This window comes from Salvelinus fontinalis, chromosome 8, assembly GCF_029448725.1.
Source record: "Salvelinus fontinalis isolate EN_2023a chromosome 8, ASM2944872v1, whole genome shotgun sequence".
Lineage (NCBI taxonomy): Eukaryota > Metazoa > Chordata > Actinopteri > Salmoniformes > Salmonidae > Salvelinus > Salvelinus fontinalis.
In genome coordinates this window covers 11,773,951-11,915,867 of record NC_074672.1, presented here as the reverse complement: position 1 = coordinate 11,915,867, position 141,917 = coordinate 11,773,951, and the positions used below count along the sequence as shown (strand labels likewise).

At 43.9% G+C, this 141,917-nt stretch overlaps 9 protein-coding genes and 1 pseudogene across 24 annotated transcripts in view; 5 read left to right on the top strand and 5 right to left on the bottom strand.

The window, feature by feature from the left end:
* Positions 1-8,087, bottom strand: part of LOC129860562 (receptor tyrosine-protein kinase erbB-3-like) — a 29,393-nt gene extending 21,306 nt beyond the window's left edge. For both annotated transcript variants that reach the window (XM_055931071.1, XM_055931072.1), the window contains exons 1-3: positions 7,589-8,087; positions 1,581-1,735; positions 1,207-1,393 (exon numbers count right to left, since the gene is read on the bottom strand). In XM_055931071.1, coding sequence (XP_055787046.1) covers positions 1,207-1,393; positions 1,581-1,735; positions 7,589-7,667 — 421 coding nt within the window. In that variant the 5' untranslated portion in view covers positions 7,668-8,087. The remainder of the gene's footprint in view (positions 1-1,206; positions 1,394-1,580; positions 1,736-7,588) is intronic.
* A 10,864-nt stretch (positions 8,088-18,951) lies between these two features.
* arf3a (ADP-ribosylation factor 3a) lies at positions 18,952-23,948 on the bottom strand. Of its 4 annotated transcripts, none has more exons than XM_055931068.1 (5): positions 23,847-23,948; positions 22,417-22,642; positions 22,080-22,190; positions 20,827-20,951; positions 18,952-20,652 (listed from the first exon to the last, which is right to left on the bottom strand). In XM_055931068.1, the coding sequence occupies exons 2-5, from the start codon at positions 22,562-22,564 to the stop codon at positions 20,491-20,493; spliced, it is 546 nt and encodes a 181-aa protein (XP_055787043.1). In that variant the 5' UTR covers positions 22,565-22,642; positions 23,847-23,948; the 3' UTR covers positions 18,952-20,490. The 4 variants fall into 4 exon arrangements, with proteins under 4 accessions (XP_055787043.1, XP_055787042.1, XP_055787044.1 ...); XM_055931067.1 differs by having other exon boundaries at positions 22,417-22,705; positions 23,847-23,947; XM_055931069.1 differs by having other exon boundaries at positions 22,417-22,690; positions 23,847-23,922.
* Positions 23,949-28,231: 4,283 nt separating this feature from the next.
* Positions 28,232-32,378, bottom strand: wnt10b (wingless-type MMTV integration site family, member 10b). The gene is made up of 5 exons (XM_055931066.1): positions 31,779-32,378; positions 30,782-30,938; positions 30,515-30,620; positions 29,791-30,251; positions 28,232-29,488 (listed from the first exon to the last, which is right to left on the bottom strand). The coding sequence occupies exons 1-5, from the start codon at positions 31,850-31,852 to the stop codon at positions 28,937-28,939; spliced, it is 1,350 nt and encodes a 449-aa protein (XP_055787041.1). The 5' UTR covers positions 31,853-32,378; the 3' UTR covers positions 28,232-28,936.
* Positions 32,379-35,143: 2,765 nt separating this feature from the next.
* On the top strand, positions 35,144-42,618 carry wnt1 (wingless-type MMTV integration site family, member 1). Its single transcript, XM_055931064.1, has 5 exons — positions 35,144-35,828; positions 36,177-36,282; positions 37,962-38,215; positions 38,461-38,726; positions 39,297-42,618. Exons 1-5 carry the CDS (start codon positions 35,819-35,821, stop codon positions 39,786-39,788), a joined length of 1,128 nt encoding a protein of 375 aa, XP_055787039.1. The 5' UTR covers positions 35,144-35,818; the 3' UTR covers positions 39,789-42,618.
* Positions 42,619-53,200: 10,582 nt separating this feature from the next.
* On the top strand, positions 53,201-55,067 carry LOC129860558 (40S ribosomal protein S26-like; annotated as a pseudogene).
* A 7,443-nt stretch (positions 55,068-62,510) lies between these two features.
* On the bottom strand, positions 62,511-68,366 carry LOC129860556 (zinc finger protein Eos-like). 4 transcript variants are annotated; one of them, XM_055931058.1, is made up of 8 exons: positions 67,951-68,366; positions 66,861-66,915; positions 66,557-66,667; positions 65,477-65,767; positions 65,156-65,323; positions 64,127-64,285; positions 63,763-63,900; positions 62,511-63,638 (listed from the first exon to the last, which is right to left on the bottom strand). In XM_055931058.1, exons 2-8 carry the CDS (start codon positions 66,898-66,900, stop codon positions 62,689-62,691), a joined length of 1,857 nt encoding a protein of 618 aa, XP_055787033.1. In that variant the 5' UTR covers positions 66,901-66,915; positions 67,951-68,366; the 3' UTR covers positions 62,511-62,688. The 4 variants fall into 4 exon arrangements, with proteins under 4 accessions (XP_055787033.1, XP_055787034.1, XP_055787035.1 ...); XM_055931059.1 differs by having other exon boundaries at positions 66,590-66,667; XM_055931060.1 differs by having other exon boundaries at positions 66,623-66,667.
* A 76-nt stretch (positions 68,367-68,442) lies between these two features.
* On the bottom strand, positions 68,443-73,567 carry dnajc22 (DnaJ (Hsp40) homolog, subfamily C, member 22). 2 transcript variants are annotated; one of them, XM_055931062.1, is made up of 5 exons: positions 73,460-73,567; positions 70,809-71,445; positions 70,108-70,294; positions 69,406-69,511; positions 68,443-69,159 (listed from the first exon to the last, which is right to left on the bottom strand). In XM_055931062.1, exons 2-5 carry the CDS (start codon positions 71,365-71,367, stop codon positions 68,971-68,973), a joined length of 1,041 nt encoding a protein of 346 aa, XP_055787037.1. In that variant the 5' UTR covers positions 71,368-71,445; positions 73,460-73,567; the 3' UTR covers positions 68,443-68,970. The 2 variants fall into 2 exon arrangements, with proteins under 2 accessions (XP_055787037.1, XP_055787038.1); XM_055931063.1 differs by having other exon boundaries at positions 73,378-73,467.
* Positions 73,568-73,948: 381 nt separating this feature from the next.
* LOC129860555 (limb region 1 homolog-like protein) lies at positions 73,949-114,699 on the top strand. Of its 2 annotated transcripts, XM_055931055.1 has the most exons (13): positions 73,949-74,332; positions 101,912-101,996; positions 106,505-106,538; positions 106,887-107,026; positions 107,532-107,759; positions 107,906-107,974; positions 108,075-108,139; positions 108,711-108,783; positions 108,933-109,019; positions 109,217-109,371; positions 110,665-110,896; positions 111,819-111,980; positions 112,793-114,699. In XM_055931055.1, the coding sequence occupies exons 1-13, from the start codon at positions 74,270-74,272 to the stop codon at positions 112,876-112,878; spliced, it is 1,479 nt and encodes a 492-aa protein (XP_055787030.1). In that variant the 5' UTR covers positions 73,949-74,269; the 3' UTR covers positions 112,879-114,699. The 2 variants fall into 2 exon arrangements, with proteins under 2 accessions (XP_055787030.1, XP_055787031.1); XM_055931056.1 differs by lacking the exons at positions 73,949-74,332; positions 101,912-101,996 and adding an exon at positions 102,009-102,180.
* Positions 114,700-126,958: 12,259 nt separating this feature from the next.
* dhh (desert hedgehog signaling molecule) lies at positions 126,959-133,197 on the top strand. Its single transcript, XM_055931054.1, has 3 exons — positions 126,959-128,102; positions 131,221-131,482; positions 131,719-133,197. The coding sequence occupies exons 1-3, from the start codon at positions 127,791-127,793 to the stop codon at positions 132,573-132,575; spliced, it is 1,431 nt and encodes a 476-aa protein (XP_055787029.1). The 5' UTR covers positions 126,959-127,790; the 3' UTR covers positions 132,576-133,197.
* Positions 133,198-136,842: 3,645 nt separating this feature from the next.
* kmt2d (lysine (K)-specific methyltransferase 2D) overlaps positions 136,843-141,917 on the top strand; it is a 50,198-nt gene continuing 45,123 nt past the window's right edge. For 4 of the 7 annotated variants that reach the window (XM_055931048.1, XM_055931047.1, XM_055931050.1 and 1 more), the window contains exons 1-2: positions 136,843-137,663; positions 141,628-141,704. In XM_055931048.1, the coding sequence (XP_055787023.1) occupies positions 141,656-141,704 (49 nt within the window). In that variant the 5' untranslated portion in view covers positions 136,843-137,663; positions 141,628-141,655. Of the gene's footprint in view, positions 137,664-140,847; positions 141,242-141,627; positions 141,705-141,917 lie in introns of those variants that run through there. The other 3 variants (XM_055931051.1, XM_055931049.1, XM_055931046.1) reach the window with 2 other exon arrangements.

Below are 141,917 nucleotides of genomic sequence, written 5' to 3'. Positions count from 1 at the left end.
TGGTACTTTCTGTATATAGCTCCACATTGATCTGGTACTGGTTCTCCCTGTACATAACTCCACATTGATCTGGTACTGGTACTCCCTGTATATAGCTCCACATTGATCTGGTACTGGTACTCCCTGTATATAGCTCCACATTGATCTGGTACTGGTACTCCCTGTATATAACTTCACATAGATCTGGTACTGGTACTCCCTGTATATAGCTCCACATTGATCTGGTACTCCCTGTATATAACTTCACATAGATCTGGTACTGGTACTCCCTGTATACAGCTCCACATTGATCTGGTACTGGTACTCCCTGTATATAGCTCCACATTGATCTGGTACTGATACTCCCTGTATATAACTTCACATAGATCTGGTACTGGTACTCCCTGTATATAGCTCCACATTGATCTGGTACTCCCTGTATATAGCTCCACATTGATCTGGTACTGATACTCCCTGTATATAGCTCCACATTGATCTGGTACTGGTACTCCCTGTATATAGCTCCACATTGATCTGGTACTCCCTGTATATAACTCCACATTGATCTGGTACTGGTACTCCCTGTATATAGCTCCACATTGATCTGGTACTGGTACTCCCTGTATATAGCTCCACATTGATCTGGTACTGGTACTCCCTGTATATAACTCCACATTGATCTGGTACTGGTACTCCCTGTATATAGCTCCACATTGATCTGGTACTGGTACTCCCTGTATATAGCTCCACATTGATCTGGTACTCCCTGTATGTAACTCCACATTGATCTGGTACTCCCTGTATATAACTCCACATTGATCTGGTACTTCCTGTATATAGCTCCATTCTTGTGTATTTTATTTTATTCCTCTTCTTTTAGTTACTATTTATTTGTATTAATTCTTTTTTTTAAACTTAGCATTGTTAGGAAAGGTCCGTAGTCAAGCATTTCACTATAAAGCCTACACCAGTTGTATTCAGTGCATGTGATAAATAACGTTTGATTTCATTTGATTTGTATCCTACTTTAAATCCTTGTCCTCTTTGGACCTGTGTGGTACTGGAGCTTCACTCTGCCTGGCTCTCTCTTTGACCCAGGGTAGCACCGGTTCAATTTATCCACTATCCCTCCTTCTCACCTCTACTCTTTCCTTCTGTACTCTCCTCTCTCATCTTCCTCTACCCACTCCCTCCTCATCTCCTCCACCCCTTCCTCCCTCTCCTCACCGGTGAGGTGTGTGAGTCCCAGGTGCTGCAGGCCATTGGAGCCCTGCTTGGGGTAGTTGAGGAACACAGAGAGGGCGAAGCCCCGGTCGTACAGGCTGTTACCACGGATCACACGCAGCTGTTCCAGAGGCAGCCGTCTGAAGTGGTTCATGGCGATTAGGATGTAGCCTGTTACCTCTCTGATGGTCTGGACGGACAGGAGTTAGAATAAGGTTAGAGACAGTCACATTAACAGATTACCTCGATTGCCAGTAGAGGCCTGATGGACATGTCTCATGGATTAGAAGAAGAAGACAAAGATGAAGAAGATGACAACAACAACAACAAAAACAAGAACAAGAACAGAGAATAGAACACAGTGGCTGCTCTCTCACCCCTAGGAAAGAGAAGTCCCAGTCACTTTCTATCTGGGTGATCTCCAGGTTACCCATAATAATCTCGCAGCCTGTGTAGCGGTCCTTGATCAGGTTGTACTGGTTCTCCTGAGATCCTGTGGAGCTCAGCCCATTCTGGGTACCAGGACACACCACTGAGGAAACACACACAGGGAAGAAGGGGCATCACACTACAGACGGTTTGTTGTCAGAGTTGTTCATATAATGAATCGGTCAAATTCCATAGCACTTTTCTACAAATACTTATGTCACAACGTGCTCAACAGACTTAGTGTACCTGGACATTTGGATTCATCGCGTTGATGAGTGATCTATAATTGTGATGAATAATCTATTGGCACTTTGTCTGATGTTTTGTACATTGATTTGTCTGAAACGTGTCTGTAGCAGTGTCTGTAGCAGTGTTTGATGTTATATCTGTTGATATGTCTGAAACGTGTCTGTAGCTGTGTTTGATGTTAAATCTGTTGATATGTCTGAAACGTGTCTGTAGCAGTGTCTGTAGCTGTGTTTGATGTTAAATCTGTTGATATGTCTGAAACGTGTCTGTAGCAGTGTCTGTAGCTGTGTTTGATGTTAAATCTGTTGATATGTCTGAAACGTGTCTGGAGCAGTGTTTGATGTTATATCTGTTGATATGTCTGAAACGTGTCAGTAGCTGTGTTTGACGTTATATCTGTTTATATGTCTGAAACGTGTCTGTAGCAGTGTCTGTAGCTGTGTTTGATATTATATCTGTTGATATGTCTGAAACGTGTCTGTAGCTGTGTTTGATGTTAAATCTGTTGATATGTCTGAAATGTGTCTGTAGCTGTGTTTGATGTTTTATCTGTTGAAATGTCTGAAACATGTTTGGAGCAGTGTTTGATGTTATATCTGTTGATATGTCTGAAAAGTGTCTGTAGCTGTGTTTGATGTTGTATCTGTTGATATGTCTGAAACGTGTCTGTAGCTGTGTTTGATGTTTTATCTGTTGAAATGTCTGAAACGTGTCTGTAGCTGTGTTTGATGTTAAATCTGTTGATATGTCTGAAACGTGTCTGTAGTTGTGTTTGATGTTTTATCTGTTGAAATGTCTGAAACATGTCTGGAGCTGTGTTTGATGTTATATCTGTTGATGTGTCTGAAACGTGTCTGTAGCAGTGTCTGTAGCTGTGTTTGATGTTAGATCTGTTGATATGTCTGAAACATGTCTGGAGCAGTGTTTGATGTTAAATCTGTTGATATGTCTTAAACGTGTCTGTAGCTGTGTTTGATGTTATATCTGTTGATATGTCTGAAACGTGTCTGTAGCTGTGTTTGATGTTATATCTGTTGATATGTCTGAAACGTGTCTGGAGCTGTGTTTGATGTTATATCTGTTGATATGTCTGAAACGTGTCTGGAGCAATGTCTGTAGCTGTGTTTGATGTTAAATCTGTTGATATGTCTGAAATGTGTCTGGAGCAGTGTTTGATGTTATATCTGTTGATGTGTCTGAAACGTGTCTGTAGCAGTGTCTGTAGCTGTGTTTGATGTTAGATCTGTTGATATGTCTGAAACATGTCTGGAGCAGTGTTTGATGTTAAATCTGTTGATATGTCTGAAACGTGTCTGGAGCAGTGTTTGATGTTATATCTGTTGATATGTCTTAAACGTGTCTGTAGCAATGTCTGTAGCTGTGTTTGATGTTAAATCTGTTGATATGTCTGAAACGTGTCTGTAGCAGTGTCTGTAGCTGTGTTTGATGTTAAATCTGTTGCTATGTCTGAAACGTGTCTGTAGCTGTGTTTGATGTTTTATCTGTTGAAATGTCTGAAACATGTTTGGAGCAGTGTTTGATGTTATATCTGTTGATATGTCTGAAACGTGTCTGTAGCTGTGTTTGATGTTTTATCTGTTGATATGTCTGAAACGTGTCTGTAGCTGTGTTTGATGTTTTATCTGTTGATATGTCTGAAACGTGTCTGTAGCTGTGTTTGATGTTAAATCTGTTGATATGTCTGAAACGTGTCTGTAGCTGTGTTTGATGTTTTATCTGTTGAAATGTCTGAAACGTGTCTGGAGCAGTGTTTGATGTTAAATCTGTTGATATGTCTTAAACGTGTCTGTAGCTGTGTTTGATGTTAAATCTGTTGATATGTCTGAAACGTGTCTGTAGCTGTGTTTGATGTTTTATCTGTTGAAATGTCTGAAACATGTTTGGAGCAGTGTTTGATGTTTTATCTGTTGATATGTCTGAAACGTGTCTGTAGCTGTGTTTGATGTTAAATCTGTTGATATGTCTGAAACGTGTCTGGAGCAGTGTTTGATGTTAAATCTGTTGATATGTCTGAAACGTGTCTGTAGCTGTGTTTGATGTTTTATCTGTTGAAATGTCTGAAACATGTTTGGAGCAGTGTTTGATGTTAAATCTGTTGATATGTCTGAAACGTGTCTGTAGCTGTGTTTGATGTTTTATCTGTTGATATGTCTGAAATGTGTCTGGAGCAGTGTTTGATGTTATATCTGTTGATATGTCTGAAACGTGTCTGGAGCAGTGTTTGAAGCAGTGCAGGCCATAACCCCTCTACATGTAGTGGACCAGGCCTGAGGCTGATAGAGGGTGGATGGGGCGGAACATGGTCTTGCCAGACAAAGAATAGCATTGTAAAGGTCTGAGCTATAAATGTGAACAGTGTGTCCCAGTCAGACTCCAAGTAAGAGTGATGAGTGATACAGTGACAGATAGTACTTCTGTGTGTGCGTGTGTGTGTGTGTGTGTGTGTGTGTGTGTGTGTGTGTGTGTGTGTGTGTGTGTGTGTGTGCGTGCGTGCGTGCGTGCGTGCGTGTGTGTGATAGAGGACCCACAGTGCTGAGATCATGGTAATGGGACAAAAGGCCATGTGTGAGAGGAGAGCTCCAGTCTGGTCAATGGAGGGGAGATAGAGAGGCAGGAAGGAGACATGGAGATCATCTCTTATTTTCCACTTATAACAGTCACATTCACAGATATTGTGCAGTGTAAGCTCTACACATTCACCGTAACATCTCTCTATGTGGTGCAGACACATTCATGGCGGATATGCATATGCTGAATGTGTAGGGAAGGCTCCTCCAATCGAAACAGCATCAAAACACACAACACCGTATTGACACATTCTATCATATTTTGGCTACATTATGCATGCACATTGTGCATCTGCAGATACACAATAGTTGAGAAGGATATCCTTCCCCCAAAGGTCGACAATCCACAGGAGACAAAACAAATCTACTATACAGTACTGTCATCTAAATCTATTCCATAGCTATTCCACCCGAGCAGTTGCATGCGTGACTGGACACAATGAAATTAAACTGTTCTTCCTTATTAATACATTAGTCATTAGCTTCAACTGTCTCGATTGTGTTGGCAGCTGTAGCTCACAATTGAATGGGAACACCTTATCACTACATCGTGGGTGCTCTTCTTATCAGTAGCTTGTGAATGATATCAGAGGATGACTAACACATGGAGAGGTGAAGGTTGACAAGGATGGCTCTTAAAGTGTTGAGAAGTCTCGGAGGCGTGCGCACTCACATAGAAGGACTTATGCATGCGCACGTACGTACACAGGCACGTACTTACGCACACACACACACACACATCCTATGGATAATCCATATCTTTGTACACTCGTTCATTCACACATAGTCCTGAGCAAATATTGTCCCAGAAGAGGAGTGGAGTTAGAAAGGACAACACAAAGCACCTAATCCAGCCACGGCACACACTGACTCGGGCTCAAAGGGCAGTTTGAGCCCTCTGCAAACACATAGATGGGAGTGTGGACTGGACAGAAAAAAAAGAGAGAGTGAGGAAAAATCCATCAGGAAGTAAAATATAGACGGATGCACGCGCACACAAGCACATATTCCTATTTTGCTTTAAGCATCGAAGCATGCGCCACTGAAATGATCTCTTATCTACCAGAGAATTGGGATGTCACGTTAATAACTAGTCAATTCCAACATGAACTGCAAAATACACAAACTACAACCAACTATTGTATACACCCAACTCAACGCTCCTCACTGGTAAACAACCGCCAGCAGTCCCTCAAAGCAACAAGTGTCATCAATTTGAATGAGCCAATTGACCTCCAGTGTCCTTTACAACAGGGGCAATATACTCTCAGTCACTTGTGTCCCCTGACACAGGATATCAGCTCTATGTGTGTGGCACAGTGCCAGCACTGGCTAAATGGCTGACATATAACTGCAATCAGAAAGGCTTATTACAGTGTGGTAATGGGTGTAGCAAAAATTCCCTCCTCTGAGAGAAGAACAGAGCAGCTATCTGACCTCTAAAATAGGAAAGGGAAGGGGGGGAGTGAGAGAGCTAGGGGAGAGACCGGAGATCGAGAGAGAGAGAGCGAGAGAGAGACAGAGAGCTGGAGCTAGAGAGACAGAGAGAGCAATAAAGAGAGAGAGAGAGAGAGAGAGACAGAGAGAGCGAGAGAGAGCATGTGCGACAAGAGCGCGCGAGAGAGAGAGAGAGAGAGAGAGAGAGAGAGAGAGAGAGAGAGAGAGAGAGAGAGAGAGAGAGAGAGAGAGAGAGAGAGAGGGATAGAGAGAGAAAGAACAAGGAACGGTAGAGTGAGAATGAAGAAAGAAAGATAGAAAGAAAAAGAGAGAAGGATATAAAAGGTTTTGGTTAATGACTGAAACGGTCAACTGAACACCCCCCAAGAGGTGCTTAATGAGGCATATACTGAGTCAACCTTGTCATAGTCTACACACAATAGGACATTGTCTACCTTAATTGAGTCTACATGTTCTTGTCCCACTAAACAGCCCATGAGTTGCATTAAACCAACCAGAGGTTTCCCACTTTCAAGTGAATGAAACAGCACCTAAAACACTAAGGTGTATCATCATCTGAGTCCACCACAACAACCTGACAAACGCCTTGACTGATACTTGTTCTAGTGTTGGAGTTGCTGACCTGTCACTGTCAGGACCACAGGTACTTGTGCTGTGTTCAGGTGTTCTGCTGTGTTCTACTGTTCTGCTCTACTGTGACTGAAGAGAGCAAACAGGTGATTCCTCTACAGTCACCAAGACCAGGAGATAGACCAACACATCCTCTCACGTGAAACGGGAAAATAACAGTGAACAGTGTATCAGTGTTTTGTTACTTGTGGTGTTTTATGTTTTTGTGTGGGCCCCAGGAAGAATAGCTGCTGCTTCGGCAAAAGCTATTGGGGATCCGAATTAAACCAAACCAAACTTTGGGAACAGGAATGTAACCTCTTGAGAAATAGACTTTTGTTTGTGTGTGTGTGTGTGTGTGTGTGTGTGTGTGTGTGCGTGCGTGCGTGCGTGTGTGTGTATGTGTGTGTGTGTGTGTGTGTGTGTGTGTCTGTGTGTGTGTGTGTGTGTGTGTGTGTGTGTGTGTGTGTGTGTGTGTGTGTGTGTGTGTGTGTGTGTGTGTCTGTGTCTGTGTCTGTGTCTGTGTGTGTGTGTGTGTGTGTGTGTGTGTGTGTGTCTGTGTCTGTGTCTGTGTCTGTGTGTGTGTGTGTGTGTGTGTGTGTGTGTGTGTGGTTTGGTTTTACTACCAGAAGTCTAGGATAGTAAAACAAGGAAAATTTGGACCAGTGGGGACATTTTGCTGGCCCCCACAAGGAAAATGGCTATTTTAGGCTTAGGGGTTAGGTTTAGGGTTACATCTAGGGTTAGGGTTAGGAGTTAGGTTGAGTTTTAAGGTTAAGGTTAGCGTTAGGTTACGGGTTAAGGTTTAGGGGTAGGGGTTATGGAAAATAGGATTTTGAATGGGAATCAAGGATAGTAAAACAAACGTGTGTGTGTGATACATTCTCATGAAAAAAATAAAAACAATTCAAGAATGCTTGATTAAAAGAGTATGAACAGCCTATAGACACTGAACTGATTTCCTGGTTTACAACTCTATATGCGAAGTTTGTGGTTGATTATTTTGGCTATTTGATTTAGTGACACATATCACCATTCATAAAATCACCTACCTTCCTGTGTTTGAGACGACGTGTGCTGTAGATATGATATAAACATAACACACAGAACGGACACCTGCCAACAGTCCATGCTTAGGTCCAAACCAGTCCAATAATAACCATGTCCAGGTCGAGCAGGTCGGTTTAATCCCCAAAATGTCCTCGATTTGTTAATGAGACGTTTGTTTTTAAAAGCAATAAAAATCAGCAAATTATGGCTTCAAGATAGATTTTCAGAAGACTCAAGTCCACTTTCAGTTGATGCTAGTCCAAGTTTCAGTATCACGGTGACTTCAGCTTTCACTGGAATACGTAGCCTAAAGTTAATTTACAATGTTGCAATATCTTGAAACAACAACAAAAAACATAAACGATTTTGATTTTTTTTGTTGTTGATACAATTCTGATATGGTGCGTCAATTTCGGAGTTTGGCAAACGTGAACTAGTTTTTTTTACGCTCAGCTCTCACTCCCTAGCAGTGATCCACACCAGACAGCTCACTTGATTGGCCAGATCAGTTTGTTTTACAGATCGGAGGTCGTTCCTTCTGAGCGCTGAGAAAATCCATTTCATGTGGCTACTGTAAAACATTTCCAGAATATTTGCAACGAATAAAAGGTCAAGGATTCATCTGATATACAATTATATGAAAACAACCATATCTAGACAAATGTGTAAGTCAAATCACAGTAAATACGCGTATTGTAGTAATGTAATAAACCAGTTGATGGATGCGGTTTTCAATCTGGTTATTGCTTGGGTGAATCCTGTATTTAAAATTATTAGGCCTACACAGACATTCAGTTACTCAAATTTGTGAGAATAATAACAAGTGTAGGCTAATAACAACATACTCGCTTATCCATGAAAACACATCTTAATAAAAGCTTAGTAGGCTTCCGAAACTATATAAGAACTGTATTTAGCATAATCCTAAATGTGGGTATTTTTGTTCCATGTAGAGTATTTGGGATGGGACCAGTGTTACTTTCATTCAGTGTCAGGGTTAGGGTCTGAGAGGCTGTGCTGTCTCTATGCAGTGAAGGGCAGTATTGTTCTCCAGCCCTGTCAACTGGTTAATCAGTGCTGCTTTGATACGTATGGAGTAGCCTGTCACAATGGCATCATTGTCAAATGGTCAAGTGACATCTGATCCCAAACCCAGAACATAGAATCTATGCTACAGAAGGGAACACAGAACACACAACACAGAACACAGAACAGGGCCAACATTCCATGGCATGTGACACTCTGAAAAGAGAGCAGCTAACTTCACAGGAAATAAAGAGCTGGTTGTGATGAATATGTAACACAGTGTTGTTATTTCCGTTTCCATAATGAGGGACTATAGATGAGCTGATGTAAAGATATATTCACACGCTTAGACAAAGCATAGGAGGTTGAAAATGTGTAGGAGCAGTGGCATTTGACTGATGTACATGAGTTATAGACACTTATGATACTCATATTACACATATACACTACCGTTCAAAAGTTTGGGGTCCCTTAGAAATGTCCTTGTTTTCCATGAAAACATACATGAAATTAGTTGCAAAATGAATAGGAAATATAGTCAAGACGTTGACAAGGTTATAAATAATGATTTTTAATTGAAATAATAATTAGTGTCTTTCAAACTTTGCTTTCGTCAAAGAATCCTCCACTTGCAGCAATTACAGCCTTGCAGACCTTTGGCATTCTAGTTGTCAATTTGTTGAGGTAATCTGAAGAGATTTCACCCCATGCTTCCTGAAGCACCTCCCACAAATTGGATTGGCTTGATGGGCACTTCTTACTTACCATACGGTCAAGCTGCTCCCACAACAGCTCAATAGGGTTGAGATCCGGTGACTGTGCTGACCACTCCATTATAGACAGAAAACCAACTGACTGCTTCTCCCCTAAATAGTTCTTGCATAGTTTGGAGCTGTGCTTTGGTTCATTGTTCTGTTGTAGGAGGAAATTGGCTCCAATTAAGTGACGTTCACAGGGTATGGCATGGCGTTGCAAAATGGAGGGAAAGCCTTCCTTCTTCAAGATCCCTTTTACCCTGTACAAATCTCCCACTTTACCACCACCAAAGCACCCCCTGACCATCACATTGCCTCCACCATGCTTGACAGATGGCGTCAAAAACTCCTCCAGCATCTTTTCATTTTTTCTGTGTCTCGCGAATGTTCTTCTTTGTGTTCCGAACACCTCAAACTTAGATTTGTCTGTCCTTAACACTTTTTCCCAATCTTCCTCTGTGTTCTTTTGCCAATCTTAATCTTTTCTTTTTATTGGCCGGTCTGAGATATGGCTTTTTCTTTGCAACTCTGCCTAGAAATCCAGCATCCCAGAGTCGCCTCTTCACTGTTGACTTTGAGACTGGTGTTTTGCGGGTACTATTTAATGAACATGTCAGTTGAGGACTTGTGAGGCATCTGTTTCTCAAACTAGACACTCTAATGTACTTGTCCTCTTGCTCAGTTGTGCACCGGGGCCTTCCACTCTTCTTTCTATTCTGGTTAGAGCCAGTTTGCGCTGTTCTGTGAAGGGAGTAGTACACAGCGTTGTACGAGATCTTCAGTTTCTTGGCAATTTCTCTCATGGAATAGCCTTTACTTCTCAGAACAAGAATAGACTGACGAGTTTCAGGAGAAAGTGCTTTGTTTCTGGCTATTTTGAGCCTGTAATCGAACCCACAAATGCTGATGCTCCAGATTCTCAACTAGTCTAAGGCCACCTATGTAGATATTCCATAACAGAATCTGCCGTTTCCAGCTACAATAGTCATTTACAACATTTACACTGTATTTTTTGATCAATTTGATGTTAATTTAATGGACAAAAAATGTGATCCCAAACTTCTGAACGGTGGTGTATATAGACACTTATACAGTATTTATAGATTTGTTTTAAAAAACGTGTAAACATAGTATCTTATTCTTATTCAAACAAATATGTTTATTTTAAAGTAATTTTGATAATTTGAATAGTGGATCCACCTAGTGGCTGCAGGATGTGACCATTTCTCATTTCTCTCAGGGCCTGATTCTGACATAGGAAATTACGCCTTTCCTAGGCACTTCTCAGTAGTTGGTATTCAGACTTACCTTATGAAGGTGCATAATGGGCTTTGCAGGTGTGGTTCCCTTGTGCGCTCTGAATAAATGTAATTCAACTGCTGAAACCCTCTCACTTGCTGGCCAACAGATTTTCTTGTGGAGTTTTCATTCAATAGAGTTTTCAGCAGTGGAGGCTCCTCACAGGAGGAAGGGGAGGACCATCCTCAGTGAATTTTATCAAATTAAAAATAGTGAAACATTTTAAAAGTGATCATTTTTAGATAACACAATACTAAATATATATTCACGTCGAGAAATAATTTAATAAAACGTACCGTTTTGCAATGAAGATCTAGAGTAGCCTCAACAGCAAACTCTGGGGTAGCACCATGGTGTAGGCGAAGGACAGATAGTTTCCGTCCTCCTTTGTGTACACTGACTTCAATACAAAACCTAGGAGGCTTATGGTTCTCACCCCCTTCCATAGACTTACACAGTGGTTATGACATATTCCGGAGGACGTCCTCCAACCTATCAGAGCTCCTGCAGCATGAATCGGCATGTTGTTCACACAATCAAAGGATCACAGAATAAATCTAGTACTGAAAGCATAAGCTGAAAGCATAATGCATAAATGTGGTGAGTAGTTGACACAAAGAGAGAAAAAAAACAATTGTTGAACAGTTTTGAACAAATTAATTTCTTCAAAAATGAAGGAGAAGTAACAGAGAGGGAGAGAGAGATAGTAATATTTCCTTGTATTTTTTTTCCACTTTCGACGGGCCCACCGTCAAACTGCTAAACTGCTTGCTGTACACTGTACTGCATGATTGTAGCGAGTTTACCAGCGTGTTAGTTCTAGCAGCTATGTTGACTATGATGTTAGCTAATATGGTGACAATGGTGTGGGCTGTGTGTAGCGGTTAGTGGTTAAGTTATTAAGTTAGTGGTTAAGTTTTTCCGCCTGGTCACAGATAGCTGTTGTATTGTGAACTGAAGTCCACAATGGTTGGTCCACATGATGAATGGGTGTTCCGCCACCTCCAGCCAGTGCCTCCATTCCTCCAATGCCAGCTTCACCGCGAGAAGCTCATGATTCCCCACATCGTAATTCCTTTCCATGGCATTGAGGCAGTGGGAGAAGAATGTGCAGGGATGTAGGTCCAGGGTAGAACGCTGGGACAGGACTGCCCCCATTCCGACATCAGAAGCATCGGCCTCCACCACAAACTGACGGGAAGGGTCCGGATAAACCAAGATGGGAGCTGTGGTGAAGTGATGTTTGAGGTCCCAGAATGCCCGGTCAGCAGCTGGAGACCACGTGAACGGAACCTTGGGCGAGGTGAGTGCGGATTGGGGGGAAGCCAGGGTGCTGTAACCACGGGTAAAGTGGCGATAGAAGTTGGCAAACCCCAGGAAGCATTGCAGCTGCACCCTGGAAGTAGGCTGGGGCCAATCCACCACTGCTCTCACTTTCCCGGGATCCATTTGCACACTCCCTGCGGCGATGATGAAACCCAGAAAAGGGATGGTGAAACAATGGAACTCGCACTTCTCTGCTTTTACAAATAGCAGGTTCTCTAGGAGGCGTTGGAGAACCTGTCGGGCGTGGGGCACATGTTCTTGGGTGGAACGGGAGAAAATTAGGATGTCATCTAGGTAGACAAAGATGAACAGGTTCAACATGTCGCGGAGAACAGATACTCGTAGTGACCGCTGGCCGTGTTGAAGGCCTTCTTCCACTCGTCCCCTTCCCGTATCCGCACCAGGTGGTAGGCGATCCATAGATCCAGCTTGGAAAACACGGTGGGCCCCTGGAGCGGCTCGAAGGCTGTGCATATGAGTAGTAGCGGGTAGCGGTTCTTCACCGTTATGTCGTGGAGACCCCGGTAGTCAATGCATGGGTCTTGTTCTTCTTCTTCACAAAGAAGAACCCTGTGCCAGCGGGAGAAGAAGAAAGACGGATGAATCCTGCAGCAAGGGAGTCCCCAATGTAGGTCTCCATCGCCTTGGTCTCTGATCTTGACAGAGAGTACAGTCGTCCCCAGGGAAGAGTCGTGCTAGGGAGAAGGTCAATCACGCAGTCATAAGGTCGGTGCGGAGGGAGCGAAGTGGCCCGGGCCTTGCTGAACACCTCCCAGAGGTCCTGGTAATCTGCAGAAATGGTGGAGAGCTCCGGGGCACCTTCCGAGGCCCCAGGAAGACATCCCGGGGCAGGTTGTGCTGACTTCAGGCAATGGGCGTTGCAGAACGGGCTACAGCTCATGATGGCACCAGTAGACCAGTTAATGAGGGGATTGTATCGCTGGAGCTAGGAGAATCTCAGTACCACAGGAATCAGAGGGGACTTGATGAGCAGGTACTAGATAGCCTCGCTGTGGTTCCCTGACACACGTAGGTTGATGGGAATGGTGTTGTGGGTGACTCGGCCTATAGAGTGCCCGTCCAGGACTCTAATGTCCATGGGAATGGAGAGGGGCTGAGTGGGGATGTTCAGCTCGGACGCCAGGGTAGCGTCCAAAAAGCTCTCGTTGGCCCCAGAGTCAATGAGAACCAGGAGAGATTTGGACTGGTCTCCCCACAGCAGAATGGCATGAAAAAAGGTGCGATCAAGGGAAGCAGGAACGTTCTCCATATGGCCCACCAGAGTGCTCGCTCCTACCGGTGAGCCTGGTTTCTTTAAAGGACAAGAGGACACGAAATGACCAAGAGTCCCGCAATACAGACAACTCTTCGTGTCGATTCTGTATTGCCGTTCCGCTGGCGACAGCCCAGCTCTGCTTAGTGGCATAAGCTCAGGAAGCGGCGACTCAGCCATCTTCGGCAGCCCTCGGGGCAGGTCGGGAAGCCTCGGGTACTCTCGGCAACGAGACCATCGGGAGCTTCCGGGATGACTCGAAGGCAAGGTGGGATCCCTGGGCGTGCGAGCGAAATTCCAATTTCCTCTCCCTCTGTCGTTCCTATAATTGATACGGATGGTCAAAGCGATGAGGGCATCGAGCTCTGTAGGTAACTCCCGGGCTGCAAGCTCATCCTTGACCTCCCTCGAGACACCGTGCAGGAACATATCAAACAGTGCCTCTTGATTCCAAGCACTCTCCCCTGCCAATGTGCGGAAATCCATCCAGTCCTGCCGATGCTGGATTAGCTTCCTGGTGGCCTCTCGCCCAGAGAACGGCTGTGGGGTTACCACCGTAGTAGGCGGCCTCCCAGACAACACGTGGAATTCCTCCAGCAAACTGTCCAATGCCTGGTCATGGCAATCAGCCAACATTTGGACCCCCTCCACAAGGCCACGAAGCAATTCCTCATGTATACCGATGGTGGCTCCCTGGGTGGAGATGGCGTTGCTCAGCTGGCCCGGGTCTGCTGGGTCAGTCATGGCCAGTTCTTACTATCAGGAATAGTAAGAGGCAGGCAATAGACAGGTCAAGGCAGACAGAGGTCAACAATCCAGAAGTGGGGAAAAGGTACAGGTCGGCAGGCAGGTACAGGGTCAGTGCAGGCAGAGTGGTCAGGCAGGCGGGCTCAGAGACAGGACAGGCAAGGGTCAAAACCAGGAGGGTGAGAAAAAGAGAGACTGGGAAAAGCAGGAGCTGATGACAAAAACGCTGGTTGACTCGACAAACAAGACGAACTGGTAACGGACAAACAGAGAACACAGGTATAAATACACAGGGGATAATGGGTAAGATGAGCGACAACTGGAGGGGGTGGAAACAATCACAAGGACAGGTGAAACAGATCAGGGTGTGACAGTGTCCGTAAAATGTTTATACTGTAGTATGTACAGCGGCTTGCAAAAGTATTCATCCCCCTTGGCATTTTTCCTATTTTGTTGTCTTACAACCTGGAATTAAAGTGGATTTTTGGGGGGTTCTATCATTTGATTTACACAACATGCTTACCACTTTGAAGATGCAAAATATTTTGGGGGGTGAAACACAAGAAATAAGACAAAAAAACGGAAAACTTTAGCTAAGCATGTGTCCTTGGTGCGCAAGGTACTTGGACGACTGTTGGAGAATGACCTGTATGCCAAGGCTGAGAAATGCCTGTTCTTTCAGCAGGCCGTCTCCTTCCTAAGGTATTGCATTTCCACATCAGAGGTGGAGATGGAGAGGGACCGCATTTCAGCCATGCGTAATTGGCCGACTCCCACCACGGTAAAGGAGGTGCAGCCATTTTTAGGGTTTGCCAATTACTACCGGAGATTTATCTGGGGTTTTGGCCAGGTTGCTGCGCCCATTACCTCATTGCTGAAGGGGGGTCCTGTAAGGTTGCAGTGGTCGGCGTGTAGCGGAGTAAATCAGAATGTCATCGATATACACCACTACACCCTGCCCGTGCAGATCCCTGAAAATCTCTTCTACAAAGGATTGGAAAACTGATGGAGCATTCTTCAACCCGTACGGCATGACAAGGTACTCATAATGCCCTGTGGTGGTACTGAACGCTGTCTTCCACTCGTCTCCCTCCCGGATACACACCAGGTTATACGCACTCCTGAGATTCAGTTTCGTGAAGAAGTGCGCCCCATGCATTGACTCTATCGCCATAGCGATAAGAGGTAGCGGGTAACTATACCCCACCGTGATTTGATTGAGACCTCGATAGTCAATGCACGGGCATAAACCTCCATCCATCTTCTTCACAAAAAAAGAAACTTGAGGAGGCAGGTGAGGTAGAGGGCCGAATGTACCCCTGACGCAGGGATTCAGAGACATATGTATCCATAGACACCGTGTCTGCTTGCGACAGGGGATACACGTGACTCCTGGGAAGCGCAGCGTCTGCCAGGAGATTTATCGAGGTGGTAACTGAGTCGCCTTCTAGCCAAATCGGCATATTCTGGGGGATGTGCACAGTGGAGACCTGATCTGGACTTTCCACCGTAGTAGCACCAACGGAAACCCCTACACACCTCCCTGAGCACTCTCGCGACCACCCCGTGAGAGCCCTATGTTGCCAGGAAATAGTGGGGTTATGCAGCGCCAACCAGGGAAGGCCTAGTACCACAGGAAATGCAGGTGAGTCAATGAGAAAGAGACTGATTCTCTCCCCATGATTTCCCCCTGCATAACCATGGTCAAGGAGATGGTGGCCTCCCTGATTAGCCCGGACCCTAATGGTTGACTATCTAGAGCGTGTACCGGGAAGGGTTTAACTATAGGAAAAATGGCGATCCCTAACCTAATGGCTAATGCTCTGTTGTGCCCTGTGCTTTCTTCTCTAAGAGACGAGAGCGGCCACTCTCTCCCCTCCAGAGGGAGCTGGGTGCACAGTGGCCAGGTAGACTTTATTATAGTTCCAAACTGGGAGCACAACAAAACAAACGTGCTCATAAAACGGAACAATAAAGTAAAAGCGCTTAAAGAACATCACTTGACATGAAGACAATTACACACAAAACATGATGGGAAACAGAGGGTTAAATACAAGTAGATTGATTGGGGAAATGAAAACCAGGTGTGTATGAAAACAAGACAAGACAAATGGACATATGAAAAATGGAGCGGCGATGGCTAGAAAGCCGGTGATGTCGATCACCGAACGCCGCCCGAACAAGGAGAAGAGGCGACTTCGGCGGAAGTCGTGACATGTGGTGAATTCAATTGATTGGACATGATTTGGAAAGGCACACACCTGTCTATATCAGGTCCCACAGTTGACAGTGTATGTCAGAACAAAAATCAAGCCATGAGGTCGAAGGAATTGTCCGTAGCGCTCCGAGATAGGATTGTTTCGAGGCACAGATCTGGGGAAGGGTACCAAAAATATGTCTGCAGCATTGAAGGTTGCCAAAAACACAGTGGCCTCCACCCAGAAGTTTGGAACCACCAAGACTCTTCCTAGAACTGTCCGCCCGGACAAATTGAGCAATCGGGGTAGAAGGGCCTTGGTCAGGGAGGTGACCAAAAACCCGATGGTTAGTCTGACAAAGCTCCAGAGTTCCTCTGTGGAGATGGGAGAACCTTCCAGAACGGCAACCATCTCTATTTTTTTTTTTTTACCCTTTTATCTCCCAAATTGGTAGTTACAGTCTTGTCCCATTGCTGCAACTCCCTTACGGACTTGGGAGAGGCGAAAGTCAAGAGCCATGCGTCCTCTGAAACACGACCCCGCCAAGCCGCACTGCTTCTTGACACACTGCTCACTTAACCAGGACGCCAGCCGCACCAATGTGGAAAAAGTCAAGTGGTCTGAATACTTTACAAATGCACTGTATAAGCTGGAAGTAGAAGCCTAATTGTTGTTCTCCATTAGTTTTAGCCCAATTATGGGAGGGGTGGTAGGGTTAGAGGAAAATAATAAAGGAAAATATTTTTTTATTAAAAAAAGATTAGAATAATAATACAATTAAAATTAAAATCGTTCTCCCTCTAAAACATCACCAACCAAATCAAATGTATTGGTCACATACACATGGTTAGCAGATGTTAATGCAAGTGTAGCGAAATGCTTGTCGCCACTGGTTTTCAGTACATTTATCTTTAAGCCATCCCTTTAAATACGGTGTTCCTTTTAGTTCGATGGACCTAATAGAATATATCGAGACAGCGGTTCAGAATATTAGGAATCAATGAAAGAAAGCCTTCTAAATATATGCATATCCGTCACCGTTTCAGCACCAATTGGTAGATTTAAAAATACTCCAATTTTATAGATTATTTAGGGTTAGGAAAGTATTTATGAATCATAAAAAACAGGTTTGGAGAGCCTTTACTCACGAAAGAAAGAAAACGGTGGTTTGATTCATTCTGAAAATGTCCCCATTCTTTAACCCATGGTAATGTTGGAAGATTAGTGTACAGTATATATAATTATAATAGGGAGAATAGTGTACAATAGTAGGCTAAACCCTATTGCCTGCACTAACTGTGTGTTGACACAGCCAAGTATTGTGCCATGCAACGGGTTCAAACTGCCATGGTCTTTATTTATTTTATTTAACCTTTATTTAACTAGGCAAGTCAGTTAAGAACAAATTATTATTTACAAGGACGGCCTACACCGGCGACGCTGGGACAATTTGTCCGCTACCCTACAGGACTTCCAATCACTGTTGGTTGTGAGATACAGCCTGGAATAAAACCAGGGTCTGTAGTGACGCATCTAGCACTGAGATGCAGTGCATTGAGACCGCTGCGCCACTCGGGTGCTCAACTCGGGTTGTAATCGGGTACTTAGGCAGTACCTAATTTATGTGCATACATCCCCTGGCTTTTTTGTGATTCCATGTCATACTCTTTATATGCCGCAGGGGGAGACAGAGGCCATGGCTCTGAGTTGTCTGCCACAGAAGTTCATTAGCTGAACACTGAGCAAATGTTGCACGTTTAGCGTGTAATAGGCCTTCACATTTAGCCTTTAATGTAAAAACATACACAAAATCCATCCCCATCTCTAACTATTATAATGGTGTTGCATAAGAACACAATATTCAATTACTATTACTTTCTAGTTTTTCTGACCTTTCAACTCCTAGTGTCAACTCTTAAATCGGAAGCAGATAAAAGCATGGGAAAGAACAGTGAATACAGTATTTAGGTGTCTACATGTGTCAGCCAGTCCTGAATCTGTGATCTGATGTTCCATCAACAGTCTACAGACTATTGTTATAGACAGACTACTGTGAGTGGGATGGCTCCATGACAGAGTACGATGATGGCTCCATGATTGACCCAGTTCTGGTGGATTTGGCTGCTGTCGCCAGACCTCCTCAGATTCTTCACCAGAGTATCATCATCATCCCTAGTGGCCCTAGCCTTTCTGACTGTCTGTCCGGGGCCAGGTCGTGTGTGGGGGCAGGTTGATATTCCACTCCCCAGTCCTCTGCATGGCCTTTGCATCCCGCCTGGTAGCCAGTCCCTTCAACAGATTGATGAATTGATTGTGGGGCTGCTGCCAGTGTGTCTGTGCCCTGGGCGAGGGGTGTCCCGGTTACGGAAGAGAATCCCAGATATGGCACCCACTCTGGAGCCGCTATTGTGGCAGGCCAGCAGGGGGCCCCGGGGGCCCAGGGAGCAGCTCTATCTGACTCACATACTGCTGTCACACCCCTGGAGACACAGGGCTGGGGATGGAGGGGCAGATTGGGCCTGGGGCTAGGGTGGGGACCAGTGCTAGAGCTGGGGTGGAGTAGGATGGAAGCTGGAGGGCTGGAGACACAGGGCTGTTGCGGGGATAGCGCAAGGGCTGGGGATGGTGCCAATATGGACCTCTGAATCGCAAAACTAAATTGCGGGCCAAGCTGTGAAAATATTTCACACACATCCCAAAACTCAAGAAGAGTCCTAACAATCTGAAGACATGGAATCTAATGAAAGAATGTAGGTATTTTTTATTGACTTACCAGTGCAGTTAACAGGTATCACTGGACACATCCTCATCAATACATATGTACTCTTAAGGACACATCCTCATCAATACCTATGTACTCTTAAGGACACATCCTCATCAATACCTATGTACTCTTAACTAGGATTTAATCGTCAAACTTTTTTTTGTCTGGTAACATCAATAAATAAACCCTGTTTCAATTATTTTGAATACACATTATTAACTGGAATGTTGAGTAATTACATTGTTACAGTAATATAACATGACTTTTTTTTATATCTTGCACAGACTCAACTGAGTTAAAGGAGGGAAAAATCAAGACGTGAATTGATACATTTTGCCACAACTGTGGTCCCACTTGATGTTAAACTTTACACACAAAACCATCATCAGAATAAAGGATTTTCAACACTAGCGATAATAAGGCCACAAAAACAACTGCTGCACCAAACTAAACTCAATGTGGGAAATGTAATACACAAGCTGTAATGTTAAAGCTGGAATCCTTTGAGTCCATTTGGGATATTACAACAACAAAGAAGTTACTGCAAACAATGAACACTGCCCCCCCCCCCCCCTGACAGCATTGCACACACGATAGAACAGAAGAAAATGTACTACACTTTTTTTTTTTACCAAGTTGTTCACCTCTGTTTGGGTTCTCCTCACCTACATTTAGTCAACAAAACCAAAACAATAACAAAGGCGCTGGGGGGGAACAGTGGCGCTCTATCCCCTAATGCGGATTCCATCTTTATATCGATATACATCAGTCCATACACAAATCCTGATAACTACAATTGAACATATCAACCACGATGATTCCGTCAGGTATATTTCAGGTATATTTTTTTAGGTATATGTTTGTACTTGTTAAGTAAAATGTGTAATATACAGTTGACATAGAAAAAGCATGCTCTTGCATATTGGATGTGTTTTACACAAACCTATGTCACTGTCCATTAATATCTACCATTACTGCATTGCTCCAACCAGCAGTAGCAATTTTAGTGTAAAAGGAGAATACTGTCAGAAGACTGGCTAAATAGATAACATTAGACAGATACAATTCCAAACTTCATTTCCGAGAGATCTTTTACTGTATGGCCATGCATAATACTGTGTTCCAAAACCAACTAACATTGCTAGTATCCACTCTGATGTATAAGTGAAATTACATAAATTAATAAATAATGTATTAATTAATTAATTAATAAATAGTGTTTCTAAAAACGGGATGCTTATTAATAGGTGGTTAATAATTGTGTATGAAATGTCATGTATTGACATTGATGGCACATGTCTGAAAGGTGATAACTGTTTTTAATAATTGACATCAGGTTGAAAATGTCCTCAAGGAATGGTACAGTTTAAGCCTCCTTCCTACAGTACATACCAATCACATTTCACTTCCACCATGTCAGGATTTTTCACTTAATGGATCAACTACAACCAACTACCACTTCCTGTTTCAAGAGCTGACACTAAGGTTTCTCTTCACTCTCCTCTGAATGGTCCACTCACTTCTTGTTCTTCAGCTGATTGGCCAGCCAGTCGAGGCCCTCGTATAGACCGTCTCCGCTGGTGGCGCAGGTGGCCTGTATGTACCAGTTGCGGTGACGTAGGGAGTGGAGCCCCAGCTTGTCTGTGATCTCTGCTGCGTTCATGGCATTGGGCAGGTCCTACACAGGACGTGAGGTAAGGTCGGAAGGATAGGAGTGGAGAAAAGCACATGAGAGAGAGAGATTATAGGCGTAAGGAAATCCCGGGTAGACAGAATGATAGTTAGCGATGAAAAGCACATGAGGCAGCAGAGAAAAATATGAATTGAGTGAGGCTACAGCAATTGTCCATACCTGTTTATTAGCGAAGATGAGAAGCACGGCGTCTCGTAGCTCGTCCTCAGCCAGCATCCTCATCAGCTCCTCCCGAGCCTCGTTCACCCGCTCACGGTCGTTACTATCCACCACAAAGATCAAACCTGGAACCACAACAAACTTTGTTACTGTGTCTGCCAGAAAGAGCAGCCCTGTAACCATGACAAACCTTGATAGATACCCTCTACCCGAACACTGTTCACCACAAAGATCAAACCTGGAACCACAACAGGACTCATTCGTCAGGAAGCACGACATGCTTGTCATTAAACTATACAAACCCACTAATGACACTGTTTTTTTCTGTCTCTAGGCATGCCCTTCTTTCAGAATGAACAGGCTCATCTTCCAACTGGAGCATGGTATAGAAAAACATAACAATCCTAACACAAAACGAGTAAAATTATTTAAATGTTAAGGACACGTGCTTGATGCGGTATGCAAATGTCTATATCTAGAGTGTGTGAGTCAGCCCAATAGCTTCAGGTGTCAGGGGTGACATCATGGTGCCAGATGTATCATAGGCCTGTAGGGGCAGTCTTTGTCCCAGCAAGGCCCTATAGCCCTCAAATTCAAATCTGGACCTTGAAGACAGCTCCGCAGACATGTTTATCATTCTTCCAATCAGGGACTAAAGTATACCTGGGACACCTGGTGTGTGTGTAAGAGAACATACCGTAAGCTCACTCCACAGCTAGTTTGACATATCACCAATGGAGCCATCCAATTGGTACATTTTGTATAGCTCATACGGTTGGAACGTTGTCAATGAGGACGGTCACGTGTGTTGAGAAGCAGAGGATCACAGGTTCGAGCCCGGTACGGGGCAGTCGGTCAGCGGAGGAAGCTCAGCTGTTGGCAGCACACTGACCCCCATCACATTTGCAATTATTTATCAGATAGAACAGAAAACCAGCAGTACTCCGGACCTCGTAGGGTAAGATTTGCATACCCCTTTCCCTATAGTGTCACCAACCAGGGTTCTGACACAGGGCTCCTGCATGTCACAAGACTGAGTTAGCACACTGAGCTAAAGCCTAGGCATTAGCAGCCTGGGGAGCTAATGTACGTTTTTCAGGTCTCAGGCAAGGTTACTCATCACATGAGCGTGGTTCATTGTACCGCCTCCATTACACAGTCACAGACCAGTTAAGAGCCAGAGCCCTCCTGCTCAGCTTACACAAGAGTGTTAGCCCGCTGAGCTAAAGCTTGTTAGCTCCCACTATACTTACCCTGTGTGTTCTGGAAGTAGTGTCTCCACAGAGGCCTGATCTTGTCCTGGCCACCCACGTCCCACACCGTGAAACTGATGTTCTTATACTCAACCGTCTCCACGTTAAACCCTGAGCAGGGGAAAAGGAAATGAGTGTTATGAATGTCTTTTGAACAGCTGTCGGTGTTATAAACCGCTCATAAAGAGCCGTCTGTGTGTTATAAATGCCTTATCAACAGTTGTAGGTGTGTGATGATTAAGGATGAGTCAAAATGTCAAAATGATGTGGCGTTTATTTTTGTTCTAATCCTTTATAGCCAATGTGCTTCGTGGTTAGACTGTGAGACTTTCCATACCGATAGTGGGGATGGTGGTGACTATCTCTCCCAGCTTCAGTTTGTATAGGATGGTGGTCTTCCCTGCAGCGTCCAGCCCCACCATCAGGATCCTCATCTCCTTCTTCCCTAACAGGCTCTTCAGCAGGTTGCCAAAGATGTTCCCCATGGTGACTGGCTGGCTGGTTGACCGGCTGGCGGCTGGCTGGCTGGATGGATGGTCGGACCTCAACTCACTGCTACAGAGCTGATGGGCAGCTGGATGTCAGGGCCCAGAGTTTTCCTGACCTTGTAACTTAACCAAGAAAAACTGGTCCAGAGTAACATACCATTAACAGAGAACTAATGGGCCTAGGGCCCAGAGTTTTCCTGACTACCTGACCTGACCAATTCAAAAGTCTGGAGGCCCGGTCAAATCACAAGTTTAGGAACAACTCTGAGGCCCAGGAATAGGCAAATTCCCCCATAGCCTAAATGACAAGCCAGCGGCTAAACAGGCAGTGCACTAGTAGATTCACAGAGTCAGAACCACAGAGACATGCAGGACACTCAGTAGCACTTCAACCACTACTCAGGCCATTAACACCTCGTAACAGCTCCAAACCACTTCAGAGGCAAACCAATAAAGTCTCCTTCACACCTCCACAGGCGGCCGAGGAAGCTGACCTGACTCAAGGCCTGTAGGCTGGAAGACCGCACACTGGTGAGAAGAGCTGCTGTGGTGTAGGCCTACTACCTACTGCAATCCTTTGTTGAGATGGGTTTATGTAGTTTATAGCAGTTCTAATCTATATATTGAAATATGTTCCCTAATCTACATAAATATGTATGTGCCACGGTAGCAGCAATATGCCCTCTGTACTTGTTATAACAGCCCTAAAGCAAGGATCATCAATTCGTTCTGACATGTGCATTATAACAACTGTCTTCTGTTCTGAGTAAAAAAATATTGAAATACCTTAAAAATACGTGGATGAATGTGTTCATGAAGTGATTTTTTTCAATCACTGCATCGCAGTGACCACATATGCTACTATGAAGCACATCCGTCGTTGTGCAAGAGCACTCGCAATGATGGTATAGCAACCTCAGTGCGCCTGTGTGTGTGGATTGGAACACCCTGTATCTTTGCAGCACATTTGGCACCACGACATGCCGGTTCAATTAAATAGTATTGGTAAATATAATATGTTGACACGCTGTAAATATCACAAATACCATGGCAACTCTTATTTCCATCCATGGGCAAATTATGATTTTCACCTTATCTCCTCCAGTCACGACTACAAGCGATGCTTAGGTGGCCTGTATGAACGCCGTTAATTCACTAGAATCCCTACAAACACCTAGTCCTTTTATTTCTGTAATGGCATGACACGATGCCGCATTCTTGTATCTCTACAGTTTTACGTTATCCATCATTTTCTAATGTCCATCTCATCCGCACTTACCTCTTTTAGACGTACCAGCTGGATTCGGGCAGTGCAGTTTGTCTCTCGCGAGAAGTCGCAAAGAAAGACAGGTTGCTCCTTAAGTCTCGCGATGATGAGCTCACCAAGTACACCTCTCCATCACTTCATGGGCCGATCACGCGCCCCGTCACTGCCAATACGTCTGAGTGATACCATTTTCAGTTGGAGGCGCCTGGGAGTCCATTCTGTTTTAATTGGAAATTATCTATTTGTTTTTTTTATGGGGTGTTTGTAATTAATTGATTGCTCTTTATATAGCCTTCTGAGTTGAAACTTAAATAACATCAACCCTGGTTAGGGTTTGAGTTGACACAGTTTTTGTGTGGTTTGTTTGGTTGTCCTATGATAAATACCCTACATAGATTACAAGTAGCTCTGTTACTGTACAATAACGCAATTAATGCCTGTCAATTTTGTTTGTGTGTTTAGAGATTCGAAACAAAATAGCCAACAGTTTTTTAAATATATATATTATAAAAGACTAGAGAGTAAAACATGTTGACTAGGGGCAAGCATAGCCTATATGAATTATTCAACCTGGAAACGCCTTAATAAATAAGTAAGTGGGGAACTGTTAAAACGATGCCAAAGCATACTTCTTGGCAGAGTTAGTGTGGTAGAGACAATGAGCTGAGAAGAAGCAGCATTTAGGCTACACTGAATCACTCTCATTTTGATTTTGTTAAATTGTGTTGAATCATCATGGATCAAACAATGCTAAAACACATTAGTCAGGATTTTCTATTTATTACATGTATACCAGACCAAACACATCAAAAAGCAATGCCATAGCAAGCCTTAAATGACTTTGTAGACGAACCTTCTTTGAAGCGCGAACTGCTCCACGTGGGTTATATGGTTTGTACAGGCCTGCATGTGAGGCTGTATGTGCTCAGATTCAAATATGAGTTCAAAGACCCAGTACTCAAACCATCATAGATAAGTCACCGGTCTGTCAAAATGATTGATTTGACATCCTAATCCTTAGCTTTGAGTAGACATACAGTAAAGGCCTACAATATACACTAATTGAGTGAGTTATTTCCATGTTGATAAACCAGTGTGTCTCTCTGTACAGTACGTCTGTCTGCTAGTGTCTCTATACATGTTACGTGTGTTTGTTCAGCGGTTAAAGCAACAACAAAAAAAGAGTGAAGCAGATGTTAGCAGCTGCACACCAGACTACGGGGAGGAGTGGATGTAGGGGGAGTGTGCAGTTGTGTGTGTTTGTGTGTGTTGGGAGCGCAGAGGGGGTTATAGGGGGGTTACTGTACAACGGGTAGGGACCGACTAGGGGTGGTGGGGGGGGTTGGAGTTATAATTTAAAGGAGCCTACTATTCCTCTGAAGTGTTTGCCAGAGTGCACCCCAGCAAACACAATCACAAGTCAGGTTGGTTGTGCTTGCAGAACTAATGAGGGCTTGCATGTTGAGGGCAGAGGAGCAGAGAGCTTTGATGTTCTGGGTAGCAGGCTCCTTGTGTTTTCTCCCTCTGCCTGACTCTCTCACTGCATGTCCCACATCAAAAACGAAAGGGGAGTCAGTAGAGAAGCAGATGTTTTGAGCCATGTATTTATACAGAATATGCTTTATAAATCCTCTCTCTTGCTCTCTCCCTCTCTTGCAGAGTTTGCCTTCATGTTTGTATGTATGCATCTATCTAGGCTTTCTTTCAATCTAGCTAAACATATTGAATCATCTTCTGTTAAACATACAGTGTAATCATCCTGTCAGTCAATGTTGAGGACTTTTATCTTTCCTAACTTCCCCGCTTCGCTCTCCCTTTAATTCAGCTGGGTCTGGTTGTCATTACTATAGGGGCAGGCAGTGTGTTGCCGTGCATGTGTCAGTGTCTGCAGACTGCAGCCATGGTGGGAGACTGGGAAAGAAAGGGGGCGGGAGTAGGCGAGCGCACCGGTGGAAAAAGTACCCAATTGTCATACTTGAGTAAAAGTAATGATACCTTAATAGAAAATTACTCAAGTAACAGTGAAAGTCACCCAGTAAAATACTACTTGAGTAAAAGTCTAAAAGTATTTGGTTTTAAATATAGTTAAGTATCACAAGTAAATGTAATTGCTCAAATATACTTAAGTATCAAAAGTAAAAGTATAAATAATAAAGAAATCCTTATATTAAGGCACCATTTTCTTATTTTTTAAATGTATGTATAGCCAGGGGCACACTCCAACACTCAGACATCATTTACAAATGAATCAGGTGTGTTAGTGAGTCCGTCAGATCAGCGGCACTCTTGAAAAGTGCTTGAATTGAACCATTTTGAAAATATAATGAGTACTTTTGGGTGCCAGGGAAAATGTATGGAGTAAAAAGTACATTATTTTCCTTAGGAATGTAGTGAAGTAAAAGTTGTCAAAAATATAAATAGTAAAGTACATATAAAGTACAGATAACCCCAAAAAACTACTTAAGTAGTACTTTTACTTCACACCATTGGGCAAGCGAGAGGGCGATAGAGGAGAGAGGGAAACAGAGAGCGGGCATAGAGAAGAAAGGGAGACAGGGAGACAGAGAGAGGAGAGAAGGAGGAGAGAAGGAGAGAGGAGAAGAAGAAGGAGTGGGAGAGGGAGCGAGTGAGACAGAGACTGAGAGACTGACACAGACAGAGGGAGAAAAAGAGACGACAAAGCGATCCAGGGCTGTCCAACCTCTGTCTCACACATGGGGAGAAACGGTGACAGGAAATTCCCCTTCGCAACAGCAGCAGCAGCTCCAGGGTGAAATGATATAGGAATGAAGAAATGCAAACCAGAGATCAAGTTATCCCTTATCATTCCAATCCCATAGCAGTCCCTCTTAGTGTCCCCTTCTCTCCTATTCTCTCACTAAATACCAGGGCGAGCGCGCTTGATCCAGATATTGGGACAGTCGGTCACTTTTAGTCTACCAAAAGGGTGTTTCAATCAGTGGATTCATGTTCACACGAACAAAGTAATATTGACCATTGAAGGCCTAAGACAAGCTGGACCGCTCAAAGATCAAGCTGGATCCCATCAAGTTTGTGTATCCCCCATATGTGTGGATCTAAGAATGTTCTTATCTTTAATCTTGCCAGGCTCTGGACGGTATGTGGGATGAGTGTGTAAATCACACAAGAGCCCTGTCTCTCTGTTTGTCTGTCTCTGACTTAGACAGACAGGGACAGCGTGTCTTCAGTAGCAGCACCACATTGTGCAGTGAGTCTCCCTTGGCTGTGAACCCTGGACAGATGATCCCAGGCTCACACACACACACAACACAGAGAGACTGGTATAATCGCCCCTCTCTCTCCTCAATACTCTCTCCACTAGTAATAAAAGTAATTCGTTCAGGAAACAATACCCTGCTGCCATAAAAACCACCTCTCTCTGCATGAAGGAAGCGGCCATAAAATGAGTCTCACCACCTCTCTGCTGTGTGGAGTGTAGAGTAGACCTATAGACTTGTGCCCTATACCTCCAACCCTACACTTGTACACTCTTCCCCACACATTTACACTCTTCCCCACAGCATTGGAACGTTTCAGGCATGCAAACATCTAACCTCTCCATTGTGAGAGCAATGAGAGAACTCCGGCCGGCAAAAAAAAAAGCATAGGCATATTTGTGACATAATAATTATATTGATTCACAAAACAACATCACAAAACAAAAAAAACAGCAATAATACAGTTTGTGGTAATGACTGTTACAATTCTAAGGCATTACCTAAATGACCTGCAGTTCAGTTTGGAGAGGGATTGACAGCATTCCATCAAATCAATGGTAAATTGCTTCAAATAAGATTCAAACACGGATTTTCTTCCCCAGTCGATCCACGAAAATCAATGGGCAGAACAAACTGTCCCCACTAGATTCCTAGTCACTCTAGTTCTGTCTCCATTGGTAATGGAAACACGTTGAGGAACCATCATGCCTGGTTCTCTTTAGTTCTGTTTCGTTAGTTCATCCTGGTTCTTGTAATGGAGGACCAGCAATTAAAGAATTCAAACCCTGTAGTCTTGAGACGTAGGTGCAAAATATCCAATGAGTATAATCGTCCTCTGGAGGTCCTTACCACACTCCATATCAGAACTCATGGCATGTCTGTTTTCCAGCGTCTCACTGTTGTGTTCAGGCTTTGTTGACTACAACAGCTTCAGCTCAACTTCACCATCCTGAGCAGAGCAACATTCAGTCATTGGGCCTCATATGTTCCTCTCATAAAATGGTCCCACACAGCATATGCCAAGCAAGGAAGGCTAAATAAGTTCACACACAAACATTAATATACATTTTTTCCATGTAAACAAAAAACGGTATACTGTGATACTAGCCTGGGCATTACTTAGTTGAAATAATAATGTGTTTCTGTTGTCTGAGGTGTTCTTTGTTCCCGAGTAGAGAGCAGGGGAGAACAGAACAGAACACCAGATGGGGTCCAGGACATTCAGATTTCCATGGCTGAAAGGGCTGCATCTAAACAGGCAGAGGAAAGACAGACAAATGACATGAGTCACCTCGTCTCCAACCTCTGACTTGGCATTTTGACAGGCAACAAAGGGAAAATAGATCCCAGATGACGGAAAAAGAAAAAGGAGAGAGAAGTGGGGGATAAACAGATTCTGTGGGAGACTTTAGCCGACGCAAATAGAAAAACAAACACCGAGTCTGAAATGAAAGGTTTGGTTGGGTGGATGTGTGTATATTGGACTGAGTTAAAGGGTGGATTTTCATTTTGCCATCCTGTGTCCTGGATATGTCCAGGAGAAACCTGGAGAAGGACTGTTATGAAGGGCATGAAAGAGTGTGGCCTCAACCTGTGGGAACGCTAACCAAGTAACCTGCTGACTAGAAACAGTGGCTCTCTTGTGGATGCCCATGCGTCCCAATGCATGAAGAGGATTACCAGTAAGTAACTAAGTGTCAGGCCTTAGTAGATAAAGTGGATCATCTACCCATGTACCAAATGAAAGATTTGGTTGTGTGGGTTTGCGCGTAGTACACTGGAGAGTCAATGGGTGGATCCTAGTGCCATGCTGCGTCCTATTGGATGGGTCCTTACAGGAGCCTTGGCAGGTCATATACCTATCTACTTGCAGACGTTGACCCACTCTGTGACTCTGCACTCCTCACAGAGCACGTAGCAGCACCAGTGGAAGCGACAGTGGCACCTCTCACTACGTGTCTGCTTCAGGATGTTGTGTCCCCTTCCGCAGCACAGCGACCCGCAGCTGTCCATGCTGTGGCTGGTCTTGTTGCAGATACGGCCCTGAGTACCCAGAGAGTCCAGGGACGGCTCCTGATCACAGAAGTCTGGCGACTTCTCAAAGTAGACCAGCTCACGTGACACACCGCTCCTCCGCCGACCCCCATTGTTTGGGCTCCCCGCGCCCCCAGACCCAGTACCCCCTTCGGCCCCGTTCCTGACCCCATTCGAGGCACCATTCCCGGCTGCGACCCGGGGGTTGAACACCCCGTTGTTCTTGTTCTGGGAGTTAATGAAGATGGCGGAGAGGAACTTGTCCCTGAGCAGAGACCCCAGCAGTCTGAACTCTGGGGACACATACCAGCAGGTCTTGAACTGGCAGCTGCCTGACGTGCCGTGGCATGTACACTTCCTCTTCATGTTGTCAGTCACTAGCTGTGCAGTGGGAAACAATCATGTCACTATCCATACAAGTCTAGAGTGGCTTTGATTACAATGTAGTAGGGTAACAATTATAAATGTATTTAAAATGGTTCATACATGTATCTTATAGATTTATAAATCTGTTATAAATATTTAATTTATAATTTTTAAGCTAATTTAATATCCAATTCCAGGAACGTTAGAAAACTTGATGAATTTCATTGGGAAACCTTCAACAAATGAGAGCCCGACCCTTATCTGCAGTTATCATCTCGATACAAAATATACAAGACGCTGTCTGAGTCTCTGCTCACCTGTCGGCCAACCCTGTTGTTGTGGATCCTCATGCGGGCGTGGATATCCCGTGGGGAGCCCCGGGAGTCCAACCAATCCCTGGAGAATCTCTCCCCGAAGCGGGCGTCATGGCTACAGCCCCCCCACTCCCAGGTCTCCTGCAGGGGGCTGAGATCCTCTGGTAGGGGCTTGAGGAGGGAGGAGGGGTGGGTAGAACCAGAACGCAGGCTGGCTGGCACATCTCTGATCTCCTGGGGGTGTGCCCCTCCTCCCCCACCCACTCCCATGCCCACTCTGGCTCCTCCCCTCTGGAGGGTCTGCAGCTGCAGCTGGGTGAGTTTGAGGCGAATCTTATCTTCGTCCAGGCGACGCTTGGCCTCGCAGCCGCAGCCCCGGAGCTTGCCTAGGCTGCAGGCGGAAGCCACAGAGTGGGCCACACCCGCTGCCAGCAGGGACAGAGAGAAGGCACTCTCCCTGAAGCCTGGGGGACAAGGACAGACAGACACATCATAGTCAAGATGTCGTCATACTGGGTGTAATCTAAATATCACAGGAAAACTTCATTAACCTGTCATTATTCTTATTCTATAAGCATAACAATACATTTGTCTACTATCCCTACCTGGAGCCTAAAGATTCTCCTGACCAGGGTTTGGGGTCTGGAGTTTTTCCTGATCAAATCACCAACAACTCCTGGCCCTATTCCCAACCCTTTTTCGCTGCACTTCTCTGTGTGTCTCTCACCTCTGTTGAGGATGGCACTCTGATGGGGAAGCTTGCTGTGGCTCTCCAGAGCAGAACAGTTCCACCGCTGGTCTCTGAGCTGGTGCTGGCACTCGTGGAGGGCCACCTGCATCATAGAATGAAACGCAACACTAGAATAGAAATTGGTATCCTGGTAGCATGACTAAAATTATGGCCATCTTGGTCATCTTTCATTTAGACCCTGATGAAATATGGTTAAATGTTGTTTTAAAAAAAGCTGTGAATTGTATACTATATCTCTATGACCTGGATGCCCTGCAGAGCAGAGGCCGTCACGTCGGGGCTTTGCACACACAGACGAATCTGACGCTTGCTCAGGCCCGCCAGCCGCAGACATACAGAGTTAGGGGTCAGAACCGGATCTCCTGCCACCTTCAGACCCAGGATGTCATTACACAGCACACTGAGGAGGGGATACATGTGTTGAGGAGGGAGGGAGAGATACAGAGGAGTTGGCCAAGGGTTCATCAATCAAGTCCTAGAGCAATATCTATCTGTGAAGGAGGCCCTGAAGTGCCCGGTCTGACCCTTCATCTAAGAGTGAAAGCGTCATGTAATGAAATGAAGATTCAGAGAATAGTATTTGCTGAGACATATAACGCATAGGACTTAAGATATAGCTTAAGTTCAGGGAAAAGTTGTAAAGACATAGAATGTTGATTACATCTCTAGGCTTACCATCTTATCTACGGTATTTACATACCTTTGCTATTTGGTTGAGCTGAACAAATTACAGTAGGCCTAAAGAGCAGTCGTGCAAAATCTTCTGGAGTAGAAACATGGATGGCATTGTTGCTCAACCAACCATCTGTGCCAGTTGACAGCTGGAGTAGCCTAATAATAATGTCCTTAATCATGCAGTCTTCCAACTGTTGGTTCTGATTAGCTTGTGTGTGTGTGTGTGTGTGTGTGTGTGCGTGCGTGCGTGTGCGCGCGCGCGTAATTACAGGTCAGAAACAAGAAAACATTTGAAATCGTGATGACAGAGGTAGTAGCAGCAGCAGCAATAGTCAGTTAGTGAGACAGAGCTGAACGGAAACATCAACGCATTGTAATATATGCACGCATTGTAATATATAAGTTATTTCACTAAAATACAACATTTGGATAAGACTCATGGAGTAGCCACACAGAATCTTCTTCCGATTGAAATTTTCGCTTTGATTGTTTGTTTTTCTCAGGAATGCTCATCGGACATCAGTAGCCTACTCTCTCTTCTTCTCATCACTCTCCGGCTACTTACGTGATTGCAGGTGACATAAGTGTCGCTGCCAAAATCAGGACTTGGTCCCAACGGAATTGATGTGATATATCCATGTCGGTAAGCGTCTTTCTTGACGTGACATTAAAACACTGGTGTGGCAATCGATAAAACAAAGAAAAGAAGATGAGTGGAGTAGATTATCGATGTGCCTCCAACAGAACGGGGAGTGAAAAAAGGGAGCAGAATAGTTTGGGGCGAACGTGAAGGGGAGGGGGAGAGAAAAGAAGGGAGTGGAGATGCCGTTGCAGGCGGTTGTTTTCAAAGTATTGACCTTATGAAAAAAAGAATCAACAGTTGACTAACAGTTATGGGAATTTTACCGATAGTCAATCAGTGTTATAACACAGTATCCAAAGATATTACGCGCAGGTACCATTTTCCTTACCATCATCACCTTCGGCATCATCTCTTATATGAACACAGGTCGACTGTGAGAGGGATTTCTGATTGCACTGAACAGATCATGGAAAACGCATTCACATTTAACGTCACTGATAGGGATGTTTCCTGTTTTGTTGGATACTATTGAAAGAAAACGAACATGCATTCAGGTGAAACCCAAGTGAAAAAACATTCTATATGTCCAGGATATAATTGACTATAGAGTGCTGGGGGGAGGGGGTTGGTTGGTTGCTGCTGCTGGTTCCAATGTAGGCCTACGACAGGGAGCTTGGGGCAGCAGCAGCAGGCAGGCGCACGGCTCCCTCTTGGCTCTCCAACAATACTTGGGTACACAGTCATCTGTTCCCCGTCTTCCTCCCACCTCAATCAGCGCGTCTGTTCTTTATTATTGTGTTTGAAACAACTTCTTCACTCCGTAACAATCTGCTTCTTTTCAGAGGAAATAAAACGTTCCACACAGAAGGGAATAATGAGGATGTTTTATTGCATTTTCAATAAGTAGCCCAAAGTTTGAATGAACTATTTATTTCTTAAAGTTTGAAGAAGTTTTCATCCGTTTTCAATTTCTTTCATAAACTGGTGTCACAGTGCATATAGTTTCCTAGAAAAAGTATTGCACAATAGCCTACCACAATTGTTTTCTCTCTGCCCTTTTAAGATTGGCATCTTGCCGTTTACAAGTATGTGCCAGACATGGGTATTTTTCACATGCATCCTTTGGAGACTGTAGCTTCCCAAAAATGACAAACGCACCAGATACTACTGAGGACTTGATAAAGTTCTCGCCCAGCAGGTTTCGAATGGTTGATATGACGAGACCGTGCAGGGATATCCCGACCACAGGTTAAAATGAACAAAGACAGGCCTACACTCTTAGGAAAAAAAGTGGTTCGAAAGGGTTGTTCGGCTGTCCCCATAGATAGGAGTACCCTTTTTGGTTCCAGGTAGAAACCTTTTTGGTTCCACGTCAAACCCTGTGTAGAAATGGTTCAACATCGAACCCAAAAGTGTTCTACATGGTTCTACTATGGGGACAGCCGAATAACCCCTTTAGGTTCTAGATAGCACGTTTTTTTCTGAGTGTGTATTCTATCATGCGCAAAATTAGTTATTTTGCATGTGCCTATAGTAAAAATAGTAATTTTATCAACAGGTGCGTTCAGATAAAGTATCAATTCCCGTTAATCCCTGTTCTCCTTCAAAGAACAAGGAATTATAACATGGAAACGCGTGATGTAGTTTCATAAAATTGAGTTAAAATCCCCTTTAAACGCCGCCGGTTCGCATAGTGACACCAATTCATCATTTAATCTTCTATTCCCTAAGCTCCGGCAATGAAAAGTGCATTAGCATTCTAGCTTGGCGTGTATATCTAAGTGGCTTAAAAAGTGATTTGAAGTTGATTTGTATATAAAAGGCGTCCCTTTATCCGGATTGGGGGCTCTAATCTTCTCGGTGTTGCATGAGTGCCCCAGGAAGCCCGTTTGAGCTGCAACTTTAAGAAGCGGGAGTATAATCGATGTAGGATAGCACTCATTAAAACCGCTGGACAAAAGGTCACTTCCTTCTGCTATCATGTCTTTAAACCATGAGATAGAGAGAAAGATCATTAATTATCAGATGCCATAATTCCATTACGGATGATGTACGCGTAGGCTGATCCTATACCTAAACAAAAAAATCCACTCCAATCATATTGAAAAACAAATATAGACTAAGGACATCAAGTAGCCTGATTTCAAATAATTCTATGTCTGGGTTTATGTGGTGATGGGAGAAAAATCGATAGTTACATATCGGGATATGATTTTTGACCCTATTTCATACTTTTTTGACAATATCCCAATATAATTTTTGCGTTAGTTGGCTGTGAATACACCTGCACCAAAATACCAGTATTTTTCCTTTATAGCTTATGTTCTCCATCATCTTTTTAAATAGGAAGGCAATTTGTTTTCAGCACTTTTATTTCCATGACTAATCAAAACTTGTTTTTGTTTTCTCGTGGCTCTCTCTTATCCCTCTGCAGCAGACATATGGTGAGCAATATGTTTGGAACATTGAATCGCAATACATATACAATCGTGAGAATCGTGAGAATTACAATGCATATCATATTGCACCAAAGTATCGTGATAATATCGTATCTGAGTTCCTTGGTAATTCCCAGCCCTAGGTCTATGGGGGATATTTGCTCATACTCCACAGTCTGTGGATGATGAGTTGGAGACGGCGCAGTGTGGCTGCTGCTCTGATCACCAGCCATGCGTTGAGGGAGGTCTGCACGCTAGATGTTTTGGGAATTAATTTACGTCTAATTCCCTCGCTTTTCTTTTTGGGTGACATTTATCAAACCTAAATCTTTTCAAATATGATTCATCATCTCAAATGTGAATAATTCAAATGCCGACAGCATCCTCTCTAAACTAAACCCTCTTCCCAATATGATGAAGCATCATGATTCATCAACTTGGGTCTCATTCATTAATCATGAGAATGTATCATGTAGGCCATTATTTTTGATGATTGTGTGTGTGTGTGTGTGTGTGTGTGTGTGTGTGTGTGTGTGTGTGTGTGTGTGTGTGTGTGTGTGTGCGTGCGTGCGTGTGCGTGCGCAAAGTTCGGCAAGAGTGAGACAGTCTCCCAAAATATGTTTTATATTTTAATTGGGCACAAAATGTAGGTCTCTAAGTTGGCATTATTTAATAACAAAAAAATAAGACAAATAAATGGTTTAAGCTGATGGAATGAAGAGGCAGAGAAATGGTTCAAGCCACTAAAAACATATTGAGAATGTATACGACAGAGTTTGATAAAGAAGGAGGAGACGCGGTTAAGGGAGTAATCCTACCAGCGGTAAAAAGGCCGTTTAGATGGTTCATATTCCGCTGTAACTGTACTGTACCGTGCCACCGACCAGCCTCTTGCATACAGAATAGCCGGAGAACACCACACTGTGCGCACTCACAGTCACAGCAAATCTCCACACACAGACACACACATCTCAGTGTTTTGACTTGAGAGGGACCTCATTCAGGAAGACAAACTGGATGTGGAAGACAGAGCATGAGTCAGCATTAAATTCCCTCATTTCCAAGGAATCGATGGATTCTTTGATTACCGTGAGATTCCGTCAGTAATATGTGCAATTTACACTGGTGGATTTTTTTCCTTTCTCATCTGTTCTGTCCGGTTTTGTTTTCTTTATTCATTGTGCCCTATGAAGAGAATTAACTTCCCTCCTTCCAATCCTATTGAAAAGGGGGGCAGAAAAAAAACAGAGGGAGATGAGAGCAGCAAATCCCTTTTTCATTCCTCTTGTAGTGCTCAATAAGAGAAGAATGTGTCGCCTATCACTCACGGAGGGGATCAAGTCTTCCGGACTGTCCCACGCGCTCAATGCGCTGCTGTGCAGAGCAGAGATAGACAGAGAGAGCACGTGAGGAGAACAGCAGCAGCAGCGTCCAGCAGCCTAGACTGAAAAGCCACTACATAGGAGGACTCATTTAGCAACCTGTTTCCTCTGTCTGAGAGTCTCCTCACCAGATTCATTTCAGGCAATTGCTATAAAACAGGCTCCTCGTTGCTTTTTCACCTCTCAAGTCCCTCTCTTTGGAATGTGGTGTGGTGAGTAGGAATTTGATGCGTTAGGCTACCTGCTCTAATTTGATAACCTGTGTTGGAGAATGACAGGCAATCGGAGAGATGAATAACCCGGTAGCCTAACTTTTATAATGAGTGACTCCTGTAACACGAGAACGCAATCGAATTATTTATTGTAAAAATAACTGCCCTGTTTTCATGATCGTTTAATTTATGGGCCATGGGGTGAACACATGCCTATTCCATCTGCCAGATTTATTTGTGCTTAAAAATAGGATTGTTATCATAATTAGAACCAGGTATAAAAAGTGCCTGGAATTCAGATGTGGAACTTTGACATTTGCCTGCTCTCTCTTCACATTGTAATTGAAGACACAATGAGGATCCTCACACTGCTTCTGGGGGTGAAAGCCGCGTGCATCCTGCTGGTCTCCTCGCTCCCGGGCACGGGAGCAGTCAACAATAGCGGCCGGTGGTGGTGAGTAGTTGACTTTACTTGTGATGTAGTCATTCAATTAAATGCGCCTCCTGAGGACCTGCTCATTTCGACGGAGGGTGCAGCAAAGGAGCCAGTAAAGTGGTACATTGGTTTATTGCCTGAAATATGCTGTGCTCTTCTCCAACTGAATTAACACTTAAGCAAAGTTGATGGACCTGTTATGCTCGAAATAATCATGTGTTATTGTTGGCACCCGATTCATTATTTCAGTTCGTTTCTGGTAGAAAATCAAGCAGCAACCACAAGCCATTTAATATTTGAAGGTATTTGGATACCACTTCCCAATTAGAGCGAGCAACTAATTAAATAGATCTAGCCGGTTTTCAATCGAAATGAATAAGGCCCACTTTCTCCATTAAATTATTTGATGTAAAGGGAAGTGTTATGTTTCAATATGATAACGATTTCATTTATTTAGGGATCGGTTGCAGCCCATATTTATTCAAGTCAGCCTCTCTCCCCGTCTCTCTTTCTGTCTCCCTCTGTCTCTCCCCCTGGTCATTTTGACAGTGTGGCTTGAACGCGAGACAACATTTTTCTGTCCAATGTGGGATAAATAAAAAATGGATGTATTTCATGGCAAAGAGCAGTTCCATTCAATGTCGTATTCTCAACATTCCACTCTATATAGGATTCACTGTAGGATGCCAATGTCTGCATACATTTGTTATAAACTATCAAACCAAAATGTGAAAATAGTTTCTTACACTAGCTTATGTGGACAAATATAAATTAATTAGGCTTATGTCAATTGAATAATATGCATTCTGTCAAATTAAATACATATAATCCCTACACTGCAAAGATAACAGTTGCATAAATAATACTTAAATTAATAATGAAAGTGATAACGCAGACCTCAGTATAATTAATTAGCCTAGTGGTTAGAGCGTTGGGCAAGTAACCGTAAAGATTGCTAGATCGAATTCCCGAGCTGACAAGGTAAAAATCTGTCGTTCTGCCCCTGAACAAGGCAGTTCCTAGGCTGTCATTGAAAATAAGAATTTGTTCTTAACTGACTTGCCTAGTTAAATAAAAAATAAATGTTACATTTTGGAAAGCCTTGCAAAGTCACTGGGGTAAGCTATTTGTTTGATATGGGTCTGTCTGACATCTAAACCAATCCTTATCACTACAATATGCCAAGAAAATAAATAAGGAAAATACAAAACGAGAGAGAAGAAAATTGGATTGCAATATTTATCCGAATAGGGGATCATAACGTTCCATAGACTGGACCGACCGCGCACTACCGTCTGGCACTGATTAGTCAATTAATAACGATGAGTCTTTCTGATTGCTAACGGTTTGCAGGAGACACCAATTAGGAACGTAACTGAAACCATAAATATAGTAGATGACAATGCAATATGGCAGTCATGTAGTCAATAATGGCAGCCATAATCAGTTTCAATTAAGTAGATTGTAGATATATTGAAGTTGCTTGTTATTTCTTGTGACTGATACTCAAATTCCAATTAAACTGTTTACATGATCCAATTCTTATATGTAATCCAATTTTTAACCGAATCCTATATGAATAAATACATTTGAACCCAATTAATTGTTTTAAAGTCAATAGATATAATTAAAGAACCAATGTATGAGCTTCTCTCTAACTAACTGATTCCACCCTGTCTTCTCGTCCTCTTTGCTAGGGGGATTGTGAATGTGGCCTCCTCTGCCAACCTCCTCACCAACTCCAAGAATGTCCAGTTGGTCCTGGACCCTAGCTTGGCCCTGCTGAGCCGTCGCCAGCGCCGCCTCATCCGCCAGAATCCGGGGATCCTCCACGCTATCGCAGCCGGCCTGCATACTGCCATCCAGGAGTGCAAATGGCAGTTCAGGAACCGCCGCTGGAACTGCCCGACCACCCACAGCCCGGCAATATTTGGCAAAATCGTCAACCGCGGTGAGTTGTCTGTTGTCCTTCCTGACCTCCTCACTAAGGCAACCGGTAGACATTTTTGGCGAAGAATGTCATGGAATCTTGGTTTCTCTCGTAGACCCTTTGGGAAGATAAAAGCCTATCTTTACATATCTTGAGATTCTGACATTTAAATCATAATTCAGACCAGATTGCACATAGTTGCATTACTATTGACTGCCAAAAAAGGTTGTATAGGCTAAAGAGAATTTCTGCTGTTGACGTGTCAGGTTGCCGAGAGACGGCATTTGTGTTTGCGATCACGAGTGCGGGGGTGACCCATGCGGTGGCTCGCTCCTGCTCTGAGGGGGCCATTGAGTCGTGCACCTGTGACTACCGTCGCCGGGGGCCTGGGGGCCCTGACTGGCACTGGGGCGGCTGCAGTGACAACGTGGACTTTGGCCGGATGTTCAGCCGGGAGTTTGTGGACTCCAGCGAGAGAGGAAGGGATCTCCGATACCTCAACAACCTACACAACAACGAGGCAGGGAGAATGGTGAGGGGGCCGTTGATTCATAGATAGAGTACATAATGAAACGCTATGTTCATTCCTTTTCAGGGATCCCCCTGTATCAATCCATTATTCTGAATTCCAGTCATGTTTTCCTTCACATTTCTTCTCTTCACATTCTTCCACATTTTCTTTGCTCTTCACCGTTTTTCAAAATGTTCTTATCTGTTCACATCATCCATGTTTTATTTTCTCCATTGCTAATTCCCTGTGTCTTCTCTCTCCCCTGTGTCTTCTCTCTCTCCCCTGTGTCTTCTCTCTCTCCCCTGTGTCTTCTCTCTCTCCCCTGTGTCTTCTCTCTCTCCCCTGTGTCTTCTCTCTCCCCCTGTGTCTTCTCTCTCCCCCCTGTGTCTTCTCTCCCCCCCTGTGTCTTCTCTCTCCCCTGTGTCTTCTCTCTCTCCCCTGTGTCTTCTCTCTCTCCCCTGTGTCTTCTCTCTCTCCCCTGTGTCTTCTCTCTCTCCCCTGTGTCTTCTCTCTCTCCCCTGTGTCTTCTCTCTCCCCTGTGTCTTCTCTCTCTCCCCTGTGTCTTCTCTCTCCCCTGTCTTCTCTCCCCAGACAGTGTCGTCAGAGATGCGGCAGGAGTGTAAATGCCATGGCATGTCAGGGTCATGCGTCGTGCGTACCTGCTGGATGCGTCTACCCAGCTTCCGCACCGTGGGGGACTTCCTGAAGGACCGCTTCGACGGAGCCTCCCGGGTCGTCTACGCCAACAAGGGCTCCAACCGCGCCTCTCACCGCGCCGACCCACGTCATCTCGAACCCGAGAACCCCGCCCACAAACCCCCATCGTCCAGAGACCTGGTCTACTTCGAGAAGTCGCCCAACTTCTGCTCCTACAACGGCAAGACGGGTACCCACGGTACCTCTGAGAGGAACTGTAACAGCTCGTCTCCGGCGCTGGACGGGTGTGAGCTCCTGTGTTGCGGTAGAGGGTTCAAGACCCAGACTGAGAAGGTCACTGAGAGGTGTCACTGTACGTTCCACTGGTGCTGCCATGTCAGCTGCCTCAACTGCACCAGCACACAGACGTTACACCAGTGCCTCTGATCAGGGGTGAACCAGGGGGACAGGGATGGGGAGGTGAAGATGAGCTGGTTCTTTGGGTAGGTGGTGTGTAGATAGAGGAGTAGGGTCCTGTGGGTTGGCGAGGTAGATAAGGGAAGGTCTAACTCTATAAAGGGGCAATTGGAGGGTGAAAAAAAGTGAATACCGGGAGTACTAGATATGAATCAAAGTACTAGATATGAATCGAAGTACTAGATTTGAATCAAAGTACTAGATTTGAATCAAAGTACTAGATTTTAATCAAAGCACTAGATTTTAATCAATGTTTTTGAGGAAGAAAGAAGAGGGAAAGCACAACTATGACTACAGGGTGTAGGAAGAGGGCGGGTGTGTTGTGTGTGAACATGTGTGCTTACGTGTGCTTGCTACTGACACTGTGGTAACGTGAGAGTATGTAAGTGTGCTTACTGGGTTTTTAAATGTTGTAGCTATCCAACCATGTAGAATGGAATGGAAACCAATCCTCTCTATGGCTTCCCAGCACGAGTAACAAGACCAGAGGCAGCTTAGGTAAAAGGAAGTAGTTAAACAGGAAATAGAATTGTGGCAAGGAATAAGCAAACAAAATTAGTCAGAGAGACGCTGCGATTTAAGGCTTTTGCCCTCTCTGACCTTACAAGATACAGTTCGTCTCTCTGTTCTCTTCACCTCTTCCCTCTACAGCAAGAGAGAGGAGTGTGGGTAGTGGAGAGAGGAGTGATGGGAGAGGAGGAGAGAGATGTGAGGAGGGGACAGGAGTAAGTTACTGGACAATGTCAGACAGATGTCTCTGTGGCGGGACAAACACAAGCATGGTCTCTCATAAACCGGTGAAGAACTTTAACAAGAGGGTGGTTATTTTAAACATCACAGTTTCCCCCCCGTTCTTTTGCTACAGCTACTTTCCTCACATAAAATAGTGTGAAGTATATCTCTCGGCATGTGCAGTCCTCTCCCCTAATTGCTATGTACTTAGGCCCTGGACGCAAACCAAGCCGTTATGATTCCCTGTCGAACTCACCACACATGCCCTCTTTGTTCAGATTTCTCTGGAATCTTCTACACCTCAACCCGGAGTTACCACAGTGATTTACTGCACCACGGTAACTGACGTTAAATGACTGGACGTTGTAGGATAACAGAAAACCGTTAGACAAAATGTTATATCAGCCTGGAATAAATTATAATATGTATGAATAGTTTTAATGTAGTATCAATACACTGAATATTGGAGAGTATAACTAGATGTATGTTTTAGTGTAGGAGATAGGGGCACTGCAAGAGAACTGGGGTGAACTGCCAAATAGTGAGACCTGCAGTATGGCAACCCTGTCCATAAAATGGGAACCAGTGCCAAATAGTGATACCTGGAGTCAACCTTGCAACCTATTCTGTTAGCCTAGGAGGTATACCTATGTTGACAAAGACTAAAGACATTGCCCTGCTGTGGCAACATGTGACAAGTGTGTAAAATAATCCAATATCTTCCTGTCCAAGTTTACAGTGGACAGACATAGGTTTTCCCATTCAATATGACCTGCATCTAGCTGTGTACCATCAATTGAGTAGAAAACCTTTAAAGCTGCAATATGTCACTTTTTGGGCGACCCAAACAAATCCACATAGACATTTGAGTTATAGATATGTCATCCTCATTGAAAGCAAGTCTAAGAAGTGGTAGAGCTGTTCTATGTGCACTATTTCTTTGCTTCCCGTGATTATATTTTGCATCTTTTACTGTTGCGTTTGTACACCTGCTTCAAACAGCTGAAAATACAATATCTTGGTTATGTAAAATATATTTCACAGCGGTTTACATGGTACAATGTTTCTCTACACTATACTTGCTTGCTTTGCCACATAAACTGAAATTAGGTGAACTATTAGAATTTTAGCAACCAGGAAATGGCGGAGCGATTTCTGCATAGTGCATCTTTAATATAAGGCCACTACAAAGGGAAATGTATTGTATATCAGCTCAGAAAACCAAAATGTAAATAATATATATAGAAATATATATTTATTCTGAAGTTACTTGCAATTTGAGGGAAGAATGATTTATGCACCTGTTATAATCCAATGGATGGAAGGAGAGAAGATATGCTATCATTAGTCATGTCAGATCATGATTTTATTGAACTGTTATTTTGTTTATTTCCATTCATGAAGATTACGCAGATTTGTCGAGGGTGGGAAACAGAATTTGTTCGAAAATTAGCGAAACATTCTTCTTTCTTCCCTGCAAATAAAGGGCAATTCCATCCACTTTTCAACCTAATTTTCACTATCTCCAGCACAATAACGATGTCTATGTATGTTAAAACGGCGATATCCTACGTTTTGTAGAAACTAATAGAGTTGAAAAAGTTCTACCTGATGACATCAAAAGTTTTAAAAACATTTTAAAACAGTGATTTTCAAACACTACGAGATTCGTGGTGACGTGGCCTGAAACTCATAGCAGGTTTTGAAAATCACTGTTTTTCTTACTTTTAATCCTAGCCTGTGATGTCACAATATTTTTTTAGGAGATTTCTTCTTAAGCATGGATCTCAGAAATGCACTGTTTTCACATATGTCGACACTGGTATGATGCTGGTGATAATGAATGTGATGTTGAAAAGTGGCAAAATTGCCCTTTTACACCTGTTTTTGTCATGCACTGAATATTACCATTCTGGTTTATGTAAATACAAAAATATTTATTACTGTGGATGTTTTATACTGTTATAGAGAGAAAGAGTAAAACAAAGAATTATAGATCTTGTTCCTCAAAGATTTAGCTTTACGTTGTTTTGTATAATAGAACAATAAAGTTTATATTTTCAATTAAGTTGGAATGGAAATCAGTTCATGACTCCCCTGTATGTCACTATCTGTGTATTTTGCTCCTTGGCAATGGATGCCAATTGCTGGTCATATAGTTTCTGTGCTTGAGATGATATGTGAGAATAAAGGCCCATCCTTGGGTGTCCCAGTACTAATCCCATTACTTAAAAAACGCAGCAGTAGCCTTCCCACAGACAGCACACACACACACACACACACACACACACACACACACACACACACACACACACACACACACACACACACACACACACACACACACACACACACACACACACACACTCGCAGACACACACTTTAAAATCCCCCTATTGTAATATCAAATCCTGCAGTGCATCAGCTCTCTCACACACAAACTATACATCCCTGCCTATCTACTCCCTAACTCCACTCCCCTCCACAGAAGGATCCCAAATCCTGGAGACCAGGTCACATAGCTTAACTATTAAATAGGATTTAAACAGCACCAAATGTTTTGCTTCATTTACTTAATGTCGGAAAAAAATTATGAAACAATAGAAGAAATAATGAAAGACTGCAGTCCCCCCCAACCCCTCCACCCCACGCTCCCTGGCAGTCAGGCCTCAGCTTAACCACAAGAGCTTGGAAGGCACCCTGATAGTTTCCCCCAGCCTAACCCAGCCCACCGCAGCACAGCAATGGGATAGAGGGTCAGCCAGGCCGAGCGCCCCGCCAAACACACTCAACTGTCCTGTCCAACAACACACACCCGCACCCTAAAGGACCAGCCATGGGAACACAGGCAGTGTTACTGAAGGGACAGACAGACAGACAGGGGAAGGAGGAGAGCAGCAGAGTACGGTAACATAGGGTCACGTTGGAATGAAGTGAGGAGAATTTGGGAGTACAAGAGAGAGAGAATGAGTGCGAGAGAATGTCTTTATTCTTTTGGGACTTTTGTAAGTGTAATGCTTACTGTTAATTTTTATTGTTTATTTCACGTTTGTTTATTATCTAGTTCACTTGCTTAGGCAATGTTAACATATGTTTCCCATGCCAACAAAGCCCTTAAATTGAAATTTAATTGAATTGAATGAGAGAGAATGAAAGAGAGAGCAAGAATGAGGGAGAGAGCGATAGAGAGAATGAGAGAGCAAGAGAGATACTGAGAGATACTGAGAGAGAATGAGAGATACTGAGAGATACTGAGAGAGAATGAGAGAGAGAGAGAGAGAGAGAGAGAGAGAGAGAGAGAGAGAGAGAGAGAGAATGAGAGATACTGAGAGAGAGAGAGAGCGAGAGAGAGAGAAAGAGAGAGAGAATGAGAGAGAGAAAGAGAGAGAGAGAATGAGAGAGAGAGATTTCAGAAATGCATCTCTGAGAGAGAGAGATTGAGAGAGAGAGAGAATGAGAGAGAGTGAATGAGAGTGAGAGAATGAGAGCGAGAGGTGAAAACTGCCTGAGGGGAGGTGGTGGGTAAAGGGGTCTGTCATCGTGGGAGTGCTGAGGAGTCAGTGAGATGGAGGGTGAAGGGAGAGAGGAATAGAAGGGTCTGTCATCGTGGGAGTGCCCGAGGAGTCGGTGGTAGAGGGGCTGCTGGGTTGGGGGACAAATGTCACACGTGAGATGGGGTATGGGTGGAGGGATGGCGGGGGTGTGAAGTGGTGTGAGAGGGCAGTGGGAGAGGTAGTGTGGTTGGGGTAAGGGGGTGTGAAGGGGTCTGTCATTGTGGGAGTGCTGAGGAGTCAGTGGTAATTAGCTCAATTAGTGACAAAGGCAGTGTAATAAATACCGACTTAGTGTCTGGGTCCCTGCTGGCCTCTCCCCGCGCCGCCTGCCATGCCGCCCCGGCCTGACGGACAATTCATTAAACCGACAAAATACCCCACCGTCCAGGCGTGACGCAGCGAGTTAGCCCCCTACCGGCCCGACCCATTGTTCTAATTGTCTGGGCTGGAGTCACTTTGTGGCTCTCCTCCTCCTCACCCCCTCCTCTCCTCCTCCTCATCCCCCTAACACTCTACCCCTCTCCCCTTCAGAAAACCCATAGAGTTAATGCCCTCTACCTAACTCGCTGTAAGTAGGTGATCGGCAGGTTGTGAAAAAAAGGGTTTCCATGGGTCTGGGTGGGAGGGGGAGTGGTTGGATTAGGGGATGGAGGGAGGTTGCCTGGGAGTGCTGGGAGCAGCAGCGATCGGAATGCAGGAGAGATGAGTCCAGGAGCCTTGGATGCGGGACAAAGCGAGAGTTAATAAGGAAAGATTGAAGGGGTTTGGCGACAATGGGCCGCCACCCGAGTCGAGATAAAATTGCTTCCGCGGATTATTGGGGAGAGGGTGTGAGGCTTGTGGGGTGATAGTTTGTGTTGTGTTTGTGGATGTGTGCGTGCACTGTGTGTGTGTATGTGTATGTGCATGCATGTATGTGCGTGTGTTTTATTCAGAGTGTCTTGGATTGATGGCTGCCCCTCTGGTTGGGTGGGGAGCAGAGGACCGAGAGGAGGCTAGCCGGCTGTTCCCACAGTCTGTTCTGCTGCCGCCACCTTTGACACATGGCTCAGGGCTCTGCCAGGCGGGCGGTGGGGAGAGAGCATGGTGGGAAACCAACCCTCTGCTCAGGCGCAAACAACAACAACAGGAGTGTATTCACTGGGAACCAAACATAAAAAAACTGAACGAAACGGGGAGGGACCTCCAGTACCTGCATTTGTTCGATAGAAACTCTTGTTTTTCTGCTAAACGTTTCGCAACTGTTTGCTACGGTGTGCAATAATGATTACACCCCAGCTCAACAGCTCCTTGCACAATACAAATCCAGTAGCGTCTGAGCAGAGCAGACCAGGCAGCTAGGGTAGGAAAGGCAGGAACTCAACAACACTAGGGTTAAAAGAAGAAGAGGAGGTGATAGTACAGAGAGGGAGAGGTTAGAGAAGAAGAGGAAGTGATAGGACAGAGAGGGAGAGGTTAGAGAAGAAGAAGAGATGATAGTACAGAGAGGGAGAGGTTAGAGAAGAAGAAGAGGTGATAGTACAGAGAGGGAGAGGTTAGAGAAGAAGAGGTGATAGTACAGAGAGGGAGAGGTTAGAGAAGAAGAGGTGGGAGAGGTTAGAGAAGAAGAGGAGGTGATGGGATAGAGAGGGAGAGGTTAGAGAAGAAGAGGAGGTGATGGGATATAGAGGGAGAGGTTAGAGAAGAAGAGGAGGTGATGGGATAGAGAGGGAGAGGTTAGAGAAGAAGAGGAGGTGATGGGATAGAGAGGGAGAGGTTAGAGAAGAAGAGGATGTGATGGGATAGAGAGGGGGAGGTTAGAGAAGAAGAGGAGGTGATGGGATAGAGAGGGAGAGGTTAGAGAAGAAGAGGAGGTGATGGGATAGAGAGGTAGAGGTTAGAGAAGAAGAGGAGGTGATGGGATAGAGAGGGAGAGGTTAGAGAAGAAGAGGAGGTGATGGGACAGAGAGGGAGAGGTTAGAGAAGAAGAGGAGGTGATGGGACATAGAGGGAGAGGTTAGAGAAGAAGAGGAGGTGATGGGATAGAGAGGGAGAGGTTAGAGAAGAAGAGGAGGTGATGGGATAGAGAGGGAGAGGTTAGAGAAGAAGAGGAGATGATGGGATAGAGAGGGGGAGATTAGAGAAGAAGAGGAGGTGATGGGAAAGAGAGGGAGAGGTTAGAGAAGAAGAGGAGGTGATGGGATAGAGAGGGAGAGGTTAGAGAAGAAGAGGAGGTGATGGGATAGAGAGGGAGAGGTTAGAGAAGAAGAGGAGGTGATGGGACAGAGAGGGAGAGGTTAGAGAAGAAGAGGAGGTGATAGGACAGAGGGGGAGAGGTTAGAGAAGAAGAGGAGGTGATAGGACAGAGATGGAGAGGTTAGAGAAAGGGAGGGGGTGATGGGACAGAGAGGGAGAGGTTAGAGAAGAAGAGGTGGTGATGGGACAGAGAGGGAGAGGTTAGAGAAGAATAGGTGATGGGACAGAGATGGAGAGATTAGAGAAGAGGGAGAGGTTAGAGAAGAAGAGGAGGTGATAGGACAGAGAGGGAGAGATTAGAGAAGAAGAGGTGATGGGACAGCGAGGGAGAGGTTAGAGAAGAGGGAGAGGTTAGAGAAGAAGAGGAGGTGATAGGACAGAGAGGGAGAGGGAGAGGTTAGAGAAGAAGAGGTGATAAGACAGAGAGGGAGAGGTTAGAGAAGTAGAGTTGATGGGACAGAGAGGGAGAGGTTAGAGAAGAAGAGGTGATAGTACAGAGAGGGAGAGGTTAGAGAAGAAGAAGAGGTGATGGGATAGAGAGGGAGAGGTTAGAGAAGAAGAGGAGGTGATGGGATAGAGAGGGAGAGGTTAGAGAAGAAGAAGAGGTGATGGGATAGAGAGGGAGAGGTTAGAGAAGAAGAGGAGGTGATGGGATAGAGAGGGAGAGGTTAGAGAAGAAGAGGAGGTGATGGGATAGAGAGGGAGAGGTTAGAGAAGAAGAAGAGGTGATGGGATAGAGAGGGAGAGGTTAGAGAAGAAGAAGAGGTGATAGTACAGAGAGGGAGAGGTTAGAGAAGAAGAGGAGGTGATGGGATAGAGAGGGAGAGGTTAGAGAAGAAGAAGAGGTGATGGAATAGAGAGGGAGAGGTTAGAGAAGAAGAAGAGGTGATGGGATAGAGAGGGAGAGGTTAGAGAAGAAGAAGAGGTGATGGGATAGAGAGGGAGAGGTTAGAGAAGAAGAGGAGGTGATGGGACAGAGAGGGAGCGGTTAAGGAAGAAGAGGTGATAGGACAGAGAGGGAGAGGTTAGAGAAGAAGAGGAGGTGATAGGACAGAGGGGGAGAGGTTAGAGAAGAAGAGGAGGTGATAGGACAGAGATGGAGAGGTTAGAGAAAGGGAGGGGGTGATGGGACAGAGAGGGAGAGGTTAGAGAAGAAGAGGTGGTGATGGGACAGAGAGGGAGAGGTTAGAGAAGAATAGGTGATGGGACAGAGATGGAGAGATTAGAGAAGAGGGAGAGGTTAGAGAAGAAGAGGAGGTGATAGGACAGAGAGGGAGAGATTAGAGAAGAAGAGGTGATGGGACAGCGAGGGAGAGGTTAGAGAAGAGGGAGAGGTTAGAGAAGAAGAGGAGGTGATAGGACAGAGAGGGAGAGGGAGAGGTTAGAGAAGAAGAGGTGATGGGACAGAGAGGGAGAGGTTAGAGAAGAAGAGGTGATAGTACAGAGAGGGAGAGGTTAGAGAAGAAGAAGAGGTGATGGGATAGAGAGGGAGAGGTTAGAGAAGAAGAGGAGGTGATGGGATAGAGAGGGAGAGGTTAGAGAAGAAGAAGAGGTGATGGGATAGAGAGGGAGAGGTTAGAGAAGAAGAGGAGGTGATGGGATAGAGAGGGAGAGGTTAGAGAAGAAGAGGAGGCGATGGGATAGAGAGGGAGAGGTTAGAGAAGAAGAAGAGGTGATGGGATAGAGAGGGAGAGGTTAGAGAAGAAAAAGAGGTGATAGTACAGAGAGGGAGAGGTTAGAGAAGAAGAGGAGGTGATGGGATAGAGAGGGAGAGGTTAGAGAAGAAGAAGAGGTGATGGAATAGAGAGGGAGAGGTTAGAGAAGAAGAAGAGGTGATGGGATAGAGAGGGAGAGGTTAGAGAAGAAGAAGAGGTGATGGGATAGAGAGGGAGAGGTTAGAGAAGAGGAGGAAGTCGGGAGAAAGAAAGAAAGAAGAGAGAGTAACAGGAATAAAGGGGAGTAGAGAAGGGATAGAAGAGGGAAGGTAGAGGAGAGTAGCAGAGGAGAGCAGAGCAATTTACATTTACCCATAATCCTCTTGATGGAATTAACTCCTTTTATAACTGTTACTTCAATTAGTGTCCCAATACCTGAGGTTAACTAATGACTCTGTGTTTCCTGACTGAATTAATCTATTTCCCGTTTTTATCCATTAAAAATAACTTAATTCAAACAATACGCTAAAACGCCTTTATAGGACCCTTAGCTCTGGGGAACAACTTAACCAACAACACTAGGGCCAAGAGCCATATAAAGTTAATTGAATAATGCCACTAATTAAGTAACTTGATAATTGGCCAAGACAAAACCACACTGATCTGGAACTGTCCAATATGGACTAACTGAGTGCCACTTTTTAAGAGAAGGGAGTATATTCCAAAAAGAGCACCTCCACTGTTGAAGTGTTCGAGTGTGTGTGTGTGTGTGTGTGTGTGTGTGTGTGTGTGTGTGTGTGTATAGCTGCAGGAAGTAGGAGTGTGGAAAAATCTGATTTTCTTCACTGGGCCTTTACTAGTCCTGTATTATCCCTGCGACTATGTTTGTGTGCGCATAGGCCTCTGGTCAAATGTAGTGTACTATATAGGGAATAGGGTGTCATTTGGTACCCAGACAAAGATAGCCAATGATATGCTGTGGGGTACTGTGGGGTGCTCGGACTAAGAGTGGTGGAGAAAGAGAGCTGATACACCGCAGGGTTTGATATTACAATAGTTTAAAAAAAAGTATGGTCTGTGTGTGTGTGCGTGCATGTGTGTGGTATGTGTGTGTGTGTACCTCTCTGTGTGTGCATGCATGCCAGTCTGTGTGTGTGTGTGTATGGGGATGGCAGCTGGGAAGCAGACACAGTCCAGAAGAACTGCACCCTAGCAACTGCGCTTTCAGCAGATGGCAGCTCCGCAGCAACAGCCACCCTACATCACAATGGCCCCTGCCTGGTAACATCTCCATCACTCCATAACCTCTGGCATGGAGGATGAGATATGGAGGGTGTTGTTGGGGGAATGACAGATTCAGAGGGAAAGCAAGACAGACATTCAGTCCTCTTCACCACTCCAGACAGACACTGTGAAACCACTGTTTCCCGTGTGTGTGTGTGTGTGTGTGTGTGTGTGTGTGTCTATAACCACTTTTTCCTGTGTGTGGGTTTGCAGTGCACAGTGAATCAGGGTGGGAATGTGGACAGACCGCTAGGCCACTGTGAGAAATCAGTATGATGTCTGTGGTCAGGCTCAGTGCCTCGGCCCTGGTGGAGAGAGGTGGACTGAGGAGTAGGGCAGTTAAGGTAGGAGGGAGGGTTGGTTGAACTCTGTGGTGTGTGTGTGTGTGTCTGGCATGACTGTGTGTGCTGTAATAATTCATGGGGCATTACCGGCCCCCACACATACAGACCATGGCCCCTTGATTATCTCTATTGGCTTGACGGGACGTGCTGCTCCTTCCCAGTTGGCCTGCTAGGATCTCATTCAGACTAAATCATCTTCTAAACCACAGGACTGCTGCAGAGATAGAGTCCTCAATGACAACACAGCCATGCTCGCTGAACAGACTTCACACAGCCTGCCTTGAAGCTTGCTGCTCATAGGGTGGAATAGGGGCCACACTTTAAGTATTGTTTGGTACGAGGACAGGAGTGACAAAGCAATGATGAGAGGGTGCCCGACATTATAAGAAATAAAATATCTCGACGAAACATGAAATGCTGCATTGTAATTGGAACTATTAAAAAAGGCATGTTTCTATACGTTGATCATTTGCAGACGTCTTTGTGGTGAAAAACAGCGACTAAGCCTCCAACGGTAAAACATCACTATACATCCTTGAGATTCTCTGGTGCGCCATCAATGTCAATCTTCTGTTATGGAAGGCGATTACATGTGCGTGTGCTTGCATTGTTCATGGACATCTGGCAGGTATCTTATCAACTAGCAACTTTGCTAAATGTGAGCACTGAGTGGGTAGAGTCCGTACGTCAAAATAGCATGTGTACTCTACCTGTCTATCCAACTGTGGCTCTGTGTCTACCTACAACCTACCTTATCAACAGGGATCGCACAAAGGCTGTGAACATTCAAATCTGAGTATGTCAGTGGGACATTGTCTACATGCAACCCGCTGCAGAATATAGATAGAGACAAAGAGGGAAAATGGGGTGTTTTTGGTTTTAATTACAACAATAGTGGGCGAGGGCTCGGCTCTGACACACCAGCACAGGAATGTTTATTTGCTGCAGTCTAGGAGCAATGGGGGCTTACGGGAACTCTGACACATTCCTGTGTCACTCTCTCACTCTCTCTGACACACACACGCTCATGCCCACATGTGAGTGCGCACACACACACACAACCACCCTGACCATTCTAGCTCCTTTGCACAACCACTAGCACACACCTAAACACCTAATAAACATGGCATCTCAAACATTAGACATCCTAATCTGACATTTCTGACATCATTATCAGACATTGTGATACTGTGACTGACTTCCCTAGAAGACGCTAGCACAGCAATGACTCAGTGGGAGATGTTTAATCTATCATATCATTGACTACACACTCCAAAGCAGGAGAGAATTGCCCACGAGTGTGTGTAACCAAAGACACTTTTGGTGTAACTCTGTATGACTGTGCATTGAGTGGGTGTGAATTTGATGGTAAGCACCTTTTTCATCAGTAAGTCAAAGTTCTCTGGTCCCATCCGTTCTCCTCGCTGAAGTGTCTGGCAGCCGGCCCCTGTAAAGAACACATTTCTTTTGGCACCGAGTTTCTAACGGCAGTGACACAGGGGACAGCCAACCACAGGAGCCACACATCTTCCAGTCAGCATGCATGCTGAGAACTGCTGCTTGCATAACTGGCCCTCCTCCAACACATACACAGGAACGAAAGCACATGAAAGCAGACATCCACACAGGCAGGCTCACATACACACACAGAAGGAACGTTTATATACACACACACACACACTCCCTGCTGCCCCCACCGTTTCTCACTGCTCTGCTCACCAAACTCTGTAATCGCTTCCAGAGGCAGTGTTATCCTGTCTCAGCCTGGCTGACAATGAGTGTAAGTCCCAAATGGCACCCTATTCCCTATGCACCATCCATGGGGCTCTAGTCAAGAGTAGTACACTACATAGGGAATATGGTGCCATTTGGGATGCAAGCCAAGGTTTGCACCCTCCAAATGTGTCCTCTCTCTTTCACCAACTTTATCAGGGCCAGGACTCAAGTTACTTTAATATCAGGTGATGTAACCTACTGAGGCCTAACACTGTGACATGTCCACATTGCAACGGCCTAGACCTAACCAGTCCTTATGTAGGCAATCCTAAGCATTTATGAGAGACTATAATTTAAATGTTTTGAATATAAAACTGTTATGAATGACTAGCAATTGCTGTAAAAACAAATGCTGTCGGTGTAGTGGCGATTCCCGCCACTTTCACAGTTCATGATGCATCCAAGTAGAATTTGCTTTCAGTAGATTTAGTAAGATGATGTTTCCATTTGTTATAGGATATAAAAGTTCAAATACATTTTGTTAAGCGCCTACCGTATAAATGGTCAGTAGTGGTGTAATCCATGCTGTTCTAGTGAGACAGAGTTTTCAAACCGACCGCGGTCACCTCTCACCTGTTCAAACCTCTGGTTCAAACACTTCCTCATCACTTGTGTACCTAGGTCATATGATCAGTGACCTATCACCCCGCGTGAGCTCCTAGAAGTGTATTTCTTTGCCCTAGTGCAAAACAAGTTAAAACTTACCTCGAGAGACAACATGCACACATACAGTACATTAGCACATAAGCAGGCCAGAATGGTTCCATGGTGTGAGTCAACACCGATTGCTCAAACAAGACTTTCTCACTGTCCCACAGCATTTCCCAAACTTGGTCCTTGGGACCCCAAAGTGTGCGCGTTTTGGTTTTTGCTTTAAGTTGATTCAAATTATCAAAGCTTCTTCTTTGATGAGGTTTAACGGCGGTTGGCATCCAATAAATGTTGCATTACCGCCACCTACTACACTTTGCTTCATTTTTTTTCTTTCTAAAAAAAATCAACAACAAAAATTATGACAAACACCTTACAATCTAACACTACACTCACCAAAAATTATAACAAACACCTTACCATCTAACACTACACTCACCAAACATTATAACAAAACACCTTACCATCTAACACTACACTCACCAAAAATTATAACAAACACCTTACCATCTAACACTACACTCACCAAACATTATAATAAGTACCATATATTTAGTCCTACTTCAGGCCAACAGCCTGAAAGGATGGGACATCACCGCTTAACACACCCTGTAACTCTTCTGATGTCAGGTCTTGCACACCCAAATACCTCTCTGTAGCTGCCACCACAACCTCTATTTTATGTGACTTACATTCCATCCCTGCAGCACAGTTGATAACCATTACTATAAATGCCAAAAATCCAATTTTACTGAAACATATATCACTTGTTGGTTTATCCCTCTGTACTGGTACAGATCTACTACTCACACCACTCCTCTCAGGATCCCTCCCCCTTGTCCCATCTTCCTCTGCTTTCTTCACTGCCTCAGCATATGACAACTTCTGCACTACTCTAACACTGGAAACCTCAATCTACCCAGCCCCATAGGCACCCTTACAATTAACACATACCACTACTTTCAAAGCTTGATAATTAGTTGATTATTTGAACCAGCTGTGTAGTGCAGGGCAAAAACCAAAACGTGCAACCCTTGGGGTCCCGAGGACCGAGTTTGGGAAACCCTGCCTCCCTCTGCTGTACCAGCTCATACACCAGTCAATGCCGACATCTAGCGAACGTCCACACAAAACGCACATGGGATCTGTACATGCGCACTGCTCTCCCGTCGGACGGAAAAGACTCATGAATTTTCCTTCCACTTCCGTCTCGTTCTCTTTCCAGCCTTCCATGCCACGATGGTAAGAGCTTGTCTGATTCTTCTACAGGCCCAGCATGTTGAATTGAAAAATACACGCCAAAATACACCACCGAATTGGTCAATTATTTGTAGAAATTAATAATATGTAGTCCATTCTTCATATTTTGGGTACAAAAGGTGTTTATATGTGGTATATTACTTATAAATATGGTTCGCTAACTAGCCACAACAAGCACGCGCTAACTTATGTGTGCTTGATAGCCTGCTATGATGGGTCGTTTGTTGAAAATCATGGATCTAAACTGTATGTTATAATAGTTAGGCGCATAATCCGTTTTAACATGTCCTCAAAGCCGTTAGAATAACTCGATAACGTTCTTAGCATTAAGAGGATAGGAAACTAACTAGCCGTTTACCTTAACTAAGCCTACGAAGTACCCGTTTTTAAGGAGCAAATAGGCTTCGGAGTGCGTTCGTTGTCAGAATTATGTGGCGCAGATGAATAGGGAAACCAGTATCTATGTATGCGGGTGTTGATGCTAAACACATTTCCCCAAGTATTATAAGTTAGATCAGATCTGTGGGGAATGTACGTGACATGATCTGTTCAGGAACGTTCTGTGGGTAAAGTTGTCTAGTCATGTTGCAGGCTCACACATTGGGTTCCGTAGCTACCAGGAAAATAACTGGACATCTCATCCACCTCTCCCCAGACTAAGAAGAGAAGGAATAACGGCCGTGCCAAGAAGGGTCGTGGACATGTCCAGCCCATCCGCTGCACTAACTGTGCCCGGTGTGTGCCTAAGGACAAGGCCATCAAGAAGTTTGTCATCAGGAACATTGTCGAGGCTGCTGCGGTGAGGGACATCACAGAGGCCAGCGTGTTTGACTGTGAGTAGCTGCTGAATGATGTCAAACATTCAAATATCTACTTTTTTTGTGTTGGCAAATGTATGTGCATGTATCTGGTGCATTGGGAGGATTATGCTGGGGGAAATGTGAAAGTATCAGGCAAGTGCTTTTGTATTTTTTCCCCCTGTACACATGTGGCTGTATTGAATGACTGACCTAGACTACAGTGGCTTACAGTTAAATAAATAAAAATTATAATAATTGAAATGAGTACTGTAGTATCAATATTCTGGCCCAGCTCTGAGGTGCCATTGATCTGACCTTGCCCTTATTGTTGTCTCCCCTGTAGCATATGTGCTGCCCAAGCTGTATGTGAAGCTGCACTACTGTGTGAGCTGTGCCATCCACAGTAAGGTGGTGAGGAATCGCTCCACCGAGGCCAGGAAGGACCGCACACCACCACCTCGCTTCAGGCCCAGTGTAAGTTATAGACCCTTAACTAGGAGCTAAAAAGAGTAAACGGCCTCAGCAGTGCACCTCCCTTAATTAAACTACTGGAAGTACTGCGCTGGATGTGACGGCAGAGATTATGGAAGGACGTGTTTGGTGGGCGTTTAACATTCGAAAGCCATGTAGCCTAAGATTGTCAAGTTAAATTGACCTCAGCTAGTTAGTCAATTGACAAACTAAACTAATTGATTTATAAACCTGAAAGCATGATCTGAATCTTTTCCAATTCACCTAGTCTGGATCCTAAAGCTCTTTTTGGGACAGGAAGTTGAGATGGTAGACGAAGTGAACGTATATTATGAAAGCATGTTATGAATATTTGACTAAATTTTGTTTATGTTTTCTCCCTTCTAGGGTGGTGCCCCAAGACCACCTCCAAAGCCCATGGGTTAATGTGGTGGACTATCCTAAGGGTTACTGTCAGTTTTGTGAAAATAAAAGTGATTTAACTGTACATCAGAAGTGTTACATTTGTATACCACCTTGGGAGCAGAATATCTGAAATACTGTATATTGAATATGCCAATTTAATGGAGTCAGAACATTAACATGTACTTTTATTGGACACAAATAAGTTGAACAGAGCTGGGTTGCATACCATAACATATTTTGATATCAAAAGTAACACTTATTTTAAAGAATGAGGCAGTTTAGTGACTTTGTCATATTGAGGTAAAGTTTTATTTGTTGTCACAAAATTAAAACATTGCAATTCAGTGAAAGGCTAATGACCGGAATAAGGGCAATTCCACATTAAGTGACACCAACTCAGATTTTTCACTGTCAAACAAAAGCCATACATTTGCCTCTGGTAATTCTGTTACCAATCTTTGCATCTTCACTGTTCAAGTAAAGGTGTTTTCTTGTCAAATGTTCTATGGAAATTCAAAGGAGTCCTTGTGCATAGAGTTGTATGGTTAAACTGCACTCATTGGATTTTGTTTGAGATGCTCAGGTTGTTCATTTTCAAATGTGTTACAAGAGGTGCTTGAAGATGGCAGCCCCCATGCACTTAATACAAACTCGTTTTGCTAGATCGGCTGTATTGTATATTGCTCTGTTTGTATGTTCATTAGCGTATACATGATCCCAATTTTAGATTACGCAGCTATGAACCATATCGCGCACGGTAGTTTAAAAACATTGGCTAATTTTAACGAAGATTAACTAAATCAAGAGATCACAGCCCGTGAGTCATAGTCATAGTGGGCAGAACAAGCAGAAAAGTGGGCAGGTCCAAGCACGAGCTAGCGCGATCCTATTGGAACGTTCTAGCACACGTTTGCATATTCCCGTCACGGAACGCCTTGCCTGAAGTACGCATGTGTAATACCTGAATTCGCATTTGCACTTCTAATCAACGCGATTTTTAAAAAAAGGTAAGGACTACTAGCTAAATTCGGATAACAATTTCGCTGGTGAAAATGTATTGGTCGCGGGTTTTTTAACTTCTAAATTGCACCGCGGCCGCCATTGAATTGCCATGGCATTTCTCTTAAATGTAATTCACTGTGACCTGCTGTTGATTTGTACGACAGTGAGGCAGGCTGTTCGCTCGGAGATAGTTTAAACTGCATTCTAATGTTGACTTTGCTCAAATAAAACTATCAAGCGAAGTGTTTTATGCATGCTCAGTTCTTAGGTCTCGGGGGCTGCCCGAGTGGAAATGTGAAAGGGAAGTTATGGAACTACCTCCCGTGGTTCATTTTACTGGGGAAGTCTTCAATGAAACTGACATTAAATATGGAGAATGATACATTTGCCTCTATTTTGACCATCAAGTAGCCTATTAATGTATATTCCATTTCAGACTATTTGATACAATAACATATGTTAAATGACGATATCACTGAAGTCATTGCAAATCAATTTGTGCCACTTTTGTAGCCTACCTGGAGCTGGCAAACCAATTTCATACATAGCCTATAACTTCAGTTTATTGTTGTTGTAGCCTTGTGTTATTATGCAATTATTAATGGTCATGTTTAATAACAGAAGTAATCAAAGTTCTATCGTAATTGCCGAGCAGTTGTTAGAACATTAGATTGACGGTGACAGTAATCAGATTAGGCTACAGGTAAAACAATAAAAAAATGTAATTAAATGCTTGTCAACAAAACAGTTGTTAACAAGCATATTCATTTCATATACAGTACCAGTCAGAAGTTTGGACACACCTACTCAGGAGTTTATTTTTACTATTTTCTACATTGTAGAATAATAGTGAAGACATAAAAACTATTAAATAATATGGAATCATGTAGTAAACAAAAAAAGTGTTAAACAAATCCAAATATATTTTTGATTCTTCAAAGTAACCACCCTTTGTCTTAAAGACAGCTTTGCACACTTGGCAGTCTCTCAACCAGCTTCATGAGGAATGCTTTCCAACAGTCTTGAAGGAGTTCCCACATATGCTGAGCACTTGTTGGCTTCTTTTCCTTCACTCTGCAGTCCAACTCATCCCAAACCATCTCAGTTGGGTGATTGGGGAGGCCAGGTCATGAGATGCAGCACTCCATCACTCTCCTTCTTGGTCAAATAACCCTTACACAGCCTGTAGGTGTGTTGGGTCATTGTCCTGTTGAAAAACAAATGATAGTCCCACTAAGCACAGACCAGATGGGATGGTGTATTGCTGCAGAATGTTGTGGTAGCCATGTTAGTTAAGTGTGCCTTGAATTCTAAATAAATCAGTGTCACCAGAAAAGCACCATCACACCTCCTCCATGCTTTACGGTGAGAACCACACATGCGGAGATCATTCGTTCACCTACTCCGCATCTCACAAAAACACAGCCAAATTTAGACTCATCAGACCAAAGGACAGATTTCCACCAGTCTAATGTCCATTGCTCGTGTTTCTTGGCCCAAGCAAATCTCGTCTTATTATTGGTGTCCTTTAGTAGTGGTTTCTTTGCAGCAATTTGACCATGAAGGCCTGATTCACGCAGTCTCTGAACAGTTGCTGTTGAGATGTGTCTGTTACTTGAACTCTGTGAAGCATTTATTTGGGCTGCAATTTCTTGGGCTGGTAACTCTAATGAACTTATCCTCTACAGCAGAGGTAACTCTGGGTCTTCCTTTCCTGTGGCGGTCCTCATGAATGAGAGCCAGTTTCATCATAGCGCTTGATGGTTTTTGCGACTGAACTTGAAGAAAGTTTCAAAGTTCTTTAAATGTTTTGCATTGACTGACCTTCATGTCTTAAAGTATTTTACCTTTATTTAACTAGGCAAGTCAGTTAAGAACAAATTCTTATTTACAATGATGGCCTACCCCGGCCAAACCCTAACCCAGACGACGCTGGACCAATTGTGGACCGACCTATGGGACTCCCAATTATGGCCGGTTGTGATACAGCTTGGAATTGAACCAGGGTCTGTAGTGACACCTCAAGCACTGAGATGCAGTGCCTTAGAACGCTGCTACACTTGGGAGACCAATGATGGACTGTTGTTTTTCATGCTTCTTTGAGCTGTTCTTGCCATAGCATGGACTTAGTCTTTTACCAAATAGGGTTATCTTCTGTATACCCCCCCTACCTTGTCACAACACGTATTAAGAAGGAAAGAAATTCCACAAATGACCTTTTAACAAGGCACACCTGTTCATTAAAATTAATTCCAGGTGACTACCTCATGAAGCTGGTTGAGAGAATGCCAATAGTGTGCAAAGCTGTCATCAAGGCAAAGGGTGGTTACTTTAAAGAATATCAAATATAAAATATATTTGATTTGTTTAACACTTTTTTGGTTACTACATGATTCTATATGTTATTTCATAATTTTGATGTCTTCACTATTATTCTACAATGTAGAAAATAGTAAAAAAAAATAAAAAAAAATGGAATGAGTAGGTGTGTCTAAACTTGGTACTGTACATAATATATATATATATATATATATATATATATATATATATATATATATATATATATATATATATATATATATATTAACTCAGTGATTGAAATGATGACCCCATCCTCAGTGGCCTATTACAGCAGGCTATTTGGGAAACACAAGCACTTCTTACCTCGAAATCTATTCATTTCGAACGAATTAGTCTGTTCATTTGAACTAAGCAAGCTGCTAAATCATTCAGTTTACATCTTGCCTATATCTTGTCTAGGCTACCGTAGACTATCTGAAAGAGATGTAGGCCTATCAGGAGCTGTAGGCTACCAAGTTTACTCTAAAACCAGGGCTAAATTGAATTACAATCATGAACTCAAATTCTAATCTGTAGCCTATGCCTATTGAAATGACAAGTTGATCTCACAAATGGGCCATTTATAACTGTTTGTATTCTTAACATCTGGCACATAATAACAGCACAATTGCCAGAAAATAGCCTAACATTTGATTTTTTATGTTCATCCAAGTTTTTTTTGCTAAAAAATTTTGAGATCCTCTGTCTAACTGTCATCACTCAAACACTCCTATAGTTATATACATGCGCAAAGGGGATATATTTACAATTATAAGCCTGGTTCGAGCACTAAATGCTGATTGGCTGAAAGTCGTGGTATATCAGACCATATACCATTTCTTTGACCCCAAAATATTTTTTACTCTTCTAGCTGGTTACCAGTTTATAATAACAATAAGGAACCCGGGGGGGGGGGGGGTTGTGGTATATGGGCAATATTTGTATACATTGTCAAAAATACTGGATGTTGTTGACAAGCATATTCAGTTCATATACATATTATTCATATTTCATTCAGGGATTGAAATTACAATCCCATCTTCAGTAGCCTTTTCCAGCAGGCTATTGGGAAACATAAGCACTTCTTACCTCGGAATCGCCAAACTATTCATGTTACTATTCAGTTTACATCGTGCCTTCATTTTGCCTAGGCTACTGTCAGTGGTGTAAAGTACTTAAGTAAAAATACTTTAAAGTACTACTTAAGTCATTTTTTTGAGTATCTGTACTTTACTATTTACATTTTTGATTACTATTACATTTACTTCACTACATTCCTGAAGTAAATAATGTACTTTATACCTTTCCCTGACACCCAAAAGTACATGGAAAATGGTCTAATTCACACACTTAAAGAGAAAATCCCTGGTCATCCCAACTGCATCTGATCTGGTGGACTGACTAAACACAAATGCTTTGTTTGTAAATTATGTCTGAGTGTTGGAATGTGCCCCTGGCTGTCCGTAAATTTAAAAAACAAGAAAATCATGCTGTCTGGTTTGCTTAATATAAGGAATTTGAAATTATTTATCCTTTTTCTTTTGATACTTAAGTATATTTTAGCAATTACATTTACTTTTGATACTTAAGTATATTTAAAACCTTTTACTAAAGTAGTATTTTACTGGGTGACTTTCACTTTTACTTGAGTCATTTTCTATTAAGGTATCTTTACTTTTACTCAAGTATGACAACTGGGTACTTTTCCCACCACTGGCTACTGTAGACTATCTGAAATAAGATGTAGGCCTATCAGGGGCTATGCTATAGGCAACCTGCATCTATCTAAGCAAACCATGGCAAACTTGAAATACAATCATGAACCCAGATTTGAGTCTGTAGCCTATACCTATTGAAATGACAAGTCAATCTCCTATATATTGAAATACAATCATGAACCCAGATTTGAGTCTGTAGCCTATACCTATTGAAATGACAAGTCAATCTCCTATATATTGAAATACAATCATGAACCCAGATTTGAGTCTGTAGCCTATACCTATTGAAATGACAAGTCAATCTCCTATATGGGCCATTTATAACCGTTTGTAGTCTTGTGGCACATAATAACGGCACAATTGCCAGAAAACATTTGTTTTTTAAAAAGTTTGTCCAAGTATTTTTTGCTCAGAGATTTCGAGATCCTCTGTCCAACATTCATCATTCAAACTCCCCCATCGGATATATCTATAGTTATGCACATGCGCAAAAGGGAATTATTTACAATTATAAATGGGGTTCGAGTCCTGAATGCTGATTGGCTGAAAGCCATGGTATACCATGGGTATGACAAAAATGTACTTTTATGTTGGTAACCAGTTTATAATAGCAATAAGGCACCCTGGGGGTTTGTGGTATATGGCCAATATACCATGGCTAATGGCTGTATCCAGGCACTACGCGTTTCGTCATGCTTAAGAACAGCCCTTAGCCGTGGTATATTGGCCATATACCATACCCCTCGTGCCTTATTGCTTAATCAATCATAGCAGTCAAATAAATGAAATCGACAGCCATTGATGGAAAATTATCTGGCGAGTTTAATAAGGACAAATGATCTTTTCTCTTGCGATATATTCAAATTAGTTTATTCGGAAAAAAATATTATTTAGATTTTAAAAAACGATTTAGCTTCTAACGTAGTTACAAGTTACGGTGATTTGTTGATTTTCCTTCTTAATTGGCTGGATAACATTATGAGAAAATAGTTTATTGTATAAATGTGGAAACTCCTCTCTTGCTGTAAAAAAAAATGTTGGCCTAGTTTTCAGGCCTTTTGGGGGAGTTTTCTGGTCGTTGGGCTAGAGATTTTAGCTAGACCTGGCAACCCTGATTGCCTCTGTTGCTGCTTGAGGTTACTTCACAGTTCATACATAATTAATTTGTCATCACACAGTGGAAAGGATAAATGAATGAGAAACTGATAAGCACATTCATACGTCCTAGAATTATCCTATGTACATCAAGTGCATTCATAGTACAATTTGATTTGAGGTTTTTTAAGATACCCATACATTTGTTTGCCATTTTTCACAGGAGGATGCAAACAATGACTAAACATTTCACATAAAATACTGAATTTGGTCTCAAACATTGTACACTCCACACACTGCAAAAACTCAAATACATTTAGAGGTTTTCGGTTGCTTTAAAATCGCAGGAGGTAATGTTTTCTGGATTAATGGGTTGCTTGTGCTGTGGCTGGACAAGATTTGGGATATAGCTGACCACATCTACCAAAACTATGCTAAACGCACACTACAACATACAGATATTCACATAACTATACAAAAGTAGAGACTCTTCGATAGACTGAAATATTTTGTAAGTGTTTTTCTCACTATTCAGTTTCCATTTGTGCAAATGGAGTCTACCCATCAAAGTAGTCCTCGTTTCCTGGACCATTCAGTGCAAAATTACAACATTCTGTGGAAGTTGACATCGAGTCACCTCTGTAAAATTGGGATGGAGATTACAAGACATGACATATTGTCAGTCACAATATGGTCAATGAAGCACCCATTTTAAGTGGAGGGAAAGACCAATACATTACTCAATTCTGTAGATGGCCCGTCTCATTAAGAAAATCCTATAAAACACTGTTCATCTGGTGTGCAGAGCATTCTTGTACAAAGTCATAATTTAAAGCGTTACAATATAATTTATCAGTGCAATACAACAATCTCAGAAAACAAAACCCTCCAAAAGGTAAAAGTCATTTCACTTCACACTATTATCATATTTAAGCAAAGAATCTAAAAGTGAAATCCTCAATCGCATATGACCACCTCAGTCAACTCCTATCTATCACTGGATGGTTCAAGAGTCTGATCTGCACCGTAATTATAAGGCTCCTATTAACTCTCTACTTCTCCACCCCTGAAATCTGTAACCATCCACAGTAAACGATCCACGTCACCTAAATATTGAAGTGCCCTTAAACAGGATATTTTACGTTCATCATAATCTCCTTTACACATGATCACGTACTCTAAAAATAATAAAATGAACGGTTTGCTGCTATGTAACAGTTAAGGCAATGTGTGTCTGTCTCTGTGTAACGTGGTGCAGAACAAACCTGAGCCCATGTCTTCTTAAAGCAGCAGACACCTCTGCCCCTCCCCCCTCCCTCCCTCCCTCCCTCCCTCCCTCCCTCCCTCCCTCCCTCCCTCCCTCCCTAGCCAGTCCCAATTCACTCCCACCTCTACCCTTGGCCTTAATGATGTGAATAGATCTGTAAGGTGGAAGCAATACAGTGAAAGCTCCCCCAGTACACTGATTATCCCTATCCAGACCCTTCAGATTTGTGTAAACATTCAAGGGGAAGGGCCAAGTTGGGACCGAATCTCCTCTTTAACTCCTCAGCCCACCTGGTGCTCCCCGCGGATGATGTGCGAGGTGAACTGGTAACGGCCCTGGCTGTGGTGCCCACAGACGTTGCACTGGAAGGGCTGGCGGAAGCCGTGGCAGCCCATGTGGATGGTGAACATCACGTGGTCCAGGAAGAACATGCGACAGTGCTCACAGCGGAATGACCGCACCGCTCGCCCCTCCCCGTCCACCACCTGTATAGAAGCCTCCCTGGAGATGGAGGGTGACCCTAAACCGGGGGTCCCCGATCCCTTCACGCTAGTTGGGATGGTGGTGATGATGGGCACGGGGCAGGCCCTGTCCCCTCTCTCCCTTTCTATGCCTGGGTCGTTGGCATGGCTGGGGTTGGGACGGAGATGGGTGCGGCTGCGGAGCAGGCCTGGTGTTGGGTAATGTAGATGAGGGAGGAGGTGGGGGTTGTTGGAGTTGCTGGTTGGAGCTGTAACCCTGGTGCTCTGCTGCTCCTCTGCTGTGCTCTCTGTGTCGGACTTGTCTTTGAAATCGTGGCAGCCGTTGCTGGGGCCGTTGCTGGGGCCGTTGCTGGGGCCGTTGCTGACAGTGAGGCTGTGGATGTTGCTGTGACCTGAGGGTACGTTCTTGTGTCCCTCACCTGCTTCCCGTCCAGCAAGCTCCACAGACACATCTCCAGCTCCACCATTGACCTGGGGACCCAGAGGAGTCCGGTGGCTGTAAACAGAGCTGATGACTGGGCTGGAGTCGGACAGGCAGGCAGGGTAGGGCAGGGCCAGCTGAGGGGGCTTCGACCCAGGGTCCTCACCACCTTCACACCTGCGGAGGAACCTGCCCCCAATCCTTGCTAACCCTGTAGCACCAGCTTCTCCATCAAGGTCAGAGTGCAGGTCCCCATTCTTATCCTCTTCAGGGCCAGGGGATAGTTCAGAAGGTAGATCACGGTTGTTGAGCCTCATGTGCTTTTCTCCTGTAAAGAAGGACACATCAGTGTTGACGACCTCAGGTTCATAGGACTGTATCATCATGTTAAAGCAATGTTGGGCTTCAATACCTTCAGGAACATGGAAATATATAAACAGGAGAAAACTCACCCAGAAACTTCTGTGGTGTGGACCTCTTGCGTTTGGTGACGCTGTTGACCAGCCTGTGTATGAAGGACTGTTTCTCAGTGGACGGCTGGAGGACAGGTTCTGGCTCAGGGATCAGCTCCATGCCTGGGGACTCCTCCCCTACACAAAACACAGCAGACTCTGTTCAAATAGACACTACATTGACATAATACTGGAAAGACAGTCTTCTGGGTCACAGTACATTGACTGGGCCAGTGAGCTCAGATTGAACTAACACAAAATGAAGGAGCACAGTGCATTTCAGCATGTTTGTGTGGTGTGGATGATGACAGAGTCAATGTGTGTTACCCTGTACATTTCACATTACAATGTGTGTGTATGTTACCCTGTGTAGTGGGGTTAGTGCTGAGTGCTGGCTGATGGTTCTGTAGACTCTTTAGGTAGTTCTGGCAGCGTTCAAGGTGTTCCTCCAGGGTACTCTGCTGCTTGTAGCTACGACCACAGTAACTGCATTTGTAAAGTTTACCCACTGTCAGAGAGGGCACTGCAGCACAGAAACACAGCGATTCATGGGTCAATCAATGGGTAATGCATCCTTCTCTTTTGGTCTGTTTTGGTAAAATGAGGTCTACAAAATATGACAAAACTACTGATTGTTTCCTAGGGAAGTTAGTTATTCCTGCAAGTAAGTCAAATAAAAAGATACATGTAGTTGTGCATAGTTAGAGTTTTATTCAATCATTCAGTACTAGTTCATGACCTAGTCGTTACACTATGTACTCCCCCTTCTCCGTGAATTCCCGAAATTGTTCTCTGTTCCACGCCTACGGCGTTAAAAAACACTCAACTCTCCACCGCAACGTTCCACCTTACCAAGCAGTCGGAGAAACTGACGTCATTTCACCGAAATCCGACGTTGTGCAAGTTTGCTTTCTTCGAAAATGAACCTATTTGTTCAGAACAGCAAGGCAGAGACCCAACAGGGCTTGCCTGTCTCTATCAACAACTGTTGAATGCATGTCTACATTAAATTGAAAACACCAACAGGACATCCTGTTTTGAATAGTTTTAAATGTCATTTCTTGCACATGTGGTATCTTACATTCCTGTAAAGACAATAGGTATCTATTTCCTCTGAGCCCCACTCTAGAGCTAAATTGACAGTTTCTAATGCAATCACATGCATTGTGCTATAGATTTGTACTTTTTTCTAGATGCAATATGAGCAAAATGTAGTACGAAGTGCAGACACCTAATACTGAGAAGTGATGATATTACAATACTATTACATTACATAGTGAGCTAATACCTTGTTACAGGTAGAGGCTCTATTCCCCATCTGGTCCCACTTGGAGCCCAAATGGTCTCACCAGTATCCTGGCTTGACATTAGAAAGCAGGCTACTGTGTCTTACCAGTGTGTGTGCGGATGTGTCCAGAGAGTGCGTCCCGGCGGCGACAGGCGTAGTTACAGAAGGGACATTTAAAGGGTTTCTCTCCAGAGTGCAGCTTTGTGTGGCGCAGCAGGTTCCCCTTCTGGGTGAAGGAGGCTCCACACTGGTTACACATGAATGGACGCTCACCTGACAAAATACACACACACACACAATTCATTCCTCGTTATCCATGTCAATACTATCAAGTTGTAGCAAGGAGCCATATCAAATCACCGTTTTTACAGCTAAGCCAAAGGAGTGTGGTCTAGGAGGTCTAACCTGCAGTCTATTCATCCTCACCTGTGTGGCTGCGTTTGTGCACTGTTAGTACATTGGGCCCGATGCAGACCATTCCACACACGTCACATTGGAGCTTACAATTGGGCAGTCGGATGGGACCGGCAGATGCAGGCTGAGGACTGGCCAGCTCCCCGTAACCCTTTCCTGGTCCTCCCCATACCTCACTCCCCTCTTCTGTCTTGTCCCCTCTTTCATCCCTCCACCCATCATCCCTCTCTCCATCTCTTCTCTCTGGCTGTGGAGAACCTGCAGACTCATTGTCACTGTAGAGTTCTATCTTAATGGAGCTCACTAAGGAAAGTGGAGACAGGCGAGAGACGCTTTGTTAATAATCATCAGAACTTAGCATACGGAAACGTATTTCTTAAATTGCACGGAAGTACATCTTTATATATTAAAATACCGATAAAAATGTATCGTATGGAAATAATTCCTCAAGGGAGATAACTGCCCACTGACTTCTTTCAGTCAGTTTTGCATGTGATATATTAAATACAGTACAGTCAATAGGTTACCGAGATCGTAGATAGGAGACAAACATTGAGTATACAAAACATTAAGAACACCTGCTCTTTCAATGACATAGACTGACCAGGTGGATCCAGGTGAAAGCTATGATCCCTTAATGATGTTTCTTCAATCCACTTCAATCAGTGTAGATGAAGGGGAGGAGACAGGTTAAAGAAGGATTTTTAAGCCTTGAGACAATTGAGACATGGAGTGTGTATGTGTGGGCAAGACAAAATATTGAAGTGCCTTTGAATGGGTTATGGTAGTAGTACACCCGTTTGTGAAGAACTGCAACGCTGCTGGGTTTTTCACACTCAACCGTTTCCCATGTGTATGAAGAATGGTCCACCACCCAAAGAACATCCAGCCAACTAGACACAACTGTGGGAAGCATTGGAGTCAACATGGGCCAGCATCCCTGTGGAACGCTTTTGACACCTTGTAGAGTCCATGCACCGATGAACTGAGGCTGTTCTGAGGGCAAAAGGGGGGAAGGGGGGAGGTGTTGCCACTCAATATTAGGAAGGTGTTATTAATGTTTTGTACACTCAGTGTATAGCGATGACTGACCACTAAGAGATCTGTTTGGAGAGGACTGTTTACAGTTTGGAGTGGTCAATGTTGGAAACCTCAGACCTCCACAGAAATCACCTCGCTCCTTTGCTGACTCTCCTTCATTGCCTGTGAAGACACACGTACGCACACACACACACACACACACACACATGCACACACGCACACACACACACAGTATGCACTTGTATTCCATGTACTGAACCAGGCCTAAACATAATTAGACCAATTGTGTTACTTCTAAAAAAGAATTTTTGGAATAAGTCTTGGTAGCACAAGAAACATCCAGTTTTTTCCATACCTGACATATATGAAAATCCATTGCAGTCATCAGCATTCATTTTCTCACCAGCTGACTATGGCACAGAGAGAAAAACAGACAAGTCAGAGCAATGATGTTAAATGCATTCTTTATAGCAGCTTTCTTTTTCAAATATCTGACTGCAGTAAATGCAGTAATAGATTGTTTGACACAAGTTTGTATTGTCTGTTTAACTGGCACTTTTCTCTATCTAGATTACCTATACTCAGTTGCCAGGAAATGCACATATGAGAAGTTCAACATTTATAGTCAGTGCTGAAGTGTGACACTTGAACTCTCCTCCCTCCTCCACCACATACCCAGGAAATGTGGGGTATATGTTTTATCACATTTCTCTGGTTTATCATCATGATAAGCAAATCAATTATTACATTGTATTATTTTCATGTATTTTAAATGTTACATGGATCTTCTAATCAGACCCAAATGTAACATTTTGGTTACTGAGTGATCCTGGTGAGGCCAATATAAAGCTATCCATCCATCAGCAAGAGGATGGACAGTCTACCCCCCAGCCGTTGGTACCGCCGGTACGCCAATCATATTAATGGAAGACATTCCTTGGGTGAATTCATTATGGAAACCGTTAAGTCTTTAGAACCAAACGGAAGCAACCAGAGCAAAACGAGAGTTTCTGTTAGACAAATTCAAGTAGGTCCCTCCCCTTTTCGTTCCGTTTAAGAAACGTTTTTCAACAGAATCGGCGGAATGAATACGCCCCTGACATTCGTTTCGTGTTGCCATGTCACTGTGCTGGCTTTGATGGAACAAGCTGATGATGGAACGTGACAGGTTAATAAGGGCGCGATAAATTAATATTGGTGCAAACAAGCATCAAAAGTCAACACAAATGCCATTTAGATGGGCACTTCCCCGATTGATGCAGCTGTCATCCGAAAATGACATGTCTGTGAAACTAGCGGAATAATGTTTCTTCTGAGACGTTGCTATGGCACCCACCACTCGACAAATGCTGTCCACCTGAACTAGCCCGAAACATATCCTTGCCAAAATGTCACTTTCTTTGATTAAACGCTGTTGTTAACAAGTGCATCACCCTCTTCCTTACCTGACGAACGACTATTGTTGACGTTTTTAAATGTCAGAATATCTGTTTGTTGTCTCTGGCGACGGCAGCATCTCCGGATATAAATATTACCTGACAACTTCCGGGCCCATGTTGAGCCCGATGCAATCCGGGCTCCTTGGGACGTCCATAAACCATTGAAGTTGAAATGTAAAATGGGTAAGGGTTATGGTTTTTAGGGTAGGGACGTCCCAAGGAACACGGATAGCACTGACCGCTGGCATACAGGCCGAATAGCCTACAACAGATTGGGCGCGTTCCTCTGCCCAGGCGTTGCTGACGCATACCAGGTCTTACGACGCCTGGATAGGTTTTACCCACTGGCTAACCACATCAAATGTTATAGCAATTTGGTCCCCGACTGCACAGCCGATGACGTGGTACGCAACCATTAGTTGAAACCTGCAACGTCTAGAGAAGACCATAACCTGATCAGTAGCTAGTGATTGCCGAAAACATCGATGCACAGGCTAATTAAAGATGTGGAAAACAGCAGATTTATTGAGGCACCAAAAAGTACATATTTTAAATCAGAAAGGTGTGATGTTTAGGTACTGGTCTAGAGAGCATTTTTCTATTATATTAATTGACAGTCATTATAGTTGGCGTTCTACAATTCACCACAAGATGGCAGCAATTTATTTTTATTATTATAATAGAGCAACCTAAATATTGGAGTCACTATTATCAAGAAGTTGGATACAGAACATATATTTTAACATCAACCCCAATGTACAGCTGTTTAACAGCTTGAAATGGTTTACAATATTGCTCTGCTGCTGTAATCCTGCTATAAGAACCCATGTGACATGTTTGTCTGAGAAAAAAAAAACATATCATTAAAGAAAAGAGAGCAACCTGGCTACTACAAAAAGTTATCTGCATCTAGAAAGTATCCCTTCTTGACTTGGATAAAACACATTATGACAGTTGATCCTGTGAGAGGACGACCAAGTCCGTGCCACATCATTGGCATTTGGGTTGACGGGTCGAGCAGGGAAATCATTTATTTCGATGATCAGGCTTCTGTCCTCTGAGCAGAGTCTCATAGGCTTCCTGGATCTGTATAAACATCTTCTGTGCCTCTTCCATCTTGCTGCCAGGGTTGTGGTCTGGGTGCCACACCTTCACCAGCTCTCTGTAGCTACGTGTTACCTCCTCCATAGAAGCGTCCTTACTCACTGACAACATCTGAAACACAACACAGACATATACAGCATGGGGCAGGCATAGTAGGGCATGCTCATTGAGATACAGAAAATCGAGCCAACCAGCAGCATCAATAGTATTTAACTGCATGTATGCTATTGTAGCCGCACCAAAGGCAGACACGTCAATTGAATCTTGCTATGGTAACTACCCCCAGGGGCTGCAACATCAATGGTATCGACCCCTCTGCTATAGCTCAATGTTTCAGTGTTACACAGTCATACTCACTTGCAGTGCCTCTCTCTCCCTCTGACTGCGCTCTGTGAGCAGTATCTCCAAAACTTTCCTCCAGCTCTCCTCCGAGGGGCCCCAGCCCGTGAAAGCACCCAGTATCCTATAAGTTTTAGTTTAGTTCAGTTTAGGTTCGAAAGATACTCATTATACATCAGACCAGAGGAGGCTGGTGGGAGGACCTATAGGAGGACAGGATCATTGTAATGGCTGGAATGGAATTAATGAAAAGGTATCAAACACATCAAACATATGGAAACATCAAACATATGGAAACCACGTTCGACTCAATTCTATATATTCTATATATTCCATTCCAGCCATTACATTAAATTCCCAATCTGGCCCTCAAACCATCATGGTCACCTAATAATCCCCAGTTTACAATTGGCTCATTCATCCCCCTCCTCTCCCCTGTAACTATTCCCCAGGTCGTTGCTGCAAATGAGAATGTGTTCTAAGTCAACTTACCTGGTAAAATAACAGTAAAATAAATAAAATAAAAAAAACAATGAGGCCAGTCCTCCTATAGCTCCTCCCACCAGCCTCAGGACTAATCTGCCTGGGTTCATACTCAAACACATAAACAAGAACAAAATCCTATCCCTAAAATGATTAATTCAGCAACTTCTTAAACTTATATTTGTTTGTATGTTTGTTTGTTTGTGTGTTTCTAGTCACTTGTGGTTATGGTTGTACCTGTAGGGTAGCAGCAGGAAATACTCCACCACCGAGCGGAGCCAGGGAAAGAACCAGAACATGTCCAGCAGGGCTGCCACACAGTCAGACAGGTAGTAGAGAGTTGCTGTGGTGTTGTGGAAGATACTGTATCCCAGTGGAGCTGAGAATGCCAGCCAGACTAGGGCCAGACGGTAGAGACGAGGACCTATAGACAACAGAAACAGACACATATGGATACAAGTAACAAGATATTAGTAACAAGGAGGAGAATTGTTGATTCAGCATTAGACACCAAGAGAGAATTGTGTTTTTTATGACTGAAAGCATAGGAAGGGTAATATATTCTACTACTCTATAGATTTGGCAACAGTATCTGCATGTCTTCTGTTGTAATGGCCTCCAGGGCCAGCAACGCCAATTATTATTATTATTATTATTTTTTAACTAGGCAAGTCAGTTAAGAACAAATTCTTATTTACAATGACGGCCTAGGAACAGTGGGTTAACTGCCTTGTTCAGGGGCAGATTTTTCCCTTGTCAGCTCAGGGATTCGGTTACTAGTCCAACGCTCTAACCACTAGGCTACCTGCCGCCCCTACTTTTTAGATAGTACTAGCTGTAAAAGGTCATCATAGGCAGGTTTGGATGGACTTTGGCCTATTGTAATAGTGGAACATAGTTGGTTGGAGATGTAAAATCATGGGCCATGGTCTACATACCCAGTTCTTGTTGACTCCCAGAAGGTGGATGGGTTTTGAACCTGCGGTGCTGTGACGCTGTGACGCTGGCAGCGATACTGATGGGCAGAGGGGAGATGGTGCTGCCATAGAAGATAGGGGAGGTGATGACACAGGCTATGAGGGTCTTGTGTAGGTCAGTTGTCTGCTCTCCCACACTGGAAACCAGGTGGACCCCGGCGCCCACACACAGCGGCAGTACAATCAGGTAGAAGAAACTCAGTGAGTTCAGGCCGATCAGTGCCACCGTTCCAAAATAGATCCCTACGGAAATCTGACCAGCAAATCTGGCAAAGCTCACAGGTGGAGGTCTGGCTATAGGATGCCTTTTTCTATCTCTTAACCCTCCTTCCATCTCCCGGTTGGCTTCTCCCACGTATGCAGGGATACGAAAGAACTCTCTGGCCCAGCCAACTCCAAAGCCCCCAAGGGTTAGCATCCATAGCAGGGCATGGCTGTCTCTTCCTAAGTACAGGTGATGAAGGCCCAACGGTCCACCCATTGCCCATAAGGCATAGGTGACAGTCACACTTTTCGTCATGATGATAGGATGGATAGGATCTCAGTGGATCAATGTTTGGACTATAGAAGAAAAACAGTCATCCTTGAAGACGAGAGTCTGCAATTCATAAGCAAAATGTGGATTATTTATGAAAGAAGGTTAATGCAGTCACAGGCTGAAAGTAATGAGCAAAAACTATGATATACGATAACATACACAGCATTCAGGGAAATACATACACGTCTTCATTGAAGGAAATAAATATGACACACATTGTAACTATGTAACAGTTATCATAGCCTAATTATGTAATTAGCACTGAACAAACATATAAACATAACATGCAACAATTTCAAAGATTTTACTATCTTACAGTTTATATAAGGAAATCGATCAATTGAAATACATTCATTAGGCCCTAATCTATGGATTTCACATGACCGGGATTACAGATATGCATCTGTTAGTCAAAGACACCTTTAAAAAATGTAGGGGCGTGGATCAAAAAACCAGTCAGTATCTGGTGTGACCACCATTTGCCTCATGCAGCGCGACACATCTCCTTCGCATAGACTTGATCAGGCTGTTGATTGTGGCCTGTGGAATGTTGTCCCACTCCTCTTCAATGGCTGTGCGAAGTTGCTCGATATTGGCGGGAACTGGAACACACTGTTGTACACGTCGATCCAGAGCATCCCAAACATGCTCAATGGGTGACATGTCTGGTGAATATGCAGGCCATGGAAGAACTGGGATATTTTCAGTTTCCAGGAATTGTGTACAGATCCTTGCGACCTGGGGCCGTGAATTATCATTCTGAAACATGAGGTGATGGCGGCGGATGAATGGCACGACAATGGGCCTCAGGATCTCGTCACGGTATCTCTGTGCATTCAAATTTGCATTGATAAAATCCAATTGTGTTCATTGTCCGTAGTTTATGCCTGCCCATACCATAACCCACCGCCACCATGGGGCAATCTGTTCACAACATTGACATCAGCAAATCACTCCCCCACACGACGCCGTACACATTACGCTGTCTGCCATCTGCCCGGTTGCCATCTGCCCGGTACAGTTAAAACCGGGATTCATCCGTGAAGAGCACACTTTCCAGCGTGCCAGTGGCCACCGAAGGTGAGAAATTGCCCACTGAAGTCAGTTACGACGCCGAACTACAGTCAGGTCAAGACCCTGGTGCGGACGACGAGCCCACAGATGAGCTTCCCTGAGATGGTTTCTGACAGTTTGTGCAAAAATGATTTGGTTCTACAAAACCACAGTTTCATCAGCTATCTGGGTGGCTGGTCTCAGACGAAGAAGAAGCAGGATGTGGAGATCCTGGGTTGTCATGGTTACACACGGTCTGCGGTTGTAAGGTCGGTTGGACGTACTGCCAAATTCTCTCAAACGACGTTGGAGGCGGCTTATCGTAGGAAAATGAACACTCAATTCTCTGGCAACAGCTCTGCTGGAAATTCCTGCAGTCAACATGCCAATTGCACACTCCCTCAAAACTGTGGCATTGTGTTGTGTGACAAAACTGCACATTTTAGTTTGGCATTTTATTGTACCCTGCACAAGGTGCACATGTGTAATGAGCGTGCTGTTTAATCAGATTATTGTTATGCCACACCTGTCAGGTGGATGGATTATCTTGGCAAATGAGAAATGCTCACTAACAGTGATATAAACAAATTTGTGGACAACATTTTTGAGAAATAAGCTTTTTGTGCGTATGGAACATTTCTGGGATCTTTTATTTCAGCTCATGAAACGTGGGACCAACACTACATGTTGCGTTTATATTTTTGTTCAGTGTAGCTCTCTGAACATTTGTTAATGTTTAGGAATGTGAAGAACGAAGGGACAGAATAAGAGATAAAAGCTAAATAATACACACTATTATTATAAACAGTTAAAACAGTACACTTTGGGTGCTACGGATCCATAACATGATGACAAAGCTGGACTGATAAGAACAAGAACATGCCGTTTTCATGGAACAAAATGAATCACTGCAGTATATCACATTCTCTATGAACTTACTGTTGATAGACCACAGAATGTACCCTTGATTAGACTTACATAAATATGATTTTGAGTTATTTTGTAAAAGACACAAACTTACGACACAAATCAACCTTGGCAGTACAAATTCTTCCGTGGTTTAGAGATTGTTATTGCATCAGTAATGGACTTTGGATGGTGACAATGAAGTTGATAGGCCTTCTGGGCCCTGAATAGGCACAATAAACTTGATTCACACTTCCTGGATAACTGCAATGATTAAACAGGCGTAAATATGGTAATTTGGGACAGAATACTTTCAATGTTTTAATAGTGGTGGAAAGTAAACAAATGTGTATACATGCATGTTCCTGTCAATATTATGCTTCAGAAATGTATGATTTTATTCTAGTAAAATACTTTGATAAAAACATCAGGGTTCAATTTTTCATGGAACAATGCTTGGACCAATCATCTCAGAGCGAAGTTTCATCTGCCAATCACAATATACCCTAGGGAAATATTCAACCAATCAATACCAGATTTTTACATTTAATTGGAGAGGCGCGGTCCCCCCACCCATGTTGTGTTTGGAATTAGCTGTGTTCTAATCTACTGTCATAAATGTATCCGTAAATTCGAATCTTGAACAAAATGTCAGCAAGGAAATACATCTAACCGCTCTCCCCTTTCTCCACCCCTGCCCACGGCCCGCCCCGTACGGTTATAGCGCACCGAGGACCGTGAAGCTTGCTAGTGGAGTTGAAACAGGGGTACAATGACCGTAGTTTTGCAATTAGTTTAGGACAAATGTAGGTAGCTTGCCACAATGGTCTAACCGGCGAGAGATGTTTTGTTGTTTTATCGCCCGGTCACCGCGCTTTTAGTCACGTTTTATTACATTTTAACCCATGCGTTATGGTTTCGTAGGATGGAAGTAGACGACGTGTCGGTTAGAGAGCAACTTTTCCACAACAGAGTGCGAGAGACTTTTGTAAGTAATTTTAAACCTAATATAAAAGCATTTCAGCGAGATGTTCATCCGTGCTAACTACATTGTTAAAAGAGTTCTAACTATTGTGTTTGTTCAATGAAAACCATGCCATGGATGCAGTGGTGTTAACTACTTAAGTACAAATACAGAATTATTGTTTGTGGGGGTGTATCTGGATTCCGTAGGCTACTTTACTACATTCCTGAAGAAAATTATGTACTTTTTACTCCATACATTTTTCCCTGACACCCAAAAGTACTCGTTAAATTTTGAATGCTTAGTAGTACAAGAAAATGGTAAAATTCACGCACATTATCAAGATAACATCTCTGGTCATCCCTACTGCCGATATCTGGTGGACTCACCAAACACAAATGCTTCGTTTGTAAATTGTTGGATTGTACCCTTGGCTAAACGTAAATGTTTTAAAACAAGACAATTGTGCCGTCTGGTTTGCTTAATATAAAGAATTAGAAATGTATACATTTACTTTTGATACTGAATAATATTTAAAACTATATGCTTTTAGGCTTTAGCTCAAGTAACGTTAGTATTTTATAATAACTGTAGCCTTATGTTATTACGGGTACTCTACGGGGACCCTACAGCTGGTACTGTGTGTGTGCCTCCAGCTGGTCATTTATCCAGTAATGTAGCTGAGGCATAGCCCAATATTGGACTAAAGAGCCTAAGGTTACTCCTTAGTCAAAGCACCTTACATGTTCTGTTTAAAGGGCGAATTGGCTCGAAGCCAAAACAGCCAAATGCTCCATCTAAACGTGAATTGATTTTCAATTGCGGTACGGTTCTAGAAACATAAATCCCTCAACTTTAATATCACATCAAAAATAATTTCACAAATGTACACTTACTGTACACCAAGTTGGGAGCAAGTCACTATTATTCGAGTCACAAGCAAGTCTCGAGTCGCATTCTAAGAACGAGTCGAGTCGCAAGTTTTTTTTTTTTCAATGTCAATTTTTTTTTTGATGCATGTAAAAACTTGTTCAACTACAAAACTTTGTCTATTTATTGAGGCAACCAGACTGCCCTTTTCATTATTTTGTCTACAACATATTTATAATAAGGCTGCCCCTGAGAAAATTGGACTTCCCTGAAATGACAATGGATAGCACTTACCATACCATCCCTGAGTGCTTGAAATAACAACAACAAATGACCCTCCCCTATACCCAAAATAATTAAAACAAAGTGGATAGCAGAGAACATGTCTACCATTTACCCTTACCACTTGAACAGACCAGAGCCTTGGATGTGCAGTTCTAGAAACTGTTCTGTCCTGTAAGCATTTGGCTACATGGCAACGCAGGAATTCTGATGGTTGTGGATACGTAGACCATCGTGGACAAGAGTAGGGGTGTAAAGATCTCCTTTATAGTAAAAGCATGGCAGAAATCTGTCATTGTATTTGCAGGTCTGAGGAGGAAAAATGTAATAAACATTTCATGCAATTCTACTTCATTTTACATAGTCTTTTTGTGCATAGTCTTTTTGTGCCACACAAATGACTGAAATTACAGGCCAAGAATGGACAGAGAGGCCTATGTGTTCATAGTAGCATATTTCTCCAATGCCAAATCAGTATCTCGTTTGTAATGAAATTGTCCCTGTTTGCAAATAATTACATCTGAGACATCATTAGGAATCTGAGCATGGTACTTTCAAAGGTTAGGCCTACATTTCCACCCCTGACACAGTATGCTTTAACTGCTGGCTACTCATCCGTGGTATAAACCAATGAGAAGATCACACGTGTATCACCTAAAAGCTATCTGGGTTTAAACATCTTATATTGTACAGAAAGTGAATAGTTTAATCAATTGATGGTGACAGAATTAGATTTCTTCCCAAGCAAAGTACATCTTCTGTCTCCTCTGCTATAGATGGTTGTAGCTGTCTCTGAATGTCAAAGAAACGAAACTTCGATATCCCCATATGCATCGTAGTCGCGTCTTTCCCGGGTATTATACAACTTTTTTTGTAGCACAAAGCATTGCGAAACAGCAAAGTTATAGATCACTTTATATAATAGGATCTTAAATCTTAAGGTAACGATGGGTATGCCTGTGCTTTTTGCCATTTCCTTTGACTCCTCCTGAATTGCCACTGTAGGCCTACATAGCACAGCCATGGGTTAGGCAGCACACTAACACGTTTCTGATCAGCAAGAGCAAAACAAGCTGAGGCTCATGATCAAGACTATACATATTTTCTTTAACTAGGCAAGTCAGTTAAGAATTTGTTCTTATTTACAATGACCGCCTAGGAACAGTGGGTTAACTGCCTTGTTCAGGGGCAGAACGACAGAATTTTACCTTGTCAGCTTAGGGTTTCGATCTAGCAACCTTACGGTTACTGACCCAACGCTCTAACCACTAGGCTACCTGCGGCCCCAAAGACTAAGGAGATGATTGTGAACTACAGGAAAGGAGGACCGAGCACGCCCCCATTCTCAACGACGGGGCTGTAGTGGAGCAGGTTGAGAGCTTCGTGTCCACATCACCAACAAACTAACATGGTCCAAGCACACCAAGACAGTCGTGAAGAGGGCACGACAAAACCTATTCCCCCTCAGGAGACTGAAAAGATTTGGCATGGGTCCTCAGATCCTCAAAAGGTTCTACAGCTGCGCAATCGAGAGCATCCTGACAGGCCTCCGACCGCAAGGCACTACAGAGGATGGTGCGTACAGCCCAGTACATTACTGGGGCCAAGCTTCCTGCCATCCAGGACCTCTATACCAGGCGGTGTCAGTGAAAGGCCCTAAAAATTGTCAGACTCCAGCCACCCTGGTCATACTGTTCTCTCTGCTACCACACGGCAAGCGGTACCGGAGCACCAAGTCTAGGTCCAAGAGGCTTCTGAACACAGCTTCTACCTGCAAGCCATAAGACTCCTGAACATCTAATCAAATGGCTACCCAGACTACTTGCACCCCCATGTATATAAATTACTTCGACTAACCGGTGCCCCCGCAAATTGACTCTGTACCGGTACCTCCTGTATATAGCCCCGCTATTGTTATTTTACTGCTGCTCTTTAATTATGATACTTTTATTTCTTGTAGGCATTTTCCTTAACTGCATTTTTGGTTAGGGGCTTGTATGTAATCATTTCACTGTGGCTCTGACAAATGGCTACCCAGACTACTTGCACCCCCATGTATATAATTACTTTGACTAACCGGTGCATTTTTGGTTAGGGGCTTGTATGTAAGCATTTCACTGTAAGGTGAACAACACCTGTTGTTTTTGGTGCATGTGACAAATAACATTTGATTTGAATATCCATTGCGGTTTGTAATGCAGCCTAGTTTTATTTACACCATCCCCTCTATTTTAGAAATATAACTTTGCTCTGTGCTTCTCCGAGCATGCACTTCGTAGCCTATAGGCTTTGGATTGTTTTATTGTGACCACACCAGACCATTAGGCAATAAGCATCAGAAAATGCATGCCTCCCTACTCCGTATCAAAGGCTTGGTTTGACAAGCTCTGTTTGCAGGAAAATAGCTGCTGGCTAAGGATGCTGCTGGGACACATGCAGCATTTACTTTTTCGCTCTTTACTTTAATTGCTGTTTGATCTGGCTTTTGAATTTAAAGTTTTTACCGGCGTCATGGTTTTGCCTTCGCCCAATGTTTTTCGTTCAGCTTTTTGCAACACCGGTCTGGTAAGGTTGAACGTCCCCTCTACTCTCGACAAAAGCTTCTCCCGAGTGGGTATTACTCCTACTCCCGTTGTCTGCTGCACTGCTGTTTGGATCCCACCCATCGATCTGTTCCCCGTCTGCCCTGGTCTGTCTCCCCTGTCTGGTACAGGTACCCCTTCCACACTCGCATCCAAAACGCATGCACATAAGTACACACACACCGCAGACTTTGGACTGAACTGCAAGCAATTATTGTAGGATTAGATGGAATATATGCTGAACAAAAATTTAAACGCAACATGCGACAATTTCAAAGATTTTACAGAGTTACAGTTCATGTAACTTTGAATACAAGAACATTGGATTAACATTTAATTCAATTGTAATCAATTGAATTAAAAATTCATTAGGTCCCATCTATGGATTTCAAGTGGGTAGGTAGGCCCCCCCCCCCCCCCCCCCCAGACCTGTCAGGTGGATGGGATTATTTTGGCAAAAGATGGGATTATCCTAACAGGGATGTAAACAAATTTGTCCACAAATTTGAGAAATACGCTTTTTGTGCATATGGAACATTTCTGGGATTTTTATTTCACCTCATGAAACATGGGACCAATGCTTTACATGTGGGGTTTATATTTTTGTTCCATGTAGTTTTACCAAAAGCAGTGCATTCGGAAAGTATTCGTACCCCTTTTAACACATTTTGTTACAGCCTTATTCTAAATGGATTGAATAAATATAAAATATTTGTCACATCAATCTAAACACAGTACCCCATAATGACAAAGTGAAAACAGATTTCTCATTTTGGGGGCCAACATTAGAAGAAAAACTAAACAAAAATACCTTATTTACATAATTCAGACCCTTTGCAATGAGACTTAAATTGAGCTCCAGTGCATCCTGTTTCCATTGATAATCCTTGAAGTTTCTACAACTTGATTGGATTCCACCTGTGGTAAATACAATTGATTGGACATGATTTGGAAAGGCGTACACACCTGTCTATATAAATGTCTCACAGTTGACAGTGCATGTCAGAACAAAAACCAAGCCATGAGGACGAAGGAATTGTCCGTAGAGCTCCGAGACAGGATTGTGTTGTCACAGATTTGGGGAAGGGTACCAAAAATGTTCTGCAGCATTGAAGGTCCCCAAGAACACAGTGGCCTCCATCATTCTTCATTGGAAAAAGTTTGGAACCACCAAGACTCTTCCTAGAGCTGGCCGCCCGGCCAAACTAAGCAATCGGGGGAGAAGGGCCTTGGTCAGGGAGGTGGACCAAGAACCCGATGGTCACACTGACAGCGCTCTCCTCTGTGGAGATTGGAGAGCATTCCAGAAAGACAACCATCTCTGCAGCACTCCACCTATCAGGCCTATATGGAAGAGTGGCCCAACGGAAGCCACTCCTCAGTAAAAGGCACATGACAGCCCGCTTGGAGTTTGCCAAAAGGCAACTAAAGGACTCCGATCATAAGAAACAAGATTCTCTGGTCTAATGAAACCAAGATTGAACTCTTTAGCCTAAATACCAAGCATCACGTCTGGAGGAAACCTGGCAAACCTGAAGCGTGGTGGTAGCATCATGCTGTGGGGATGTTTTTCAGCAGCAGGGACTGGGAGACTAGTCAGGAAAGCTGAAAGGAGCAAATTAGAGGTCCTTGATGACAACCTGCTCAGCACCTTCGACTGGGGGCGAAGGTTCACCTTCCAACAGGACAACGACCCTCCGCACACAGCCAAGACAACGCAGGAGTGGCTTTGGGACAAGTCTCAATGTCCTTCAGTGGCCCAGCCGGACTTGAACCCGATCGAACATCTCTGGAGAGATCTGAAAATGGCTGTGCAGCGACGCTCCACATCCAACCTGACAGTTTGAGAGGATCTGCAGAGAAGAATGGTAGAAACTCCCCAGAACAGGTGTGCAAAGCTTGTAATGTCATACCCAAGAAGATTTGAGGCTGTAATTGCTGACAAAGGTGCAACAACAAAGTACTGAGTAAAGGATCTGAATAATTATGTAAATGTGATATTACAGTTTTTTTTATTAAAATAAGTTGTTGCTTTGTCATTATGGGGTACTGTGTGTATATTGAGGGGGGGGGGGGGGGGCAATTTTATACATTTTAGAATAAGGCTGTAACCTAACAAAATGTGGAAAAAGTTAAGGGGTCTGAATACTTTCCGAATGCACTATGCATTTTAAACGTGTGAAAGCAAGCAAAGCACTCTCCTCTGGCATTAGGTTGGAGAGCGCAAGGTGTCTTTGCCACAGTGGTTCATTTTAGCAACAAATTCCAAATGCATGCATTTAAAAGACAATTATCAATTTTGACATAGCAAAAAAACAATGACAGCATGTTTGTGGCTTCTTCAGTTTACACACAGGTGTACGGCGACGCAGATAGCTAATTAGCCCAGGTAGTCAACTATCTTCTGTCTGTTTTCCGTTAACAAGTGCTGTAACATGGAAATATGGCCGTGTGGGAACCCTATAAAGGTGAATATCATTTTAGCCTTTTTTTTTGGTGGAAAATTGTTTCTCACCGATATGGTTCTTATGCTTCCAAAACCATTCCACAAGCGACACCTTTTAATTTTCAGGCCCTTAACAACCCCCCCCCCCCCCCCCCCCCCCCCCCACGCCCACAGAAGAGGATTTCTTGCAATGACTTGTGTGTAATATAATGGTCCTCAGAGCAATTATCAAGGGCTAGCTGAGACACAGAAGGGTGACCCAAGAAGGAGACCTTTCTTGCATCTGTGGCCCTTTTTTCCGCCCCCTGGGGCAAATGCATGCGATCAAAGGTCTTAACCCCAAGTCCCATTGCCAAGGGCCCCCTTCAAAAAAAATATGGGGGATTGGAAGTGATGCAGACAATCCCATTGCTGGAAGCTACACTCTATCTGCAGTATTAAAGCTGATAAATCCCCCCCCCAAAAATAATTGGTCTGGTCTAGGGCTGTGGTGGTCATGACATTTTTTTAGCTGGTTATTGTCATGCAAAAGACTGCCAGTCTCATGGTAATTTGGCATTAATTAACATAAACATGTTTAGCATCTCTAGGCCTCTGCATCCAAGCCAGATAACGTACAGTAGGCCGACTCCTGTTCTTCTGTGTTTTTTTTTTCATATCATGTTTCTTTAGACCTGCCATCACAATAAATAAATGTTATTTTAGGTGTATATTAAATGGATTTATTATACTTTTTTCAAATGTAGTTGTTCCGAAGGAGTGCAACAGCAGCTTGTATGCGTGGAGGACTGGCTGTTAAATGTGTTTATGGTAATTAAAGCTCAATTACCGTGAGACCGGCAGTCATTTGCATGACAAGAACCAGCTGACACAATTTCATGACTGGCACAGCCCTACTCTCACGCGATACGGTTTTGGATCATTTGGACCTTAAATAATTTCTCACTGGTATGAAAGTTTTCAAATGCAGAAGATACACTTACTGTACGCAGTTTAGCAAAGTTGCACCCGGCTGTATTTTGAGTAACACCTGCCTTCGACCGGAAATGTGTAAAAGAATGGTCCAATGGAATTGCGAGAGGATGTCGTACGTCTGCTAGAGGAGGTGTGACAGCCGGGTGCAACTTTGAACAACGTTTAAATAGTGTCGGGATTGTAGTTCACATGAAGCCAGCTGCGTTCCGTACCTTTTGCTGAGAACCTAAAGGGGGGGTCCCCTTAGCTTCTCAAGAGCTTAGGTTCGGGGTGTTTAATTCAGATTCTAAGTGGTAGAAACGAGCTGGCCTATGCCTCCTCTTCCAAAGCCTTGGTTATATAATGTAATGTTTGTGCTGTATTGAATTTACCTGAAATGTTGACACTTTGCTTCAGCATGTTCACTTCCCTGTGAGATGCTACTCTGGTCTGGCCTGTTGGCACTGTACAGCTGCTCCCAGCCTCCCGCTGAACTTCAGACCTGATTTAGTATTGCTACAACAGGGCACATGGAGATGACCCTTAACCCCACAAAGCACAGCAGTTCTCATGTAGACTTAGCTACACCAGAGCAAGCCTTGTTCCATGAGCCAAATAGATAATGGGTATATTACTTTAGGCACTGTACAAACTAACATCTGACCACATCTCATCTAATGACATGTATACTGAACAAAATAATAAACGCAACATGCAACAATTTCATTGATTTTACGGAGTTACAGTTCATATGAGGAAATCAGTCAATTGAAATACATTTATTAGACCCTAGTATATGGATGTCTAATGACTGCGAATGCTGATATGCATCTGTTGGTCACAGGTACCTTAAAAATATGGTAGGGGCGTGGATTAGAAAACCAGTCCGTATCTGTTGTGACCACCATTTGTGTGACAAATCTCATTCGCATAGAATTGATCAGGCTGTTGATGGCCTGTGGAATGTGTCACACTCTGCAATGGCCGTGTGACGTCGCTGGATTTTGTCTGGAACTGGAACATGCTGTCGTACACATCGATCCAGAGCATCCCAAACATGCTCAATGGGTGATATGTCTGAGCAGGCCATGGAAGAACTGGGATATTTTAACTTCTAGGAATTGTATACAGATCCTTGCGAGATGGGGCCGTGCATTATCATGCTGAAACATGGCAGGACAAGGACTCCATGTCTCGTTATCTCTGTGCATTCAAATTGCCATCGATAAAATGCAATTGTGTTCGTTGTCCGTAGCTTATGCCTGCCCATACCATAACCCCACCGCCGCGCTGTTCACAACGTTGACATTAGCAAACCACTTGCCCACACAACGCCATACACGTGGTCTACGGTTTTGAGGCCGGTTGAACGTACTGGCAAATTTTCTAAAACATTTGGAGGTGGCTTATGGTAGAAATGAACATTCATTTCTCTGGTAACAGTTCTGGTGGACATTCCTGCGGTCAGCATACCAATTGCATGCTCCCTCAACTTGAGACATCTGTGGCATTGTGTTATGACAGAACTGCACATTTTAGTGGCCTTTTATTGTCCCTTGCACAAGGTGCACCTCTTATGATCATGCTGTTTAATCAGCTTCTTGATATGCCACACCTGTCAACTGGATGAATTATTTTGGCAAAGGAAAGGCTCTCTAATAGGGATGTAAATTAATTTGAGAATTTTTGTTTGTGTGTATGGAAAATTTCTGGGCTCTTATCTCAGTTTATGAAAAATGGGACCAACACTTACATTTATGTTCAGTATATTTTTAAAACATTGCATGTTGGGAATCGGATATGTTGTCTAACACCAAGAACTCCTCATTCATCCATGATTTCTGAACCACATTTTTATTAAGAGTTTCTCATTCCTTGAGACCCTTATACAGTCTACACACTGCTTTTACCAGGGTTTAAAAACATGGGTTCTCAAATTTGTTTCAAAAGTAACTCGGGGCGCATTATTTTAGGCTTCCAATGTTCTTGTAATTTCAGGACTGCATATTTATACATGACACTTTGGACAGTGATTTTTGGCGAGGTTGGAACTAGCTTAATGGGTGTAACCATATTTTTACAGCGCTCTCATAGAATAGCCTACCTCAAGACTGTTTTTAGAGGTGCTATATCTTAACTGCACCCATCAGGGTGTTAAGTCAATATTTGTGGGTTGTTTGTAAGGCAGGAAAATGAATAGGTGTGTATACAATGGTGCGTTTGCTGAATAAACAAATTTTTACAGTTTGCGTTGATGTATATTGTCCCTGTTTTTTGAGATGCAACGGGGATTATTCCTTAAACGCAATCCAGACTTTACGCAAATGGACGATTTGGACCCCAACGGACTACGTGAATGTTTTTAGTCACAAAATAAGCGTGTCCTTGTAGTACATTGCTTGGAGATTGGAAGGTAAATTCTAGGGTGGTATGTAGCCTAGCAGTTGAGAGCTTTGGGCCAGTAAACCGAATCCCAGAGCCTACTAGGTGAAAAATCAGTCTGTCCCCTTGACCACGACACTTAACCCTAATTTCTCCTGTAAATCATGCTGGGTAAGAGCTTCTGCTAAATGACTCAAATGTAAATTCCTTGCGCAACGTCTGGGGAAGTTGTGTAGACAAAGCTCTATTTTACAACAACTTGCTTGGTTCAAATTTTGTTTCTCTTTTGCCACAATTGTTTCACAAAATAATTAACTCCCTACATACAGTGCATTTGAACCCCTGGACTTTTTGAGCATTTTGTTACATTACAGCCTTATACATTATAGCCCTCATTAAACTACACACACTACCCCATAATGATAAAGCAAAAACAGGTTTTTAGAAATGATTGCAAATAAAAAAAATTATAAGACTGAATTATCACATTTACATAAGTATTCAGACCCTTTACGCAGTACTTTGTTAAAGTACCTTTGGCAGCCATTACAGCCTCGTCTTCTTGGGTATGATGCTACAAGCTTGGCACAACTGTATTTGGGGTGTTTTGCACAGCTATTTTCAGGTCTCTCTAGAGATGTTTGATCCGGTTCAAGAAGGACATTCCGAGACTTGTCCCAAAGCCACTCCTGTGTTGTCTTGGCTGTGTGCTGAGGGTCATTGTCCTGTCGGAAGGTGAACCTTTGCCCCAGTCTGAGCGCTCTGGAGCAGGTTTTCATCAAGGATCTCTCTACTTTGCTTCTTTCCCTTGATCCAGAATAGTCGCCAAGTCCCTGCCGCTGAAAAACATCCCCACAGCATGATGCTGCCACCACCATGCTTCACTGTATGGATTCTGCCAGATTTCCTCTAGATGTGACACTTGGCATTCAGGCCAAAGAGTTCAATCTTGGTTTCATCAGACCAGAGAATCTTGTTTCTCATGGTCTGAGTCCCCTTTAGGTGCCTTTTTGCAAACTCCAAGTGGGTGGTCTTGTGCGTTTTACTGAGGAGTGGCTTCCGCCTGGCCACTCTACCACAAAGGCCTGAATGGTTGAGTGCTGAAGAGATGGTTGTCTTTCTGGAAGGTTCGCCCATCTCCACAGAGGAACTCTGGAGCGCTGTCAGAGTGACCATCAGGTTCTTGGTCACCTCCGTGACCTAGTTCCTTCTCCCCGATTGCTCAGTTTGGCCGGGCGGCCAGCTCTAGGAAGTCTTGGTGGTTCCAAACTTCTTCCATTTTAAGAACGAGTAAGGCCACTGTGTTCTTTGGGACCATAGCAAAGGGTCTGAATATTTATGGAAATAACAAAATGTATTTTAAATTTACAAACATTTCTAAAAACCCTGCTTTTTCTTTGCAATTGTGGGGTATTGTGTGTAGATTGAGGAAAACAATTAATTTAATAAATTGTAGACAAATTCAAGGTGTCAATACTTTTCGAATGCACTTTTTATACAGCCGATCGCTTGTCATTGTCACCAATTCGCTTCAAATCACTTAACTTCAACGTCTGGTTTAGCTTGGCATTCGACTGCTGCATCAAATAAGCAGCATTGATAACCAAAAATAATCTCAGCGACTTGTTCAAACAAACCAAATAGTGTAGTCCTATTAGAATCCCCCCCCCCCCCCCCCCCCCCCCGTGGTATTTTTTAGAAGTAATAACTACAGTGGCAAGAAAAAGTATGAACTCTTTGGAATTACCTGGATTTCTACATAAATTGGTCATTATCGGATCCTCCAAGTCACAATAGACAGTGTGCTTACAATTTGTGTTATTAGTTTATTTTTCTTGTCTATATTGAATACATCTTTTAAACATTCACAGTGTAGGTTTGAAAAAGTATGTGAACCCCTAGGCTAATAACTTCTCCAAAAGCTAATTGGCGTCAGCTAACCTGAAATCCAAACAATGAGACGAGATTAGAGATGTTGGTTAGTTGCCCTGCCCTTTAAAAACACTCACAAAATGTGAGTTTGCTATTCACAAGAACCATTGCCTGATGTGAACCATGCCTCAAACGAAAGATCTCAGAAGACCTAAGATTAAGAATTGTTGCCTTGCATAAAGCTGGAAAGGGTTACAAAAGTATCTCTAAAAGTCACTCCATGGTAAGACAAATTGTCTATAAATGGAGAAAGTTCAGCACTGTTGCTACTCTCCCTAAGAGTGGCCGTCCTGCAAAGATGACTGCAAGAGCAGAATGTTTAATGAGGTTAAGAAGAATCCTAGTGTCAGCTAAAGACTTACAGAAATCTCTGGAACATGTTAACATCTGACGAGTTTACGATAAGTAAAACACTAAACAAGAATGGTGTTCATGGGAGGACACCACGGAGAAGCCACTGCTGTCCAAAAACATTGCAGCACGTCTGAAGTTTGCAAAAGAGCACTTGGATGTTCCACAGCACTATTGGCTAAATATTCTGTGGACAGATGAAACTAAAGTTGTGTTGTTTGGAAGGAACACACAGCACACCAACATCAAAACCTCATCCCAACTGTGAAGAATGGTGGAGGGAGCCTCATGGTTTGGGGCTGCCTCAGGGCCTGGGCAGCTTACTATCATTGGAAAACGTGGGAATTCATTTTATCAAGACATTTTGCAGGAGAATGTTAGGCGATCTGTCCACCAATTGAAGCTCAACAAGTTGGGTGACGCAACAGGACAACGACCCAAAACACAGAAGTAAATCAACAATTGTTTCAACAGGAAAAAAAAATATGCCTTCTGGAGTGGCCCAGTCCTGACCTCAACCCAATTGAGATGCTGTGGCATGATCTCGAGAGCGGTTCACACCAGACATCCCAAGAATATTGCTGAAATGAAACAGTTTTGTAAAGAGGAATGGCCAAAATTCCTCTTGACCGTTGTGCAGGTCTGATCTGCAAATACTGAAAACGTTTGGTTGAGGTTATTGCTGCCAAACGAATCCAAGGATTCACATACTTTTTCTACCCTGCACTGTGAATGTTTACATGGTGTGTTCAATAAAGACATGAAAACGTATAATTGTTTTATTAGTTTAAGCAGACTATTGTTGTGACAGATGAAGATCAGATCAAGTTTTATGAACAATTTATGCAGAAATCCAGGTAATTCCAAAAGGGTTCACATACTTTTTTCTTGTACTGTACATGAATCTAGCCTATTTTGAAATTGCAGCAAAAACATTTTGCAGCGTCACACAACAAATACATTTGCAATCTTCTAAAGGCATAGTCATTCACAATGCTTTATTAAGAAGTGTAATCGACTACTGACCGTGTTACTTCTAACCTGTCCCAGCAGGAATACATGACTCAAAATATTGATATGCAACCTAATCCAGTGATTGTCATGAATTTTCGGTTGGCAATTTTTATATTTTAGTAATATTTTACTGTCAATAGGGCTTCAGATTTTTCAGATGAATTTTTTTTTGTTCAAAAGAGATGAATTGCTCTTAATCTTTGAACTAAAAATTTATATAGGCCTAATTCAATTGGTGCCAATTCACCACAGGTAGTGGAAACTCAAAACACATTAGCTAAATCACTAACTCTAAATATAACTCCTACTGCTACTAGCCATGTATTAATCTAGCAGTAAATGTAATGTCCTAAAACAAACATTGAAGTGAGGCTTAGTGCACTCCCAATGGCCGATGTGCAAGTTTCGGTATTTCAAAGCCTTATCAGATAGATTGTTTAACAGTGTGCGTTGAGCTCAATTTTTATTACATTTTTTATTTAACTAGGCAAGTTAACAAATTATCATTTACAATGACGGCCTATGATTGTTAAATTCAAACCCTCGTCTTTTTTAATATGGACAACAAGTTGCTTTTCCCTCCCAATTTGCATTTTGAAATGTTATACTATCACGATGGGGGCAAGAGTACGAAAGGCAGAAGGTAGCTCAAATAGCCTACTTGTCTCATTCCTCCATAATCAATCCTATTGACCAGCTGTAACACCACGTAGCTGTTTTGCCTGGTTCATTCATCTTCTCGCCTTCCACAGTTCAGGCACTTGGTTCTATGATCTGCTGTTGTGAGCACTAATGTGTGCTTAAATGTCACTATTACCTAAGCATGATGCTTCCCAAGTACCACAGACCCAGAAGTTAAACATGCAGCTGACCAAATAACAAGATTATTCTGCCATTTAAAGGGGCTTTAGGCCCAGTTCTCATTGATCCTGATTCAAACCCCCCATTTCGCATCCTTGAAGGTGACTTGCAGGTTGGCTTATCAGACAATCTGGTTTTTCAAACGGTGATTCTTCAAACTGTGTTCTGTCAGACGTCACTAAACTATTTTTCAACTTCCTCTGATCAGAGTATTGCATCAAATCTGGTTATTTCCCAAACACGCATGTAGGCCTTTGCATTTCCACACCGTTGGTTGGGTTGTTTTTGTCTGTTGTGTGTAAATCCGAAGCCTCTCCAACATAATCCAGGTAGAATCAGAAATTCCCCGGGGCAGCGGTTTATGCCCCTTACTTTTTTTCTATCCTTACTAATGAAATGCCACTGGCCTTAAGTAAAGCCAGTGTGTATGTATGCGGATGACTCAACACTACACATCCGCTACTACAGCGAGTGAAATCACTGCAACACTTAACAAAGAGCTGCGGTTAGTTTCAAAATGGGTGGCAAGGAATAAGCTAGCCCTAAATATTTCAACTAAAAGCATTTTGTGTGTGTGTGTGTGTGTGTGTGGAACAAATCATTCACTAAACTAAGGTGACTTAACTGCTTGGATCGTAAACTGTCAAGGTCAAACCATGTTGATAGAATAGTAGCTAAGATGGGGAGAAGTCCCAGGTGGCGCAGTGGCCTAGGGCACTGCATTGCAGTGCTAGCTGCGCCACCAGAGTCTCTGGGTTCGCGCCCAGGCTGGGCTGGGTTCGCGCCCAGGCTCTGTCGCAGCCGGCCGCAACCGGGAGGTCCGTGGGGCGATGCACAATTGGCATAGCGTCGTCCGGGGTTAGGGAGGGTTTGGCCGGTAGGGATATCCTTGTCTCAGTATGTAATAAAAATGTATGCACTCTACTGTAAGTCGCTCTGGATAAGAGCGTCTGCTAAATTACTAAAATGTAATGTAAATGTAAGTCTGTCCATACTAAAGCGCTGCTCTGCTTTCTTAATCAACAAGGCAGTGCCTATAAGCTCTAGTTTTGTCACACCTGGACTACAGTTCAGTCGTGTGGTCCGGTGCCACGGAGTTACAATCGGCTCAGAACAGAGCAGCACGCTGGCCCTTAAATGTACACGGGGAGTACATTTTAAGGGCCACAGAATTCTCTCAGGGCTCAAAGTGGATGAGAGATTGACTTCATCACTACTTGTTTTTGTAAGAAGTGTTGACATGCTGAATGCACCGAGGTGTCTTTTTTAAACGATTAGCACACTGCTCGGACACCCATGCATGCCACCAGAGGTCTCTTCACAATCCCCAAGTCAAGAACAGACTATGGGAGGCACACAGTACTACATAGAACTCTATTTCACATCAGGTAACTGATGCAAGCGGTAGAATCTTTGGTAGAATCAGGTTGAAAAAACCACAAATACACATTATGGAACAGCGGGGACTGTAGACACACACACACACACACACAGACATGCACTACACACGTACACATGGATGTTGTATTGTAAATATGTGGTAGTGGCCTGAGGGAACACACTAAATGTATTGGGTAAAGTGTTATGAAATGTAATATTTTAATGTGTGTGTATGTATATATGACTCCAGGAAGAGTAGCTGCTCCCCTAATGGGGATCCTTAGTAAATAGAAATGCCCTCTTATTCCACTTGTAAACAGTGTTGCTTGAATTCCAGAATGATCTTTATGATTAAGCCAATCTGTTGATTTGTATACTGTGCTAAAAGGCTACCTCCATAGTGGACTTGTTCCATGCTGTACCAACTGGCCTCACAATAGAAAGGATCACTGTAATGTGTAAAAAGCTAGGAAGGAGTTTCCAAAACTTGCATTTCACTGCTTCAGCACAAAGGTTTATTCAGGGCATGGAGTTGAGCCAGCTTTCTGCCCCTACCACCACCACCTTCAACACAAAAGCTCAGGCAGCATTTGTACTGTATTGTAACTGTGAAACCCACTCAACTCCATACCACCACCTTGTTCTCAACCGCCTGGTAATCTCAGGCCCCTCAGCCTGTTGTCAACTGCCAGGGTCTTGTTGTGCTCAGTATAGTATACTGTAGCAAAACGTTTTGCAACGGTATACAACAATCTATTATTCTTGGACCAGTTCAAGTAGTAAACCAGTGTTCACCTTCAACGACTTAACCCTCCCAGGATGTTGTGATCCCCCACCTACCGGTACTTTCCCTCTTGTGGATATAGCTTGCTTATTACCCAGGTTTAGACTGCACATTGAAATATTTCATTCAGTTTGTTGGCTAACCTTCGTTCTGCTTTTTAAACAGTGGGGCAGTCTCACTCCTCACGAATGTTTTGTTTATTGGACAGGCAGGATAGAAGTAGAGGATCAATGGAGTAGAGCTGCTGAAATGGCACTAGGCCAGAAATGAACCCATGCTGCATAGGTATATGTGCCCCTGAGGCAGTTGCTTAGACTGCTAGTACGGTGGTTCCCAACTACAGTCCTTGAGTACCAACAGCAGCATGCATTTTTGTTGTAGCCCTGGACAAACATACCTGATTCAACTCAGAGTGCTTGACGATTAGTTGACAAGCTGAATCCGGTACGTTTGTTCGGGGTTACAATAAAAATGCGTCGTGTTGGGGGTACTCAAGAACCAGAGTTGGGAACCACCGTACTAGGCCACTAATCTTCTGTTTTGATACTCAGCATTTGTACTGTATCGTAATAGTTTTTTTGTTGTAACTAGGGCTGGGTGGTATATTGTATTTGACTATATACCGGTATTGATACATGGACCAGTTTCGGTCTTGACTATCTTCTTGAACGGTATTTTAATGTTTGGTTTGTTAAATGTGATTTGCCTGTGTTATGTCCATTTTATAGTTTACACTGCTACTTGAGTCATCCCTCTTCTCTCTCCATGCCGCTTTCCACCCAGACCTAGCCCTGTCCCGTCAATCAAGGAGCGATGGGACAAAAAAAGAAACGTCCCTTTTTCAGAACCCTGTCTTTCAAAGATAATCGGAATTTTACGAATTAACTTCAGATCTTTATTGTAAAGGGTTTAAACACTGTTTCCCATGCTTGTTCAATGAACCATAAACAGTTAATGAACATGCACCTGTGGAGCGGTCGTTAAGACACTAACAGCTTACAGACGGTAGGCAATTAAGGTCACGGTTATGGAAACCTAGGACACTAAAGAGGCCTTTCTACTGGCTCTGAAAAACACCAAAAGAAAGATGCCCAGGGTCCCTGCTCGTCTGTGTGAACGTGCCTTAGGCATGCGGCAAGGAGGCATGAGGACTGCAGATGTGGCCAGGGCAATAAATTGCAATGTCCGTACTGTGAGACGCCTAAGACAGCGCTACAGGGAGACAGGACGGACAGCTGATCATCCTCGCAGTGGCAGACCACGTGTAATAATACCTGCACAGGATCGGTATATCCGAACATCACACCTGTGGGACAGGTACAGGATGGCAACAACAACTGCACGAGTTACACCAGGAATGCACAATCCCCCCATCAGTGCTCAGACTGTCTGCAATAGGCTGGACTGAGAGCTTGTTGTAAGGCAGGTCCTCACCAGACATCACCGGCAACAACGTAACCTATGGGCACAAACCCACCGTCGCTGGACCAGACAGGATTGGCAAAAAGTGCTCTTTGCTGACGAGTCGCGGTTTTGTCTCATCAGGGGTGATGGTCGGATTTGCTTTTTATCATTGAAGGAATGAGTGTTACAACCGAGGCCTGTACTCTGGAGTGGGATGGATTTTGGAGGTGGAGGGTCCATCGTGGTCTGGGTCTGTCACATTATCATCGGACTGAGCTCGTTGTCATTGCAGGCAATTTCAACGCTGTGCGTTACAGGGAAGACATCCTCCTCCTTCATGTGGTACCCTTCCTTCAGGCTCATCCTGAAATGACCCTCCAGCATGACAATACCACCAGCCATTCTGCTTGTTCTGTGTGTGATTTCCTGCAAGACAGGAATGTCAGTGTTCTGCCATGGCCAGCGAAGAGCCCGGCTCTCCATCCCATTGAGCACGGCTGGGACCTTTTGTATCGGCGGGTGAGGGCTAGGCCCCCCCCCCCAACAGAAATGTCCGTGAACTCACAGGTGCCTTGGTGAAAGAGTGGGGTAACATCTCACAGCAAGAACTGGCAAATCTGGTGCAGTCCATGAGGAGATGCACTGCAGTACTTACTGCAGCTGGTGGCCACACCAGATACTGACTGTTACTTTTTATTTTGACCCACCCCCCCCCTCCTTTGTTCAGGGACTCATTATTCCATTTCTGTTAGTCACATGTCTGGAACTTGTTGAATCTTATCTTCATATAAATATTTACACGTTTGCTGAAATTAAACACAGTTGACAGTGAGGACATTTCTTTTTTTTGCTGAGTTTAGTTTGTCTTTTCTTTAGCAAGTTTTGGCTAAATCGTGTTAGCTGCTAATCGCTTGTTAGCTAATACATGTACTGAGTCAGAGCAAACGTAGCTAGCTCTACAGCCTGATACCAGGGATGGTGTAAGCCTAAATCAGAATGTTTGCAACAGTATCTTCTAAATCAAAGGGGAATAGGTGAAGCATGAATATGTTGGCTACATGAAGAAACATTTTAATGTAGCCAAAGATTATGGGGACCCCTAGGAAACACTGACCAACACTTTTGTTCCTAAGCTGTCACTAACTCTTCCCTGGCATTTTCATTTGTTGTCCTGTCAAACACTGTATTCAAAGTGCCCACTATTTCAATTCTAACTATATAATTAGAATAAACATTCTATTTCTATGATTCCAACCGTGGTTTGATCTAAAATCACAATTAGAACATCTGGTAAAAAAAGGCTTAGATTATTATTCTTTTTTTGTCCATATCCTGCTGCCTACGTGGCAGTGCAGGAAATGCAGGCAATTATTTTAATTGAACAGTATGAAACAATCAGAATGGCGAAAGACTCATTGAAATCACATGTATGTGTTGCCACCCTAGGTTCATGCACTATTCATGAAGCACATTTAGAACTTTTATTAAAAAAAACATAAAATACTGTAAAAAAGAGAAAAAAGATTGAATGATATTTTGGCCATATCGCCCAGCCCAAGTTGTATTTGATGTTAAGCTGTACCAGGTTAGCTATACATCACAATTGGTAAGAGTTTGTCAACAAATCTAGAAGATAATAGTTGGCCTGTAGTAAATGGGTCATCCCTATGCCCTTCAAGGAAGATGTTGTTTTTGTTGCATTCAGGTCATGTTGGCAAAACATTGTAGCAGCCTGTCCAGGTTGCTGAATTCTGTCAAACCTGTTTTGTGACAGGCTGTGGGACACGGACTCAGACAGACTGCCCATCCATAGTGTGGCATCTTCTCACTGCCAAAATGAGAAACCATCCTGGAATGGCAGAAACATTAGGAACTTCACTGTGGTTAGGCTAGTTTGTATGGGTCAGGGCCTAGGCCTAATATGAGTGAGTGAACCACTTGTTTTCCCCCTCGAATCTCATTGTTGGGATGTGATCCTATGGCTAGGAAGCGGGGGAACCACCATTTTATACTGAAACACGTCCTCTTCCATTGTCAAATGTACTTTCTACATATGTCAGAATAATGTAGGGTCTAAGCATTGATGTAAGGGGGAGTGTGCATGCTTTATCCTCTAACATTTTTTTTTTCCTACAGTGAAGAATAAAACAAGAAGTTGACCTTTTACTGTAGTGAAATAATTCCCTGTTTGAACAGATATGCCTACAATTACAATAAGAGGTGATGTCTAGTATGTGATCATATTTCAATAGATTGGGTTTAGGGCCATTATTCAGTTCACACGGACAAGGTGTGTTTCGGACACGCGTTCTTCAATCTGTAGGAAATGCAGGTCCGTAAGGCTGTAGTTAAAAGGAGTGCACTATATAAGGAATAGAGTGCCAATTGGGACACAACCCTTACTAGGCAGAGGAAGCCATTTTGTCACGTTTCTCTCTGCCACTCTCCCAGAAGGGGACTTTCACATCTGTTATTCTCACCCCAGGATGAAGTTCTGCATCCTGGCACCCTCCCCTCACCCATCTCCCTCTGAGCTGCAAGGGGCTGGGGGGGGTGCGTGTTGATGTATTCTGTGTCCTTGTCTCTTTTATAGGTTTAGCTTGCGTAGGATCCCTTCCAACTTCCTTAGAGCACACATCCACTCACTCAACACATTCAGTTTTGGTGAATAATTTATACATGCCCCACTACATACAATAACAAAACTGTGATTTGGAGTAGTCCTGCGAGTGTAGCCTACTTAATGTATACATATATTTAGTTTCAAGAGGAATGTTCTTCTGAGAACATGATTGTTTACTGCCACAGTGGTAGTTTACTGTCCTTCTGGACAGGGACCAATTAGATTGTGCATTCAATGGAGAAGATGCTATTAAGAGCATTTCATTCAGGCCTCAAGTCACAGTGCTCTTTTGTGATAGTTACCTGCATGTAGCTGGTCATTGGTTCAATTGAGTAGGGCTATAGTTACAGTTGAAGTTGGAAGTTTACATGCACCTTAGCCAAATACATTTTAACTCAGTTTTTCACAATTCCTGACATTTACTAAAAATTCCCTGTCTTAGGTCAGTTAGGATCACCACTTTATTTTAAGAATGTGAAATTCAGAATAATAGTACGATTTATTTCAGCTTTTATTTCCTTCATCACATTCCCAGTGGGTCAGAAGTTTACATGCACTCAATTAGTATTTGGTAGCATTGCCTTTAAATTGTTTAACTTGGGTCAAACGTTTCGGTTAGCCTTCCACAAGCTTCCCACAATAAGTTGGGTCAATTTTGGCCAATTTCCCCTGACAGAGCTGGTGTAACTGAGTCAGGTTTGTAGGCCTCCTTGCTCACACATGCTTTTTCGGTTCTGCCCACAAATGTTCTATGGGATTGCGGTCAGGGCTTGTGATGGCCACTCCAATACCTTGACTTTGTTGTCGTTTAAGCCATTTTGCCACAACTTTGGAAGTATGCTTGGGGTCATTGTTCATTTGCAACCAAGCTTTCACTTCCTGACCTGATGTCTTGATGTTGCTTCAATATATCCACATCATTTTCCTTCCTCGTGATGCCATCTATTTTGAAGTGCACCAGTCCCTCCTGCAGCAATGCACCCCCACATGATGCTGCCACCCCCGTGCTTCACGGTTGGGATGGTGTTCTTCGGCTTGCAAGCATCCCCCTTTTTCCTCCAAACATAATGATTGTCATTATGGCCAAACAGTTTTATATATATATATTTTTTCATCAGACCAGAGGACATTTCTCCAAAAGGAACGATCTTTGTCCCCATGTGCAGTTGCAAACCATACTCTGGATTTTTTTATGGCAGTTTTGGAGCAGTGGCTTCTTCCTTGCTGAGCGGCCCTTCAGGTTATGTTGATATAGGACTCGTTTTACTATGGATATAGATACTTTTGTACCTGTTTCCTCCAGCATCTTCACAAGGTCCTTTGCTGCTGTTCTGGGATTGATTTGCACTTTTTGCACCAAAGTACGTTCATCTCCAGGAGACAGAACGCGTCTCCTTCCTGAGCGGTATGACGGCTGCGCGGTCCCATGGTGTTTATACTTGCGTACTATTGTTTGTACAGAGGAACGTGGTACCTTCAGGCATTTGGAAATTGCTCCCAAGGATCAACCAGACTTGTGGTCTATTTTTTTGTTCTTAATTCTTGGCTGATTTCTTTTGATTTTCCCATGATGTCAAGCCAAGAGGCACTGAGTTTGAAGGTAGGCCTTGAAATGCATCCACAGGTACACCTCCAATTGACTCAAATTATGTCAATTAGCCTATCAGAAGCTTCTAAAGGCATGACATAATTTTCTGGAATTTTCCAAGCTGTTTAAAGTCTGTCAATTTAGTGTAAACTTCTGACCCACTGGAATTGTGATACAGTGAAATAATCTGTCTAAACAATTGTTAGTAATTTTTCCAACTGAATAATGTCCTAACCGACTTGCCAAAACTATAGTTTGTTAACAAGAAATTTGTAGAGTGGTTGAAACACTTAGGTTGGAATCACGAAAACTAGTTTATGTAAACTTCCGACTTCAACTGTATGTGGTCCTTGTCCATAGGTACATTTGTAAAGAGCAATATATTTTTCCCTTTTGAAGTTGTCCTTTCCAGCACGGTTTCCAGGCGGCAGATATAGTTGATGCATAACCCAGCCAGCCCAGGACAGCACAGCTCTGTCTGGCTTGGCTCGGATGTTTTGCGCCCCCCCCCCCCCCCCCCCCCCAGACAACCAGGTCAGCAGACGGCTTAAATGACTATCCGCTTAAATGGGATTAAATCAATGTTCAGTCGGTCAAGGAGTCAACGCTTGCAAAATACTACAGACTAGATGGGTCTAAATCAATTCAGGCTGGCTGCATGTTGAGCCTCGTTGGGATTTAGGTCTGTGTAGTTGCACCCATTTTTATTTTCTTCTCCTAATCCCACTCTCACCCCCTTTCTCCCTCTCTCCAACTGGGTAAACTGGTAATTTGCAGACACCCATCTATCCCTCTTGGTCTTTGTCATGAATGTCTCTGTGTAACCAATAACTGTCTCATGGTCATGATAAAGTGTCACTTGTGGTGATCTGGGCTGGGTTTCCCGATGCACCCAAAGTGGTGTGAGCCTGGTTTGTCGAGTGAAATAACATAGGCTACTTTAGCAATGAAGGCTTTAGGAAAACCAGCCCTGGCCTCTCACTTGTCATTACAGTGGATGATGGTAATGCATTTTTGATGTGGAAGTCATAGCTTGTTGTGACCTGAAAAAGCTTGATGTCAGTTCAAGACATTGACCGAGGTTTGAGTCAAACCCACACAACTGTGCCAGTTTGAGTCCTTATGGTTGTCCTGCTTTGTCTCCCTGTTATCTTACCTGGCTTATCTTGCTCTGGTACCATGTCTTTGGTCCTGTTCTCTCTCTCCTCTTAAATGTTCCTCCTCTATCTGTGCCGCTCACACCCCCCTCATCTGTCTGTACACACCCCATGGAGCCCCCAGCCTTGTCAAGCTTCTCTGCTAAACTGTGTACGTGACCAACAAACTTTGATTTGATAAGCATGTCGCGCAGCAATTCAACCATAATGACATCATGATCACCAAGTGGTGATAATCAACATGGTCTCGTTGGTTATCACCGGTACGTTATGTCATAGCGGTATTATTCATATGATTTATTTTTTTACGGTTGACTTCACCTGTGTGGTTATCTGAAGCCAGTGTATTATCCAAATAGAAATGTACCTTTGCTATGGGCACAGCCTACTGCAGCGTGCCAGTGGAAAACGTGCCAGAGTCATTTATTCGAAAGGGGTCAGTTTATAGAGCACAAAAGTAAACGAGTACAAGTGTAACGATCAACTATAGGCTACATAACCTAACTACACTGAGCAAAAATATAAACGCAACATCTGTTGGTCCCATGTTTCATGAGGGAAAAGATCCTAGAAATGTTCCATACTCACTAATTTGTCTACATCCCCTGTTAGTGAGCATTTCTCCTTTACCAAGATAATCCATCCACCTGACAGATGTGGCATATCAAGAAGCTGATTAAACGGCATGATCATTACACAGGTGCAACTTGTGCTGTGGACAATAAAAGGCCACTCTAAAATGTGCAGTTTTGTCACACAACACAATGCCACAGATGTCTCAAGTTTTGAGAAAGTGCAATTGGCATGCTGACTGCAGGAATGTCCACCAGAGCTGTTGCCAGAGAATTTTATGTTAATTTCTCTACCATAAGCTGCCTCCATTGTTGTTTTTAGATAATTTGGCAGGACAGCCAACCGGCCTCGCAACCGCAGACCACGTGTAACCATGCTAGTCCAGGACCTCAGGGAAGCTCATTTGCTCGTTGTCCTCACCATGATCTGACTGCAGTTCGGTGTCGTAACAGACTTCAGTGGGAAAATGCTCACCTTTGATGGCCACTGGCACACTGGAGAAGTGGGCTATTCATGGGTGAATCCTGGTTTCAACTGTACCGGGCTGATGGCAGACAGCATATATGGTGTCGTGTGGGCGAGTGGTTTGCTGATATCAACATTGTGAACAGAGTGCCCCATGGTTACGGTGGAGTTATGGTATAGCCAGGTCATATCAATGGCAATTTTAATGCACAGCGATACCGTGACGAGATCCTGAGGCCCATTGTCGTGCCATTCATCCGTCGCTATCACCTCATGTTTCAGCATGTCTCAAGGATCTGTACACAATTCCTGGAAGCTGAAACGTTCCAGTTCTTCCATGGCCTGCAGACACACCACACGTCACCCATTTTAAGCATGTTTGGGATGCCCTGGATTGACGGGTACGAAAGCGGGTTTCCGTTTCCGCTAGTAACCAGCAACTTCACACAGCCATTGAAGAGGAATGGGACAACATTTCACAGACCACAATCAACAGCCTGATCTACTTTATGCGAAGGAGATGGTCATGCAGCATGAGACACCAGATATTGACTGATTTTCTGATCCACAGCCCTATTTTATTTTTATTTTTTAAAGTTGTGTAACGAACTTATGCAGATCTGATCCAGTTGTGAAATCCATCGATTAGGGCCCAATTCATTTCAATTGACTGATTTTCCTTATGAACTGTTACAGATAACAAAAACAGTGTATTCAGAGCCCTTTTACGTTACAGCCTTATTCTAAAACAGATTTTTTTTAAATGGCCTCATTAATCTACACACAATACCTCATAATGACAAAGCAAAAACTAAAAAAAAAAAAACGTATTTCTATAAGTATTCAGACACTTTGCTATGAGACTAGCAAATATGCTCAGTTGCATCCTGTTTCCATTGATCATCCTTGATGTTTCTACAATTTGATTGGAGTCCACCTGTGGTAAATTCAAATGTTTGGACAGGTACACACCTGTTTATATAAGGTCAGTTCACAGTGCATGTCAGAGCAAAAACCAAGCCATGAGGTTGACGGAATTGTCCGTAGAGCTCAGAGACAGGATTGTGTGGAGGCACAGATCTGGGGAAGGGTACCAAAACATTTCTGCAGCATTGAAGGTCCCCAAGAACACACTGGCCTCCATCATTCTTAAATGGAAGAAGTTTTGAACCACCAAGACTCTTCCCAAGAACCCGATGGTTACTCTGACAGCTCCAGGGTTCCTCTGTGGAGATGGTTGTCCTTCTGGAAGGTTCTCTCATCTCTGCAGCACTCCATCAATCAGGCCTTTATGGTAGAGTGGCCAGACGGAAGTCACTCCTCAGTAAAAGACACTCCCGCTTGGAGTTTGCCAAAAGGCACCTAAAGAACTCCAACCGTGAGAAACAAGATTCTCTGGTCTGAATCCTGAATACCTGGCACCATCCCTACGGTGAAGCATGGTGGTGGCAGCATGCTGTGCGGATGATATTTTTCAGCTGCAGGGACTGGGAGACTAGTCAGGATTGAGGCAAAGATGAACGGCGCAAAATGGACAGCGCTCCTTGCTGAACCTGCTCAGGACCTCGGACTGGGGCAAAGGTTCACCTTCCAATAGGACAAAAACCCTACACACACAGCCAAGACAATGCAGGAGTGGCTTTGAGACAAGTCTCAATGTCCTTGAGTGGCCCGGACTTAACCCGATCAAACATCTCTGGAGAGACCTGAAAATAGCTGTGCAGCGATGCTCCCCATCCAATCTGACAGATCTTGAGAGGATCTGCACAAGAATGGGATAAACTCCCCAAATATACAGGTGCGCAAAGCTTGTAGCGTCATACCCAAGGAGACTTGAGGCTGTAATCGCTGCCAAATGTACTTCAAAGTACTGAGTAAAGGGTCTGAATACTTTTGTAAATATATTTTCTGTTTTTAAATTTGCAAACATTTTCTTAACCAGTTTTTGCTTTGTTATTGTATGTAGATTTGATGAGGGGGAAAAATAATTCTATCCATTTTTGAATAAGGCTCTGTTACGTAACAAAATGTGGAGAGAGTCAAGGAGTCCAAATATGCTAGCTTACTGTGTGCTCCCAGTCCCCGGGTACAAGCTCTGAAAACTACCCGATTGATTCAGGTTTTTTTAGGGACGATAATTGTATTCTACCTAGGCTACAACAACGCAATATGTTTTGACATTAAAAAAAAAATTGAGTACAAAAGTCTAGACTGTAAACTGCAGTGAATAGGTTGTCATTTGAATAACCGCTCAAAAGCCTGGCAGTTTGAATGCATATTATTTTGAAATGACTGCATCTAGCCTGCCTGGTTGGGCAACCATTTGGATCAGTTATGGGTCTTTTTGTCGGCAGTTTAAGTTACAAGCTCCAGGCACATTAGCAGGCCAGTAATATGGTGTATTTTGTCAGGATGTTTCGGGTAACAGAAACATGCTAATGCAGCGATTTCTAGTGGTGCACATATGAATTATGATAATGCACGAGTGCGGAGGAAGTTGTATCCATAGTTCCCCCGTTTTGTCTGAGAACTTACTTATAGGATATCTTCATTTGTGTTAATTTAGAGCTGGCACCACAGGCTTCAATAAAGACTAACCCAGTGGTTCTCAAGCCTCCTAGGGGATCCCCAGCCGGTTCATTTATTTTATCTATTTCAGAACTAGCACGCCTGATTCAACTTGTCAACTAACCCTTGATTAGGTGAACTAGTTCAGGGCTAAAACAAAAATTGTGAAATGTCTGGGCGCCCCGAAGAGGTTGGAAAACCACTGGGCTAACCTAACCAGGTAAAATTTCGGACCCAAGTTGGAGGGTATGGCATGGTAGTAAATCAGCTGTAAAACGGTTTTATATGGGCTATGATGTGACCAGATTTTTCTAATCAGGTCATATGGTTTAAACAAACAAAATAGACAACTGCAATTGCACAGTAGAACTAACAGGGCTGAGTTTGCTTTCTGCAGGGTTTCATCATGTAGGCCTTTGCATCGTTAATTAAAAAGTTACTCACACAGTATGTCATCACTATTGGTGTGTATTGATTTAATTCCAGTCAATAATTTGATTGCTAAGGTCTAGGTAGCCTAGCCACCTGAAGTTTGAATAATGCCAAATTTGATCACATTTTCTTTTAACACAAGTAAATAGGCCTATATTAGGCTTCCATAGTTCTTATAAATTTTTATAGTTTACTTTGTTTTTCTCGTCTTGTGGCTGCTTCCCACACACAACGAGCCCCGCCCTCTGACACTCAAGCCGCGTCGTTTCTCCTCTGTTAGATTCACTCAAGCCGCGTCGTTTCTCCTCTGTTAGATTCACTTAAGGCGCCCGCATGCTAATCACTCGAAACCGTTCAAAAAGAGTTTGTGCATATTATGATGACATTTTGTGAGGTTTTGGACTTCGGTGAGGGCTGTTCGGGCACATCTTTTTTTCTAGAGGCAAGCCAAAGTCTAAGCCACTCTGTCTGTGACTGGTTAACAGTAGGGATTACACTCTGTCTGTGACTGGTTAACAGTAGGGATTACACTCTGTCTGTGATTGGTTAACAGTAGGGATTACACTCTGTCTGACTGGTTAACAGTAGGGATTACACTTTGCTTAATGTTGTTCTATGATGGTGTTCTAACAGTTTACCTTCGTGTTTTAATTTATCAAATCGTAATATATATTTTTTTCTTTGCCCATTATCATGCAGCCCTAACCTACTATGGTTTGTATAACTCTTTTTAGAAGGGCTGCTAGACTTGGGTTGGTATTATGTTGGTCCAATATGTGTATATTCTGCTTCTACTTATATTTGGATAAAAGTAAACCTTCTACTTATATTTGGATAAAAGTAAACCAAGTTGCACACTCCCTAAAAAGCTAATGAAGCTACTGTCAGAACTGTCAAACACATCCTGCTAATTGAAAAATGGTGCCAATGTTTTGTTTTTGTTTCCTCTCTGCAGATCTGTGTCCTCCTCTTCACCTGCCTCTACATTCTGTCCTACCTCATCCTCACTCACTTCAAGAAGAATGCGGACTATGTCACGGGTGAGTATGGATTAGAGGTCGACCGATTAATCGTAATGGCCGTTTTTTAAAATGTATTTTAAATTAGGGCCGATTTCAAGTTTTCATAACAATCGGTATTTCTGGATGCCGATTACATTGCACTCCATGAGGAGACTGCATGGCAGGCTGGCCACCTGTTACGCGATTGCAGCAAGGAGCCAAGGTAAGTTGCTAGCTAGCATTGTTTTTTATAAGATAAGTTTAATCAATCACGAGTTAACTACACATGGTTGATATTACTAGCTTGTCCTGCGTTGCATATAATCAATGTGGTGCCTGTTAATTTATCATCGAATCACAGCCTACTTCGCCAAACGGGGGGTGATTTAACAAGCGCATTCGCGAAAAAAGCCCTGTCTTTGAGGTTTATGGTTAGGTACACATTGGTGCAGTGCCTTTCTTAAAATCAATATGCAAGTTTAAAAAAAATGTAACCTGCATATTTAGTTAATATTGCCTGCGAACATGAATTTATTTCAACTAGGGAAATTTTGTCACTTCTCTTGCGTTCTGTGCAATCAGAGTCAGGGTATGTGCAGCATTTTGGGCCGCCTGGCTCGTTGCGAACTGTGTGAAGACTAATTCTTCCTAAAAAAGACCGTAATTAATTTGCCAGAATTTTACATAATTATGACAACATTGAAGGTTGTGCAATGTAACAGAAATATTTAGACTTAGGGTTGCCGCCCATTTGATAAAATACGGAACGGTTCCGTATTTCACTGAAAGAATAAACATTTTGTCTTAAATTATAGTTTCCGGATTTGACCATATTAATGACCGAAGGCTCGTATTTGTGTGTATATTATATTCTAATTAAGTCTCTGATCTGATAGAGCAGTCTGACTTGAGCGGTGTTAGGCAGCAGCAGGCTCGTAAGCATTCATTCAAACAGCACTTTCCTGCGTTTGCCAGCAGCTCTTCGCTGTGCTTCAAGCATTGCGCTGTTTATGACTTCAAGCCTATCAACTCCCGAGATTAGGCTGGCAATACTAAAGTGCCTATAATAACATCCAATAGTCAAAGGTATATGAAATACAAATGGTATAGAGAGAAATAGTCCTATAATTACTACAACCTAAAACTTATTAACTGGGAATATTGAAAATTCATGTTAAAAGGAACCACCAGCTTTCATATGTTCTCATGTTCTGAGCAAGGAACTTAAAATATATTTTTTTTACATGGCACATATTGCACTTTTACTTTCTTCTCCAACACTTTGTTTTTGCATTATTTAAACCAAATTGAACATGTTTTATTTATTTGAGGCTAAATTGATTTGATTGATGTATTATATCAAGTTAAAAATAAGTGTTCAGTATTCTAATTGTCTTCATTATATATATATATATATATATATATATATATATCGGCCGATTAATCGGTAACGGCTTTTTTTGGTCCTCCAATTATCGGTATCGGCGTTGAAAAATCATAGTCGGTCGATCTCTAGTATGGATATCTGTTTGCCTAGTCCCCCCCAAAAAGCAACTCAGTCCGGATTTCAACTTACTCTTGAAAGTTGCAATAGTAGAATGCACAACGTGTAATTTCGAAACTGGGACAATGCATTTTTTGGGGAAAAGGCCCCAAATAGTATACAGACAATGCATTTGTCAAACAACACTGTTTCATGACGCATTAGTGACATGTCAGGAGATGTTTTGAAACAATTACTGCTTTGCATACAACCCGGTGAATTATATGCGTTACAGCTGGATGAGTCAACAGACGTGGCGGGCATGGCACAGCTCCCGGTATATGTCCGTTACATTTATGTGGAGTCAATTAAGGAAGACATCCTCTTCTACAAACCACTGGAAGCCAGGACAACATGAGAGGATATTTTTAAAGTACTGGACAGCTTTGTGACATCAAATGGACTTTGGTGGTCAAGATGTGTTGGTATCTGTACTGATAGCGCAAAGGCCATGACATGGAAACCTAGTGGAACGTCAACAGTGAAGAGGCGACTCTGGGATGCTGGCCTTCTAGGCAGAGTTCCTCTGTCCAGTGTCTGTGTTCTTTTGCCCATTTTAATATTTTCTTTTTATTGGCCAGTCTAAGATGGCTTTTTCTTTGCAACTCTGCCTAGAAAGGTCATCATCCCGGAGTCGCCTTTTCACTGTTGACGTTGAGACTGGTGTTCTGTGGGTACTATTTAATGAAGCTGCCAGTTGAGGACTTCTGAGGCATCTGTTTCTCAAACTAGACACGCCAATGTACTTGTCTTGCTCAGTTGCACCGGGCTCTCCCACTCTATTCTGGTTAGAGCCAGTTTGCACTGTTCTGTGAAGGGATTAGTACGCAGTGTTGCCAAGAACCTGAAGATCTCGTACAATCTCTTGCATGGAATAGTCTTCATTTCTCAGAACAAGAATAGACTGATGAGTTTCAGAAGAAAGTTCTTTGTTTCTGGCAATTTTGAGCCTGAAATTGAACTCACAAATTGTGATGCTCCAGATACTCAACTAGTCTAAAGAAGGCCAGTTTAATTACTTCTTTAATCAGAACAACAATTTTCAGCTGTGCTAATATAATTGCAAAAGGGTTTTCTAATGATCAGTTAGCCTTTTAAAATGATTAACTTGGATTAGCTAACACAACGTGCAATTGGAACACAGGAGTGATGGTTGCTGTACACCTATGTAGATATTCCATAAAAAATCAGCCGTTTCCAGCTACAATAGTCATTTACAACATTAACACTGTCTACACTGTATTTCTGATCATTTTGATATTTTAATGGACATTTATTTTTTTTTCTTTAAAAAAAAGGACATTTCTAAGTGGCCCCTAACTTTTGAACGGTCTCTCTCTGTCCATAGGCCATCATTGTAAATAATAATTTGTCCTTAACTGACTTGCCTAGTTAAAATAACATGCAAACAGTACCAGTCAAACGTTTGGACACCTACTCATTCAGGGTTTTTCTTCATACTATTTTCTACATTGTGGAATAATGGTGAAGACATCAAAACTATGAATAACACCTATGGAATCATGTAGTAACCAAAAAAGTGTTTAATCGAAATATATTTTAGGTTCTTCAAAGTAGCCATCCTTTGCCTTGATGACAGCATTGCACACTCTTGGCATTCAACTGGGATGCTTTTCCGACGGTCTTGAAGGAGTTAGTAAGTGCTTGTCAAATTGTGACTGAGAGACTGAAGTGTACAGCCTGCGCAAGAAAGCAAAGCGGAGCTCATGCCTTTTCAAGCGACTTTTTTCTAATCATTAGTCACATCGTGCAGCCTTACTATGTATTAAATATCAAAATGTATAGCCCCAATGTTTGTAGAACAACAAGTTACATGAATAACTCTAAATAAGCATATAGGAGTACCCATTTCTTTTGTTAGCTGCATGTGTGTGCACTCCCTCAATGTTTGGTGAAAATTTCCTTTCTATTTTATTCATATCATGTCTCTTTAGACCCGTCTTAAATAATGGGTTTATTGTGAAGGTGTAGGCTATATTTCATAGATTTATAAGACTTTTTAAAATGTAGATGTTCCAAAGGTCTGCATTTGTGACTTGTAGGCTGTGTGTGGAAGCCAGGAGATGTTAAATGGGTTTGTTAATTAACGGTCAAATACCATGAGACCGACCCAGTTATTTGCTTGACAATCACCAACTGATGAAATTTCGTGACAGCCCTAATCCTATGAATTGAACGTTGGAAGTGTGGCTGTGCAAAGGCAATTTGGTTATGTACCTTATGTAATCACTCCAGTGAAGTGTGTTTATTGAAAAACCGCTGTAGCACATCCGCTCCAACATAACAAGTCTGGCCTGTAGCTGTGTCACTCTGCAGAGGTTTAGCTGTTTGGAGCCGGGCCAGCCCACGGAGCCGGGCCAGCCCACGGAGCCGGGCCAGCCCACGGAGCCGGGCCAGCCCACGGAGCCGGGCCAGCCCACGGAGCCGGGCCAGCCCACGGAGCCGGGCCAGCCAGTGGGCTTTGGAAAGAGTCAGCTAAACCTGTTCTGCGTTACGAGTACAGTGTTTCCAATGAATGTCCACCGCAGTCAGTCAATACCACCGGCAGAGCATGTGTGCCTCGCAGCTTAATGGTGTGATGTTGAAGATGGGCTCTGTGAATCGATTCGGATGCTGCGAACTGGTTTCTCTTGCTCCCCGTACATATTCCCCCCCCACACTCTTCAGTTCTCCTCCTGACCTATACAGACTCTTGTTCTTTTGTGTCTGTAACACGGTGTACTCCGCATATCTCCATTTGAGGCCAACTACTTATTTCCCCTCTGTCCGTGTCGATCGGCGCTACCTTAGTTTCTTACCGATATCTCTTTTTTTCTAAGTATATCCCTCCAGACACTCTAGGCAACATACGATGCCCCGACACAATTTCAACTCTTATGTCTGGGTAAATGGGTTGTGTTGACAAGATGCTCACATGCCTTTAGTCAGTACTAGCTTGCCTGTTGGTTTAGCTGTGAAGCACTCACTCTTTTATGTTTTCCAGATGACATTGAAGATGCGACCGCCAACAAAATTGCGTAAGTAAAGAGACATAATGATTTAACTGACCTAGCAGCAGTCTGCAATTTGACTCAGTCAGTCTGTGATTAGTGGCTGTGTGTGAGCAGTGTATTTGAGCTTGTATCGGAGTCGATGTGACCTACGAGATGACACAACTTGGCCTGTGTAACTGTCCTCCTTGCCCTTTGTCCTTACATGCTGATATTCCTTTCCTCCCTCCCCACCCAGAGCAACTAGCATCCAAAACACATACACACAATACTGTATTGTCCAAATGACATAAACATACAACGTACATTGACCAATCTACAGACACCCTCGTTACAGCACACGTCTCCCTCACCGTTCTCTCTCTTCCTGTCTAGGCTGTGGCTGTGTACGTTTACCCTCTCTGTGGCAGTGTGCGCTGTGCTGCTCCTCCCCATCTCCATCCTGTCGAATGAGGTGCTGCTCATCTTCCCTCACAGCTACTACATGCAGTGGCTCAACGGATCGCTCATTCACGGTACTGATCCACGTTTACACCACAGCACCCAATACCGCTCCACGTTTTCAACCCAAGTCGTTCATTCATTGTCAGAGTGCCCATAGCCCCAAACCTCAAACACCTGTTATAACTACATTTTGAAGGTTGATAGTCAATGAGCTCCAAAACAAAACGAATGATTCATTACTATGGTTTTGGGAACCTTGCACTGTTGCCTGTTATGTAATAATATCCCATGGTGCGTCTATCACAGTAATGAAACGTGAGCTCCACAAACCAGCAGTTGAAGGGAAGTGGGGCCCCAAATATTCATAGCGAGCACTGTCAACTCTAGTCCCTCTTGCTTATTTCCATTGAGCTCTACAGGTTTCTGTGTTCTGTATACCCCCAAAAACAGTGTTTCCCTAAATGGCTAGGCTGCGCCTCACTGTGGTGGTCGTGTTTGTTGCTAGATTTCTATCCCTTTTTATGAACTTAGCGTACTGAAATGTTTTGACCATCTCTTCTCTTTCTCCATCATCAGGCTTATGGAACCTAGTGTTCCTGTTCTCCAACCTGTCCCTGGTCTTCCTCATGCCCTTCGCCTACTTCTTCACCGAGTCGGAGGGCTTTGTGGGCTGTAAAAAGGGGGTGATGGCGCGGGTGTATGAGACGGCAGTGGTGCTGCTGCTGCTCACTCTGCTGGTGCTGGGCATGGTGTGGGTGTTTGTGGCCCTGTTGAACAACCACAGCGCCAGGGAGAGCCTCTACGGTGAGTTGATCTTTGCTTTTCATTCAAGCCATTTTTGCAACTGTTCGCAATGGCTAAGTATTTTTGAATTGAATTGGTGTCTTTTATTTTTTGGAGAACCTTTTATCAAAGTCCTTTTTCTAATGACCTGTTGTCTCCCATCTTAGACATGTGGGAGTACTACCTTCCTTACCTCTACTCTGCCATCTCTCTGTGTGGAGTGCTGCTGCTGCTATGTGAGGACACCTCCACTATGTCTCGTCCATCTGCCGCACTGGCTGCTTAACTTGTGATGTGTATGAATGCTGCCTGACACCTCTTCCCGTCTCCTTGCAGTGTGCACTCCGTTCGGGCTGTCCCGCATGTTCAGTGTCACCGGGAGCCTACTGGTCAAACCACGGGTGAGTGATAGTCCACAAACCTTTTCTCCCGTATGCAGACAATAACCGAACACAGTGACATTGTTATATCTTTGGTATTTTATTGGGATCCCCATTAGCTGTTGCAAAAGCAGCCGCAACTCTTCCTGGGGTCCACACAAAACATGAAACATAATACAGAATGACATAATACAGAACCTCAATAGACAAGAACAGCTCAAGGACAGAACTACATTAAAGAAAATGTAAAAGGCACACGTAGCCTACATATCAATGCATACACACAAACTGTCTAGGTCAAATAGGGGAGAAGTGTTGCTTTATCTGTTTTTTGAAACCAGGTTTGCTGTTTATTTGAGCAATATGAGATGGAAGGAAGTTCCATGCAATAAGGGCTCTATATAATACTGTACGTTTTCTTGAATTTGTTTTGGATTTGGGGACTGACGAGATCCCTGGTGGCATGTCTGGTTGGATAAGTGTGTGTGAATTAGAGCTGTGTGTAAGTTGATTATGCAAACAATTTTGGGATATCGTTGACAATAACATAACACTAATGACTCAATGACATCCATCCCCTGTGTTTCCTCAGCTGTTGGAGAATGTGGAGGTGGAGATGAACTGTGCTGCGTTTGAGGAGGCTTCGCTCTCCAGGGCACTGAACAGTGAGTGGGCCAGCGACCGTGGGCTACAATAGTCTCTCAACATAGGACAATTAAATGGATTTCTATTGGGAATCGTACACTGCCTGTAGGACACGTCCATGACTCATGAGGAGGTGGTGGTTGTGTTGACCATGCTCTGTTCCTTGTAGGGGGTAGCACGGCATGCTGGGTCAGTGTGAACGTGGAGCCTTTGAGGACGCAGTTCCTCGGCGTCCAGGCCAAACGAATCGCCCTCGGTAAGAATAATACTGTTTTTATTCAATTCTCTTGACTTACTTGGGTTGGATCAAATTCATTGGAAGATTATACGACATTGTTGGATTGAATTCTGGCATTAGGAAAAAAATCCCAGAAATAGTTTCACTGCTCACCGGGAGACTGACAGCGTTGTCTACAGTGGTCCTTGTCCTCATCTCTCTCTCTCTTCCCCCAGAGATGCGTAGGAGAGCGTCACCATGGCAGCGGAACCTGTTCTACCCTCTGGCCATGCTGCTGCTCCTAGCTCTAACGGTGGCCTGTGTGTTGATGGTTTGTTTTCATGTTCTGGAGCTCCTGTTCGACGAGACGGCCATGCCTAGTGGAATGCGGGTGAGAGGACACTACTAAGGGGAATAAGGGACAGCGTGAGCTGGAAAGGGGCTTTGTATGGATTATTCTCGACAGCCTGCTGTTAATTTTATAGCATGTAGGGCGTTTACACACTCTGCCCAATGTGGGTGAAAGCACGCTTTGTTGGTAATGTTTTCCCTTCGTTAGGTTTTAAAATACATTTTACCGTGATAAATATGATCACGTTCTGAATCGTTCCGTGAGGTCTTTCTTTAGCAAATCATTTAACATTATATCCAAAAAGTCTGATTTCCTGACTTAGTACATCTGATCATAAGCACTGAGCTCTGATCATTAAGAGCTGTGCAGCTTTCTTGCCAAAACGTCTGATTTTGCATTGTGGTCGGCGTCATTCCACGGTGTTTCCATGGGTCGCAGACCGTTATTTCAGCTCGCGTCAATTTAAGGCTTAGACAATAGAAAGCTTGCGGTACACTTAGTGCTCCGTTGACATTTTTAGAGATGCTTGTTTTTGTAAGAACATGTGAACAGCGTATATATATCTATCTTACCTCCTATTGTTTTATGTCCACCGGATTTGAGAAGAAAGTGAGCCTGTCGGGTAGCCTTCATTCTGGCACAGCATCCAGTCTAGCTGACGCAATGCTATTTACCAGATTTCTTTCAAATATATATATATATATATTTTACCACTTATTTTCGCTGGCTTCAATTTAATTTAGTCAGCCTAATTTTCACCTTCCTACTACGGTAAAAAATCCAATAATTTGAACGGATTAGGATCGAAACACAGTCTGGACCATTGATTTTCTTAGTGGATTATCTACACAATTTAACAGATCATTTAACCCATTGGTCAAAATGGTTTTGGATTGGACACCCTATAGCCGGGGTACTCCACTCTTACCCTAGGAGGTCCCTCAGCCTGCTGGTTTTCTGTTCCACCTGAAAGTTAATTGCACACACCTGGTGTCCCAGGTCTAAATCAGTCCCTGATTAGAGGGGAACAACTAAAAAATGCAGTGGAACTGGCTTCAGGGTCCAGAGTTGCGTTTGAGGGGCTATGGCATGAGTTTACTCATATCTGTATAGATATGTTGAATTCTAACGATGCACATTGACCTATTGCCTCTGTAATGTCGATCCTGAATAGCCTGTTCTATGTTGAGTGACCGAGGGCCGTGTCTTTCATATAGATTTTTCAAGGCTAAACAATTCTAAGGACATGAACTTGTGGCGGGCGGGAGGGTAGGAACATTTTTATACAGGATAACAGATTTGCATTGATCGTATGTTTGCTCTGCGTGGTAGGACCCTCGCCTGGGGACAGCTTCCTTCTCCATGTTTGGTTCTCTGGGAGCAGCAGTGCAGGTGGTCCTCATCCTGTACCTGATGGTGTCGTCTGTGGTGGGCTTCTACAGCTCTCCTCTCTTCACCTCCCTGCTGCCCCGCTCTCAGGACACCAACCTCACACAGATCATTGGGAACTGTGTGTCTCTTCTGGTCCTCAGCTCAGCACTGCCGGTCTTCTCTCGCACTCTGGGTAAGAGCCCTCCCCGTTCCCCAGGTTGAGTTTCTACATTCTTGTCGTCTCGTATGGTTGAACAAAAAAGAGATGCGTAGACCCCCACAGTGGTATCATAATACCCATAAAACCTAGTGGTCAAACAGGGAAATGGTTCTAATTGTTTTTCCACCATAAATGTTTCCCGTGGGGGATTTTAGAAATACTTAAGGTAAGGGCTGTGTTTCCTGTAGGTTTACCCTGACATGACGTTTAGATAACCATGTAAATCTCTCTCGGACAAGGTGACTTATCAATTGTTATTTTTATTTTTAATTTAACCTTTATTTAACTAGGCAAGTTGGTCCAAATTCTTATTGACAATGACGGCCTAGGAACAGTGGGTTAACTGCCTTGTTCAGGGGCAGAATGACCGATTTTTACCTTGTCAGCTTGGGGATTCGATCTAGCAACCTTTCGGTTACTGGCTCAACTAGGCTACCTGCCGTCACACCAGGGTAAGCCTACACGAAACACAGCCCTTATTTCAAGTGTTTCTATAATCCCCTATTGGAAACATTTATGGTGGAAAAACCATTGGAACCATTTCCCTGTTTGACCACTAGGTTTTATGGGTATTATGACACCTCCACTGTGGGGCTTTATTGCCTACTGTAATTAGACTGAGAGATTCTGGTTGTAGTGTCATCTCTGAACACAAGAGGGCATGTGTATGCAGTCAATCACTATGAACACTGTGTGACCTTGGCCATGGTCAAGTACTGTGCTTCAGAAATGCACCCTTCTTTCCTTCCTCTCGAAGTATTCACAGATCTGAATCGGATGGATTAGTAAAGGTAATATGGATTTGAACTTTATTTATCCATGGGGGGGGGTGAAGATATGCTGAGCAGTTTATAGTGTCGAACTAATCACATTCTGTCTCTTACCTGTTCTTCAGGGATCACACGGTTTGACCTGCTGGGAGACTTTGGGAGGTATAACTGGCTGGGGAACTTCCACATAGTGTTCCTGTACAACATTCTGTTTGCTGGCCTCACCTCTGCCTGCCTCATCAACACTCTCACCTGGGCTGTGCAGGGAGAACTTATACGTGCCTTCGGTACGTAACACAATCAATCAATCATAAGTATTTATAAAGCCCCCTTTTTACATCCGTGCTCTACAGGAATATGTCTATGAACCTGATACCTGCCTTTCTGTGTGTTAGCTTTTAATGTTTAGATGTTAGAGTCCATGCTTTTGTATAACTTCACATCTTCAATTTTAAAGTCATGTTCCACTCAAAATACAACTCCATGATTTTGTCCACCTATCTTGGCTGTAGTCGACTCCCCCAATCCGTTTTTGGATATGCATCTTTCTTTCTTAGGTATTTGGTAGTCGTATTGTGTTACTTTCATTATGCAGTAGAAGGGTTGCGCTAGCTGCCAATAGTCAGTGTGTTTTTAGAGTGACTGTACTGTGAGCTAGCTTCCAAGGTGTTCTCTTCCCAGCTCTGAGCCTGGCCATGTTTCCCAATGGGCTGGTCTCCTTTCCTCAGATAGAAAGGCCTATACAATTCTCTCAGGAAAGAGGGGAGTAGGAGTCCCCTAGGGGCCTGTGGGCCTGGCCGCTGTGGGCCTCCCGGGCCCCCACACACACTCGCCCTCTGCCCCTCCGCCCAACACAAACAGTTCGGCGCGTAGAGCCCGTGGACACGCACCCCCCCCCCCTTCCTCACGGGATAGATAGCATCTCTCCTCTCCCGCTACCTCCCCAACAGCTTTTGTTCTGTTCTGTGATTGATGGACTTTCTTTGCACCCAAACTAGCCTTTTTTAAAATCTTTTATTTTTCTCACACACTGTCGGCGGTAATCATGCCATTTCGTTCCACTGTTGGTGTTAATCGTAAGTGTTGTATGTCTCCACAGGTCTCCACAAACTTCCTCTGACAGTGTCCCGCACAACCATCCCCCTCAAGCTCCTCCTGGCAAATGGCCTGTCAAAGATCCAGTGACTGACATTCCCTTGACCAATCAACCGTGATCTTTAATCCCGACTGGGACCTGAGCCCCCTGGATAGCATTCCCATTGGACCAAAGGCACCTTGTCTTCAGTCCTCCAGTCAATCTGTGTCTGGATCACCAAGATGAAGAGACCGGAGTGGAGGATTAGAAGTGCAGTTTGGACAATGACGCAGTAGAGCTCTGCTCACTGACCAATATAAGTTGACTTGGGGAACCAACTTAAACGGTCTCGCTTTTTGACTACAGTACTGGGGTTCTATTGAAATCACTGTGTGCAGTAATCTGAGGCAAAAAATGATAAATTCTGGAACTGCTAAAATATTCTAGAACTGAAGAAGGTTCTGGAACTGAAAAAGAGATCTTATCAGGGTTTTTGGGTCATGGCTAGAAGGTATTCAACTTTTGTCAGATATTACTTTTCGTAGCAGGTTAGGAGAATGAGGTTAAGGTTAGGAGAAGGGTTGGGATTAGTTCAAATGTTTAAAAAAAAAAACTGCTTTTGACGTTAATTTGAGAAAAGCTGGGTCCCTTCTAGCCATGACCGGGTTCTTGTTGACCTTGTGACATCATACAGTACATCCTGGATGTCCTAATGCCTTATGAGAAACTCACAATGGGTTCGAGAGGTGGAGGTGGGACCGACTTACTTTGCTCTTTGGACACGCACGTGTAAAAGTCAGCAAATCTATTTTGGAACATTACGTTGCAACTGACATTTCCTTTTCCTGATCAGAGGTTGAGCGGTTGAGTCCTCTCTCTGCCTCCCCCTCTCCCCACGCCTTCCTCTCTCTCTCTCTCATGTAAGACTACTATTTCTGGGCCTCACTCCTTTGAATCCCACTTCCATGTCTTTTTAAGACTCCTTGTCTGTCTGTAATGGTGTTGTGTCCGTTAATGAGAGGATGTTTTTAAACCTGGGTATTTTACATGCCTTGACCTTCACATAGTGGAGGAAGAGAAGGGGACAGGACAGGGTTGTGTTCATTAGGTTACGGTTTAAAGCATTTTACAACAAAAAATGAGCATTTCAGTTCTCTTCCATTTGGTGCCGGACGAACACAACCCAGGATTTGTTTTAAACTGATAACAGTGAATTAGTGAACAATGTAAGAAAAGATACCTGAACACGAAGGGGAAAATAGAAAAGGGAGGTTGTTATTGGTTGTATAATGGCATTTCTGTTCCCTTTTTAAAGGAGCTTCCTTAATGCAAAGTAACACTCATTTGTGTTTGTCCTGCCTTGGACCAATCATACTGTGAATTGTTTGTTAATGTTCAAGTGCAATACTGTTTACGCTCCACTGTCAATTCCAATGACGTGTTTTTCCTGAACTTTTATATTAGAATAATATATATTAATGATCTCTAGTGGTTTTTATTTTTTAGATCTCTTTATGGTGATCCCGTGTCATGCTTTTCCTTTGTTGTATCAGCATGTATGTTAAGTTGTTTTAATTGTTGTTATTATAAGCTGTTATACAATCAGTTCCTTTCTCTGTCGCCAGCAGGGGGCAGGGTCTCCCAAAGTCACCGGCAGCCTTCTGACGCTTGCCCTGAGGTTCCGTCAGAGAACCTTCTATCCTTAGGGCAATGGTTCTGTTTGGTCAGTCATTGCACATAGCGTTTACTCATTTAATGTCGCGTAACAAGTCTTTCGAATCTATTGTTTGGGGAGCAAACTGTTTTTTATGGTTTACTTTTAGTGCTCTAAAATGTTTTGATGTTGTAAAATGTATATATATTTTTTTAATGAGCCATGGAGAAAAAGGACATGTATTACATTTTCTATGCATAAAGTGTCTTGTCTAATATGTATGGATTGGTATGAGTAATAAGACTTACAGTGCAGTAAGACTATACATGATCAGGTCTCATTATCCAGCCCGTCCCACTTTGTGTGGGTGTTTGCTGGCACGTCAGTCCCCCCCTGTGCGGTTAACGTCAGCCCCCCCCCCCCCCCCCCCCCACCCCCCTGTGAGGTTTACGTCTGTCCCCCCCTGTGGGGTTTACGTCTGTCCCCCCCCCCCCCCCTGTGCGGTTTACGTCTGTCCCCCCCCCCCCCCTGTGCGGTTTACGTCTGTCCCCCCCCGTGCGGTTTACGTCTGTCCCCCCCCCCCCCTGTGCGGTTTACGTCTGTCCCCCCCCCCCGTGCGGTTTACGTCTGTCCCCCCCCCCCCCCGTGCGGTTTACGTCTGTCCCCCCCCTGTGCGGTTTACGTCTGTCCCCCCCCCGTGCGGTTTACGTCTGTCCCCCCCTGTGCGGTTTACGTCTGTCCCCCCCCCTGTGCAGTTTACGTCTGTCCCCCCCCCCCCCCTGTGCGGTTTACGTCTGTCCCCCCCCCCCTGTGCGGTTTACGTCTGTCCCCCCCCCCGTGCGGTTTACGTCTGTCCCCCCCCCCCTGTGCGGTTTACGTCTGTCCCCCCCTGTGCGGTTTACGTCTGTCCCCCCCCCCCCCCCTGTGCGGTTTACGTCTGTCCCCCCCCCCCCTGTGCGGTTTACGTCTGTCCCCCCCCCGTGCGGTTTACGTCTGTCCCCCCCCCCCTGTGCGGTTTACGTCTGTCCCCCCCCCCCGTGCGGTTTACGTCTGTCCCCCCCCCCCCCCCGTGCGGTTTACGTCTGTCCCCCCCCCTGTGCGGTTTACGTCTGTCCCCCCCCCTGTGCGGTTTACGTCTGTCCCCCCCCCCCCGTGCGGTTTACGTCTGTCCCCCCCTGTGCGGTTTACGTCTGCCCCCCCCCCCCCCCCTGTGCGGTTTACGTCTGTCGTCCCCCCCCTGTGCTGTTTACGTCTGTCCCCCCCCTGTGCGGTTTAAATCTGGTCCCCGCCTGTGCAGTTTACGTCCCCCCCCCCTGTGCGGTTTACGCCCCCCCCCCCCCCCCCCCCCCCCCCCCCCCCCCCTGTGCGGTTTACGTTCCCCCCCCCCCCCCCCCCCGTGCGGTTTAAGTCTGTCCCCCCTCCTGTGCGGTTTAAGTCTGTCCCCCCTCCTGTGCGGTTTAAGTCTGTCCCCCCTCCTGTGCGGTTTAAGTCTGTCCCCCCTCCTGTGCGGTTTAAGTCTGTCCCCCCTCCTGTGCGGTTTAAGTCTGTCCCCCCTCCTGTGCGGTTTAAGTCTGTCCCCCCTCCTGTGCGGTTTACGTCTGTCCCCCCTCCTGTGCGGTTTACGTCTGGTCCCCCTCCTGTGCGGTTTACGTCTGGTCCCCCCCCTGTGCGGTTTACGTCTGGTCCCCCCCGTGCGGTTTACGTCTGTCCCCCCCCCCCTGTGCGGTTTACGTCTGGTCCCCCCCCCCCGTGCGGTTTACGTCTGGTCCCCCCCCCCCCCGTGCGGTTTACGTCTGGTCCCCCCCCCCCGTGCGGTTTACGTCTGGTCCCCCCCCCCCCGTGCGGTTTACGTCTGGCCCCCCCCCCCGTGCGGTTTACGTCTGGTCCCCCCCCCCGTGCGGTTTACGTCTGGTCCCCCCCCCCGTGCGGTTTACGTCTGGTCCCCCCCCGTGCGGTTTACGTCTGGTCCCCCCCCCCGTGCGGTTTACGTCTGTCCCCCCCTGTGCGGTTTACGTCTCCCCCCCCTGTGCGGTTTACGTCTCCCCCCCCTGTGCGGTTTACGTCTCCCCCCCCCTGTGCGGTTTACGTCTCCCCCCCCCTGTGCGGTTTACGTCTCCCCCCCCCTGTGCGGTTTACGTCTCCCCCCCCTGTGCGGTTTACGTCTCCCCCCCCCCTGTGCGGTTTACGTCTGTCCCCCCCCCCCTGTGCGGTTTACGTCTGTCCCCCCCCCTGTGCGGTTTACGTCTGTCCCCCCCCCCTGTGCGGTTTACGTCTGTCCCCCCCCCCTGTGCGGTTTACGCCTGTCCCCCCCCCTGTGCGGTTTACGTCAGTCCCCCCCCCCCCCTGTGCGGTTTACGTCAGTCCCCCCCCCCCCTGTGCGGTTTACGTCCGTCCCCCCCCCCCCCCCCCCCTGTGCGGTTTACGTCCGTCCCCCCCCCCCCCCCCCCCTGTGCGGTTTACGTCAGGCCCCCGCCCCCCCCCCCTGTGCGGTTTACGTCAGGCCCCCGCCCCCCCCCCCTGTGCGGTTTACGTCAGGCCCCCGCCCCCCCCCTGTGCGGTTTACGTCAGTCCCACCCCCCCCCGGCTGTGCGGTTTACGTCAGTCCCCCCCCCCCCTGTGCGGTTTACGTCAGTCCCCCCCCCCCCCCCTGTGCGGTTTACGTCAGTCCCCCCCCCCCCTGTGCGGTTTACGTCAGTCCCCCCCCCCCCCTGTGCGGTTTACGTCAGTCCCCCCCCCCCCCTGTGCGGTTTACGTCAGTCCCCCCCCCCCCCTGTGCGGTTTACGTCAGTCCCCCCCCCCCCTGTGCGGTTTACGTCAGTCCCCCCCCCCCCCCCCTGTGCGGTTTACGTCAGTCCCCCCCCCCCCTGTGCGGTTTACGTCAGTCCCCCCCCCCCCTGTGCGGTTTACGTCAGTCCCCCCCCCCCCCCCCTGTGCGGTTTACGTCAGTCCCCCCCCCCCCCCCTGTGCGGTTTACGTCTCCCCCCCCCCTGTGCGGTTTACGTCTCCCCCCCCCCTGTGCGGTTTACGTCTCCCCCCCCCCTGTGCGGTTTACGTCTCCCCCCCCCTGTGCGGTTTACGTCTCCCCGTCCCCTGTGCGGTTTACGTCTCCCCGTCCCCTGTGCGGTTTACGTCTCCCCGTCCCCTGTGCGGTTTACGTCTCCCCGTCCCCTGTGCGGTTTACGTCTCCCCGTCCCCTGTGCGGTTTACGTCTCCCCGTCCCCTGTGCGGTTTACGTCTCCCCGTCCCCTGTGCGGTTTACGTCTCCCCGTCCCCTGTGCGGTTTACGTCTCCCCGTCCCCTGTGCGGTTTACGTCTCCCCGTCCCCTGTGCGGTTTACGTCTCCCCGTCCCCTGTGCGGTTTACGTCTCCCCGTCCCCTGTGCGGTTTACGTCTCCCCGTCCCCTGTGCGGTTTACGTCTCCCCGTCCCCTGTGCGGTTTACGTCTCCCCGTCCCCTGTGCGGTTTACGTCTCCCCGTCCCCTGTGCGGTTTACGTCTCCCCGTCCCCTGTGCGGTTTACGTCTCCCCGTCCCCTGTGCGGTTTACGTCTCCCGTCCCCTGTGCGGTTTACGTCTCCCGTCCCCTGTGCGGTTTACGTCTCCCGTCCCCTGTGCGGTTTACGTCTCCCGTCCCCTGTGCGGTTTACGTCTCCCGTCCCCTGTGCGGTTTACGTCTCCCGTCCCCTGTGCGGTTTACGTCTCCCGTCCCCTGTGCGGTTTACGTCTCCCGTCCCCTGTGCGGTTTACGTCTCCCGTCCCCTGTGCGGTTTACGTCTCCCGTCCCCTGTGCGGTTTACGTCTCCCGTCCCCTGTGCGGTTTACGTCTCCCGTCCCCCCTGTGCGGTTTACGTCTCCCGTCCCCTGTGCGGCTTACGTCTCCCGTCCCCCCTGTGCGGTTTACGTCTCCCGTCCCCCCTGTGCGGTTTACGTCTCCCCCGTCCCCCCTGTGCGGTTTACGTCTCCCGTCCCCCCCCCTATGCGGTTTACGTCTCCCCCCCCCCCCTATGCGGTTTACGTCTCCCCCCCCCCCTATGCGGTTTACGTCTCCCCCCCCCCCCTATGCGGTTTACGTCTGTGTCCTGTGCGTGTCTGTCTCCCTGTACCACCACCATTTGTTGCCTTGCTTTAATCAGGCGCAGAAGAAAGCCGTTGTATTTTGGCCTGTCTGTCATCGGAGGCCGTCCCTGATAACGCTATAACCAACGTTTCCTCCACTCGGATGCCACCGCCAGATAAAAAAAAAAAAAAAAGGCCAAATCAAGAGGAGAGGCGACGCTCTCGCTTTCTCTCTTTCACCTCCACCCACTCCCCCTTTCTTCCATCTGTTTTCCTGGCATATTATTCATTTCCTCTTTTGGAGGCAGAAAAAGAAAACCCGGTTCTCCTCAGTCTGATTCATTACTCCTTGATTTTTGTTTGCATTTCTTTTTCTTGTTTTCTTTTGTTTGATGTTTTTAAATGAGCTGTCTTTGTTTTTGTGTTGCCTTTTCCTCCGCTAAAAGGGAGTTTAAGTCTAAATGTTCCCGTAATGCTACTTACTGTACATATGAGGCTTGGTTTGCCCTGTGGGTTGTAGGCACACACGCAACCTAGACATGGCAGTTAATGAATACAGGATTGATATTAATTAGGTTTGTTCTGGGTGTTTCTGTGTGGGAGTCTGTCTGAGAACAAGTGCATCCACTTGTTCTGTTCACATTTCCATGACCCCTTCTCCCCCCCACTTAACCTAATTAATTTAGTGAATGTGCAACCAAGACTAGTGAAATTGTTGCAAAGCCACAAGTAATGGCAACTGTGTGTTAAGATTCTTAATTCTAGGAAATTGAGAGGATTTGATAGTTGGGATTTTGTATTACAACAATGTCATAACTTGGAATAACTGGCAGAGAAGGAAAGCAACGAGATCAATGCTCTAAGTGTTCCTGCAAAGAACCTATCACATTCAATGTTTCAATGTTAACGCCTTTCAATTTAGCCATGAAAATGCTGGACAATTTGGTACTATTATAGTCTTGATTAAACATTCAACATTCTGATAATTGCTAGTCTAGAAATGGAAACAAACAATTCTTTATCCTGGAATTTAGAGAACCATTTTCTCTCCATATGTTTGCGATACATATACACTGAGTGTACAAAACATTTTAAGAATACCTTCCTAATATTGGAATCCACATGGTGTAGAAAGCATTTCACAGGGATGCTGGCCCATGTTGACTCCAATGCTTCCCACAGTTGTGTCAAATTGTCTGGATGTCCTGTTGGGTGGTGGACCGTTCTTGATACACACAGGAAACCTGAGTGTGAAAAACCCAGTAGCGTTGCGGTTTTTGACAAACTGGTGCGCCTGGGACCTACTACCATACCTCGTTCAAAGGCACTTAAATATTTTCTTGCCCATTCACCCTCTGGATGGCACACATACACAATCCATGTCTCGATTGTGTCAGGTTACATTTTTAAGCCTTGTCTCCCATTCATCTACACTGATTTTGAAGTGTATTTAACAAGTGACATCAACAAGGGATCATAGCTTTCACCTGGTCAGTCTGTCACGGAAAGAACAGGTGTTATTTTGTTCTGTGTACAGTCAGGTCCATAATTATTGGCACCCTTGATAAAAATGAGCAAATAAGACTGTATACAATAATGAGCTACATTGCTCCGTATTTGTTGTATTAGCTGATCTTTATCAAGAGTGCCAGTAATTGTGCACCTGACTGTACATGCATATAGCCTTTGTGTTTGTAATGCACTGAACTATGTGCTCCACTGAACATGTTGCCATTGACCGTTCCCCTGAACTTAAACCTCACCTTATATGTAAACAAACACAGCTAGAACTATGCCATGAGGTCTAGGGTCTGGACTCACCCAATTCTTTGTTGAAATACTAGTTTGTGTTTACTGAAACACTGAGGGAAGTTCGATATTGTAGTACTGTCTGTATGTTTTTATTGTTTTTTAGTTTAGATACCTGGCAGTTGGTTTTAGTTGTAATGAAGGTTCGCGGGTCGGTGGTTACAACGCTGGTACTAAAAATTCACTGGAGAGAAGAGGGTGCGGATTTTATTTTTATTCTCGTATTTGTGGCGCCACCCACCCAGAGCTTACTTTTAAAAAACCTAATAAATTACTTAGTCAACTTACCTCTGTCTCAACCTTGATTCCACTGAAACGTGTGACGTTAGAATAGCACCTCCCAACAGGAAAATAAAGAGCCTTGATACCGTAGTGCAGGGGCCGCCACCCTTTTAAAGGCCCTCGGTCGCCCCCAGTTGGGGTCTCGACTTACAACTTGTAAGTTAGAATGGTAGAATACAAAAGGTGCAATTTAGAAATGTGGTTGTGCATCATCAGTTTCTCTTATGTCAGTCACTGAAACTATGCTAGCTGACATGGGCTAATTGTCTAACGGCCAGCTTTCTAGACAAATTTACCGATCTAAAATGTTTTATCATGGTTGAATTACCAGCCGTGGGGCCCCCCCATTTCTTTCCACGCCATGGCAAAATGTGTAGAATTGTACAGCTATGTAGAGTGGGAGGGGTTGATGTTGGTACGCAGACCCGTGAGCAACTGCGCCACATGAGTTGAGATAAAAAAAATAATTTGCGGCCCCCACTCCCATCAAAGTTGCCCATCCCTGTTGTAGTGGCTCTACAATCAAAGAAGTGTCACGTTCAGTAATGTAACTAAATACACAGCATTTGACTGCTAGTTCAGCATCCATAGGACCATATCAGAGACAAAACAGGAGTGGGGAGACAGGCAGCGTGTATAACGGGATAAGATAGGCTATCTTTATTGTCAAAACACAAGAATGAAGGGGGGGAGGGGGAAGACACAGATTAGCTTTCCTGACAGCCGGCCGTTTGAAGTGCGTGCCAAAGTGCATTAGGGTTCTATTCTTCCCGCTGTTAGCTGGCTGGCAACACAGAGCTGCTCACAGGAAAAGGCGAGACTTTCGTGCTAATCAACTGATAGTGGCGGTCACACTGTCCGTTTGCCACGGCTGGACTGGCGGCAGGCGGACCCTCACCCTGCTAGCACACTCTCGGCACACTTCCTTCACACACTGGGCTGGTAGACTGGCAAAATGGCAGGCCACTGATCCATCGATACGTCCATAAGCCATCAGTAAAACACATGAGCATCTAGTAGAAGTGGACTGACGTTACACACAGTAAATACTCAGGACCCTGATTCAGCCTAGTCTTGGACTACAAAGTTAAAGATTCACCATTGAGTATGTTTTTTTTGTTTTTTGTCCAGAGCTAGGCTTAAATCTCTGCCTGGGGAAACCAACCTTTTAGAATGACACTTAGAACCCTTGAGGTGGGTAGCAACCAACTCCTTCAGGGGACACCTTGCCTGATGTCAGCGATCTAAACGATGAAGCCGTGTAGAGTGTGGTCATACATAGGCCTACTGTATGGTGTGGAGGACAGCTGCATCTGGTATAGTACATATTTACATTTTAGTAATTTAGCAGGCGCTCTTATCCAGAGCGACTACAGTAGAGTGCATACATTTTATTACATTTTTTTTTTTTTACATACTGAGACAAGGATATCCCTACCGGCCAAACCCTCCCTAACCCGGACGACGCTATGCCAATTGTGCGTCGCCCCACGGACCTCCCGGTTGCGGCCGGTTGCGACAGAGCCTGGGCGCGAACCCAGCCCAGCCTGGGCGCGAACCCAGAGACTCTGGTGGCGCAGCTAGCACTGCGATGCAGTGCTCTAGACCACTGCGCCACCCGGGAGGCCAGTAGCAGGTATAGATAGAGCTCTATATGAATGATTGTTAAAAGGTAATAGAAGTATGCATGATCTCCGACCTGTTTGTTTGGGCCAGGTGTGTGTGTATTGTGCATTTGGAAAGCATTCAGACCCCTTGACTTTTTCCACATTTTGTTACGTTAGCCTTTTTCTTAAATTGTTTTTTTTACATCAATTTACACCCCATAATGACAAAAACACATTTTATTTTTAATACATTTACATAAGTATTAAGACTCTTTACTCAGTACTTTGTTGAAGCACCTTTGGCAGCAATTACAGTCTCAAGTTTTCTTCGGTATAATGCTACAAGCTTGGCACACCTGTATTTGGGGAATTTCTCCCATTTTATTTCTGAAGAACCTGTCAAACTTGGTCAGGTTGGATGGGGAGCGTCGCTGCACAGCTATTTTCAGGTCTCTTCAGAGATGTCCAATCGGGTTCAAGTCTGGGCTCTGGCTGGGCCACTGAAGGACATTTAGAGACTTGTCCCGAAGCCACTCCTGCATTGTCTTGGCTGTGTGCTTAGGGTCGTTGTCCTGATGGAAAGTGAACCTTCTCCCCAGTCTTGAAGTCCTGAGTGCTCTCATGACGGTTTTCATCAAAGATCTCTGTACTTTGCTCAATTCATCTTTCCCTCGATCCTCACTACTCTTCCAGTCCCTGCCGCTGAAAAACATCCCCAAAGCATGATGCTGTCACCACCATGCTTCACCGTAGGTAATGTGCCAGGTTTCCTCCAGACGTGACGCTTGGTATACAGGCTCAAGAGTTCAATCTTGGTTTCATCAGACCAGATAATCTTGTTTCTCATGGTCTGGGAGTCCTTTAGGTTCCTTTTGGCAAACTCCAAGCGGGCTGTCATGTGCCTTTTACTGAAGAGTGGCTTTTGTCTGGCCAATCTACCATAAAGACCTTATTGTTGAAGTGATGCAGAGATGCTTGTCCCTCTGGAAGGTTCTCCCATCTCCACAGGAACTCTGGAGCTCTGTCAGAGTGACCGTCAGGTTCTTGGTCAACTCCCTTACCAAGGCCCTTCTCCCCGATTGCTCAGTTTGGCCAGGTGGCCAGCTCTAGGAAGAGTTTTGGTGGTTCCAAACTTCATTTAAAAATGGAGGCCACTGTTCTTGGAGCTTCAATGCTGCAAACATTTTTGGGGACCCTTTCCCAGATCTGTGCCTTGACACAATCCTGTCTCGGAGCTCTACATACAATTCCTTCGACCTCATGGCTTGATTTTGCTCTGACATGCACTGTCAACTGTGGGACCTTTCCAAATCATGTCCAATCGAGTTTACCACAGGTAGACTCGAATCAAGTTGTAGAAACATCTCAAGGATGATCAATGGAAGCAAGATGCACCTGACCTCAATTTAGTCCCATAGCAAAGGGTCTGAATACCTTATTTTCATAAGTATGTTTTTATTTTTAAATGTGAAAAGATTGTAACCTGTTTTCGCTTTGTCGTTATGGGGTATTGTGTGTAGATTGAGGAAAATGTTTTATTTAATTTTAGAATAAGGCTGTAACGTAACAAAATGTGGAAAACGTCAAGAGGTCTGAACTTTCCGAATGCACTGTATCTATGGTGAGTGGAGGAACTGTGCTGAAACCTGGACTCAAACGAGATTCACATAGCACATTGGGGGCAATGAAACAATGGCAGCCCATTCATTTTCAATGAAGAAAGCGAAGTGGGCGGGGAACCCTGGGGAGATGCGAGCATGGGCGAGGGATGTGAACAGGGCGTATTAAAATACTCTGGTCAATCACAACGTATGTCAATTGAAGCTCACTATAGTTTCCAGACCCTACTGGATTGGCAGCTGATACTTAGCACTGCCTAGCATGCTTGCTAGCACCAACATGAGGGAAAAGCAAGCGTGGCTATCCAAATTTACTCGTTAACCCCATGCAGCCTTGTTACAAGTTCAAACAGTGGAATGTTAATTCGGCCAATATAAATCCTTATTTTATGATTTTCAATTTGAAGTGTTATTATTTCGATATAGCCTACACTTTCTCGTTCTGAACTACGTACATGAGTGCGACGGATGAGGCTTCGTGACAATGGACACACCATCAGCCACTCCGCCAAAACACCAGCTACCTGGTTAATGCTGGCTCTTTTTGAATCGAGGCCTTAAACATGTTTATGTACACATGACACTTGACCATGCGTTGCTTTACATATACACTGTGATTAGTGGGTTCTTTAAGGTGAAGGGCATCCAGTTTACACACAGAAATCCAGCTTCACTGTAGCAGCCCTTTCTGTCTTGCTCTCCTACACACACCACCCTGCCTCTTCCTGCACTGATAACAGACAAGGGTGAGAGACAGTATGACGGGGTGGTGATTCAGTTTTAACGAGGGAGCCAGGGAGTACAGTGTCAGCTCCTTGACTCCCCCCCCCCCCCCCCCCCCTCACCCCTCCCAACGGCCTCTGTCTGAGGAAGTGGATCCTGCAGTGTCTGTTCAGCTCTAAAGAGACAAGACCAACATTTCTTTAAGATGTCAAAGCCAGCATTGTTCAGAAAACATAACTACTGCTTTACAGTAACTAGATTACATCACAAACAAAGTTATGTTTGAGGAAGTCTTCCTGAATTACTAATAGCTTCACGCAAACCAGAAAAACGTGACGATGTGACATGATTGTCGTTGTCTTTGACCGTGAGCCCCATGTGCAATACACCCATTGGAGATTAAAATAAAGATGGGGTAGTCTGTCCCTAACCCAGGTTGAATCCCAAATCAAATTCTATTTGTCACATGCTCCGAACACAACAGGTGTTCACAACCTTACTGTGAAATGCTTATTTACAAGCCCTTAAACAACAATGCAGTTAAGAAAATTGAGAATAAAATATTTACTAAATAACAATGAGGCTATATACAGGGGGTACCGATACTGAGTCAGTGTTCAGGGGTACAGGTTAGTTGAGGTAATTTGTACATAAAGGGTCTAGTTTTGCACAAAGGTAGTGCACTATATCGGGAATAAGGTGCCATTTGGGACACACTCCCTGTCCTCCTGGCAGGAAAGATCTCGTTTTCTGTGCTGTGGCTGTGCAGGAAACTCAGCCATTCACCCAGCCATATACTCCCATCCTGAACTGGGCTGGGGGAGTGATCAAGCCTGTTAAGAGCCAGGAGGAGGGAGGGCATAAAAAATAAAAACGAATAATAATTACTTTATTTCCATCTCAAAAACACACAGATGTTTGCTTCCTTCCTTTCCCTTTTAATGTCTGATGAGATGAAATCACTTTTCTTTTTGCCAACCACATCCTCTTCCCCCAAATAACTATCAATATCGCTGATTTGTTTTGGTTCATATGAAAGGAGTTTCTTCTTTTGATTGAGCCGGACTGTAGCATTCCCTACACTTGTCATTATGTACTGTGATATCTCTCATAGGCGCGTCTCGGCCTAGACGGCCCAGCCCTGGACTTTCCTCCGTGTTGATCATAAGGACAGGAAGATGGAGTTGGCAGTCCCCACCTTTCCATTCCTTCAACATCTTCTCCAACCAACGTCCCTTGCGCTCCCTCTTTGGCCCGTAGCGCCATATCAGTTTTAGTCTCTCATATCCATTAGACAATTCAGAGAAATCACAACTGTACTATATTCACTATTATGCTGTGACTGTTTGTGTGGTTTTATGTAATAGGTAACAATGTCTCTGTATCTGGTTGAAACAACCTTTGCATACCGGGAAAGAATGAGAGGCACATGAAAGTGATGTATCAATATCTATGGGGTCATACAATGTGTCATAGGCTAAAGGACTCTCCTAAAAGACTAAATTGTTGTTAGCGGCAGCACAGGGCATTATAGTACAGCCAGTATAATGTATCCACTGGCAAACAGTGTTCAGGAGATTTTCCAGGAAGCTGGAAGGATCTGGTAATGACACACTTTGGCCTCTGACCTATAACCTGTTCATTTAATATTCTATAAATAGTAAGAGGTATCAGACTCGTAGACATACAGATACTGACATTTAGCGTTTCTTAATCACCCCTTTCATTGTGACAATATCTTTCCACTTTTTATGACTCTCAAATCCCAGCTATTGTTCTGCGATGGATAAAAATAATATGCTGGTAGAGCCAGCAGTGGCCGGGGCCGGGCCGGTATCTTGGGTGAGCTGGGTTCAGGGTCTGAGGAGGGCTGGGGGGCCACAGTGTCAACCTGGGTCTCAGAAAACAAAGGCAGGCAACTCTGGAAGTCAGAGAGAGACAGTTGTGTGTGTGGCAGATATAGGACGGGAGTGACTTTCTCCTGCTCTTACTCAGCCTTTCTGCGATGGACCCTCTTAACCTTCCATCTAGGCTATAATAAACCAATAATAGAGTGATAAGTGGTGGGGAATCCCTCCAATGAGGGACAAAAAGCATATCAAGTTTATAGGGATATCAGGATGCTTATTGATGTCGGAAGTTAGACAGAGTTTTACTTCAAATCTAACAAACTGGGTAAATGTGTAACAAAGTATATTTTATTAAGTTATACAAATAGGAATATGGTTAGTTTATTGTTTAAGTCATTTCTACCCGATGATTGTGTTAAATGTGTTGTTGAACAAGTAGGCTAGTAATCCCACTGGTTAACCTCTCCAAATGTGCGTAATAAGTTACCAACATCACCATAATGCGTACGCCTATACGAGGTTATCTTCATCTCTGCCTCTAGTGGGGAAAATCCCGGACACCTACTGTATAACTGTATAACAACAAAGTCCGGCAATAACGTAAGTGGGCTAATCATGTATCGCTTGTAAAGTTGAATTGGAGGCGTGTGCTTTCGAAGTGGGAGAGCGCATAGGAAGGGAGGGCAAACTGGTCCACACACTAATAAGAACCCAATGGCTGGGGCACCGCGGACAGGAGCGCTTCAACGCGACACGAGACACAAGTAGACGGACAAAACCTCTCGAGGTGCATTGCTGAAGGCAGGAATGGGATGAGATTCAAAGAATGCCACTCGGAGAATTCGCAGGGCAGATATTTCACAGAGACGCAAAAGTGAGGTGCGAGTCAGGTTTGCGCATCGCTACTGAAGTGCCCGGGGACTGGAGAGAGAGGCAGTAGGTAGGGTGGCTGGACGCACGAAACACCTGCTTGGTAACAGGTAGCCTACCACCAAAGACGGATAAGGATGAGATCTATTTATTTTTCATGAATTGTGAACAGAAAAGGATAAATTCTGGAAAGGAAAATTGTTTAAGTGCCAAATTATTAGGAGAAGCAATTAACAAAACAAACTACATTAGAAAGATAATTAAAAAAAACATACAGTAGTGAGTAGAGAAAATGTATTAACTATGAAGTTAATTTAAAGGATCAACATGGGTTTTACAGAAGAAGTTAGTTTATATCCGTTCGGTGTGGATTCTGATCCATAATGGCCAACCTTGCTCTATAGAAACATTATAACTCCTTTACATCCCATGATCTAGAATGGACCACCACCAAGATTTGACCACCATCATTCAAATGCTATCAGTTGCCTGAAGCGGGGCTTGCTCAGTGGGCACGGTAGGTCACTGATACTAGGGACCCAGACCTTTCCCCAATGAAGGTGTCCTCCTGGTGGGTAAGCCTGGCATGGCTTGGCCTGCTCGCCATCTACACATGGAGCTCCCTGGTCCAGGGGTGCGGGCCAGGCCCTGGGTACGGCTTCCGCCATAGGTCCAGGAAACCCACCCCCATGCCTTACAAGACCTACTTCCCCAAACTTTCTGAGAACAACCTGGGTGCCAGTGGGAGGTCAGAGGGCAAGATCACACGCAACTCAGAACGCTTTAATGAACTGGTGTGTAACTACAACCCTGATATCATCTTCAAAGATGAGGAGAAAACCCTTGCTGACCGCTTCATGACCAAGGTAAGACTGGTTCTTCAGAGACTGGCTCAGACAGTGTGTGTGTGTGTGTGTGTGTGTGTGTGTAATCGTTAGCCAAGTTCAATTATCTGATTGTACACAAAGTGTAACTACTTCTGTGCCCCATGGGATCCACTTGGTGCCCTTTCACTTCATCCATGTTGAAGACTGTGTGTACAGTAAGTGTGGTCAGTATAAGGTACAACTGGTTCAGACAGTGTGTAATGGTTAATCTAGTTCAATTATCTCCGGGTTTAAGTTTGATTTTATATGACATTTACTGTGGGATCACTTCCAAGGTCACAGACCCACTTGGTGCACTTTCCCTTGACCCTTGTAACTCACTGGTCACTCGTGACTGTGTGGCACTGGTAAAGTAATGTAGTTAGTATTAGACAGGCCAGTAGGTCCTTATCACAATATCATAGATAGAGGATACTCCTTCAGTGCAGGGAAACTGGTTCCTTGTGGCAGCTCATAGGGGAAATCCCCCTGCTGGATGATTGATTAACTACAGCAGGTAGTTGTATACGCCGATGTACGTGTTGCTCTATTCTCTAGTCTGATAAACTGATGTTCATTTAACAACCAGTTATCTGCATGTCATCCCTACATTTACAATTTTAATTATCCCATGAAAAGTTGATCCAATAGTGGATTTACTGTCATGGCCTCTGTATTAGACAAGTTACTCACAGTATTTTGATGTGAACTTCTTCTTCATCAAATAGATCCAGTTCTGGGTGTCCATTTTTTAAAGTTACACTTCCCCTCTATCTTAAGATGGGGGGGGGGATCAGGATGTAATTTAATATGACTCTCTGGAGAATGCGCTCCAACTCGTGATCATTTCCCCTTAATCTTTAACCAAAGTCTTTGTTGCTTGGTAATAAAACGATTCCTCTGGTTCCACTTGCCTGCTCTGTGTGTGCTTACCAGGAGGGATTCATAGGTGAGGCCAGGCATGTAACCTTGCATAGTGTACATTAGCGTCAGGTATGCAGTATGAACATTAAAATATTATCAGGACTGGCGAACAGGAGTTGAGACACAGTCACAGAGACACAGACCTCTCTCATATCTTGTATCTGACCTCTTTAGAATATCAAGGAAGCCACAGTGTGATGTTGGTATTTTGAGTTGAGGCCGTGGAACAATAGACATATTGTCATTGCTCTCAAATGGCTGGTAGACTCTCCGAAAAAAAGGATTCCAAAGAGGTTCTGCGGCTGTCCCCAAAGAAGAACCCTTTGAAGAACCCATTTTGGTTCCAAGTATAATTCTACCTGGAACCAAAAGGGTTCTACCTGAAACCAAAAGTTGTTCTTCAAAGGGTTCTCCTATGGGGACAGCCGAAGAACCCCGTTTGGTTGTAGATAGTGTATTCTCAGCTTCTGATGTCAAGTGAGAATTGATCAGTATAGGCTACAAGAGGCGTGGGATATTTAAAGCATACAATAGGCCTTCTGTAATCTTCAAACTAGTTGTCAGAGTCTTAAAATGCACCATCATTAGTAACATCAATACCATCCTTCACAATTGAGCATTACAACGTTTCTTATCCAAGTAGGCTACTCTACACTGGTGTGGTGATGCTTGGAGTCCTTTGTTCGCTCCTGACTGGTTGTATATGATGTGAATCTATGTTCCTTCCTTTTTTTGAATGATTGTACAGTATTTGTGATGGAAATCTGTGGTCCAGTGTGTGCATGCCCTTCTGATGCCCAGTCTGAGGACCAGCGTGTGTATGTGTGCATGTTCCTGTGTGTGTGTGTCTTCGTCAGTGTGTGTGTGTGTGTGTACAGTATGTGTGCATGTGCCCCTCTCTCTGACCAGATGTGAAAGACGTTCTTTGTGTAGGGTTTTGACACTCAGAGGGGTCGCCTATACAAAATTCTCGCCTGCTGAAGTAATGGCACCGTCGGAAAAGCCGACTATTGTAGTTCAATAACAATGAATCGCCTCTCTTCAACGGCATGGCGAGAAAAATGTAGCCAGTTTGTTTTTTGTCCCTCGTTCTTTTCTCACTCTGGCTGTCACATTCTCAAGTGCATGCCCATACATTCCTCCCCTCTCTCTCTCTGCCCTCTCACTTAGTCTGAACCTGGCCTCCTCGCTGTTCAGCGTCTCTCTTGCTCTCTGACTCTGAAATATGGTTAAAAAAAACTCTGTTCCAACTTGCTGGTAATTGGGACTTTCAGGAGCCAATCTGTAAGAGCCTCTTAAATAGAGTTAGCCTCTGACATGACATCTCGCAAACTGCTATTGTGTGACATTCAAACATAATACAGTATGCATCACTGGGTGTAAGAGTCATGATGTTCACATTTCTGATCAAATGTCTCAAAGGTGACACAAAGACATCATGACTAAAACCTTCTGAACTAGAGGACGGCCTTGATTATTCCCTCACCCTGCAGAAAAAGGCCAAGGAATGTTCTAGAATGGCTACAGTAGCTTTGTGTTCTTATGCTCTGATTGTTTGAGAAAGGTTGGAGAGGGGTGGCAATGGCCTTTACAACCACTGAACACAGGAGAGAAAAATCTGATGATGTCAATGGAGACAAACGTTACCAAAGTTATTCTATAATCTAGGCAGAGGTGATAGGAATACAGTTAGTTACTGAAGTGTTGTTGTATTTGGTATTGCTTTACAAGGGGTTGAATGTGACTGTGTGAAAAGTCACAGTGGGTGAGGTAGACAGAGGGCTCACAACTACGTTCGGTCTCAAGCAGTTCCTTTTCTCTCGTTAATGAATGATCAAGCCAGTCTCTGTTGCCTCAGCTCTAAGGGGTTTCATACATGTCGATTGTCCTGGAGTTGCTATCTACATTACGCTGAAACTACTCGTCAATAGCCTAGTAATTCTCATTAAAATATGAGGACTAATTGAATTGAAAGCGGTCATGTTGCAAATGAATTACTATTGACATACAATAACTACAGTGTATTTATACTGTATCAGCAAATTCTCTACTCTGTCAGTGTTTATTTTTCAAACTAATACAGTATATAAGTGTTGCTCCAAATAAACCCTTACTCTTATCAGTAGCATTGTCTTGAATAGTATCATATTTCCTTAATTGAATGCCTCTCCATCCCTCTCTCCCTGTCCCCCAGCGCTGTAAGGACTGCCTCAACAAGCTAGCCATAGCGGTGATGAACCACTGGCCTGGGACGAAGCTGAGGGTGACAGAGGCCTGGGATGAGGATGGCCATCACCCCCCTGACTCTCTTCACTATGAGGGGAGGGCCGTGGACATCACAACGTCGGACCGCGTCATAGACAAGTACGGCATGCTAGCCCAGCTGGCTGTGGAGGCTGGCTTCGACTTTGTGTACTATGAGTCCAAGCACCATGTGCACTGCTCTGTCAAAGCTGGTAAGTCAAGTGGGTAATAATCGGCATATTTAATACGACAGACATCACCATCACATTTCTTGCGATTTGCTTTAACATGTACACTATGATATCTATTCCAGCCATTTCCCCCATACAATCATACATTAAGATTAATATAATAACATTATTCATCTGAATCTTATTATATCACATCAAGGAAATGGTGTTTCAGTCATCTGAAGCCTTTCTCTACTGACTTGGATTCCTCCCTTCAGATCACTCAGTGGCAGTGGAGAAAGGGGGCTGTTTCCCCGCCTGGGCCCGGGTGAGTGTAGCCGGAGGCGGACAGAAGACCCTGGCGTCCCTGGAGTCTGGAGACAGAGTGTTGGCCCTGTCTGAGTCAGGACACGTCGTCCTCAGCCGTGTTCTTCTTTTTTTACACCAGGACCATGAGAGCAGGTCCACTTTCCTCATCCTGACCACACAAGATGGCCACCGCCTTGCCCTTACTCCCCACCACCTGGTCTTCCTGGCCCCCCATTACAAACTCCACCACAGTGAGTACCAGGCTCGGTTCGCCAGTAGAGCAAAACGGGGAGACAATGTACTCGTCCATGGAGCAGACGGTCGACTACAACCATCTCGGATCGTTTCGATATCACAGGAGGAAGGGATGGGAGTTTACGCACCCCTGACTGAACACGGCACTCTGTTTGTGGATGGGGTGCTGGCATCCAGCTATGCACTTATAGAGGACCATAGACTGGCACACTGGGCGTTTGGGCCTCTGAGACTGCTGCTCTCGGTCATCCAGCTAGTTTGGGGTGAGGTCACACAGGGGGCGCATGTCACAGAAGCAGAGAGAGAGCACACGAAGACGCCCACTCACTGCAACACTCACCAGAAGAGCCTGAGAGTTTGGGGGAATCAGAAACTCAGCAGCCCAGGCGTGTATGTGAATACAAACACTTCCGACAGACAACGTAATTGGACCTCTGTACCCATAAACAGAGACATTGAGGGAGGGAACTGTGACTCCGTGCGAGATAAAGTTCTGAGTGTGCACTGGTATGCTAGGCTGCTACACCGGCTTGGACAGATCTGTCTAGACCCGGAGACATTTCATCCCTAATATAAAATATATTGTGCTGTTACATTTACACCGTGTCCTACTGAGATACATTTCCACTAACGCTCATATTCTTTTGCCCCATCTCTTACTGCTGCAACCCAATTTTAAACCTTATGCACTGAAAGGGCGTATTTGCATCTTACTCACCGGTATTTGCATTGTAATGTATTTATATATTCACATTGTACCTCCTCTTTTACATTCAGTAAATGTGTTGTTTGGTTATGGTGACTGAAGAATCGGCCCGTCTTCAAAAGGTAACGCTTAAAATGTGTCATAAAATGGTTTTATACGAGTTCATTCCTGAGAGAAATGAACTCGTCATAATAACTACTGCATCAGCATAAAATGTCTATGTATTGTCAAGAATCCATTGTATATGTATCTAATTAAGATAACATCTATAAGTCAACAGACAATGTGGTTTTCCTATTTACTTTATCATTCTAAAACAATGAGGAAATATGAGTATGTACCAGAAACAATCAAATATTTATTTTTGTACTTTCTGAATCATAATATATAAATGTAGCAATTTATACAAAACGAAAATGTAAAACGCAACATGTAAAAGTGTTGGTCCCATGTTTCATTAGCTGAAATAAAAGATCCAAGAAATGTCTCTCAAATTTTGTGCACAAATTTGTTTACATCTCTGTTAAGTGAGTATTTCTCCTTTGCCAAGATAATCCATCCACCTGACAGCTGTGGCATATCAAGAAGCTGATTAAACAGCATGGTCATTATACATTATTGGCCCCTTCTGCTGGGGCCAATAAAAGGCCACTCTAAAAAGTGCAGTTTTGTCACACAACAATGCCACAGATGTCTCATGTTTTGAGGGAGTGTGCAATTTGCATGCTGACTCCAGGAATGATGTTAACGTTTTGAACAGAGTGCCCCATGGTGGGGTTATGGTATGGGCAGGGATAAGCTACAGACAATGAATACAATTGCATTTTATCGATGGCAATTTGAATGCACAGCGATCCTGAGGCCCATTGTCGTGCCATTCATCCGCCGCCATCACCTCATGTTTCAGCATGATAATGCACGGCCCCTTGTCGCAAGGATCTGTACACAATTCCTGGAAGCTGAAAATATCCCAGTTCTTCCATGGCCTGTATACTCACCAGACATGCCACCCATTGAGCAAGTTTGGGATGCTCTGGATCGACGTGTACAACAGCGTGTTCCAATTCCAGCAACTTCGCACATCTATTGAAGAGTGGGACAAAATTCCACAGGCCACAATCAACAGCCTAAAACTCTATGCGAAGGAGAAATGGTGTTTTTTTTTTTTTAAGATATCTGTGACCAACAGTATTCCTAGTTATGTGAAATCCATAGATTAGGTCCTAATTTATTTATTTCAATTTTATGACTTCCTTATATGAACTCTGTAAAATCTTTGAAAATGGTTGCATTTATATTTTTGTTCATTGTATTTGAATTATTATAACTATAGCCTTGCTTGTTATTTGTTATAGTGCCTTTTATTTAACAAAACAATCCTGTATTATTTTATAATGTAAACCCTGCAAAACAATAACCCTGCTTGTGAATGCTTGTTATTTGTTATAGTGCCTTTTATTTAACAAAACAATCCTGTATTATTTTATAATGTAAACCCTGCAAAACAATAACCCTGCTTGTGAATGCTTGTTATTTGTTATAGTGCCTTTTATTTAACAAAACAATCATGTATTATTTTGTAATGTAAACCCTGCAAAACAATAACCCTGCTTGTGAATGTAGATTCTCTGTTAAATCTTTCCGCCTCTGCTAGGATTTGGGTTACAAATTACATGTACCGGAGACTACATGAAAAACTAGAGAAATCTGACCAAGGCCTATAGTCATTTTTGGAGATTCCGAACTACAGTGGGAGCTATGTCTTGGTGCCTGTTGAATGTAGCAGAGTGGGTTAAACCTCAGACATCCAGCAGAACTGTTGGCGTAGTCGACAGTAGTTAATAAGAAACCCAGACAGACTTAATATTCTCCCATGCTGACCTCTCTCTCTCTCTGTGTGTGTTTATCTTAATCATATTCTCCATCCTGGCTCCTGGGAAATGGAATCTCTATGTTCCGATTCTCCAAGTATTTTACAAGTGTATGTGCAGCTTGTTAATAGCGCATGTAGTACCAGTGAGTTGTGGGTTAATTTAAGTCAACTTTTTATTCTCCTTTGTACCATGAACAAACCAGTCCCTTGTCTTATTTGTCTCATTTATTTACCTTGAAATGTTCTCTTCTCAGCTCCTTTATCCTCACAGCGTGCGCGCACACACACACTCACACACACACACACACACACACACACACAGTGTATATCCCAAGACAAGTCAAGACACCCCCTTGTGGAGGACCTGAAATCATGCTTGTGGATTACATGTACTTTACAGTCTTTTTAGCTATTGCTCTTATACCTGTGTAATAATGCCATAATTACACTAGTAATTTGTTATTAATAAAATAGAAATGTACAAAAAATGCAGTAATTTAATTGCATAGCTCCATCCTCATTTAGCCTCATTCTGGATCCCCAATAAGTGCACTCTAATTAAGATGGACCTAGAAGAAGGGATAGCCTAACTGTTGAGAGCGGTGTTTGTTTTGGAAATCATAGAGAGAGCGAGAGAGAGGAATAGAGTAATAGGGTTGGGGGAGGTAAAAGGCGTACGAAACGAAATAAAAAGGAACAAGCTGAATGTCATTGTTCTGGTTAGCGTTGGGTAGCAGACAGCTGTGGAGGTATTCTATCCAGGGGATTATCCTTGCAGAGATAGAAGGGGCAGATGGGAACACACAGACTGATCAAATCAGACCAATGGGAGAAGCCCAATAACATAATACCACCCACCTTTTACCATTGTTGACCAATCACAGCACAGTGTCACAGATTATCACAGAATCCCAACCAGTCCCGGCCTTCCAAAATCCAATCCAATCCTGCTAAAGCCGAATGGGAGTTCGGTAATCCAGTCAAGGCCACCAGTAGTAGGCCTATTTTAAAACAGCTTTTTAGTTATGAAAACCAAACCAGCACAACCAACTAACCATTACATGGTTAGTTCACAACGAGGCGGCAGTTTAGCCTAGTGGTTAGAGCATTGGACTAGTAACCCAAAGGTTGCAAGATCGAATCCCAGAGCTGACAAGATCTGTCGTTTTTGAACAAGGGGCAGAACGGCCGTCATTGAGAATAAGAGATTGTTTTTAACTAACTTGCATAGTTATATAAAGGTAAAAAAAACAAGCAAACTGTTCATCTGATCTGAGAGAATAGCAGGTCTTTCAATAGAACGTTTGACAGCCTGCAGTGCAGTGATTTAGGCATATTCATTAACAAAATGGACAGACATTTTCCATAATGAATGATCTGGGTAAAATTCAGTATGGTGAATGGCTGTGGGACATGTACACGTTCCTGTCTTTCATGTGACAAAGCCCATGTATCAGGACTCAGGAGTGAATGTTGAGACATGTTTGTTGCATTCAGTGTATGTGTGTTTGTGAAGACCAAGATATAGCATCAGGGCCTTGAATTTGATGCACACCTCCAGAAAAGAGGAATCAGTGATGCCTATCTACCTAGAACTCAGTAGAGGAAGGACCAAATGGCCAGAATAAGCATTCTGGATGGGCTGAAGACACTTATTGGTCCAAGCAGGTAAATTTTAGCCAAGAGGGAGTTGCAGTGAGAGAGCACTTGATCATTCATACTTGGAACTAAGTGAATGGGGCAGAATTAGCTTTCTCCATCCTGAACATTGTTGCCATGTTCATGGACAAGGGCATGGTAGTGCATGGCCAGGGTACAGGAATCACCATGTAGATGCAGGCCATTATAGGCCAGTGCTATTGGGACAGTAGCATACTGGGACTCTGGGAGGAGTGAAGGGATCATTCAAGGCAAGAAGCCTACCTGGAGAAGTAGGATTTAATCTGAGTATCAGTGAGAGAAAGAGGCATAGCATGTGTGGAATACAATTACCTCTCAGACAATGAGCCAATGTATCTTCCTCAACTCTACAACATATCCAAAGCAATCACATTCCATTATTGTTTCACGTGGTCTTCAATACATTTCCCACAACGTGCATGGACATTGACCAGGCGCAGTTTTGCTTCGTGTTTAGAAAATTGACATTGGTCTCAGTCAGATGATCTGACATTATGGAGTAAAAATAATGGCTTCCAAAATTTCGTCCCACGCCCTTTAAACACATTACTAACCTGCCACACACCGACTTCTATTGTAAAATTAGGATAAACTATCCACTAAAATATTATAATCCTGAAAAAGTTAGATATATTGTTGGCTTTGAGCTAACCTAGCTAGCTTTCCAGCCAGCAATTTGTTGTTGCGCATGCAAATGTCCTCCCTTGCAGACTTGAGATGTTTGTTTGACGTTGTTGTTATTAGCTTGCTAGCTGCTAATTTAGCTAGCCACTTGACGGAACACACTCGTGTGGATTTGTTCAATGAAGTCTAAGTGAAAGTGATCCGGACAAGAGTAGCTAGCTAGCTAACGTTCAAGGCGTCAAGTGTCTTAAACATTGTTTCAAGTATTGCCTGAAAGTTTAGCAAGCTAATAAATCGAGATAATGCCTAATTGTGGATCGAATATCGGATGCAAATTTACTGTAATCTTCGGACCAGCAAGCTGCTGAAGCTAGCTAGTGTCGTTAGCCAGTTACCTAATTTAGTTAGCATCAACTACTGAACATTCTCCACCTATGTTTCGGAACATCGATATTCATTGTGCATTTTCCCGGAGGATTACAATTGCAGAATTGTCGACCATTGCTTTTTGTTGAATTATTTTCATAGCGTTTTAGCAACTGTATCAACTCTGCCTCTCCAGCTCCGACCGTGGCTGGCTAGCTAGCTAGCTAAGCTAGTTATCCAGCCTGCCGTACCACCCGCTGTGCACTTCCCCCACTCACCTCCTTCTCCAGCCGGGTAGCTTTAGCTAGCCCGGTAAGTAAAATGAGACAAGCATCAACTATTTAACTGTGTAGCCTGCTGCAAAATGGATTGTAATCTGATGTATGAAGACACAACCATCACATTGTAAGGTGAGTTGTTTGGTTGAATAACTTAACAGCTATTTGACGAATCCATTTCCCTGACCTTTAATGCTAACATTAGCTAACTAGTTGATTAAGGATGGCCAATTGCTAACGCGTTAACTACACTGACTAAATTCGCTAACTATAACTACCGCTACTTCGACTAGTTAGCAAACGACTTGAATTTACCCTCTGCTAACCTAAGTTAGCTAACGTTACATGCTTAGCAAGATAACTAAACATAGCTAGCTATGTTTAGTTAACTGTTGGCCACCCTTATTATTTCAACTGCGTAGCTAGTCAACTCAGTGCCGTAACGTTAGTTGGCAAGCGACCTATCTTGTTTCCTAGTTAGCAGCTATGTTCATTAATCATGTAGCTAGTTTACCCAACTGTTAATTCAAACAACCTTTGGGGTTGCTGTTTTGGAAATATGAATTGTTGATTTTAGCTAGTAGTTGCCTATCAAGTGGACTCAAGTGTGTTATTCTTGGTTAACTAACGTTAGGCAGGGTCATTGTTTGGCAATAGCTAACTAGGTCATAAATCAGGGTCCATTCAGACAAGCTAAGGTTAGCTGGTTAACTTGCTACTAGTAGTTAGCTCGGTGTGTTACACGAGTTTCGTTCTAAACGTTAATAAGTGACTGAAATACGCTGTAAACGGAATAGGTAATCAACTAATTTAGCTGTGTCGTTGTCGGTGGCTTTCAGTTCTGTGTTTATAGTAATCATAGTGATCACTGATATATTCTAGCTAGTTATTGGCTTCGTTACAAAATCGCTAACTAGTTACATGGCCACCCTTTACAAAAGTCACAATACAAGATACGTCTTATTGTATCCCATACTGTATATTAGGTAGCAGTAGAGCACTAACAGTCTCTTAGGGAAATGGACCAGTCCGCAAAACACAAATCATTCTGCGTTATTCCAATTATACAATTTGATATACTAGTTATATGTGCTTACCAAGTAACTTGCTACCTCAACTCCACGATGATTTCATCCACAGAGTTGCTCGCAGATTAGTTTTTGAAATGAACCTCTGACTCCTTCGATTTGCTATGTAGTCGATACTTAAATGTACCCTGTTAAACCTTTACCGTGTAGCTATGTTTGTCCTCTGTTGCGTGGCTTTCTTTGTTAGCTGAAATCCATACTTTTTAATTAAACCTTGATCAAATACAACCACCGACTTTTCCCCCTCATTGCTGTTGATCTAAAATGACAACTCAACGCGAATGTGCATGTGCCAATTGCATCTCAACAAGGACTCAGCCAGTAGTTGTATTTGATTGTTTTATTACAATGTATGGATTTCTGCTAACAAAGGCGTGCAACAGAGGACATAGGTACACACTAAGGGTTTAAGATGTACGTTTTGAAGTATCAACTGCATAGCGCACGCTCAACTCTGTGGATGAAATTATCATGGAGTTGAGGTACTTGGCAAGTTATGTGCCTACTTCATGTTGATGTGCAAATTGTAGCCATCTTCCTAATTTTCATTGCAAGAAGATGTGCAAATTGTGATCTGATTCTGAACACAACCAGCTGCACTGGAATGAGCAATACTGTGGTTTGCTGTAATAAACACAGGTATAGCCCTAACACAGGGATTTGTGAGTTTGTCTTACAGTAGACCCAATATAGTAAAACAACTTGATGAATGGGATACGCCAAACACAGGAGGCTGCTGAAGAGAGGACGGCTCATAATATCTGGAATGTAGTACGCTATACCACCCTGCATACCACTGCTGGCTTGCTTCTGAAGCTAAGCAGGGTTGGTCCTGGTCAGTCCCTGGATGGGAGACCAGATGCTGCTGGAAGTGGTGTTGGAGGGCCAGTAGGAGGCACTCTTTCCTCTGGTCTAAAAAATATCCCAATGCCCCAGGGCAGCGATTGGGGACACTGCCCTGTGTAGGGTGCCGTCTTTCGGATGGGACGTTAAACGGGTGTCCTGACTCTCTGAGGTCATTAAAGATCCCATGGCACTTATCGTAAGAGTAGGGGTGTTAACCCCGGTGTCCTGGCTAAATTCCCAATCTGGCCCTCAAACCATCATGGTCACCTAATAATCCCCAGTTTACAATTGGCTCATTCATCCCCCTCCTCTCCCCTGTAACTATTCCCCAGGTCGTTGCTGCAAATGAGAACGTGTTCTCAGTCAACTTACCTGGTAAAATAACGGTAAAATAAAAAAATCAAACCAACATGGAAACCATGTGTTTGAGTTCTATGCTATTCCGTTCCAGCCATTACTATGAGCCCATCCTCCCCAATTAGGGTGCCACCAACCTCCTATGACTCCAAAGCCACACGTCACTACATACAATTAATTGTACATTACATAAATTATGTGGAGGCGAGGTACATTTGATTAGTTGTTCACTTCACAGTAGAGAAGGTTAGGACATGGATATGATTTTTATTTTACCTTTATTTAACTAGGCAAGTCAGTTAAGAACAAATTCTTATTTACAATGACGGCCTAGGAACAGTGGGACAGATTTTTACCTTGTCAGCTCGGGGATTCGATCTTGCAACCTTTCGGTTACTAGTCCAACGCTCTAACCACAAGGCTAACTCCTGCCCAATTAGCTGACTAAACTGCAATGTTGAAGGAAGTTTCTGATGAACTCCACCAACGGAGTGGAGCAGAGACCAGGCTTTGTGAAATTCAGCTCTGACTACATTGATTCGCCCAAGATCAATAAATGTACATTATGAAAACACTAACCATGTACCTATGTTTGTCCTCTGTAGTTGCGTGCCTTTCTTTGTTTTAAATCCATACCTTTTCAATAAAATACAACCACTGACTGTTTCCTTGCTGAGATTCAATTGGCACATGCACATTTGCGCTGAGCGTTATGTGATTGTTTGATATCTATACTTTTTCAATAAACAAAGGCACAACTACAGAAAACAAACTAACTGTTGTTGGGTTAATTTGGGCTGCAGCCATTACTGGAGGTGGCATAGTTGTGTGGCTTCAACTCTCACTAAATATGTCATATTGCTACATATTGGAAAATGTAGTCTACATGGTTAACAAATCGATTACTCAACAATGTAATATTTTTTCACTGTACCTTTAGTCCGTATAATTTTAGCGGAACTCTGCTCCACAGTGGTATGGCTTCAGCACGAAATTGACACTGTTGCAACAGGAAGTCATGTACACGGAAGTTGTATTTTCTTTGTGTATCTCGGTTTAGGGTTGTTTTATTTAAAGAAAACAACATTTTAAGTTCCTATATTTTGTTCTTTTTCATACATGACTTGTGCGGGTTTGGATTATGTATTGCTTGCAAAACAAAGATTGAAATGTCTTCAAACATTTATAATATATTTAGCTAGTCACCGAAACGCTATTTTCACGCAAATAGTTTGCGAATCCCGGGTAGCCAGCTAGCTACTTGGTTAGCAAGAGGGCTATCAGTTAACGACGTAGCTGGCGGTTTCAACTACATTTGAGCACATAAACAGCCATATTCATTCCGATTGATTGGATCGCGGTCAATCGAAGACGTGTATCAAAATGATGCATTTTGTATCCCAATGCAAATAACTAAAGGTTTGTATTGAATCAGTTATTTTCCTACGAACGTTAACTAGTTATATTTAGACGTCTCTCTTGGATTTGTCAGTCGTCTGAGGTTATGAGATAGCCAAAACAGCCAACTGACGTCGGCTGTCTATTTAATAATCTAGCTATTATAGCTACTGCAACAATGTGAAATATCGGGCTTCTGCCCTGCACAAAAGGAAATTGAGCCTCGCACGATTTTGCGATTGGAAGTCCGATAACATAACTGTGACAACCGGTAGTTGTTGGTTTTTCCCGCTTAAGAATATGTAGTAAATCATGTGCATATGTAATGTTATTGTTTATTTTGGTATATAATAACGTGGCTTGCCTCTAATATAATTCAGTGACTTTATTGTTTGTTTATGTTTCAGGTCTCTGTCAAGGAGATCAGCAGAGGGGATGGACAAGCCGAAATCAAACTGCGAAGAAAATGTCTCTGATCCGACAGGTACAATGATAAATGTGCTGTGGTCAGAAAATAGTAGTTGTTGATAATTTGAATCATTTTCAACTACACACATTTGTTTTATTTCAAGACTTCACAAATGTATAATGTCAGTTTCATTACTTCCTCTGCAACTATTCTCCAAGAAATGCTAATCTAGCTTCTATAATGTAGGTGTTATTGAGCCGATTTGATTTATTAGAACATTAATCAATA

What these genes read in the sequence shown, in the direction of transcription:
- wnt1 (XM_055931064.1), top strand. An exon ending in AACAATAGCGGCCGGTGGTG is followed by an intron (nt 36,283 to 37,961) that starts GTGAGTAGTTGA and finishes CCTCTTTGCTAG; the next exon opens with GGGGATTGTGAATGTGGCCT. An exon ending in ACAACGAGGCAGGGAGAATG is followed by an intron (nt 38,727 to 39,296) that starts GTGAGGGGGCCG and finishes TTCTCTCCCCAG; the next exon opens with ACAGTGTCGTCAGAGATGCG.
- arf3a (XM_055931068.1), bottom strand. Translation starts at nt 22,564, where the DNA reads ATGGGGAACATCTTTGGCAACCTGCTGAAGAGCCTGTTAGGGAAGAAG. An exon ending in CACCACCATCCCCACTATCG is followed by an intron (nt 22,191 to 22,416) that starts GTATGGAAAGTC and finishes TCCCCTGCTCAG; the next exon opens with GGTTTAACGTGGAGACGGTT. An exon ending in TCATCTTCGCTAATAAACAG is followed by an intron (nt 20,653 to 20,826) that starts GTATGGACAATT and finishes CGTCCTGTGTAG; the next exon opens with GACCTGCCCAATGCCATGAA.
- dnajc22 (XM_055931062.1), bottom strand. Translation starts at nt 71,367, where the DNA reads ATGACGAAAAGTGTGACTGTCACCTATGCCTTATGGGCAATGGGTGGA. An exon ending in TGGGAGTCAACAAGAACTGG is followed by an intron (nt 70,295 to 70,808) that starts GTATGTAGACCA and finishes TGTTGTCTATAG; the next exon opens with GTCCTCGTCTCTACCGTCTG. An exon ending in GGGAGAGAGAGGCACTGCAA is followed by an intron (nt 69,160 to 69,405) that starts GTGAGTATGACT and finishes GTTGTGTTTCAG; the next exon opens with ATGTTGTCAGTGAGTAAGGA.
- LOC129860555 (XM_055931055.1), top strand. Translation starts at nt 74,270, where the DNA reads ATGGAAGTAGACGACGTGTCGGTTAGAGAGCAACTTTTCCACAACAGA. An exon ending in TGGAGTGCTGCTGCTGCTAT is followed by an intron (nt 107,975 to 108,074) that starts GTGAGGACACCT and finishes GTCTCCTTGCAG; the next exon opens with TGTGCACTCCGTTCGGGCTG. An exon ending in GGTCTTCTCTCGCACTCTGG is followed by an intron (nt 110,897 to 111,818) that starts GTAAGAGCCCTC and finishes CCTGTTCTTCAG; the next exon opens with GGATCACACGGTTTGACCTG.
- dhh (XM_055931054.1), top strand. Translation starts at nt 127,791, where the DNA reads ATGAAGGTGTCCTCCTGGTGGGTAAGCCTGGCATGGCTTGGCCTGCTC. An exon ending in CTGACCGCTTCATGACCAAG is followed by an intron (nt 128,103 to 131,220) that starts GTAAGACTGGTT and finishes CCTGTCCCCCAG; the next exon opens with CGCTGTAAGGACTGCCTCAA. An exon ending in GCACTGCTCTGTCAAAGCTG is followed by an intron (nt 131,483 to 131,718) that starts GTAAGTCAAGTG and finishes TCCTCCCTTCAG; the next exon opens with ATCACTCAGTGGCAGTGGAG.
- wnt10b (XM_055931066.1), bottom strand. Translation starts at nt 31,852, where the DNA reads ATGGATATATCACATCAATTCCGTTGGGACCAAGTCCTGATTTTGGCA. An exon ending in GAGTGCCATCCTCAACAGAG is followed by an intron (nt 30,252 to 30,514) that starts GTGAGAGACACA and finishes CTTGTCCCCCAG; the next exon opens with GCTTCAGGGAGAGTGCCTTC. An exon ending in ACAACAGGGTTGGCCGACAG is followed by an intron (nt 29,489 to 29,790) that starts GTGAGCAGAGAC and finishes CCCACTGCACAG; the next exon opens with CTAGTGACTGACAACATGAA.
- LOC129860556 (XM_055931058.1), bottom strand. Translation starts at nt 66,900, where the DNA reads ATGAATGCTGATGACTGCAATGGATTTTCATATATGTCAG. An exon ending in TGGATTTTCATATATGTCAG is followed by an intron (nt 66,668 to 66,860) that starts GTATGGAAAAAA and finishes GTGTCTTCACAG; the next exon opens with GCAATGAAGGAGAGTCAGCA. An exon ending in CACACCACAGAAGTTTCTGG is followed by an intron (nt 63,639 to 63,762) that starts GTGAGTTTTCTC and finishes CCTTCTTTACAG; the next exon opens with GAGAAAAGCACATGAGGCTC.